At 35.3% G+C, this 126,338-nt stretch overlaps 1 protein-coding gene and 1 long non-coding RNA gene across 3 annotated transcripts; both read left to right on the plus strand.

Moving 5' to 3' along the window:
* The first annotated feature begins 2,302 nt into the window (after positions 1–2,302).
* sage (salivary gland-expressed bHLH) lies at positions 2,303–66,646 on the plus strand. Of its 2 annotated transcripts, none has more exons than XM_069826865.1 (4): positions 2,303–2,475; positions 31,130–31,508; positions 40,290–40,422; positions 64,960–66,646. In XM_069826865.1, the coding sequence occupies exons 2-4, from the start codon at positions 31,166–31,168 to the stop codon at positions 65,360–65,362; spliced, it is 879 nt and encodes a 292-aa protein (XP_069682966.1). In that variant the 5' UTR covers positions 2,303–2,475; positions 31,130–31,165; the 3' UTR covers positions 65,363–66,646. The 2 variants fall into 2 exon arrangements, with proteins under 2 accessions (XP_069682966.1, XP_069682975.1); XM_069826874.1 differs by lacking the exon at positions 2,303–2,475 and adding an exon at positions 11,830–11,978.
* Positions 66,647–72,680: 6,034 nt separating this feature from the next.
* LOC138700330 (uncharacterized) lies at positions 72,681–88,885 on the plus strand. The gene is made up of 2 exons (XR_011332329.1): positions 72,681–72,873; positions 87,136–88,885. It is a non-coding gene; the product is annotated as an uncharacterized lncRNA (long non-coding RNA).
* Positions 88,886–126,338: the final 37,453 nt, after the last annotated feature.

Genomic DNA, 126,338 nt, shown 5'->3' on the forward strand with positions numbered 1-126,338 from the left:
AGTTTGAAAGACACGTAACGGAAGAACGAGTAAAATTTCTCCGTATTCATATGCAAGATTTAATGGAGAATCGGAATATGTATGATAAATCTTAAAATAGGATGTCATTAAAAAAATAAAGCTCACTGTCACACCATGTATGTCTCAGTAACTAACATTTTTTTCGAATACTGGTAACTTATCATATTGTATGGTTTATCTCCAACAGCTTTTTTATAAAAAAAAAACTCTTTTTTTTTTGTGTAAAATTAAAATTTAAGACCTTGTGAGTAATATTCTATACTTAATTAACACTCTGTTTATATTAATTACCTTCACAATCATTCTCCTTGCTAGACTTTCCTGCCGTAAATCTTTTTATGATTTTAAACGTTCATTATAGAATCGACCATGTTAGTACGGTGCAAAATCAACGCTTGAGACAGTGTATAACCAAATACTACACTATGTACAGATAGGCTATTTGGTAGAACAAACATGTCCAATTACAATACAGTGGAGATATTTCTATTATTTTGTTTGTAACCGCACACGGATCCATTAAATTTGCTGCTATTACACATGATATGCAGAAGGATGGAGCGTGTGAAATGGACAGACAGAGTAAGAAATGAAGCTGTGTTGGAAAGAGTGGATGAAGAAACAATGATGCTGAAACTGATCAGAAAGAGCAAAAGAAATTGGCTGAGTCACTGATTGAGAAGAAACTGCCTACTGAAGGATGTACTGGAAGGAATGGTGAACGGGAGAAGAATTATTGGCAAAAGAAGATATCAGATGATAGACGACATTAAGATATATGGATCATATGCGGAGATAAAGAGGAAGGCAGAAAATAGGAAAGACTGGAGAATGCTGGGTTTGCAGTGAAAAACCTGCCCTTGGGCAGAACACTATGAATATGAATGAATTGTAACCTATTCATTCAGTTTTCTGCCCGAAGACAGGTCTTACGCTGCAAACATAGCATTCTCCAGTCACCTATGTTCTGCCTTCCTCTTAGTCTCCGCATACGTTCCATAGGCCTATATCTTAGTGTTGACTATCACCTGATATTTTCTTCTGCCCAAACATTCTCCCGTTCACTATTCCTTCCAGTGCATCTTTCATTAGAAAGTTTCTTCTTAGTCAGTGAGCCAGCCAATTTCTTTTTCTCTTCCTGATCTTGTAACAAATTCAGTATGATGATGATGATGATGATGATGATGATGATGATGATTTTATACGGTTATTTAACTATGCTATATCAATTACGAGTTACTAAGTTATTTACCTTCGATGAAATTAACGATAGCGAGAAGGTATTTGGAGAGGTGAGGCTGAGCATTCGCCATGTCATTTCATTACCTCACATCCTTCTTGCAGTTCGGGAAAACTTCGTAAAATACTCAACCAAGTAATCCAAGCGGGAACTGAACCCACGCCCGATCACAGCTCCAAACCAGTAGGCAGACGCGCCTACAGCGTAAGCTACGCTGTTGGATATGATGGTGATGATAAATGAACTAGAGTCACAAGTTAATTTCCTTCCGTTGAATCATGAGTGTTTTTTATTGTCAATAGTGTAATATTCTTCGTGCCAACACCACTCTACCGCGTCCGACCATGTGAAGGTCTACTCTAAACATCGAACAAAGAAAGATGCCTTAACGTTACGGGAAAACAGACCACGACTACTAAAAACTTGGTAACTAGATAAGTACCTACTATTAAGTAAATATAAACCGTGGCACAACAGACCATGAAGAGCCAATGCCGACCAGCTAACCTCACGTCCACATACATCAGCAGAAGTAAACAATCATCCTACCAGGACGTGTGGTCAGAACGATGACCCCAGCCGTTATAACTGGTTTTCGAAACCGGATTACTTTACCTATCGTAGCTCCTCAAATTCATCATGATCCTGGGTGAGCACCGGTCCCATACAATGGCCGAATCCCATGACGACTCGAACCAGCGCTCGTTGCGTAACGTTGAGTCAGGACTAGGTGTGATGCGTTAGATCACGACGCTACGGCGCAGGACCCTACTATTAAGTAACAATTCAATAATTACCTGACTTATTGTTTTATTTGCTGTCTTTGCTCTCTCGAGAAACAGGCCTTTGTTGTGGAATCGTGATTTTTATACTTTGAATGCTGCTCAGAAGTTTTAAATGCATGTGTATTAAAATATACTTAGTGATATTAATGTACGAGGTTATAAATACTAACGGAATCGTATGTTTGCTATGAATTCACTTTATGTATAAAAGCGACGGGTGCTGCTGAGCTACTTAGTTGAGGTGCCGTGTGTCGCTCTAATCCCCTGTCGAGGTCTGCCACACATCAGTTGCCTCCTCGTCACCATCTGATGAAGTATCGAAGCAATAATTAATAACGTCCCACGTAACACTGCGTACTTGTGAATTGAAACCTGCGTGTGTTGTTTTTGAGGGAAACTGCTGTCGCAACATAGGCCTAACAGTTACCGGTAAGTCGTAGCAGTTAAAATGTCACAAAAACAATACGCTTTTAATTTTATTGTTTCTACTTAAGTTTACGGTTTCTTCCAAGATTTAGTAAACACAAAATGGCTGCTAAAGAGAAATGTAAAGTACAAAATAGTATCATTTACAAAATTTCGTAGTTGATTAATTAATATTGTTTAATATATTTTAAATAATCGTATTAATAAGAAACAATGATTATGCAAAACAAGAATAACAGTTTTATTATTTATCGTTATCATTGTCGTTTTCTTATAGTGTAACACTGTAACAGATCGCTTCTACCGTAGGGTGCAATTTCTGAAGAACGATTAATGTATTTTCCTCCACTGCAAAAACATCCCTCCTCCTTACACACTGCTTATCCTAACCAGGGATCGTCAGTCCCCTGCCATCCCCCTGTACTTTCTTACAGACGAATTTGCTAATATACGCTTTCAGATAATTTATTATTATTGTTATTATTATTATTATTATTATTATTATTATTATTATTATTATTATTATTATTATTGAATAACATTTTTATAGGAATATAATATTTTTAAGCTTATCTTTGTTACGCGTTCGGCACTGTACGGGGATCCGTATTATAAATTCACGACGCAGTCAGTGGCGTACCCAGAATTTGTTTCTGAAAGGGGTGTTTTCAGTCAGAATTTTGTGCCTGACAATAAAATTATATATAATTCTACTTAAACTTCTCATTATGGTATTGGTTCCCTACTATGTTTCACTCTTAGTATGTTCTTCTAACAGGATTTATAAATAATAATAATAATAATAATAATAATAATAATAATAATAATAATAATAATAATAATAATAATAATAATAGTCTATTACTGGTTGAAAAACGGTAATAAACGATTAAATTAACATTCTTGTATTTAGATTTAAACGCCCATTTGTTCGAATACATTACACAAAATAACGTTAAATAATATTGAAATACGTAGGCCTAGTAAATTATTGAAACAATACTGTACTGAAATAACACAACGATATTCTCATGTAGTCTATTAAAACCATTGGCTATGACACTGATACTGTGTATGAGAATAAAATTCTTATTAATCATAAACAGGGGCGGTCGGTCCTTAGGGGCCAACCAATATTTCTTCTCCGGAAATTTCCTTTTCGCATTTAAAATGCGTAAATTTTATTCAGGACAGTGTACTGGATTCATATTGTTTCAGGAAATTTCGGAATTTGACGCGATGTGTGTCAATAAAACGTCAAAGATTGTATGACACTAAAATAATATTGTAAGCTTGGGCCACGCGTCAAAGGGCCCCACAATTTGAATCACTTTAGCGCTCAGCTGCCATGGTGCGCGGCGTGCAATGTTGCCGAGACCGTCTTCAATACTCAGACCTTAATACAGAAACAAAGATGGCCGCCGCTGCGGTCCAAACATTTCCATATAACTTATATAGACTGTTCCGCCATATCCTTACGTCAAAATAGTTACATTTTTCGTATTTATTAAGTTGAATTACTAAATTTTGTCTTAAATAAACGCCCAGCGTTAATTTATGAGTAATGTTAGGTTCAATTTCAAAGGCGAGACAACGAGATAAGTGCGGTACGAGTAGAAAAACAGAATGCAAAGATATAAAACATTTAAGTGAGCGCATCAAAAAACATGAAGAAAGTGCAAGACATTTAGAAAATGCTTGTAAGTTTAAAATATTTGGGACAGTAAATATCGCAGCACAAATTAATTCCGCGGTAAAAATTTCATTCCACAAACACAACGAACAGGTCACAAAAAAACAGGCATGTGTCGTACTTACTAGGGAGAGTAATTGTTTCTTTAGTATTTTGCGGAACTCACGAATTATCACTGAGGGGTCATAACGAAAATCAGTGATCGACAAATTGGGAAAATTTGTTAGACTTGTTAAATTTACTTGCCAGTCTTGATAATGTATTGGATGAACACTTGAACAGTACTTCTGTTTTTAAATATACTTCACACACTATACAAAATTAATGATTAGATAGTATGTATGAGGTATACATCGAAGATATGAAGCAGGACATTAATTCTACAGATTTTGTTGCTATGCAGGCTGACGAAACAACAGACATAACCTGCAAAAGCTAATTTGTTATTATTTTGATGCACATAAAGGTTTGTAAACCTGTGGAATGATTTCTTTCTTTCAAAGAGGTACAATGACACGGTTAACGGTCTGAGCGGGGTTCTAAAACAAAGTCTACAACCTTTCAATTTAGAAAATAAACTCATAGCTCAAGCGTATGATGGTGCTGCAGTAATGAGTGGAAACCAGGGTGGGGTCCAGACTTTGCTGCAGAAAACATTTCCTTATGCGAAATTTGTTCACTGCTACGCCCACCAACTTAATTTAGTTATAAAAAGTGCATGTTCAAAACGTATTAAATCAGTGAAGTTGTTTTTTTCAAATATTAATGGGTTCACAACATTCTTCTCCACTTCACCTAACTGCAGTGACCTCCTGTGATCTGTGTGCAGTACAATAAGCGCATACCAACCGTTTCAGCAACACGATGGAACTTTCAGTCCCGAGTTGTAGCCTCCGTTAAGGAAAATAAAGCGGAGCTATTGAAATGCTTGGAAAGGATTGAAGAGAGAGATGACTCAAATGAATGAGGTGATATAGCAGTGAGAGAAATTTTGGTCTGAGAAAAAGAAAGTTGTTAAATACGAGTAATAATGAATTTTCGTTTTTTTTTTTTTCTAAATTTCTTTTATGACTAATTGATTAAACAGATTGCTAGCTACATTATACAATATAATACCGATGCAAACTGCAAATAGATTGAGCATATCTACGCATTACAACATTTTGAGTCAGCTGTAATGGAAATAAGGGAGAACACTAACAGATAGGCTATGAAATAAATGTCGATGATGAAGAAGAATATTCGTTTCCTCCAAGAAAGAGGCTGAAACTTGGTAGGCAAGTAAACCTGTCGGCAGATGCCAAAGAAGTATGCGATATCATTATCAACAAATTCAATGGGCGTTTCCTGGAGTCACATATATTTGGCAACTTTAATATACTTGATCCATAGAAATTTGCTTCATACAGGGATGTTCCCCACCGACCCGGCTAATATTTTCGTAAAAAATTACAGTCCTTAAATTTCGAAAGAAAAATTGATTAATGAATTATCAGTGATCTATGGAAATTACGGTATACATTTAAAGACATTTCCTCTGTATGTGATTTACTCATTTTTGTGGATTACTCCTTCGAAGATTCATTCTCTGAATTGGGCAGGGCAAAGTCTTCGAATCGCACTAATAACACTTGTTTCAATAGCCGAGTCAGTAGGTCTAAGGAGTTTTAGCACCTTAAATAGGATAAAAACGTTTCTCAGAAACACCATGGATCAAGATGGCTGAATTCGTTGGCTTTCTGTTCTGTTCATAAGGAGCGTCTCCAAATTTCTAACTTCAAGAACAGGGTCATCGAAAAATTTGCCAGCCAGAATGACAGACGAGCACATTTTCTTTGTAAATAATTCTGCAAATTTGTGAGTTTAATGTTGAATTTTCATTATTATGTAGTTGGTAGTTTTAATTGTATTGTGCTGAACTAATTTTTAAGCAGAAACAATTAACTAAAGTGAAATAAAAATCTTGGCGCATTTTTTAACGTAGACCGTAAAATTTGTGAAATATCTGGCCCCACTAACAAAAATGATCACGAGCCAAGCAGGGGCGGTTATTCAGGTGAAGTAGGTGAAGTGCGACTTCACTTATTTACGCGTAAAACACAATTTTATCTCGTACTAATAATTAATTCTAGTTATTACCGGTATCATATTTTTAAAACAAAAAAAAAGTTTTATTTTCAGTCGTTATGGATAGTGTTTAGTTGTATAAATAGTACCTGTAACCGTCCGCTGAATAGAATAATGACAACTGTTACGAGCGCCGAGCGATGTCTATTGGAACTTACAATACTGTAAAGGTGAAATTATTTGGGCTCCCATTCTCATACAGCACTTGGTTTCCATGGTAACGTGACGTCACGCACTAAAGAAAAATTGTATCAATGAAGTGCGTTTCTGAGCCTTTCAGTTACGGAGAACTGTCAGACTTGTTGTAGGTGGAGTAACCAGTTTGCAGATCTAACTGTAGAGAAGGGTTGCAGCTGGTCTCCAAGGCCGGGGGCTATTGTTTAAGGGCTGCGAAATTTTAGAGTATGTACTACCTGACTCGAGAATACTATCCTCATTCCTTATGTCGAAGCAGGCACTCCTGCAATGGTAAATTAGCTAGCTCTATGTTATTTTATCAGAAATACACCCAACATACATTCGCAAAGCTTAAAAGTTGTTTTCCGCAGCGTATATTATTTCCTACCATGAGCTTGCCAGTTTTGTTGCAGCTCTTGTATTTGAAAGTTTAACGCGCGCGTAAATGTAAACATGTAGTTTAATACTGTGTACGTATATATTAACTTATTATTTAGTATATTTAGAGCATATTAATGATAAGTGTACATATTGTATTAATCCTACATCATAGTGCATATTATATGTTTAATCACTATAGTGCTATTATACAAATACTTAGGTACCAGTACATAGAAAATATTGATAAATGAGTGCGAAATATGTATCCCGAAAATAGCATTGTTTGTTATTTATTAGAAATGCCGTTATGTAGACTTAAATATGAGGACAAGAAAAATGTTTTAAATCCTGGACGACGTACAGTTCCATTTGTTCTTTGTTTTAACAAGTGCTAAGACAATAGAGAAGTTGTATAAAATAACTTTAAAAAAATTTTTCGATGAAAGAATATTTTCTGTTTGAAGAGATTAAAAAAATTTCACTCGGAATGCTACATCACAGGAGAGATTTTCCTCATTTCCCCCCTAGCTTTGCATAGAGGTATACTGCCCACCCTCAGTTAAATTCAGACATTTTATGAAGACATCATCGACAGGTTTGCTGCTTTAAAAGATAGGAGGATTGACTCGGTATGCAAGAAATTGGGTGAGTCCTGAAATAAATTAGTTTTTTTGTTTGCATGTGTTATAGAACTATTAAAATTGTACGTAGTTTACGAATAGTAGGCCTACTCATTGTATTGGTAAAACTGTTTATGCATTTGTGTATGTGAACAGCACTTTCCCTATTTTTTTACGGCGAGCCGCCACTGGAGCCAAGGCCATAACTGATTAATTTAAGAATATTACAAATATCACATTGAAGTAATCACATGCTTTTAAGGGCCATTCATCTGTGATGAAGATAACTGAACTTCTTTCCTTTTATTTCCGTCTCTTCTTTTCTTTTAGAATTTTGAGAAGGTGTAACCCTAAATACCCTCGTCGCATATTGAGAAATTTTCGCGATTTCCTGGCCAAAAGCCTAAAACATAATATTGTTTTGGAGGATTCTGTCTTATATCATGATAAAGAGGGAAGATGTGGGTAACTATCGTCGTTTATGTTATTCCTTTTCTTCGAAATCCTGAGTTCGGATTCGTATCTAAACCTATTGTTCTGAGCTCCGCAGTTGATCACATTGCGTGGTGGCCAGAGGAAGGTCTTCTTTGAGCCTTTATAACTCTGCTGATTAATAGTGAGGCGAATGCTTGCAGCATGGATTCAATTTTTGGAAGTATGTAGATCATTTCAGTAAATTACTTGTTTAAAATTATGGTGGATACAAATAGTCTGAAAGTAATTAATGAACTGATGTGAAGGACAGTAGAAATAATAAAAGTCGCGGATTTACACAGCAAGAAAGTTATCAGTCCAGTGGCATCCCGTCAAATTTAGGGTTATGTTTTGTAGCTGTATTTAGGCTATGTATTTTTCGAACGTGAAAAAAAATTCTGTCCCCTACTACCACCCGGTTAAGGAACACATGTTCTGTGTTGAAGAGTACAGCGCGGTTCACTCGACTTCGAATGTATCTTGCGTTATATTCTGTACAGTGTGTAATTTAGAGTCTAGCCGGTCAAAAATCATTTATCGAAAACTAATCGATCAATTTTCTTATAATTTGGTATGTAGCTTCAATTATTGACAGTGAGTAAGTTTTTAATAATGAAGCAACTAATTTTACAAAAAATAAAATTACCAATATTGTAATAAATTTTTCGATTTCAGTGAAAAAATGTTCATAATCTGAAATGATCTTTAAATAGAAAGAGTACAAAGGAATATTGCTACATATCATACTCGTTCAGAAGTCGGATGCATTCCCATCAGAATCTGTATTCTCGCTGCTAGTCTCTTCTTTGGCGAAATTTTGATTTATTATTGATAAAATTTGTGCCAGCATCCGCGGTTATACAATGGATATAAGTGAATCCTTTGGTTAAAGTAGTTAAGAGTTTTGTTAGAGGTCATTTTATTGTTTTTGGGTGAAATCTTAATATTTATTATGACTTTGCTGTATTTGAGGCTATAAAATCTTTTGTTTTAAACTCACCGAATAATGGAGGCTCGGAGAGTAACTGCACACTACTTGAAATCGACTTTGATTTTCTCTCCTTAATTTCCTTAAGCTGGTGATATAATGATCCAAAGAAATAAGTAGCCTGAGCAAAAGATCGGTATTTGTGTCTTTTATTGATGTTTTTCTTGTGAAGACGTCTCTGAAAAGTCTATTATCTTTGTTCCTCGTTTCCTGGGTTCCTCAGATAGTTTACCAGTAGGAACAATCTATTTATATGTCTATGGGTATAATAGTGTCCTATGACCTTCTGTCCATGAGCCAAGAGTTTGTGAAGGATAGGAGGCATACAACACTATTTGTACATATAGGCTATATATATATATATATATATATATATATATATATATATATATAATTTTCTTGTCTTCCTTGCATACATGCCAAATGCCCGTTTATCAATTGCAAACCCGCAAGAAAAGGTTTCTAATATTATATAGGCCTATGTAGACATCTTACACCTCGAAAACAGCTCTCCGGATTACGGAGTGCATGGTATCTGAAAATAATAGCTATTCTGTATGCGTCTGTTTGCAGAAAAAATCACCACGTTTTACTCAGAAAAGCATAATGAATGTATCTACAAAATGTTATCGGAGTGATAGAGGGCTACACCTTTTTAAATTCAACTCAAAATAATGTAATAAGCAGGCTTAGGATCCGGGATACTTTAGCAACCAATGTACCCACAACTTGACTATAGAGTTCCTTTAACATAGTAGACAGATATACTGTGAATGTAAACAACAACGTCAATGTGCTGTGTTATATTCTACTGTTAATAGCAAAATCTAGTGACGGTGAAAAATAAAGTAGGATACATAGCACATAAGTTTTCATGTCCTTTGGCGACGTTGAAGGCGTTAGAGTTACAATGAACAACCATGTATATACTTGCAACTAGTTCGAAAGAACTGTTCACTTTAAATTGAAAATGCACTGTGATGGCATGAGTTCGTTTCGTAGGGAGAGACGGAAGAGTCTGTAGGGACCTCTGATCACGAACCGGATTGTATGTACACTAACGCACAGGTAAACAAAACTCAACGCGCCACCTCACTCCATCTATACTCCGTTGCACTGTAACTTCACTTCATTCTTAAGTTGTCTCGGATCCTAAGTCTGATTATTATTATTATTATTATTATTATTATTATTATTATTATTATTATTATTATTATATGTTAAAGGAAAACGCTAACAGTTTATGTCCTTTTTTTGCTTTATTTCCATAGCGGCTAGGGTTACGGCAATTTTGAAAATTAATTTCCTGTGTTGTTTAAGTCCTAAAGTCTTGAATTAGAAGTATTTCTTTATAGAAACCTGATAATATGTTTTTCTTCTGTTCCTTAATGGCTACGGTCACGTTAATTTTGAAAAACTAATTCTAGATTTATAGATACATTTTTTTGTATTTGACAGATATTGGAGAAAAAGTGGGAATGTAGTGCGTTTGCCTGCTAATGCGAAACTGCAGTTGGAAATATAGGTTCGATTCCTGCTTGGTCTGATGATCTGGTTGGGTATTTTCCGAGATTTTCTCAACTATAAAGTGAACGTTAGGTAATCCCATGACGGATTTTCGGTCCCATCTCGCTATCATTAATTTCATCCACGCTAAATAACCTAGTAGTTGATATAGCGTCGTTAAATAACAAACTAAGTGAAATTGATAACTTTTACAAAATACGCATCACTTCTTAGCCATCGATATGAGATCGTGCATAGGTCCTAACAGAAAATATTACTAGACTATTACAGTGAATAAAACTGGGCATTCATTAAACATTTGGGCATATTTTTTTTTTCTAGATTTTAAGTTTTTTTCTTAGTTTTAGTATCAGTCTACAGGTATTTTTATTATCAATTTAGTTAAAAATTCGGACATGTTTATCACTCTTGTAGAGATTGAATCGAGTATCTCAGTATTTTCATATTCTTTGTGTTATGATCATGGATATTATTATTATTATTATTATTATTATTATTATTATTATTATTATTATTATTATTATTATTATTATTATTATTATTTATTCTTCAGATTTACTATATTTATTGACTGCCTCCGTGGTCTGTTTGTCAGCAAGCTTCCAGATCTGGAGGTCCCGGGTTCGATTCCCAGGCTCGGCTCTCGGTGAATTTTTCTTGAAGAAGAAAAAATTGGCCGGGTGTCTAGAGTCTGGAAATTTGTAATGATTGTGAGTGTACCGGGTTAATATTAATTAGCCAATTTTCAAAAATATGAAATATAATAGCCTATATCAGGACTGTTGCTGGGCAGTAACCTGAACACAAGTTTCAGCGTCACATTGCTGTCAAGTAACTCCGTCAGTTAGCACAACTTAATAGATGCTATAGAACTAATAGATGCTAGACAGAGTTAACAACAAAGAAAAAAATCTATATTTAGTCATTTCCACGCATAAATAATATGAGACTCTGATACCATTTATTAATAATAATAATAATAATAATAATTATTATTATTATTATTATTATTATTATTATTATTATTATTATTATTATTGTGTTGGCGGTGATAGTGGTGATATGATGCAATATGAAGCATACATTTATTTTTAACTTTATAGACGTCATTCTTAAATTTAATGTAAGAAACTTAGCCTAGCTGTAGAATGTGCTTTTCTCAAAAGCCAAGTTTCTGGTAAAATGACTAATGGTCGAGCGCCGTTCTGCGTTTCAGCCCGCTAGAATTCCTTAGTAACAATAACACCAGAATGCTGTTGTCTTAATATTGAAAATTCCACTTAACATTGCACAATCATTCACGTGTTGTCTGGTTGTATGGCATTGTCTTTCTTATATTGGTCGTTAGTAGACTGCAGAATTCAGTTCAATCTACGATATACATGTGTCACATTCGTATCTGATACCGGTGCGTGCAAAGTGAAGCGTCGTCTAACTTATTATTGTGCTAATATTTAAAGTGTGATTACAAATTATACCAGGAAACATAGACTATCCACGAACACTGCATCACAGAGAGGTATGATATGAATTATTTTTTCTACGTAGAGCAATATATATTTAAAATTACTGCTTAACCAAGAATTTCAAAGTAAATGTCAAATTAATTTTGTTTCATTTTTCGAATAAGTTATTCCCGTAAATTGTAGTGGATGTTCGACTGTGTCGCTTATATTATTTTACCGGTTTATTCCTTCCGTTGCTGCTATTAGGCCTACTGCTATTACCTGTACTACTAGGCCTACTACTACGACACGTAAGACAAACCGCCTATTATTCCCTTCTAAACCATGAATTAAATTCACTTGGATATTTTAGAATTGTTAAGAAAGCAAGTAATTTGGAATGTATTCAAAATTACAGATTCAGCTGAAAAACGTTAGGCCTAATTGCAAGGAATAAGTAAGTTTATTACAAAATTTTAAAACAACTTTATAAGTAGGCCTACATGTCGAAAGATATATAAATTTAGGGCTACAAATAGCTATAGCGATTGACTGAGATTGTAACAGACCACGTAGTCTACAATGTGACAGAATAATAATAATAATAATAATAATAATAATAATAATAATAATAATAATAATAATAATAGTGCGCCCAGTGTGTAGAACTGAAAGACCTGGGTTCGATCCCCGGCGCCGGAGCGAATTTTTCTCATTTAATAACAAATGGGTAAATATAGGTTGGTGTAGACTAGAGAACCGCAAAGCTACTCTCCTCGGCAGAACAGCTCGCAAACACCGATTATTCAGAAGCGCAGTGTCTGTAGTTCGATGCACCATAAACTTGTTATGTAAAATATTAATAAATAGACCTATAAGCAGTTAAAATATCATTCTTTCATCCAAATTAAGAAAGTGGATTATGAAACTCTGTCTTCTTGTTTCAAGTAGGCTATTTGTTACACCTGTTTAAGAAGTGGCTCATCACTCGCTTCAATTCCCGATGAGAAATAGAGGCGAAGTGAACAGTTTCGTGAAATAACCTGTTCCAATTGTTCCAAAGAGTGTTACACTGCTCCAGTGATCGCTTCAATTTTCCACATGGTTCCAAGAGGTAAACAGTTCAATTAATATTTTCTAAACAGTTTACCTCCTCTTTGCTATCTGCTAAGACCACGTGTAGAGCTATTATCAACCTCCAATCGAAAGTAGATATAATATAGATTTTCCACACGGCCTTCGTGCAACAGTGTGTAGGATCGTGCAATTTATATGTACGAATCAAATTTCCTAATAAATCCGATATTAATAATAATTATTAGCTGCCCATTGAAGGAGAATATGTTTATGGTGCCCTGAAATGCTGTTAATTAATATACCGCAAAAAATATTATCGGATAATGTCTTATCGTTATTAAACTCTCCTAGGGTTAAAGCCAAGCCGTCCACTGGCACCGTGAACGGCCGAATATTTGTTAGGCCGTATACGGCCGAATACCGGACGACCGGCAGAAGAGCCGATCGATCGTCCACTGGAGCCGACGCTTCTGCTGTCAATTACCAGTTGTATGTCCTCGTGCTACATGTTTATACTTATTACATACATACATACATACATACATACATACATACATACATACATACATACATACATACATACATACATACATACATACATACATAGGCTACAAATGGTTTTTAAGGAACCCGCAGGTTCATTGTCGCTATCACATAAGCCCGCCATCGGTCCCTATCGTGTGCAAGATTAATCCAGTCTCTATCATCATATCCTAATAATAATAATAATAATAATAATAATAATAATAATAATAATAATAATAATAATGATAATAATAATAATAATAATCCGTGGCGCTACAGCCCGTGAAGGACCCAGACCGACCAGTCGGCTGCTGGTCTCACGCCCACATGCCGAGGCAGAGGTGGACGATCATCCAACCAGAATGGAGGTATCGTGTGGTTAGCACGATGATTCCCCCAGCCGTTATAGCTAGCATTCGCAACCGGATTTCACTACTTATCATAGCTCCCCAAGTGCATCACGACGCTGGGTGGGCACCGGTCTCATACACTGGAAGAAATTTCATGAGAAAATTGCTTCCCCCATGAGGACTCGAACCAGCGCGTATTCCGTAACACGAGTCCTAGGTGAGATGCCTTAGACCATGACGCCATGGCGCGGGACATCATCATATACTACCTCCCTCAAACCCATTTTAATATTATTCATCCGTTTACGTCTCGGCCTCCCCAAAGGTCTTTTTCCCTCCGGCCTCCCAACTAACAATCTATATGCATTTCTGGATTCGCCCATACGTGCTGCATGGTAATAGTATTTAGTAGTAGTAGTATTTATTTATTTAACCTGGTAGAGATAAGGCGGTCAGGCCTTCTCTGCCCCTCTACATGGTCTGCCCATCTCAAATTCTGGATTTAATATTCCTAATTATGTCAGGTAAGGAATACAGCGTGCAGTTCAACGTTGTGTAACTTTCTCCATTCTCCTGTAACTTCATCCCTCTTAGCCCCAAATATTTTCCTAAGAACCTTATTCTCAAACATCCTTAACCTCTGTTCCTTTCTCAAAGTGAGAGTTCAAGTTTCACAACCATACAGAACAACTGATAATATAACTACCTTATATATTTTAAGTTTCAGATTTTTTGAGAGCAGACTGGATAACAAAAACTTTTCAACCGAATAATAACAGGCACTTCCCATATTTATTCTGCGTTTAATTACCTCCAGAGTGTCATTTATATTTGTTACTGTTGGTCGAAGATATTAGAATTTTTCCACCTCTTCGAAGAATAAATCTCCAACTTTTATATTTCCATTTCATACAAAATTCTGGACACGAAATATAGCCTATATACTTGTCTTTTCGGGATTTACTTTCAAATCTATCGCTTTACTTGCTTCAAGTAAAATTTCTGTGTTTTCCCTAATCGTTTGTGGATTTTCTCCTAACATATTCACGTCATCCGCATAGACAAGAAGCTGATGTAACCTGTTCAATTACAAACCCTCTCTGTTATCCTGAACGTTCCTAATGGCTGGCGTATACGCACTCTGCTGTAAGTTTCACTCAAACACATTTCAATTAATCGAACTAGTTTCTTGGGAATACCAAATTCAATAAGAATATTATATAAAACTTCTCTCTTAACCAAGTCATATGCCTTTTTGAAATCTATGAATAACTCTCTTATACTCCCATTTTTTCTCCAATATTTGTCGAATACAAAGAATCTGATCAATAGTCGATCTATTAGTCTAAAACCGCACTGTTGATCCCCAATAATTTCACCTACTTATGGAGTTAACTTTCTCAAAAGAATATTGGACAAAATTTTGCACCACGTTAACAAAAGTGGTATTGCTCGAAAGTTACTACAGTTAGTTTTGTCCCCTTCTGAAAAATAGGTCAAATTATGGACTCCTTCCATTCGTATGGTAAAATTTCCTTATTATTATTATTATTATTATTATTATTATTATTATTATTATTATTATTATTATTATTATTATTATGAATGTGGAGAACATGTTACTATTACTGAACAATCCCTACCTTATGAGGAGACGGTGGGCGAAACGATGAAAATATAGGGTATAGGCTATCCGATGCTTATTAGAGAAAGGTGTCGCCTGGGTAAGTTTCATCATCTATACCTACACAATAAACTTCTAGAGGATAATGCTATCTTTTTCCTATCGGATGAATGTTGATACATTTCAATATATTTTAAATGTAATTCGTCCATTAATCTCAAAATGGTCAAATTTCAGAGAAGTTTTAACACCTGAGAAACGTTTGCCAGTGATCTTCAGGTAAGTAGTGGGCCTACATGAATAATAATTTGTTAAGCCTTAAACATTTTATTTCACCTCTTTAATGAAAAAAAAATACAAGAAACTAATTAAGTTTTCGGCGTTCATGGCGAAATTTATGAAAACAGTCTCCACGTGTTACTCTGTTCGGCCGAATGAGACCAGAAAATCCCATCTGAATTGTATCGAAACGTCATTCGGCGAGTGTAATGGACACGCGCCAATGCATTCTCTTGTTGTGTGATCATCCGGCCGTGTACGATCGTAAACGGCCGAGTTGTTATTCGGCCGAATTCGGTTCCAATGGAAATGCGTTATGTTTACTAAAATCTATTCATTTTTAATTGTAGTTATTTGCTGTATTCTTTAACAGTAACCTACGAAAAATGAGTGACTTTCGTCGTCATAATACTATACTGAACAGCTGATCTAAGACGATTCAAAGGCTTTGAAACATGTTCCTGAAACAGATGAGAAGTTGCAACAGTTGGAACAGTTGGCACTGATGTTGTAAACATATTCTTATGAAACTGTTTCTTTGGAACTGTTTCGTTCATGAAACATTTACAGTCGAAACTGTTTCTTAAAAAGAACAGTTTATCCCATCTCTACCACAGAGTTATAAAGTCACAAGGGGTCAGGTCGAGCGATCGATACTGATAATTCTACTGAATTCTATCCTCGAATAGAGAAGTTCGTCCATACAGTAGTCGGTTGTAGACTATGTGTGAGAGTGACGTCTAGTGCGAAGACTGACGGCGATACCGGAGCGAGAGGAAGGAAGATAATACTAATTTATGTTTCCCTCTCCATTAAGTATTTATCACGTCGTAGCTCCTATGACAGTCAATCAATCGCGCTGTAATTTTTACGATTGATAGATCAGTGTCTAAGAAAAGCATAGAAAAAAAATTCAAAATCAAAATCTTTTTCGAAAAAAGAGAGAAAAAATAGTAACTTCTAAGTGACCTGTTCAAAATACATATTTACACTTTCAAAACTTGGTAAGCGGCAAACTTTTTATTTTTCACTTTAGATTGGAGCCAAAGCGAAAAAAAAAATGGTGAGAAAGAATGAAAATTATAAACTTTTAAAAGTTGACGCTACTCAAAATCTTTACTTATTTCCGAGTCACGGCGAGTTAAAGGGGCGTTTTCTCTTGGCGAAGGACGAAAACTCATCCTTTTGTCCGATAAAAGATAAAGAATGCTGGAATAATAACAAAAAGACTCGTATACTCTATATCAATTGTCATACGTGGCTGCATAATTTACAACCTTTCGGCTCTCTTTTATCACTACTACTTGCTTTACTCAACAACATGGTGTAACAGAAATATTCCTTCACATGAACGAGAAATGACCTGCTTCTTGTGCAACATATAGGCCTAAATACGGAGGAAGAATCGTGTGTGTCAGCTCGACCCGTGTGTGTTTTTATAACTACGTGTCTTGAGTGGTTTGATGAAGATTGTTGCATGGTAGTAGAAAGAAGGAAACAGGCAAAATTGAAATTCTTACAGGATCCAGTTGAGGAGAAGAGAGATAATTATTTCAATGAAAGACGGGAAGCAAGTCGTACACTTAGGAATAAAAAGAGAGGTTACTTGAAGGAAAAACTGAATGAGGTAGAAACAAATAGTAAGAATAAAAACATTCGAGATTTATATAAGAGTATAAAGGAATTTAAGAACGGATATCAGCCAAGGGTAAACGTGATCAAGGATGAAAATGGTGACTTGCTTGCAGACTCTCCATCAATCCTAAACAGATGGAAAAACTATTTTGCGCAACTACTAAATGTACATAGGCCAAATAGAAATGATCGGGACGAAATTGAAATACAAACTGCTGAGCCATTTATACCAGAACCCACGCTTTCAGAAGTCGAAATTGCGATAGAAAATCTGAAAAAGTACGAGTCTCCAGGTATCGGTCAAATTCCAGCAGAATTAATACAAGAGGGTGGAAGTGCATTATATAGCGAAATTTATAAACTTGTGCTTGCTATTTGGGAAAAGGAAATTGTACCAGAACAATGGAAGGAGTCCATAATTGTACCTTTTTTTTAAGAAGGGGGACAAAACCAACTATGGTAACTTTCGAGGAATATCACTTTTGTTGACGTCGTACAAAATTTTGTCCAATATTCTTTTGAGAAGATTAACTCCGTACGTAGATGAAATTATTGGGGATCATCAGTGCGGTTTTAGGCGTAATAGATCGACTATTGATCAGATTTTTTTTATTCGACAGATAATGGAGAAAAAATGGGAGTATAAGGGTACAGTACATCAGTTATTCATAGATTTCAAAAAGGCATATGACTCGGTTAAGAGGGAAGTATTATATGATATTCTTATTGAATATGGTATTCCCAAGAAACGAGTTCGATTAATTAAAATGTGTCTCAGTGAAACATACAGCAGCGTCCGTATAGGTCAGTTTCTATCTGATGCTTTTCCAATTCACTGCGGGCTAAAGCAGGGAGATGCAGTATCACCTTTACTTTTTAACTTCGCTTTAGAATATGCCATTAGGAAAGTTCAGGATAACAGGCAGGGTTTGGAATTGAACGGGTTACATCAGCTTCTTGTCTATGCAGATGACGTGAATATGTTAGGAGAAAATCCACAAACGATTAGGGAAAACACGGAAATTTTACTTGAAGCAAGTAAAGCGATCGGTTTGGAAGTAAATCCCAAAAAGACAAAGTATATGATTATGTCTCGTGTCCAAAATATTGTACGAAATGGAAATATAAAAATTGGAGATCTATCCTTCGAAGGGGTGGAAAAACTCAAATATCTTGGAGCAACAGTAACAAATATAAATGACACTCGGATAGAAATTAAACGCAGAATAAATATGGGAAATGCGTGTTATTATTCGGTTGAGAAGCTTTTATCATCTAGTCTGCTATCAAAAAATCTGAAAGTTAGAATTTATAAAACAGTTATATTACCGGTTATTCTGTATGGTTGTGAAACTTGGACTCTCACTCTGAGAGAGGAACATAGGTTAAGGGTGTTTGAGAATAAGGTGCTTAGGAAAATATTTGGGGCTAAGCAGGATGAAGTTACAGGCGAATGGAGAAAGTTACACAACGCAGAACTGCACGCATTGTATTCTTCACCTGACATAATTAGGAACATTAAATCCAGACGTTTGAGATGGGCGTGGCATGTAGCACGTATGGGCGAATTCAGAAATGCATATAGAGTGTTAGTTGGGAGACCGGAGGGAAAAATACTTTTGGCTAGGCCGAGACGTAGATGGGAGGATAATATTAAAATGGATTTGAGGGAGGTGGGATATGATGATAGAGACTGGATTAATCTTGCACAGGATAGGGACCGATGGCGGGCTTATGTAAGGGCGACAATGAACCTACGGGTCCCTTAAAAGCCATTTGTAAGTAAGTAAGTAAGTACGTGTCTTGAGTGGTGCAGGCATTCTAAACAATGAGTGAAGTTCGAACACTGCGCTATAACCTGTATCTTTATTTATTGTAGCCTACAGAGGGAATGGTTTGTCCTAAAATTACGGGTTTTTCTTTCGGGTGTACTTGGAAATGCATTCTCTTTATAACTTACCTGACAAGCTACTAAATTTCAGAATTAAATAAAATGTGCGACCGCAAAGTCCCCTTTGATAGCGATCCTACTTGACTAGGCAATGCTGCACTCGGCTGATTCGTGAGAGCCGTGAAGCCGCAGGAGATTTTCCTCGAAGAGTAATCATCATTTTATAGCAAGGTCTGTCGATAAGTCAATAATTATTCAAGTCTGCTTCACAGGAAGCTGTAGGGCCTACCTGAAAACCAGACATTTTATTTAATTCTGAAATTCAGTAGCTTGACAGGTATAAAGAGAATGCATTTTCAAGTACGCCCGTATATCGTGATGGTAGAGGGGTTGCTGGTGGATGCACGTATTGATACAGGTGAGTGATTAGATGTTGTATAGGGTGTTTTGTAAATTTAATAAGTTTTCATTAATAAGTATTTTGTCTTTATTATGTTTTGTGATCAACTGAATCAATATATATATATATATATATATATATATATATATATATATTAGTTTAATGTACCTAAGTACATATGATGTTTCCATGCAGATATTCTGCGTCATCGTACGATGTAAGAGTAGTGGAACGGAGAAAAATTCTCTCCGGCACCGGGATTTGAACCTGGGTTTTCAGCTCTACGTGCTGATGCTTTATCCACTAAGCCACACCGGATTCCCATCCTGGTGTCGGATCGAATCCTCTCAGTTTAAGTTCCCTCTGGGTTCCTCTTGGGTTCCCTCTGGTGGCCGTCCTCTGCACTACGTCATAGATGTCTATGAACGTAGGATTAATGTCCACACATGTGCGGAGATGCACTTGTTATGAGTGACTAGTTGGCCGGGATCCGACGGAATAAGCGCCATCTTAAATCACAAGTGATTTACGCATATCATATATATTATTTTAATGTACCGAAGTACATATGATGTTTCCATGCAGATATTCTGCGTGGCTTAGTGGATAAAGCATCAGCGCGTAGAGCTGAAAACCCGGGTTCAAATCCCGGTGCCGGAGAAATTTTTTCTCCGTTCCACTACTCTTTCATCGTAAATCAAAATACGCTACCCACCTTATCCAAAACGGATATGAACTTGGTTCACAGATAGATACACTAACAATTATCCAAACCTACAACGAAAATAAATATATAAATATTGCCGAAGAATTTTACATCACAAAACATTATAATAAAGAGAAAATACTTGTTAATGAAAACTTACCCAATTTACAAAACACCTGATACAACATCTAATCACTCACATGTATTGTCCACACCTGTGGAATAACGGTCAGCGCATCTGGCCGCGAAACCTGATGACCCGGGTTCGAATCCCGGTCCTGGCAAGTTACCTGGTTGAGGTTTTTTCCGGGGTTTTCCCTCAACCCAATACGAGCAAATGCTGGGTAACTGGTGCTGGACACCGGACTCATTTCCCCGTCATTATCACCTTCATTTCATTCAGACGCTAAATAACCTAGATGTTGATACAGCGTCGTAAAATAACCCAATAACTCACATGTATTACTCGACCGAGTCGACTGGAGCCGCGGGCGAATGTGAACTATCGCGATGCGGTATTACGAACCCAGGAGTAGTAGCGCCACGGCTCCGGAATGGAGGACTCCTGGTCTTGGTCGAGTAATATCAATATGCGCATCCACGAGCAACCCCTATCACGATATACAGTCGCTCTCCAGCTTTAAGTCAAGTAAGAACAGACATTTCGTAAGTATTATATAACATTAAATAGTTTCACAGATATAAATGAACATTTTTTTACGTAAAGGCATTCAATTGTCATAGATAACATTAATTTCTGCTTTTAATCCGCATACATAGACATACAATTTATGATCGTGCACATGCATATTCTTTATTTTTTACATTAATAACTGCATTCAATAAGTTAAATTTCTTAATACTAATAAAACATAGCCTATCGCTCCTTTTATTTTAAATAATACTGAATTCACTTTGCAACTTAAATTCATGATAACATCATTGTAAACCACTTAAAAACAACAACGTAAGTTTAATTTTCACGTCATTCAACACATTTCCATAACAATGTATTTATCATACTAAGCCTACAATAATTTTCATTTTAGGTAACCTTCAATGAAGTTCCACAATATACACCACTACTTCCAAGTTATTTATATACAGTAACATCATTATAAAAAAACTACTGTAGGTGAAAATAACCACTTAAGTCTAACCGCACAATTAGTCTACTTAGATATCTCTCTAACAATAAATACATATAATATCTATACAATAATTTTCTCTTTTTAGGTACGGTAATATTTCGACAATAATTCCACAATTTGCATCATCAAATTATATAAAACTAGAATACGAGAGCAACTTCATATACTGAAATGTTATCTATCAAACAAAAACTTCACATCACGTAAATACGTAAACAATACAAACGTCAATTACTGGTTACAGGTACGGCATGTATGCCTAATAGGCTATAGTTTATATAAAATGCAAATTGTTCTACATGATACAAACAAACAAAAAATTGTAAACGAGTTTTCGCTCGCATATAATCATATAACATTTATACAACATTGCACGACTTAATTATGAACATGCAACACAAAAATGTTGGTTTTATTAGTAAGTGAAGACTTGTAATGTGTCTTTTACAATGTTTTTAACTTAAATTAAGTCTTCTAGCATTCATCTTTAATATTGTGTTAACAACTCCACTCTATTATATTACGTCAAATGCCTCACAAATGAAGTTACGATATTGAAAAATACATGTAGGCTGTCTGCTGTATACAATAGTGACGAAAACGTTCACACAAATTGTAGAGTTCCACTCTATGATATTATATAAGTCAAAGACGGAAATATAGACTAACAAAACATTTATTTGATATTACTCTATTTTGTTATCAAGTTAACCTACAAAATTTTAATTTTGATTTCTTACTTATATTAAATTCTTACTAAATAGAATACTTGTCTTATTTTCATTTTAAGTTTAATATTATCTTCGTTTCTTGGTAACGAATTTTACTCATACGGGGGTTATTTTTATATTAAATAGAACATATTGTTTTTAAATGTTTTATGCGTGTGTCTAATACCTACTCATTTCACTTGCGTGATTCGGGTTCCGCATATTGCAGATAGATGGCAGGACTGTGACCCATTTTCAATTTGTACACCACTTCGGCGGGCCACGCTGTAGGGCCTACATGATGTGTATCTGTGAAGAGTTGTGTTGTGTACTAGGGTGAGTGTATGTGTAAGTGTAGTGTAGGGAATGGGTGAGGATGATGATGATGATGATGATGATGAGGAGGAGGAGGAGTAGGAGGAGGAGGAGGAAGGGAGAACGGGAAACTCGGTGCCGGCACGTAGTCTACTCCTGTCGAATAGCACCAAGGCACCAATATGCTTTCTTTTCATATGCAGTGCAGAGAGATATGGGATTTAAACCAGGCATTGGTCTATTGGTGCACTGTTTAGTGATTAGAAGTTGTGCACTTCATCTCTCCTAGTTCCGAGGTAGAAATTTTACATGAAAATTTCTGACCCCGGCGGGAATCGAATCCTGACCGGCTAGTCTGGAGGCAGACTCGCTGCCACAAAGGTAACTCGGTGGATCTAAATGTTTTATCTAAATATTGTTTCTTTTATAGTAGATAATCTAATTAGTTTCAGGTTTCAGACGTCTATTTTTATGACCTGTGTTCTATAATTACTGTGTTTACGTCGCTTCTTTTCCTTATTTTTAATTTATGTAGGCCTACATTTACAAATGGTATATGTTGTGATAGTCTAATAATTAAGTATTATTATTGATTATTATTATTATTATTATTATTATTATTATTATTATTATTATTATTATTAATTTAACTTATTATTAAGTTATTTACTTACAAATGGCGGTGAATGTTACTTATGTCCCGCCCACTATAGGAGACATAGGCCAGTTTTACACTAATCCTAAACATTTTGTATAACTTGTTGCTTGTGTAGGCTGTCTTTTACATTAGAATTGCGACAATTGGTTTATAGCGCAACATTGGCAGTGATAAAAGTGTGAAATAATCGGGTGAAACGAGCGTTAAGCGACTTCCGCCGATTTTGGAATAGACACCGACGCACTTGAACTGTCAACATAGAAAACAAAAAATCACACTCAATCGCTTTCACCTTCATCTTGACAAGGATAATAAAAGCCTAAACTAACCTAACCTAACCTAAGTGCGTCGGTGTCTATTCCTAAATCGGCGTAAGTCGCTCAATGCTCGTTTAACCAATATTCGTTCAGTGGGCGATGGATACTCTACATTGACCCAAATGGCTTTTAAGGAACCCGGAGGTTCATTGCCGCCCTCACATAAGCCCGCCATCGGTCCCTTTTCCTGTGCAAGATAAATCCAGTCTCTATCATCATATCCCACCTTCCTCAAATGCATTTTAATATTAGCCTCCCATCTACGTCTCGACCTCCCCAAAGGTCTTTTTCCCTTCGGCCTCCCAACTAACGCTCTATAAGCATTTCTGGATTCGCCCATACGTGCTATATGCCCTGCCCATCCTTTGCTGTGGTCGTGCCAGAGAATCAGTCCGATTCCGAGGCTTATTGTATGGATTCGTAACAAGCTGTTTTTTTGCTGTGATGGGTTGTTAGCCCTTCGCCCAACCTCCAAGCTGGAGAACCACCCCTTATCGGTTGTCCACGACTGCTTATTCAATAAATTCGCAGCTACCCTTCATTTCTATCCGCAACCTGAGGACGCGCTATGCCGTGGTGATAAGGACCCACAATACATGGCTTATTATTATTATTATTATTATTATTATTATTATTATTATTATTATTATTATTATTACTATCATTAAAATTTTTAAAAAGTAGGCTACCTTTGTAAATAGTATTGCCCTGTATAACTGTTTATAGGCCTATGAACAATATTAGGCTTACGTTTCTACAACCTAGAGACAATAATGCGATGTATTCCAACCAACGGTGATATTTACGTTTGTCCTTCAGGAGAACATTTAATTTTATCCTTACTTGGCCTGTATTGCTCCATCCAACTAACATGATGTGTGTATGAGGGGAAGGATTACCCTGCCAGCTGCTTCGTAAACACTGTAGTCTATTATTCTGTGTATACTTAACTTCAGAGTAAATGTGCCTCAACTTCGAACTCTAGTTATCAGTATCATTCACTTTCTGACTGCAGTGAACAGTATCTTACTTTTGAAGTCTGCAGCGAATGATACAATACATCTGTGTACGAAAATAATTTGAAAACATTTTAAATAAAGCCATTATTATTATTATTATTATTATTATTATTATTATTATTATTATTATTATTATTATTATTAACTGTATCAAAATCACTCAAACGCTAAAAAAAATGTTTGTCACTACAAGAGTATCTGCAGCCCATTCATTTTAATACTTTAATTATGTGACATAGGCTAAGTCTTGCTAAAAGTAATTCAGTTTGCTTGCGATGTTTTATGAATAAATTATGACTAATTTATATGAATCTATCTGGATGTAAAACTCCACCTAAGGCCTAGACTATTAGGTACTACTGACTGTAGTTTTAATTGAACAAAATCTTCTAGGCTGTTTAGGCCTATGCCAATTTGAAAAGTCGACAATCCATTCTATAAAAAATGAACTCTACATTCTTTTATGTTCGATAGCCCTAAGCCTTGTTGAAAAACTAAATCCAGCACATTAGCATAAATCATTTGGATATACTCCTAAGATTTCACTTGATGGCCCCTCATTACTGCGACCCCATTGTAAGGCTAATTTATTGTCCATTTTATAATATTCTTCCACAACACTTGTCATTAACTAAATAGTTCATTGGCCGACATTCGTAAACTCCACGAAAAGTTCGTAAGCAACATCTTGCTCACAGTCGGAAGTTGTGATTTGCACTTGACATCAGATGTATTATCAATCATCATAGATGCAAAACTGCCACCACCAATTTTTTTTTCGTTTTATTATTTAATCTAATTAAATAGGCTAGGCCTATCCCCTAAATTAATCTATTACGGACTTATGCCATTTTACTGAGCTGGAGGAGTAGGCCTATCTCGGAAAACTGTTAGACATTGCAATCTATCCACCAGGCAGCACACAATGGGGCCTACGAAGTCGTCAGAGAATTTGATTTTTTCTTGTCGGTTGTGGTGTCTTCTACGTGATTGAAAACAATAAATCAACATTCAACTGTTAGTAAGATCTGGATCTCTAGATCTCTTGCATTTTTTCTAGGCCTAGACTATGTAAAGCCCAATTCCACAAGTGGAAGCCGTGTGTTCCTGATAGATCGAAATGTTAGGCCTATTAACAGACGAGTGCGTGTTGAACTTGGCACTAGAAGATGAGTTATGAACAGCTTCGAGACTTCGGACCCAATAGAGCAGTTCAGTGGAAATCCGCATAACAGCGTACTGAGTATACCGGTAAAGCGTACAGTGGGTGGGGGTACTGTAGAATGAATACCAACAAATACGCAAAGGAAAACGCTCCGGATTTGAAGGTTCTGACGAATAATTTGGTTTTCATACAAACTGTGACTGAAAGTATTACACGGTTAGAAAAGTCAGAGCAAGAGATACCGGAAGCCCTCAAATTAACTTAGAAAATGATGCAGAGAATTAATGAGACATCAAGTACACCGGTTACTGAGCGTGTAAAACAGAAGTGGAAATCAATTTTATGTAAAAATAACGGATATGGAACATTGTGTATTATAAACTGCAAATTAGTGGACATAGAGTCACCCGAGAATAAAGGACTGTCTCTTAGAGACTGCAATGATGTTAGGTTTTTTCGTCTTGCTTCTATCACGTCATGGGACGTAGAGCGCAGCTTTCACAGTACAGACTTTGGCAGATAACCGAAAAAGATTTACGTTTGAGACATTGAGAATGTATCTTGCAGTAGGTACATTGCAATTCGGTACTGTAACTGCACTTCCTAAAGACGACCAATAGGATAAATGAAAAAATTAAAATTACTACATGCTCATTTCCACCATTAACACTGTGTATAATTAAACACAAATGCTTATAAAAGACAGGAGAATAAATGCTTTTCACATTCTTTTGACATTATCATTGTGTTGTGTATATTTACTTTCAAAATGTACATATGTGTTTCCCCATACTACCGTACTCTACTCTAAATAGCAACGTTGTTACCTCAACACATCTCTATCTACCTGCAGCGAGTCAACAACCTATAGTGCATGCACAGTAAACTTATTGTATCGGGTCCAAAGTCTGGTTATGAAGTACTGTATCGTTACATTTTATCAGTGGCGAAGACCTACATAGGATTTCTTAATGGGGACTAAAAGTTCAATCAAACTTTTGCGCCTAATCAAACAATTAGGGCCTATAGTATTATTTACGTATAGGCTATAGCCTATGTTCCCAATAGGCCTACACTTTAACCCCAACCAAGATTTAAACTTCTTGCTCTGGCATTTAGGTCTATCACTGGTTGAGGTTTAGGCTGATAAGTAGGCCTACAGAAGGCTTACATCTATTATCAGACAGTAGGCCTACATTTCACTTGACGATGTGTGTCAGAGGAAGAAAATTGTTTGTGTACATCTGAAGCCTGATTACTGTAGACCCTAATATGTTACTATACTGAGTTCCATAATGTCTGACAGGAAAAGTAAACACTGTCGGCAGAGGAAGAGAGAAAGATAATTGCTACTCAACCAATGGCAGAGGTCACATCTCACGCTTATTTTGAAATTGGGTGGTCTGAAGCGTTCCATTTCCCGCCCAACTTTAAGATAAGCCTGGAATGAGACCTCTGCCCTTGATTGAGTAGCAATTAGGCCTACCTTTATCCCTTCCTCTGCCGACAATGTATACATTATGGAACGCAATATAGTCAGCGATGTATGCAATGGAGGGGGAAAGAAACTGGACGCCCTACCCTACTATCTCCTGGCTTAGTTGCCTCATGAGTGGTGCCTTATTGATGTCACTTATGAGGTTCAAACCAGTCTTCGGACAATTGACTAAACAACAACTACTGTTGAAGACTCTAATCTTGGAACCTGACAGGAATGCGACTCGACCCTACAGGTCGCGATAGTGACCCTATTAGTAATGCTAGCCTGCTACCAGCTGTCTAAAAATTGTGTTACCTACCTCATAGCGGAAGCTGTTGAGCAAGTCCCACGTCAGCGTCACCTTCAGGTGCAGTGTCACTGTTCTCACTACCCCTACTGCCATCACCGTCATCAGTATTACTAATGTTATCACGACCACTGCCGTATGCCCCCTTAAATTTATAATAATTAGGTTTGTAATGTAGGGGACCGATAGGATGCATTACGGTGGTTTCAAGTTACCTATCCGTTCACCAGTCAGTACTCTAACATGCGTAAACAGTGTACCTGCTGAATAATAATGCCCAAGGTTGAAGGTTTTCAGGCGCATATATTTGCAGCGTAATTTGGTGAGTTTTTTGAAGTGAATGACGAGAATAGTATGTGTAAATTATGTAATACAAATATACGAGGTTAAACGCGATATTATATACAGAGATATTGTAGCACAAGAAAATCAAAGAGGAAACTCAAACCCACGAATAATTCTACAGTATGATAGTTCTTCTGCACATAACGAAAGCTGCGTAAAATATATCTTTGTAATGCTGTGTAGAATACATTTACTTTTAGAGTTGTCCGGATTTGTTTATATTCACCTTGTTATTTGTGTAATTGATCGCAGAACCAAGTCAAAGCCACCGGCGTGGCTCAGGCGCTTACCTGCCGGTCTGAAGTTGCGCTCGGGCGCGGGTTCGATTCCCGCTAGGGCTGATTACCTGGTTGGGTTTTTTTCCGAGGTTTTCCCCAACCGTAAGGTGAATGCCAGGTAATCTATGGCGAATCCTCAGCCTCATCTCACCAAATACCATCTCGCTATCACCAATCTCATCGAAGCTAAATAACCTCGTAGTTGATACAGCGTCGTTAAATAACCAACTAAAAATATAAAAAAAACAAGTCAATGGCCTCGTACTAGCTCACATCCCTGGCCTATGTATCATGCTGTAGTCAACTTGTTTAATCGGTCCCCAATATTACAAGCCTAATAATAATTTCACTAATCACATGTGATAAGAGTTCATCTTTTTCCCAGTATTGTTTTTATATATTTCCACTGTAGGCCTATCTATAGAATCCTTCTCAGTCTTCATTTGTCACAAGATGAAGTGCAGTTTTTGTCACTTGCATTAATTTCTGTAAATTTAAATCGCCCATGACATTATTGTCCCTGACAATAGGGCACGTTTCACTTTAGTTCAAGCCAATTCAATTGGACTCAACTCGCACATGTAAGGCGGGAATCTAAGAACTTTGTGGTTATGTTAATGTCAATTCTGTAATTTTTTTTTGCTTTGGCTTCAGAGATAGAATAAGGTTATAGCCTAGAGGTCGTTCTTTCTCATACTTTTACTTTCATCACAGTTTACTTCTTTCTTGCGAAGCCAAGAGATCATGTCTGTCTTTACTGCTGTTGTTGAGCACAATAACTAATTGAGGAGGAAGATTGGATATCAACTTTTTATTACCCATCTTTCAAAATTTTCGGCGTTCATCTGACTGCTGTAATCTCCCATTGCACTTCCGGCTTTATATGTAAGTTCTGCATTAGGAAGGAAGCTATTAATTCTTCCTACATGTACCACGATCTATCTTTGTTCAGAGTTTACATTCGTGTGGACATTTACACTCTCATTTTGCTAACATTTTCCAAATGTCATATTGCTATTCATCCAGGTCTCGTCTTTATAAAAAACTGAATGTCTCTTGCTCCGGAATTCATTTATTTGCACCAGATAGGCCTATATCAATCTCCAGTCTACGATGGGTGAAATTATTTTCAGAACGTCTTGTAATATTGAACACGTGCAATGATGGTACACAAGCCTCAGCACATTATCTGTTGTTTTTGATTCCCCGCTTAGCCCCGCTTCCTCACACCGAAAGTTCCAAGATTAGAGTCTCGCACAGTACCGGTACTCTGGTTTTGTTTTCTAAGTAAATTTAGGCCTAATTCTTATGTAATTTTATTAAAAGGGTTGATAAATAAGAAAATTAGACTGGATAGGCCTATTGATTGAAATTTAAAAACCATAATACAGTTAATATTATCTTTTCATAAATATTAGCCTATTTTAATCTAACCTATTTTTCGAACACATAGTCTACAGACTATTAAAAACTGTTTCAAATAGCTTAAGTGTAGCGTATAATTAAAGTGCATGATTGTAACAGTAACTGAATATTAGATTGAAATAATAGTTACACTGCCACCGGCATAAGCTTATTGCCCTAGACCTACTTATTAAAACCACCAGCACTGGTTATGATAGACCTATTGATATGGTATACGAGAACTATGTATTAGGCCTAATCATGTAAGGCAGAAAGAATAGGATCTACCAGAATACCAGGCTGAAGTAATCATGAGTTATTCTAAAGAATCATTTGCCTGACATGAAGATAACTTACTTTGATTTATTTTCTCTCTTTCCCTTTCTATTTTTTCTGCCTCTGAGAGCTGTATTGACCTCCTTCCCGTCGGAAGACTATGTAGGCCTATAGGCCTACAATATTTCGTACTTGTTTCTGTTAAGCCTTGGTTTTTTCTGAACCGACTCGCGAATTGCGAGGCCCACAAATCCGGACTACATGAAAGATAGTGAGTGGTTTCTATAACTGCGAGGTGCGAGGTCTGCGTATCTCGCAGCCATAGAAACCACTCACTATCTCTCGTGTAGTCCGGATTTGTGCGAGGCGGGCATCGCACCTCGCAAGTCACATGCGTCGGTTCAGAAAAGCCAAGGCTTTAGCCTAAAGACTATGTATAATTTGTTCATGCAAAAATGATCGTAATGAACAATGCATAGGCCTACATAACACTGCTTTAATACGTGAAATAGAAATTAAAACAAAACATAAAACAGGTTTTTCACTTTTATAGTCTATTTGGAACGTGCTGACAACAAGCATCAATAACACTTGTCCATTCTACTCTGACAGATTGATGCATAATAGAAGCATGCGTCACTCACATGGCCTTCAGCTAGTTATTCGACCCTGATATGCTGAAACCGTATGGTTTATATGATTCCATTTGTATCAGTCTCTCAGAGTCGAATGGCGGACTGAGAGTCGGGCAAGTGGGCTCCTATTACAGCCCTCTTGGAGTCGGGTGAGTGTTGTTGATGCTTGCTCTCAGCATATTCCAAGTAGACTAGGCCTATAGGCAAGCTACTATAACAGAAAAATGTAAGACGGTCATTAGCTAAGGCAGGCATCGTCATTTCCTCCATGCTAAGACTATACGGCTCATTCAAATTACAATGGCAGCTAGCCTCGCAGAGTAGGCCTACCTTCCGTACTTCAGTAGAATAGCTGTAGCTTTCTATATCCCAAAACGTGAAGTGGTTAGCCTCTCTGCCTTCCACTTTGGCGACCCGGATTAGATCCCTGTTTGGGTCACAAAGTAATTTGTGATGGACAAAGCGGGCGCGAGAAGTTTTTTTCGGGGTTCTCCCGTTTCCCCTCATCATTATCATTCCACCATACTCCACAATCACCCTCACTCCGCGATGTCCCAAGCCAAACATCAAAACAAATAGAAAATGGCTGAAAGTGTACGCATGTGTTTAATAAAGACTATTATAAAGCAAAAGTGGAGTTGGTGAGTTCATAGAGCCGCCATTCCGAATTGTTTGCAGGCCCGTAGAGAGAGGACTTCTGGTATCTTGCTGCAGATGGACGAGGAGCGACAGCCGGGACACTCCGGGGCCGTGACGGACGCCAGCGTCGAGTCTCCGTCGTCTGGCAGCGACGTGATCGCCGCGCGCCGTGAATCGTCTTCCCCCCTGCAATCGACGATCGATTTCTCCGCATCCTGCAGCGACGCCAGCAATGGTTACGAGTTCCAGACCTTGCAGCCAATCACAGACAACAACGACAGAGCGGAACCAATTATAGTCCCTCCAGAAGTGAGGGCGGGAATGACGGAACAAAATGCAGCGCTGGAACGCCATCTTGTCACAATACAAACTTTACCAAACACGGCATGGAGAATGGCATCCACTCAACTTGAGCGAGGTTCACATGCTTTTATTATTTTAAGACATTTCTTCGACTTACCTTCTTTCCGTAGGGTTACTTTGACTCTTTCTTGCAAGGAATCATTAAATGTACCTTACTCTGCAATCGAAAATGATTATTAAGTTTATTTATAGCATTCTATTTAGCCTGGGCTATCATATCAAATAGATGCCCTTTTCTATTAGGCCTATGCAAAGTTTTCATTGTATTCATTCTTTTATTATTAAAGTTGTTTCTTGTAGGCCTACTGCAACAAATTTGATTATCATTGTCGCGATAGAGAAAAGTATACCTAACTGTTAGTCTACGTAAACCTATAATCTACTGTCCGTATCAACTTTTAATTATAGGCCTACATTTGTTAGTCTCTTAGGCCTAATGTTGCCATGGAAAAAAAAAAATCAGTCACTCGGTTTATGCAACTCGTCGTTACCATAGGTTCTGATCTGCTTTTAGACTAGACCTAGTGTGCCTAGGCCCATTTGTGTTCATAGACCAAGTTACAGAGCGTTTGGATTAATTTTTTACGAACTCTGGGAAGAGGACCTAATTGGAGGTTTCAAAATGGAGTTTTATCGATGAACCGATACCGTAGGCTATACAGAGTGATCACGAGGATTTACCGTGACTTACGGAACTTATTTCCAAAGACATTCTGAGTAAAAAATGGCATATGAACTTGTGTCCTAATCTCAATGTTTTGAGAGTTACATTAATTTGAAATTATTTGTAAAATACCATTATTCTTTAGTTTTAAGGGTAAAAGAATATTACAGATAAAGAATTAACTATTCAGAAGTGTTGTTTCTTTAATTAGCTAGTATTCTGAAGCTAAAAATGTGTCATGAATTCCATAGTTGCTTCGTACAGATTTTTTTCTTTCGATTTTGACTACAAAATCACATTTTTCTTACGCATTTACCACAACAATTGTTACAAATCACGCCACTCTTGTAAATTCTTTGACTATACATTAGGATGCATAGGCTAATTAAATTATAAAGAATCAAGTTCCTAAAGTCGTAGGCCTAATGATTTGTAACACTCTTTGTGTTAAGTGCGTAAGAATAATGTAATTTTTAGTTAAAAATTGAAAAACAAAATCTGTACAAAGCAATTAACAACACATTTTTAGCTTCAGAACACTAGCCAAGTCCACACCTGTGGAATAACGGTCAGCGCGTCTGACCGCGAAACCAGATGGCTCGGGTTCGAATCCCGGTCGGGGAAAGTTACCTGGTTGAGGTTTTTTCCGGGGTTTTCCCTCAACCCAATACGAGCAAATGCTGGGTAACTTTCGGTGCTGGATCCCGGACTCGTTTCACCGGCATTGTCACCTTCATTTCATTCAGACGCTAAATAACCTAGATGTTGATACAGCGTCGTAAAATAACCCAATAAAATAAAAAGTAAACACTAGCCAATTAAAGAAATGACACTTCTGAATAGTTCATTCTCTATTTGTAACATTTTTTTTATCCTTAAAACTAAAGAAAATGGGTATTTTACTAACAATTTCAAATTAGTGTAACTCTGAAAATATTGAGATTAGAACAAATGTTTATATGACATTTTTTGCTCAGAATGTCTTCGGAAATAAGCTCCGTAAGTGACAGTAAATCGTTGTGAATCACCCTATATTATGTGCCAGTAGACTAGTCGTGTCTTTAAAATGTGGAATCTGGCTCAATTTTATCGAAATTGAAATGTGGATTGTCATCCACCAGACTCCCCAGATTTGTTTTTTTTTTTAATCTTAGCCGATTGTGATAACATCGAAACTAAACCAAGCATAATTGTTTATGGTGTTTACAACGAGATGAATGACCCTAAATCGTATATCCTAATTCACAGTAGGGCCTAGCTGTGTAGAAACATTGTGGGCCTAATGCACAACTGAAAAGTAAGATGTGATTCTATGTAACTTAACTCAGGTCCAAACTGGTTTGACAAGCCTACTAAGTATGCCTACATCGATTCTTCTGATATTTACACGATTTTTTTTTTTCATAAAATATTCAATATCTACGAATTATTTCAACGTGTTGTGATAAAATAACTTACGAATACCTATTAAATGAATACAGTTTTACTGAAGCAAATTAGTACGTAGGCCTACAGGTAGGATCTACTGTAGGTCCTTGTTTGAAAAGAATAACACAAAATTACTATTTATTCGAAATGGGCTCCAGACTTGTTTTTATCATTTTGATTTTATTGCATAAAGTAGGCCTAAACTGACCAATGAAATGTAGCCATAGGCCTAAGTGCAATGTCTCCAACAGTATTTGTATGAGAGATGTTTTTAAATGGTTATTTTACGACGCTTTATCAACTGTTGTGGTTATCTAGCGCCTGAATGAAATGAAGTTGATCATTCCAGGGAAATGAGCCCGAGGTCCAACGTCGAAAGTTACCCAGTATTTGCGCCTAATGAATTGAGAGAAAACCCCGGAAAAAACATCAGCCAGATAACTTGTCTCAATCAGGATTCGAACCTGGTCCCACTCGTTTCACGGTCAGGCAGGCTAACTTCTACTCTACAGTGGTGCATTCAGAGACGTTAAATTATTTAAGATAGGCCTAGGCCCTACATTAAGTCTGCAATAACAAATTTCTTCAAAAAGAAAAACAATGAAGCTTAAAATCGTCCAAGCTACTGTATAAGAATTTCTTCGTAAAATTATCGCAGTCCTAGTCGTTACGAAAATAGAGCAAGAAGATATTACTTTATTTGATGTACAGCTGTCAAAAAAAAAAAAGTGGCCGCACTCATGAACAGCGAGTATTTTCTAAGTCCTCTTCGGGTCACTGTGATGTTACACGATGCAATCCACCTGTAGAAGCAGTTTCGGAACTATGGAGTTATTCGATATAGGCTATGCGTCTCGTAGAGCAGCGGCAGAGACCTCGCTTAATGATTCGAAGTTTCTGAGTTCGAGTCTTGTTCAAGTTACCATTTTATTTTGTTATCGTTCGTCAGCGATGTAAATAATATTCAAGTTATCATTTATATTCTGTTATCGTTCTTTAGCGTTATAAATAATATTCAAATTATCATTTTATTTATATTATCGTTCATTAGCGATAAGTATAAATTAATAATATTGAATTTATCATTTGTATTCAGTTATCGTTTCTTAGTGATATGAATAATATTCAAGTTATCATTTATACTCTGTTATCGTTCTCTAGCGTTATACATAATATTCAAGTTATCATTTAGGCTTATATTCTGTTATCGTTCTCTAGCGTTATAAATAATATTCAAGTTATCATTTATACTCTGTTATCGTTCTCTAGCATTATACATAATATCCAAGTTATCATTTAGGCTTATATTCTGTTATCGTTCTCTAGCGTTATAAATAATATTCAAGTTATCATTTATACTATGTTATCGTTCTCTAGCATTATACATAATATTCAAGTTATCATTTAGGTTTATATTCTGTTATCGTTCTCTAGCGTTATAAATAATATTCAAGTTATCATTTAGGCTTATATTCTGTTATCGTTCTCTAGCGTTATGAATAATATTAAAGTTATCATTTATACTCTGTTATCGTTCTCTAGCGTTATACATAATATTCAAGTTATCATTTATAGGCCTACTCTGTTATCGTTCTCTAGCGTTATAAATAATATTCAAGTTATCATTTATACTCTGTTATCGTTCTCTAGCGTTATAAATAATATTCAATTTATCACTTATATTCTGTTATCGTTCTCTAGCGTTATAAATAATATTCAAGTTATCATTTAGCCTATAGGCCTACTCTGTTATCGTTCTCTAGCGTTATAAACAATATTCAAGTTATCATTTATACTCTGTTATCGTTCTCTAGCATTATAAATAATATTCAGTTTATCACTTATACTCTGTTACCGTTCTCTAGCGTTACAAATAATATTCAAGCTTTAATTTAAGCTTATACTCTATTATCGTTCTCTAGCGTTATAAATAATATTCAAGTTTTCATTTTTTTTCTGTTATCGTTCTTTAGTGATATAAGTAATATAAATTTAATGTTAGATTTGAAACAATAGGCCTATAGTTGCATAATACTAGTGTTAGTCTTTTCTCTTATATTATTACATTGTAATATCCTGTAACACAATAAAATGAAAAGGAGTGACGAGGTTTTGAACCTGAGATTTACATATATTCATATATGAGGTCTCGCCATCCTCATTGAATAATCAAGATTACATATATTAGTAGTCAACATATAGCCCTATATACAGTACCTATTAACTTGAGAACAATTCGTTCTGGCACCGGAAATAGAGCCCGAGACCTCTGCACGCTGAGCGCTCTTTCCAACTGAGCTATGCCGGGAAACGATCCACGGTGCCGGCCAAACTCTCCTCCTTTTGTATCATCATGACCTGCATATATTACTAAGGCCTATATGTCTAAAATGTAACATCGTCTGTCTCCGAATTGTAGCGGAATTTCCCGAAGGGAACTTCGTTTCTAAAGAACGGCCACTTTTTCTTTTGACAGCTGTACAAGCTACGTAGTCTAATATCTGCAGAATGATACCTCCAATATAAAACTTTATCACACAAAATGTTAGACTAAGGCTTAACGATATTTACACAATTAGGCCTAAATTGTAAAATTAACGTAGGCCTAACCCTAGCTGTTACGGAAATGGAGCAAGAAAATAATTATTGTTTTTTTATAAAATATTTAGGCCTAGCCTACTGTTACTTTCCAAAGACTGAAAATACACAAACTTAATTCTTCACTACAGGCCTCTCTCTATAATGAATCTCATTATAATACACTAATACCTCTTCATATTTCTGTCGGTTTGAAATAAGCTACCAATTTCAGGAAAGAGAAAATATTAACAACGAATACGTCTACATTATGGGAATAGGCAGGGGCGGCCCGTCCTTATGTGCTACAGTGCTACAGCACAATGATATTTTTTGCTCAAATAAAGTGTTTGCAATACCATAGTATTTGATCTGCCATTTGACAATTTCCCGCTGTTATGTTCATGACGCTCTTCGTTCTTTGGTGCCTCAGGGGGTTCGTTGTGCTACTCAAAACTTACATGAGAATGTAGTCAGTTAATGCGCATGTGCGAAGCTGAAATAACTGCTCTGATTGGCTATTTTTACGCGGGGAAGTGCTGTAGTCAGCTTCAGCACAACACAGCTTGGAGATTGCAAAAGTAAAGCGTAAGGAAAGAACGCTTGTTCACAGCCTACAATATACAGTCACGAAGCTTGAGTTTTGAGGGTGCTAGAAACAATAGACTGTGACGGTACTATTTTGCATTGCCTGTAATGAGGCGATATTAGCGATCCTAGTGGTGAGCAACTACCTAATGTTTGCATATTTACTACGTATTGACCTTCGCAACTGTATATACTAGACTGTGGCTTGTTTGTGGAGGAACTCGGAACTATGTACAATGTATTTGGTAATTCAAATGTTCGACTGCTGCTGCCATCTAACAGTTTTTTGAGGTACCTCCTGAATCAATCAGCAAGCGACGGAAAATTGATGCCAAGGAGGTATGTAACCGTATAATTCAGGAAACTACTCATCGTTTCCAATCTTTAAGCTACCTAGACGCAACAAAATTGTTAAACAGCGAATTTTTTGACAATTTTTTGCATAATTTTCCTGAAAGCGAACTTGAAGTTGCTGTCAACAGCTATACTGTACTGAACAAAAGAATGTTAAAGACACAACTTGGAGTTCTATACGGAAGATCCGACTTCCGAAATATAGATGGCTGTTCAATTGTTACAAAACATAGTCTCCAACAATTCACGGGATCCATTCTGTGAAGTAACGAAGTTGTTAAATATTTTGGTTACAACATCAATGACCACTGCTGAGCCAGAAAGATGTTTTTCTTGCTTGAAACGCATAAAAACGTTTTTAAGGAACACTATGTCCCAGGATCGCCTCACTGCTCTTGCAATACTGTCAATAGAAAAGAGTATAATGTCCAGGATGTAGGGGTTTAACGTTCGACACCAGGGTAATTGACAACTTCTGCAGTAGGAAGGAACTCCATATTTCGTCACTAGGCGAGTCTCAAATTAAGATAAATGCATTAAGTGTATACTGTAGGCCGATATAGAGATTGTAGCACACTCATTATTTTGACCACCAGCCGCTACTGGGAATAGGCCTAGATTAATTTGAAGCTGTGCAAAATTATTTACATGCACAATTAGCCTAAATTAAACCCTACAATTTGTAGGTTTTCAGCTGGCATATCTTATCTTTTGGCATTATAAAAAAAATAAATAGGCCTTGCCTACTGTGTGCAATGCAAAACCTAAATTTCTATCTTATTTGGATTCACAATGAATTAAGCGTAGGTTGGCGTTTGAAGTTTGAACAATACTTTACGAATTCATTCATTTTATTAATAGTTTTCTGCTCAAAGACAGGTATTTCATTGCAAACCCAGCGTTCTCCAATCTTTCCTATTTTCCGCCTTCCTCTTTGTCTCCGCATATGATCTTAATGTTGTCTATCATCTGATATCTCTTTCTTCCCCGAACTCTTCTCCCGTTCACCATTCCTTCCAGTGCATCCTTCAGTACCCAACCAATTTCTTTTTCTCTTTCTTTTCATTTTGAGCATCATTCTTTCTTCACCCACTCTTTAAACACAGCTTCGATTCTTATTCTGTCTGTCCATTTCACACGCTCCATTCTTCTCCATATCCACATTTCAAAAATGCTTCTAGTCGTTTCTCTTCATTTCGTCATAATGTCCATGTTTCTGCCTCATACAATGCCACACTCCACACAAAACACTTAATTAGTCTCTTCCTTAGTTCTTTTTCCAGAGGTCCCCACAAGATGCTTCTATTAAAACCTTCCTTTGCTGTTGCTATCCTCTTTTGACTTTCTGGCAGCAGTTCATGTTATTACTTATAGTACACCTAAAGTATTTGAATCTGTCCACTTTCTCTACTGCCTCATTTAGAATTCGCAAGTTTACCTTCTTTATTTTTCTTCCAATGATCATGATCGTCTTGTTTGCATTTATCTTCATCCCATACTGCTCACAGCTGTCATTTAGCTCCAGTAGCACATGTCTACATGTAGTATCATCTCCTCTTCTGCTAACAACGCCGTATCATCAGCAAATCTTGCGCATTTTATTCTTTTTCCTCCTAGTATCACCTCTTCCATGTCCTGAAAACAATTCTTTGCTAAATGCTCCAAGTAAATGTTGAACTGGGTAGGTGATAAAGGGCATCCTTGTTGTACGCCTACTCCTCTCCTTATTTCACTTCCTTCTGACATTTCTTCTCCTATCCTGACTTCGACTCGTTATCTCATACAAAGACTACAGAACAACTTTCTTTCATTCCAATCCACACCAGTTTTCTTGAGGATCCCCATCAGTTTATTCCAATCCAGTCTGTCAAATGCCTTTTATAGGTCTACAAATAGGCCTACTTCTTTATTCTTCTCGAGGTATCTTTTGTCGATTGTTCATAGCAGTCCAATGGCTTCTTTCGTACCTTTTTCCTTCCTAAAGCCATACTGTTCATTTTTCAACTTTCCTTCCACCTTACAGTAGATTATGAACGCCGATTCATTATTCGTAGGAGAATCTTCGCCGAGTGCGATATCAGGTTGATAGTCCTGAATTCGTTACATTTCTTGGCATTATTTTTCTTTGTAACAATACTGGAAGCAATACTTTCTCCGTAAAATCATCAGCCAATTCGCATTTTTCGCTGCATAATGGTAGAATTTCCTTCTTGTCTTCACCCGAGAATTTCACTAATTCAATGGGGATTCCATCAACTCAAACTCCAAATAGAAATACGGTACTGTAGGTAGACTGTAATTGCTTACGTGATAACGATGAGAATTTCCTTTTTGTCTTCACCCAAGCGTTTCACTAATTCAATGGGGAATCCATAAACTCAAAACTCCAAATAGGAATACCTAGGTTATAATTGCATACGTGATGATTGCGCACCATAGGCGCGCGGTCTAAAGCGTCATGCCTTGGACTAGCGATGCGGAATGTGCGCTGATTTGAGTTTTCATGGGGAAGAAATTTTCTCATGAAATTTCGGCCAATGTAAGGAACCTGTACCCACCCGTCATTGTGATGAATTTAGGAAACTACAGTTAGATTAATAGCGAAATACAGTCTCGTACGCCAGTGATAGACTGGGACCATCATCGTGCTGACCATAAGTTACCCCGTACTGGTTGGATGACCGTTCACCTCTCCTAAAACTGTGGATTGCCGCCACATATTTTTAATAATGTGATAAAAATTGAATTGTTACAAGGTGCTTGAAGTGTATAGGCCTAATGAGTTATCGTATGTCAGCTTCATGACACGGATTTGTTTGGCAAATTTTGTTTTATTTAGTATAAATATTTAGATTAAGTGGATTTTGCTCAAATATCTTTCATTAATAGCCTAATACTGTAGCTTATATTTCGCCATGTTTTTATTAGAGTTCATGATTAATTCGATGGTGATCGGATAAAGGGGATTAAAGTCATTTTTTTTTTTTTTTTTTTTTTTTTGGCAAATGGAGTTCTGTTCCCCATGTGAATAGGTTACATAAGTAAGTTAAATTCTACAAGTGGGTGTACAAGAAACAAAATAATACTAACATTTGATGTGTTTCATTTGTGTAGAAAATTATTTGCAGAAGTTTAATTTTCATTCATCTCAAAACCCATTTTATGACTTATCTCCCTTTACACAAACACCATCGAATTAGGGTCTATTGATTCTTTTGTTCACAGACTACAAGAAATCTGCTTGCGACCGTGAACGCACAAGAATGCGCGACATGAACCGAGCTTTCGATCAGCTTAGGGAGAAACTGCCTCTCTGTAAGCCGCCAGGGAAGAAGTTGTCCAAGATAGAATCTCTGAGGTACGAACACATGTAATGACATCATATACGATTTTGCTGATCCACAAGCACTCATAAGCTGCCACAATGTTAATACAGCTTGGTCCATTTGTCGTACATCAAAGGCTTTAGGGTAAAGGTTGGTAATACTGTGATACGAGTAACATTGTGATAGTTCTTCTTGAGGATTTATTACAATTTTATTCAGCGAGAGGAGGACCTGTTTTGTGCAGAAACTTGTTCACGAACATTCCCTTAATACGATGACATAAAAAAAAACTATTTTCCTTTCGCTCAGTAAAATTGTAATAAATTCTCAAAAAGAAATATCACAATATTACTCATATCACGATATTACCAATCTTTACCCTAGATAGGTTGTTCTCGTCTTATTCCTCATGGCCCGTAATCCAAAATTTGTAGAGGTAGTCTGTTTCATACCGAGCACTTTGATGTAAAGGTTGCCACATCTACCTTATATTCTGAAGATCCAGAATGCGAACCCTGTGCCGGCTATCCTGACGGGTTTTTCGTATTCCTCAAGTCTATCCAGGCGAAGTCATACTTAGTAGATGTACAAATTGCCACAAGACGCTTCCTTCCCAATCATGTAATCCTTCGTTATCACAAAATTCCGTCTTCCGCAACGAGCCAACCATAATTATCACAATTGGCTGTGTTTTCCCCTGTGTAACGGCAAAGAACATAAGCGACAACGTCTAATAAGTGGAAAAGCCCAAAAAAATCTGTTTTAATTATTTCGTAGGTCCAACCGAGTAAACATGTGCAATATTTATTAGTTGTAGCACTATTGAGAATGAATGCGATTTATAGTTTCTGCTCAAGTGCACAATATTATAGCCTAATTTATTTTGCATTCAGCTGTTCTAAGATGTTTCATCTCTGATGTTCATACCTAATATTTGTTCAAACTATTTACATTTGTTTAAACATAATTTCCCATATGTTACCTTGCATTCTAGTTTAAAATAAGAAAAAATAAATAAATACATAGTAGGCCTGTAAGTTATCTTAAAAGCTATAAGTAATTTTGCCACAGCTTTTAAGCCATAGAATAGCCTAGCCTACGTGATTTAAGAATCGCATCTGCAGGTAAAATTGCAGAACCGGGAACTTCTGTGTTGTTAATGATGATAAAATTGTCTAAATGTGTAGGATGAGTAAACTTTTTTTGCTGCCCTTGTTTATTATTTTCTCGTGAAAAATCTGTGTGGAATGATACAGATTATAGTGATTTAAATAATATTTACTCATCCAGGAAAAGACAAAAAGACTCTGCAAGTCACAATAAGTGTGGAAAAACAACTGTATTTATTTGGCAAAACCCTAAGTATTGAATTTGCTTTAAGTGATCAATATAGGCTTTCTATTGAAAAGCATGGCGGACTTGTTCGACAGAACAGAATAATTCTTGGCCATTCTATAAGGGTCTTGGAAAATTAGGTCTTGCATTAGAGGACATGACGAGAGTAAATCCTTAAAGAATGAAGGCAGTTTTATAGAACATTTGAATGAGATTGCAAGGCACGACAGTTTACTGAAAACATACTGTTTATTTCCATAAACTTAAAGATCAGCCTGAAACTTGTCACATGTATACTGCAAGTGTCACGGCGTGGATATCCAAATGATATGCTAAATCTGGCGTTGAAAATCTTTCTTTAGTATTCATAAGATTCAACGGAGCGACCTTGTGAAATATACATTTCATAATTTTTTTATGTTGAGATTGTCGGGAAGATATTGTATTCGATCACTTTTTGACTGACCATAATGGCTTTTACGTCCCTTGAATGATTTAATGTGTTTGTACACACTTTCGAAGACATCATCAGACTTTTTGTTGTGATAATTATGATGTTTGCCTCGTCGATCTTTAAGTGGCATACCTGTAGACTTGAGAGAGTTCTGTAGTACCTGAACACGCGTGTAAGAGATCCCACGCAAGGAAATGAACGCTTTCAAGCACACTTGTAATTCTTCCATGTCGCTAGAGTTTAACACTCTTACCTTATAAGAATACTTCCTATAATGCAATTTAGCTGCTGCAAAGGAATATTTCAGAAGTGTTCCTCATAAGTGAAGTAAGCCTATAATTTCAACAATCAATGAACTTTTGTTTTTATATATGAATTTATTTTTTACTAGCCGTACCCGTGCGCTCCGCTGCACCCGTTAGAAATAAATATAAAGTAATTACATAATTAAAATAGGACATTTGATCCAGGGAACATTCGTGTTTGACAGAAGGATAAATAATTTAATATGTTACTTAATTTAAATTGCATCCAAATAATTAAAATGCGATCATTTTGGTCCAGAGACACTCATTTGGTGCAATGACAATTCCTTTAACATGTTTCTTAATTTTTATTACATGCAACCATAGTTCAATGAAGATTGACATCATTTAGATTTAATGTGTATATTTTATTTTACTTGTTATAGGTTTCCATTGAATTATGGTAATAACCAGGGAACGGATTTATATGGACTAAAAATATATGAAATATGTAAATATATATGTAGTTATTTTTACCAAAATATGGAATTAAATATGGATTTTTACCAAAATATGGAATTAAATATGGACTTAAAATTATAAAAAAATGACTATGTACGTTAAATATTGGTACATTTTAATCAAACTAAACAAAAAATATAATGGACGTACCTTATCTTCCAATGTAGTTTCAACAAAACACAATTTTTATTGTCTGTTACCATAACAATAGGTTACAAACATTTCTTTCAAGTGCTGAAAAGTGAATCTTCTTCTATTGTCTCTGAGGATAGATTTATACTGACTAAAAGAGCGTTCGACGTCACAAGAAGTAACTGGTACATAATTCAATTTCACAATGTCTGCTGGGGATAAGTCCAAGTTAATCTTCACTGTTGATTCACCACTCATCACAGCAACAACCTTTTGTAGTTCTTCATATCCAGGGTTTTTTGAAAGTACAGTGTCCACCTTAGCTCTTACTGCATCTGCAACTTTACCTCTACCACGATTCAGTTGTTCCACAGTACTATTTATAATTTCAAAACTTTCAGATAGTGAAAGGTGCCTATTTTGGAGACTTTTGAGCGTTTTTATGATGCATGAAAATGTATGCTGAATGTGAGCTAAGTCATTCTTCACACTTATGTCACAGGTAACTGTTTTCGCAGTATCAATTGAGACTGCATCTTCAGAGTCCAATGCAAGGAGAACATTGTTAATAGAGTCTATATGTTCGGCATAATATTCAACTGCTTCTAGCCATGTACCCCATCTAGTTAAAATTGGCTTTGGTGGCAATGGAATTTCAGGGTACATTTCTTTCAACACGTTAACTCTACTGGGAGCTTTGAGAAATACTTTTTTCACTGATGAAATCAACAAATCTACTTTAGGGAAATTGTCTCTGACCACTTCTGCCACACGATGAAATGCATGCGCCACACAAGTAAAATGAGTCAATTTAGGATATACAACAGATAATGCTTGTCCAGCTTTGACCATATAAGGGGCAGCATCGCTAATAAAGAATAACACATTATCGTACATAATACCCTTTGGCCACAGGATACCCATAGCTTCGTTGAACAGTTTAACTATAGTTTTGTTATTGCACTTTTCTAGAACATCACAATGTAAAAGAATTCGTTCAGAATATTGTTCACTTAACAAACCGATAACTACATTACCAACAAGTCTACCTTCTTTGTCGGGAGTCTCATCAATGGAAACCCAAATTGAACTATCTTTAATTTCATCTCTTATCTTCTGTATTGTCTCATCGTAGATGGATGGAGCATACGTCTTCCTAAGTGTTGACTCATCCGGGATTGTATGTTGAGTATATTTTTCAAGGAATTCCCTGAAGACCTTATTCTTTAGTTTGTAGAGAGGAATATCAGCAGAGATGAGAGAACGGCACAGGTCGATGTTAAACTCAGATCTTACATTCGATGTTGTTGGTTGTGTTAAAAACAATTGTCTCTGCTTGGAATTTAGTTGTTTGTTGGCCTGATGTTTACTAGTTGTAATGTGTTGTTGCACCAGGAACTTTTGTGTAGATGATACTGCACACTGACACAAATTACAAAATAATATTTTATTGTCAGTTGATAAACCATCTTCTTTAAATTCTGAAATGTAACTTGTTAGTTTTGATTTTAAATTGACTGAATGACGTACTTTTGGCATATTTACCGTCTTTATAGTATGATTTACAAAACTGAACCTATGTGTACTCTGACTGGCATTTAACTGTTGAGCTGCACAACTGAAGTCTGTTAAAAATTTTAAATTAAATTAATACAGTTTTGTAACTTACTTTCCCATTGTTGATAGGACTGCTAATTTTCAAATAACTCTGATGTTAAAGGGATTACTGAACATGTGTTTAAATCTCTATTGTTGAAATGTATTTTTAAAAGTTAATGGAATTTTGTTTTGTTTTATTGTTAAACCTAATATAATATGGACTGTTTTATATGAAATATGGAAAATATATGGAAATTAACGAAAATATGTACTAAACTCTAAAATATGGAAAAATATGGAAAATAAAAGTAGGATTTTTCAACCCTACACATTGTGAAACATAAAGATAATGCAAAATATAAATTATATTAGCTTTATAAGTAAATATGTATTTACATATAAATCCTTTCCCTGGTAATAACTTAATTTTAACCCTTGTTTTCTACGTATTCAGTAAATGGCGCTTGGCCCACTATGGTTCTGAACCCTTCAAATAACTTAAATTATATTATACAGGGACATCATTTTATTTTTACTTCAATTTTTATTGTATCTGAGTTTTGGAATGTACTTCACTCCCACCCCTTCTACTAGTAAACTTCCAACCGTTCACGACACAGAGCCGAGGGCGCGTAAGCAGTACTGAGTTAGTGAGTATAGTACGTTCCAGAAATATGTTCGCGTTTTCCAGTGACGAAAGAGCTTTCAATATTGAATCATATTTTCGTACAGGTACTGTCATCCGTTTGCCTACGTCGCATCCCGATTTCCCCCACCTGCTTCTGTTCGCCCCTCTGTTAAGGTCTAGTAGCTGGGTTATCTTAGCTGTTTTCTGAAAACATTAATTTCAGTTATTATACAAGTGTTTAAAATAACTTAAATAAAAGGGCCTAGTTAAGTAATTAACTGTCACGTGATCCCCCCAACTTTCTACGACCCTGCGACAAAATCACTTGAACGGACAGTAGATAGCATTTCTGAGTAATTTTATCTTTTCGGATCGAGCAGAAGTGAAGATTGAATTTACAGTACATAAGGTACTGTTTTATAGAGTAAGGTAAAGGTATCCCCGTAACATGCCATGAAGGCACTTGGGGGGCATGGAGGTAGAGCCCCATGCTTTCCATGACCTCAGCACCAGAATGAGGTGGTGTGGTCGGCACCACGCTGCTCTGATCGCCTTTTACTCAATTTTATAGGAGGCCGTTCTGAAAGTTTGGCAACGAGAAAAAATCCTGTCACCACCTGGGATCGAACCCCGGACCTTCCAATCCGTAGCCAGCTGCTCTACCAACTGAGCTACCCGGCCGCCCTTTTATAGAGTAGGTACAGAATTATTTCAACATGAGTTACTCGTACGAAGGACGAAACTGGTAATTGGAATTAGTACAATAGGCTGTAGTGCGATAATATGCACAAAAGAACTGAAGCCTATATCGAAATGAACGGCCACCATTTTCAAAAATGTGTTTAAATATCCATATTATGATTATTTTTCAATTTAACTTCATTCTCTATATTGTACGCTAATGTGCTGTAACAGTACAATATACACTGCTTAATTAATACGTCCGAATGGATAGCTCAATTCGTGTGTAAAAACACTAAGTGTTAATACAGTACTGTATTTTGATTAAACAAAAACCTAATGAAAATTATCAAACTCAAAATTGCGAAATTTCCTAGTTTACATAAATGGATGAACTACTTTTCTTCCCTCCTATACCTAGTAAAGTGATTTGTATTTTACGCCAGTATCATCGAATTCCAGACGTGGAAGGGGTAGCAAACGGTGTTTCCTGTTTCAATCGTTAATAGAAAGGTATAGCCAGGTTAATATTAAAAATGTTAGTAAAAATAAAATGATGTCCCTGTATAATATTATATTATATTATATTATATTATATTATATTATATTATATTATATTATATTATATTATATTATATTATATTATATTATATTATATTATATTATATCAGAAGTTACGTAATAACATTATAGCATTATGTCCATCTAGAGAAACTACACTTTCCAATGGTGAAATAATTAATTATACAAATCGGTTAATTTAGCTTCCGATATTACTTCATACAAACACAGAAACATTCTCTGTAGGCTATCTTTCATAGCTTTCGATTGTTGCTGTCCAAGGCCCCTTATAGACGAAGTCATTTGTTTTTTAATTCATTACACGGCCTTAGATGGCAGTTATTTTAATTTTAAAACTCATTTATCTCATTAAATATCAGTCCTATCAAAGTTTTTCAAGGAATAAAACTTATCGAAAATTATTTTAAAGAAACTTTTGTTATGTAACATTTTTCACAAAAATCAATAATAAGCGAGATATTTCGATTTATTTAATTCAGGTTCCCTTATAACCCCCCTTTTAAATAATGTATTTTGAATGCCATATAGCCTAAAATCTAAGTTACAACGAACTTAATTTATATTCCAATTTTCATCGAAATCCGTTCAGCCATTAACGCGTGAAAAGGTAACAAACATACAGACAGACAGACAGACAGACAGACAGACATACATACAAACAAAAATTTCAAAAAAGCGATTTTCGGTTTGAGAGTGGTTAATTATAAATGTTAGGACCAATTATTTTTGGAAAATCGAAAATTACCAGAAAAATTTCGGCTACAGATTTATTATTAGTATAGATGACTGTACCTAATGCCTCTTTATTACATTATGCATTAATTGTATCAAAGCACTTGAGCATATTAATATTTTTCCTTAAGAATTTATGCTCATTAAAGGCTTGATTTAAATAGCTATTAGGCTACATTCTAACAATTTATTTGGTTTTCTTCTTTAACTCGATCATTCATCTCTTCTCTTATAGGCTATACAGAGACATCATTTTATTTTTACTTCAATTTTTATTGTACCAGAGTTTTTGAATGTACTTCACTCCCACCCCTTCTACTAAGGAAGTTCCAACTCCACACAGAACCAAGATCGCAGATAATAAGCAGTACTGAGTTACTGAGTATAGTACGTTCCAGAAATATGTTCGCGTTTTCCAGTGACGAAAGAGCTTTCAATATTGAATCATATTTTCGCACAGGTACTGTCCGTTTGCCTACGTCGCATCCCGATTTCCCCCACCTGCTTCTGCTCGCCCCTCTGTAATAGCTGGGCTGTCTTAGCTCTTTTCTGAAAACATTAATTTCTCTTAGGAATTGAAAGTTTACGTAATATTATGCAGCTGTTTAATTTAACTTAAATAAAAGGGCCTCGTTAAGTAATTAACTGTCACGTGATTTCCTCCCTTTCTACAATCCTGCGGCATAACCAGTTGGACGGACAGTAGATAGCATGTCTGAGTAATTTTATATTTTCGGGTCGGGCAGAAGTGAAGATTGAATTTACAGTATGTACAGAATTATTTCAACATGAGTTACTAGTACGAAGGACGAAACTGGCAATTGGAATTAGATGCAATAGTCTGTAGTGCGATAATATGCACAAAAGAACTGAAGCCTGTATCGAAATGAACGGCCACCATTTTCAAAATTGTGTTTAAATATTCATATTATGATTATTTTTCAATTTAACTTCTTTCTCTATATTGTACGCTAATGTGCTGTAGACAGTATAATATACACTGCATAATGAATACGTTCGCATGGATAACTCACTTCGTGAGTAAAAACACTTATTCTTAATACAGTACTGTACTTTGATTAAAGAAAAACCTAATGAAAATTATCAAACTCAAAATCGCGATATTTCCTAGTTTACGTAAATGGATGAACTATTTTTCTTCCTTCGTATATCTAGTAGAGTGATTTGTGTTTTACGCCAGTATCATCGAACTTGGAGGGGGGAGCAAGCGGTGTTTCCGGTTCTCTAAAGGTATAGACAGGTTAATATTAAAAATGTTAGTAAAAATAAAATGATGTCCCTGTATTATATTACTCTAATAGTTATTACGTTTAATTAATAGCCTATCGTAAATTGTATGCATTAAATAACATAGACCCTATGATTATATCATAACAAGGTACTAATGCATTGCAAACTCTTTTGCTCTTTGCTGCGAGTTACTACAGGAATAGCAGGGTAGTAAAGTAGGGAACAACTCCTTGGTTGCCGCTCCTTCCTCCGCGCAAGAAAAGCACAAGGAACATCATGCGCTCGAACGCTTGTTCTTCCTTCTTGCAGTGTAGTCATATGGCTATACCTTTGGATTAACGGATGAGAACTGGAAACACCGTTTACTACCCCCTTCCACGACTGGAGTTCGATGATACTGCGTAAAATACAAACAAATCACTTTACTAGGTATAGGAGGGAACAAAAGTAGTTCATCCATTTACGTAAACTAGGAAATATCGCGATTTTGAGTTTGATAATTTTCATTAGGTTTTTGTTCAATCAAAATACAGTACTGTATTAATAATAAGTGTTTTTACTCACGAACTGAGCTATCCATTCGAACGTATTCATTATGCAGTGTATATTATACTGTCTACAGCACATTAGAGTACAATATAGAGAATGAAGTTAAATTTAAAAATAATCATAATATACATATTTAAACACTTTTTTAAAAATGGTGGCCGTTCATTTCGATACAGGCTTCAGTTCTTTTGTACATATTGTCGCACTATAGACTATTGTACCTAATTCCAATTGAAGCGGTGAGATCAATAACCATTCAAGTACATTTACACAAGTTTCGAGAAAAATGCAAAAAACTTTTTTTTCTTACCTAATTACTATTTTTTGCACGTAATATTTCTGGTTGTTTTAGAGATCAAGACAAAGTAGTATACCAACTTTTGAAGCCGTAACACTTGTAGAAATATCCAAAATTTAATTTCAAATTTTCAGAACATGAATGGCCAAAAGTGGACTTGAATGGTTTTTGATCTCACCGCTTCAATTACCAGTTCCGTCCTTCGTACTAGTAACTCATGTTGAAATAATTCTGTACCTACTCTATAAAAGAGTATCTTACGTACTGTAAATTCAATCTTCACTTCTGCTCGATCGGAAAAGATAAAATTACTCAGAGATGCTATCTACTGTCCGTCCAAGTGATTTTGTCACAGAGTCGTAGAAAGAGGGGAAATCACGTGACAGCTAATTACTTAACGAGGCCCTTTTATTTAAGTTATTTTAAACAGTTGTATAATATTACGTAGACGTCCAACACCTAACAGAAATTAATGTTTTCAGAAAAGAAGTAAGACAGCCCACAGAGGGGCGAGCAGGAGCGGGTGGGGGAAACCGGGATGCGACGTAGGCAGACGGACGAAAGTATCTATGCAAAAATATGATTCAATATTGAGAGGTCTTTCATCACTGAAAAACGCGAACGTATTTCAGGAACGTACTATACTAACTCAGTACTGTTTTCATTGACTGCATACGCGGCCTTGGTTCTGTGTGGAAGACGGTTGGAAGTGAGGGAAGGAGTGAAGTACATTCAAAAACTCAGGTACAATAAAATTTGATTCAAAATGAAATGATGTCCCTGTATATTACGCAATAGTATTAATTTCTTCTGCCTCTTTGTGAAACATTGTGTTTGAATGTTCAAATTTTTTTCCTTCAACTACTTTGCTGTGCTTGTTTACTGTTTTCATGACATGACAGCTGTCTTCACAATCAATCCATTCTTTCGCTAATTTAATGCCTCTACCCAGACTGGTCTATGCCTTGTTTACTAGTAGGCTATCTAAGCAAGTTGAGCATTCAAGTTTTCCTTTGTTTAAAACAAGTCAATTGTTTCCTTTCTTGAAGTATTCGCATTGGAATGTTGAGCAACATTCTGGATAATCATGAAAGCCACTTAAGTTACTTGAATATTCGAGGATGAAACTAATAAGGGAGTTTCAAAATTTTCATCAGATTGTACACATAGGCCTATGGTGCTGTCCTCAAACCTAGGCAGTTTAGAAGACTCTTGCTGACCCTCACTGATTTCACAATTTTCAACATTGTCCGGAAGTTTTCTCTTTATCACAAGCCACTTAGGCAAACTCATAATAAAATTACGGTAGCGAATAATGTACACAACACCACTGAATCATAACCGCAAAGGAAATATCTGCTATCCTTACCTACTATTTCCGGCTTTTCACTCAGCTGTTCAGTGGTGTCAAAGAAATTAATCTGTTTGTAAGCACGCCCTTCAAAATGGAATATAACAGAAAGAATGTGATTTAAGAGCGTCATAACAATGGCTAAAGCACGCGTAAGCGTAATCAATAGCAAATTAAATAATTAAGAATTATCGCTATTGTTGAATTATTGTTTAAAAAACAATACAATTAATATAAATTGTCAAGACAAGAATACAAGATTGTGATGCTCCTAATAGTTCAAGTTAAACTTATTGCCAAAATATAGCTATTTCGAAAACACTTTCGAGACTATTGGGTCTGAGCCTTCGTGAATTTATGCCGATACTCTCGAGACTAGACTTTAATTATGCCGAACTGTAAGTGGAACCATAGTAGGTCTGTATCTTAAAATTCGTAAGATGGGGTGTGCATAAAAGTAAATTGAGTTATGAGAGACTTATCGTAGTATAGCTTATCCCTAATATGCTGATCATGTTCTTAAAAAAAAAAAAAAAAAACATTAAATCCAAAATCAGTCGTTCCAGGACTTAACACAGTAAACCTTCAGATAGATCTCACCCTAAGGAATTCAGTAGTGATATAATCTGAAAATTAACGAATTTGGACTAATCATACATTACCTTTGAGGTAAAGAAATATTATTTTCTGTTAAGCCAAAAGGATTATTTTTTACTTTTGGGAAGACATTTTCACGTATTGTTTATAGGTTAGGTATATTTTATATGGGCCTACCGGTAAGCCTACATAGGTTTGCGTAAATATACTTAATCGACGTACAGTGCATATAAATTAACTTTGTATTATGTTGTAGGTACGTCTTATACCTATAAGTTCTTTCAGCATTAGCATCTTACATTCCATTCGAGACCTATTTCGTTCATGTGAGCATTACATAGGCCTACATAAAGTGCGTACCTGGGCAATAGTGATCATCATCTCACTTCTCTTATAATTTGTATTGTATGTGATAGGCTAGGTTTAATTTATTTTACGTAGAACTACGTATTTTCTCCCTATGTGTTTGACGGGATGAGTAAGTTATAGACTTTTCCGATGTCCCAAAAAGTTCAAAATTTGAAACGTTTACTGCACGGAAACTGTAAGATCTACGTTAATGATTCTTTCGCAGTTGGATAGAGGACAGATGTCGCTTCTTGACAATATGTAGAGTGGACCAGATGCGTGAGAAACGACTTTATCGACCTCGGCGCAGCGCCGCGGTATGAGTCATGGCAGATTGCGCCAGTGTGACTTGAGATATGGAAGCGAGCAGTATCTTGTTCTGTAGCCTAAAGACAACACTCTCAGCAGATAAAAATACCATTTATCTAAGAGTTAAATTATGAGAGTTAGGAGACCCAGTTTGTAAGAGTAGGCCTATTAGTGAACATTTCAAACATCCCCATAAAATTCGGCGCAAAATAGACTATCATCGCGACAGGCGAAATGCACTTAGAGGGGTGGCCGAGCGTAAAAGGATTCAGAAAAGATCACATAGGCCTATGTCGAAAGCCGAACGGAAAGGAGAATACAGAACCTGGTCGAAACGCCGCGCCGCGCACAAGAATGTAAGTTCGCTTCAGTGTGTAGTGGAAACAGAGTTACTGTAAATTGTCTATGGGTGGCTTTGGTGTGAAGTGATATGCAAATGTTTATGTGATTCATATTTTATAATTTTATTATAGTTCTGTTTTTATTGTAACAGAGAAATTAAATGTAAAACACAATCTATTTCAATGATTTTAGTAGCATAGGCCTATAGTACCTTTTCTAGGCCTATAGCTTAAAGACAACACCACAGTCTAGTAGCCTATATACAGTCGCGAAGCTCAATACGTAGTAAATATGCAAACATTAGATAGTTGCTCACCACTAGGATCGCTATTATCGCCTCATTACAAGCAATGCAAAATAGTACCGTCACAGTCTATTGTTTCTAGCATCCTCAAAACTCAAGCTTCGTGACTGTATATAGTAGACTGTGACAACACTATCAGTGAATAATATAATAGTAGCTATATTTTTATCTGCGAGTTAAATTGCAAGAGTTACGAGACTCAGTTTATAGCAGTAGCAATGAGAACTCTTAGTTCCTAAACTTCATGACTTGGGTATCATCCAAAGAACTAATCACTCTCGGCGGATCCTATAAGATATATATTTTATTATCGTTGAGAGACATTTAAGAACTCACATGCACTCGCCACATCTCTTACTTCTCATATCAACGCCCATTATACTCGCGATCCAAAAATTCATTCCTTCTTTAAATGTAGAAACTGCAACTAAAAATAAGGAAACAAAATAAATGTAGCTTAAAATCTACAATACTCATTGCTATCATTTACTGTGCAGCCCCAGACGTAGTACTATGTTTAAAAGCTTCCAGCATTGCACAGCTACAGTGAGGGTCACATAAGAACAGTTCCTAAACAGCAAATATTGCCGTCATGTCAGTGTTGCAAACTGTTAACAGATATCACACGATCCTACGTACTAAATGAGTTATTTACTTACCGTACTTTATGTTGGAAGGTTATTCTAAATAATTCAATAATTTGTAACATATTTCCATAGGCAAACTATACGATAAAGGGATCAACATGTCAAGTATTTTGTCTGGCAATACGAAATTCATTGGTTTGACTAAACAACTGACTCACGAGACCTAACCTAAAAATATATTTTGTTTGACCACATGAAATTATTAGTACCGGTACATACGCCGAAAACTTACCTGACTATAGTCTTGAATTATAACCACAACGCAACACATAAACTAATTGTTATTTATTAATATTAATACTGATATTAATTAATTATTAGTATGTTCAAATACCATTAGCTTCCAGTAACCGGCTCAGAAATCTAATACAATTTTAATTTCATGGAACTCCAGTACCGACAAAATTTGTCGACATTTGTCTCAGCTGCCATCATACCAGTTACAAAATCACTACCATACCATACTGTACTGTCCTATACTGTAGGCTCCGGATGTTTATTTTTGTGTTTTTGAATGAGTGTTAGAAATTTTAATGTCCCAAGAATTGAAAACGATTAGGCCTATTACTCATCTGGCTATAATTTATGTACTTAAATCCCTTAATGAGTTTTAGTTCGAACAGTCACAGAGAAATCGTACAGCTGTCAAATCCAATGCAATTGCGTAAGTATACATTACATCGGGTGACTGGAGGTAGTTGTGTGTATTGCCATTGTGTCATTGAAAATGTACGAGGTTATCATAAGTGAACATCGTAGCCAAGGCCATATTTTACATTCATGTACAACGTGATCAACATCAGCGTCACAGTATAGCCTAGGCTACATACATATTGAATGCGGCAAGACTTGCTCTTCTCTGTAGCCTACTCTTGAAAGTCATCTAATTAGAGTAAACTATCCCCGCACGAACTCAAATCGGGCAGTAGGAATTCTTTTTTTTTTTTTTTTTTTTTTTTACAGTGGGTGCGTTTGTTGTTTCCCCCCCCCCCCAAATGTCTATCGAAAAATGTTAGTTCAAATTCTTATGAAATGCTCTGTGTGATTTATACATTCAGTGGTAATAGTTGTGTCACTGAATTAGGAATAGCTATTAGTAAAATTATTAGTGTTTTGAGCCTAAAACTAGACATAACCACAAGTTTTAAACAAAAATATGACGTATGTCACTGATAATTACACTTTCTTCCCTTCCAAAATGAAGTTCTTGAAATTCAATCAGCCTATAAGTTAAGTAGGCTTATGCAATAAACTGATTGTTTTTGTTGTTTATTCAACTGTCCGAAGTCAGGTTTGAACCTCATGAGTGACACCAATAAGGCATCATTCATGACGAAACTAAGCCGGAGACGGCTAAGGTGGCCAGTTCCCCTTCATTGTATATATCGCTAATTAGTAACATATTATATAAACTAATTAATTTTATAAATATTATAACCATAGTATTTATCAATTCCAAAGCAAAAGGACATCCGCCCGGCAGTCCAGGTGACTATGAAGATCCAGAACATAACATAAATATATTAACAATGTATATAAAATAAAAGCGAAAAGCTATTATCTACATGTGAACACAGAAATTTATATCCATACAATGCAAATTGAATGTCATTAAACAGAAATTATAGAAACAGTATCACATAATTTAAGAGAAGTTATTATGTGAATGATTATGAAGAATTATTAGTGAATCTTCCAATACAAATATTTTGAACTAGCCATATCCGTGTGCTTCGCTGCACTTGTTAGAAATAAATATAAAGTAATTACATACTTAAAATAAGACATTTGGTCCAGGAAACACCCGTGTTTGATAGAAGGATAAATCGTTTAATAAGTTACTTAATTGAAATTATATTTAAATAATTAAAATAAGATCATTTTGGTCCAGTGAGCACTCATTTGGTGCAAGGATAATTCCTTTAACATGTTTCTTATTCTTCTTCATCATCATCATCATTATTATTATTATTATTATTATTATTATTATTATTATTATTATTATTATTATTATTATTATATGCAAATAATTAAAATAGGATTATTTGGTTAAGGAAACGTCTGTGTTTGGTGCAAGGATAATTCGTTTAACATTTCTCTACATTAGTGTTGAATGCATCCTTTAATAAATTACTCCAAATTAATTTCAATATAGAGTGGATTATGTACGAAGATAATTTTTATGTTGGTCTCACTGTGTATCTCTTTTTTCCTTTGCTAAGTTTATTTAGGCTGTACACTCTTCAACATCTGTGGTTATGTCGCGTGTTGAGAATGTATGGGTATACCAGTAGGCCGTTTTTACTCTTGTTGAGTTCCTGTTTCTATTGTGTGTTGTAGATGGCTTGTGTTCATGTAACTGATTATAGATTGTGATTAATGTTTATCGTATTGGTAATTGAGGCAGTGATGAATCATGGCATGTAAATTTCCAATCTGGCATTTGTCTTTATGACTAAGGGAAACCATGAGAAACCCCAGTCAGATTGGTTGGTCACAGAGTTTGAACCAGTGACCTCCCGAATGCGAGTCTCAAACGCTACCGTCTGAACCAACTCGCTCGGTTGTGCATCATTGTTTATGTAAATAAAAAATGAAAATTAATGTGGTATGTAAATATTATTTTAAGAAACACAAGAAACTAATATGGGTAGGCTTAAATTATGAACACAGGAACGCTTTGTAAAATAACTCAGTTCCAGTGACGGTAAAATACCCATTTTTACTCCATATGTGCTATATTTTTGATCCAGTAAAAATTCACATCTTTACGACAAAACTCTTAAAAATACTGTTATGTTCTATAGACAAAAAGAAACTGAACTGTATAAAAGTAGAATATTTTATATGGACCAAATAAAGTTTAAATAATGTCAGTAAAAAGGTTTTATTTATAATTCCACAATTTCCATTGCTAGGCTTACATTTTAAGCCAACAGGGAGAATTTGATCCACTTCTTTTTTATATTTAACTACAGCATTCGAAATTGCCGCTATGATTATGATCAAACTAATTTTCAACAATATTGGCTGATTGACAACATAATAAAAACGATATATATATCGATAATTTAATTGATCAAAACGCTAATTCCGTTCACCCTTTTTTTTTTTTTTTTTTGCGGCTTTGCATAATTTTATATTTATGCATCTGCTCCTGATAAACATTTATACATTTATATATTCACACCATAGAATTCAATTATATCGTATAAAATTAGTCTTAAATTAATAATATTCTCAGTTTGTTGTGTGCAAGGCCGCCTTAAATAGACGGAGTCATTTGTTTTCATTTCATTATAGCTTAGTCTGAGTCTGCTCTGATAAAACGTATTCTTATTTTAAAACTCGTGTACCTCGTTAAATATCAGTCCTATTAAAATTTTGCATAGAATAGGGCCTAAAACTTATCGGAAACTGTTTTCGAAGAAGTTTTCCTTTTGTAACATCTTTCATAAAAATCAATAACAAGCGAGATATTTCGATTTATTTAATTCAGGCCCCCTTATAACCCCCTTTTAAATAAAGTATTTTGAATATTATATAGCCTAAAATCTCAGTTAGAACGAACTTAATTTATATTCCAATTTTCATAGAAGTCGGTTCAGCCATTATTGTGTGAAAAGGTAAAGGTAATATCCAGACTTACTTATTTACTTACTTATGTTCAGGAACCCGGAGGTTCATTGCCGCCCTCACGTAAGCCCGCCATTGATCCCTATCCTCTGCAAGATTAATCCAGTCTCTATCATCATATCCCACCTCACTCAGATCCATTTTAATATTATCCTCCCACCTAAGTCTCGGTCTCCACAAAAGTTTTTTTTCATCCGGCCTTCCAACTGACCCTCTATATGCATTTTTGGATTCGCCCTTACGTGCTACATGCTCTGCCCATCTCAAACGTCTGGATTTAATGTTCATAATTATGTCAGGTGAAGAATACAATGCGTGCAGTTCTGCGTTATGTAACATTCTCCATTCTCCTGTAACTTCATATCTCTTAGCCCCAAATATTTTCCTAAGAACCTTATTCTCAAACATCCTTAATCTCTGTTCCTTTCTCACAGTGAGAGTCCAAGTTTCACAACCATACAGAACAACCGGTAATATAACTGTTTTATAAATTCTAACTGAGATTTTTTGACAGCAGACGAGATGACAAAAGCTTCACAACCGAATAATAATAACAGGCATTTCCCATATTTATTCTGCGTTTAATTTCTTCCCGAGACAGACAGGCATACAAACAAAAATAAAAAAGCTATTTTTGGTATCAGGATGGTTAGGCTAATTATACATGTTAACACCAATTATTTTTAGAAAAGCGAAAATTACCAGAAAAATTTTGGTTACAGATTTATTATGAGTATAGATGATCTAACTTCATATACTAATGATTTTGGGAATGTGTTAGTAAATTTATGTGAGGTACCCCGAGCCCCGAAAAGAAGACCTTTCACCTGCCACGCATTAATAGGCAAGTTAATAACTAGGGCAAGGAAAATTATGTAATAACTAGGCTTGTAATGTTGGAGACCGATTACAAAATATGTTGACTGCAGCATGGTGCATAGGCCGGGGACGTGAGCTAGTACGAGGACATTGTTCTGCTATCGATTACGGGAATAACAAGGTGAATATAAACAAATCTTGACGGCTCTAAAAATAAATATAAGCTACATAGCATTACAAAGGTATATTTTTACGTACCTTTCGTTATCATAGAGTTATTCGTGGGTTTGAGTTTCCTTCTTCCCTTCAGGATTCGTACAATTACAATGCACAACAACATACATCTTGAGTGTCTCAAAGGTGAATCTTCTTCAAATATCACGAAAACAATGTCTCTATATCGCTTGTCACCTCGTATGTTTGTATTACATAATTTACATACAATGTTCCCGTCATTCACTTCAAAACAGTCACAAAATTTCGCTGCAAAAATATGAGTCTTCGACATTATTAAAAATACCTTCGGCATTATTATTCAGCAAATACACTGTTTACGCATGCTACAGTAGTGACTGGCGAACGGTGTATTTAGCAGATATACAGTTTACACATGCTTGAGTACTGACTGGTGAACGGATAGTAAACTTGAAACCACCACCGTAACGCACATTATCGGTCCCCAACATTACAAGCCTATTAATAACTTTTTTTCTATTATATTAAAATATGCATATAAGTTATGCACTAAACAATGTTTCCCCAGTTAGAAAATGTAATTTTTATAGTGCATATTTTTACATAGGCCTAAGTTAAGGTATTGTTGTTTAAGTTGTTGTTTAGTCAACTGTCCTAAGACAGGTGTGAACCTCACAAGTGATACCAACAGAACCGATTGGTGGCATCGTGCCGCCGCGTCAGATGTTACAGGCGTACTGGATTATATTGGTTGGCGCAGTGTAACAATGACACTCATAATTGCAGTGGAAGCGATTAAATAATAAATACCAATTTTTGTAACAAGAACAATGTAATTCACTGAATGGTGAATAACAAAACAATACACAAATGAATTGATGCATGATAACAATATAGCGATGATACAAAAATACTAAAGTATAATAACAAGGATTCAATTTGCATACTGGTCTACTACCAACTTTGTTCCTGTAATGTGCTTCTATCTTCAATATTCTCTAACTATATAATTATTAGATTCACAAAGAACTACTCTGCAAACTAACTCAAATCTAATACATACATTCAATATTATAAATAATTTAGTACAATATCATGAGACAATATTTTCTTAGGGTGCTATTCATAGACATTTCGCAGCACGCGCCACTAGCGTACTAAGCTAGCCCCGGCTATCCACTGGTTACTAGTACAGAATTCAAATCATATCATATCGCTAACAATGGATTATGAATACGAAAAACGCTGATCATCCACCGGAAGCCCGCGCTAAAAATATCTATGAATACGGCCCCTAGAGACCAACTCTAATCCAGAGAACAATATATAAAGTTGATTACTATCACAAGATAGAATTACACTTGGTCTATTGAAACTATGTCTTCAAATAATACGCACACATCTGCACAATATTTCATAAAATCAATACCTGATGCATAGAGAGGAGAGGAATAAATAGCACACTTATGCTCTAACCAAAGTACCCAATCCAACCTCTGGAAACTAGGCGTACTTTCTTAACGATAATCCAAATCTCATGCTCATTAGCAATGTTCTCGAATGTTATCACAAAATCCCAATACGACGTAAACCTTCTCTAATGAATTCGTGTAACCTATAGAAGCGACGCAATATACAATCATCAGCGAATCCACTTCGCATAATCTCACTAAATAACTATGGCGACCTATAATTCGCCCCAGTATAACCTTCCAGACGATTCCATGAGTTACAACAGTAACGTTACTAATTCTCATTAATATCTCTGGAAGCTAAATATAATCCTAACACAGATTTAATACGTCGTATAACAACACAATTCCCAGTAGGTTATACATTAATAATCCTATCGTAAACGAAATTCAGTTACGAAATCCACACAAAGTATGATGCCAAAGTTAAGTATGCCTCCAACAGAAATGTAAAGAAACGATCTTGCCTCTACCGTCCTGGTTTCCTGAGTGATTTCTAGATAAAAATCTCCTATACCTCGCGAGTTCCCTGAGTATATTTCTTGCAGTTGACGTTATCTCTACCGTGAGAGTTTCTCAGTGTCTTCTTTCTGCCGGTAGTTCCAAGGAAACCTCCGTTCTCCTTCTCCGCGTTACATCGTATATATGCTAGCCAATAGAAAGGACAATATGAATTATGCATTCAAAAAGATGGCACTATGATGCAATATGGCGAAACGCGAAGAATCACGATGCTATGGTGGGTTGTAGCATCAACTGAGCCGTCGTACACGGCTCACAAGGTACCACTTATGAGGCAACTAGGCCAGGAGATAATATTATGGGATTTTTTTCATAATTGCATAATATTTAGAGGATATCGTTACAACAAGGGCCTATATATATTTTACAACTTTCATAGAAACATGTTTTTAAAGATCTAGCTACTTTATTAAATTATTAGTTTATCACTAGTAATAATGTTCTTTTTTTATTAATAACAGAACATAATTTTAGTACCATGTTGAAATAAGAGGTAGCCTACGGTATAATTATGTTTGAAGCAACAATGGAAACATTTGTTGTGTTAAGTTTCAAACTGTGTCGTCCTGCTAATCCTCCAGGTTTAAGTTTTCCAATCCAACCAGCTTGATACCATGGAAACCAAAGGATGAAGCTGAAACATATTTTGGAGTGCACTTAGATCGCTGTCTATCATGGAAACATCATATCAACAACAAACTTAAATTGGCCTGTTCAAAACTCACTAAATTGTATTCTCTTCTCAACAAGAAATCATCTCTAACTCTACAAAATTGCCTGCAACTTTAAACATCTCTATTACGACCTCTACTGCTTTACACCTGTCCTGTCTGGGGCAGATACTCGTTTTCAAGTCATGCGACATTTGAAAACAGCAAAACACGTAAAATTTTTCACCAAAAATGCTAAACAGTCTAACTTATGCTAAAAGTAAATACCCGAAACAAAGCAAGTTGTTCATTGTATTGTTTATCTAACATAATTAGAAACATTAAATCCAGACGTTTGAGATGGGCAAGGCATGTAGCACGTATGGGCGAATTCAGAGATGTATATAGACTGTTAGGTGGAAGGCATGAGGGATAAAGAACTTTGAGGAAGCTGAGACGTAGATGGGATGGTAATATTAAAATGGATTTGAGGGAGGTGGGATATGATGGTAGATATTGGATTAATCTTGCTACGCCACCTCATTTGAGTGTCGAGGTCACCGAAGCATGAGGCTTTACCTCCATGTCCTCCATGCGCCTTCATGGTGCGTAAAGACGATTCCTGTAAACATAGTAAAGAAAATGATAAAACATAGGTAACAATATAGCCTACATATGTAAATGTCAGCATAACATGCAAATTGCTCCTGCGGTACATCAACTCTTCATTAATTTCGAGAATCGGCTTTCTCCGTATCTTTCAAAACGATTTTGTGATTATTTAGTGCCATAAATATTAAACAGTGAATGAGATAACTCCTATGACTTATGCACTAATATAGAAATACCAAGAGTTGAAGTAGGCAATTCTTTTCAGCTTAACATAGCATAGCTGTGTGTTGTCACCTTTATAGAAACAAGTAGGCAACTTCATTTTGGATATCATTTGAAATTCAATAGGACGGCAAATATGACAAGAAATGAGGAAGTTCGGTTAAAAACAGACATAGGCCTATTATATTGTATTTATTTACATTCTATGGAATTCATACATCGCTTCACAGCTAAAATATGAAATATGAAACATGTCAAAAAAATTAATAGTACTACAAAGTCTTAATTATAGTCACAGTCAAGCCACCAGCGTGGCTCAGTTGGTTAAGGCGCTTACCTGCCGGTCTGAAGTTGTGCTCAGGCGCGGGTTCGATCCCCGCTTGCGCTGATTACCTGGTTGGGGTTTTTCCGAGGTTTTCCCCAATCATAAGGTGAATGCCAGGTAATTAATGGCGAATCCTCGGCCTCATCTCGCCAAATACCATCTCGCTATCACCAATCTCGTCGACGCTAAATAACCTAGCAGTTGATACAGCGTCGTTAAATAACCAACTAAAAACTAGTCACAGTCTAGTTGAAATATATATGCAGAAGAGTTTTACAATATTCTAGTACAACACAAGAGGTTATTGTGAAGAGGGTACATAATACAAGACAGAAACATTCATTCATCGTTATTGAATGTCATGAATTCACCTACAGAATGGAAGGCGTGAAAAATTAGGTAACTTACGTTTTTAATTTGGGGTAAATAATCTTGTTTTGAGTTTGATTTTATGTCTATAGGGAGACTATTAAATATGTTTACTGCCGTATAAAGCACTCCTTTTTTATAGAACAATAGGCTAGATTTTCCTATGGAGTATGAAAGTAATTTTTGACAAATAGGCCTATTTATGCTATGAACTGTTGAATTAGTTACAAAGTTTTCACGATTACTTACAAGGAAGTTTATTAATGAAAACATACAGGCTACTGACAAGCCATGGACATTATTTATAGTTTTTTTTTTAATGATCCTACACGATTCCCTAGATTTGGCACCTACAATAAAATTATTCTAATTACTCCTTTTTTAGTAGGACTATACTGTTATTCTCTGTTGAAGAATTTCCCCGGAATATTATTCCAAAACTCATTATCGAGTGAAAATATGTAAAATATATTGTTTTTAAGGTATTGATATTTACTACCTCTTGCATGGATTAAACATGCTGAATTTATATATTATTATTACGATGTACCGAAGTACATATGATATTTTCATGCAGAAATTCTGTGTCATCATATGATGAAAGATGAGTGGACGGAGAAAAATTCTCTCCGGCACCGGGATTTGAACCTGGGTTCTCAGCTCTTCGTGCTGACGCTTTATCCACTAAGCCACATCGGATTCCCATCCCGATGTCGGATTTAATCGTCTCAGTTTAAGTTCCACCTCTTGGGTTCCACCCAGTGGCCTATCCTCTCAGTTCCATTCATCTCTCCATCATATGATGACGCAGAATTTCTGCACGGAAATATCATATGTACTTCGGTACATCGTAATAATCAGGCTTCGAGACTTCGGACCCAATAGAGCAGTTCAGTGGGAAACCCGCATAACGGCGTACTGAGTATAGTGGTAAAGCGTACAGTGGGTGGGGGTATTGTAGAATGAATGCCAACAAATACGCAAAGGAAAACGCTCTGGTTTTGAAGGTTCTGACGAATAAATTGGTTTTCATACAAATCTATTTTCAAACTGTGTCTGAAACTATTACACGGTTAGAAAAGTCAGAGCAAGAGATGCCGGAAGCCCTCAAATTAATTTAGAAAATGATGCAGAGAATTAATTACACATCAAGTACACCGGTTACTGAACATGTAAAACAGAAGTGGCAATCAATTTTATGTAAAAATAACTGATATGGAATGTTGTGTAACATAAACAGCAAATTAGTGGACATAGAGTCACCCGAGAATAAAGGACTGTCTCTTAGAGACTGCAATGATGTTAGGTTTTTTTTTTTTTTCGTTTTGCCCCTATCACGTCGTGTGACGTAGAGCGCAGCTTTCTACAGTACAAACTTTGGCAGATAACCGAAAAAGATTTACGTTTGAGACACTGAGAATGTATTTTGTAGTAGGTACATTGCAATTAGGTACTGTAACTGCACTTCCTAAAGACGACCAATAGGATAAATGAAAAAATTAAAATTGCTACATGCTTATTTCCACCATTAACACTGTGTATAATTAAACACATATGCTTATAAAAGACAGGAGAATAAATGCTTTTCACATTCTTTTCACATTATCATTGTGTAATGTATATTTACTTTCAGAATATACATATGTGTGTTTCCCCATACTACCGCACTCTACTCTAAATAGCAACGTTGTTACCTCAACACATCTCTATCTACCTGCAGCGAGTCAACAACCTATAGTGCATGCACAGTAAACTTATTGTATCGGGTCCAAAGTCTCGAAGCCTGGTAATAATATATGATATGCGAAAAATAATCACTCAGTGATTTAAGACGGCGTTTATTCCGTCGGATCCCGGCCCCTTAGTCACTCATAACGACTGCACCTCTGCACATGTGTAGACATTGTGCCACTGTCATACATCTATGACGCAGTGCATGAGGGTAGGCCACTTAGAGTGCACCCAAGAGGTGGAACTTAAACTGAGAGGATTCAATCCCATCGGGATGGGAATCCGGTGTGGCTTAGTGGATAAAGCGTCAGCACGTAGAGCTGAAAACCCGGGTTGAAATCCCGGTGCCGAAGAGAATTTTTCTCCGTTCCACTCATCTTTCATCATATGCTAAATTTAGTTTGAGAGTAATTTCTTTAATATGATTTTTCCAATTTAACATTCTATCGATTTGTAAGAAAAAAGAAATTTGGTTGTTGTTCTTTCTATTAGGGACCTGTTGTTAATTATTGCGCTTGAAATTTGCGAGGTTGAATTTGGGCATGATTTAAATTGGATTATGCTAGTTTTCTTACAATTTAATATTAATTTATTGGCTGAGAACCAATCACATATTATGAGGAAAAGACTGGACTGTGTTGGAGTTATTGGCTGTAATTACTAAGTCTATTCTTGTGCCATCTGCAAATAATAAAGGATGACGTACATCTTTTGTTAGAGAGGAAGATGTACGCTAAGCAAAAATCTCGAAGCAACTTTCCAATATTCAAGCTGAGAAATTTAAAACTGAAGTCAAAGAGAGAATATATTAAAAGAGCCATGAAAAATCACTATGAAAATTCATATCGTTATTGTTTGGAAAACTCAAATTACTTAAACCTATTAATAATTAGGCCTACTAGTATATTCAAGTCATTGTGATTGTTTCGAAAACTGAAATCAATTAAACTTAATAATCAGTGATTGTTTCGAACTCTGAAAGAATTTTAAACATTTCCAAAACACTAGATCAATCAATCGTACTCTGACGCCCTACCATCGTGTAATCCGTAATAACCAGGATTAGATAACCCGTGACAAATATAATTTGTCTGTTGTATTTTTCTGCAGGCTGGCCATCCGGTACATCCGTCACCTGCAGGCCCTGCTGGAAATAGGGCCTGACCTTTCAGTAGAGTCTTGCAGCAGTTCCCGATTCCCTGGTCAGCAGCACAGCGTGATCGCGTGGCCCGATATGGGCAGGGACTCGTACTACTATCCTCACATCGAGGCCCTGCCATCGGCATATCAAATGCCAAGCTCTGTTGCGTACCCGGGATCCAGCGAATACAACATCATGCCCATGACTTCCCCTCATCCACAGTTTGGTTTGACGGCAGTGGACTGCACTCAGAATGAGTTAGCAGCTTCGGCGTTCAAGGAAGAGCCACCACCAATGTATTGGCAGCATGCAGACTCCTCAGAGACTGTCTATTCTCCTTGCATGACACCTGAGTATCAGCTGCAGTACTAAAAATACATAGTATCAGGAATTTTCTTTCCATAAATAAAACATGAATTGTTTTCCTTTCATTTATTCCAATTTTATTTCAAGGGAAGGAAATGTAATTTGTGAACTCTTTCTTCATTGTAGGAAGAATGTGTCAGCCTTCATAAAAATAAATGTCTGAAATTGATGTACCCTTGAAACTAGTCGTGAAACTGATAAGGTCCAGCGCACACCACATCATTAAAGGGCAGCAGGAATGTTATCTTGAAAGCGATGTTGCTTTCTTTCAAATTGCCACGTAAGTGTGTAAAAGTTTTCTGCTTAAGGGCGTATGTGTCTTACTTTCTCGCTCCTCTGCTCTCTTCAACAGTTCTATTTTTTTCTCAGCATTACCATTATAACATGAATAGAGTTCGTAGGTCTATAGCCTACGTAACGATTTAAATATTTTCTACATTATTTATTAAAATTAGTATCGTGCCTTGCAAATAGCTACTTTTATTCAATACCTTTAATGCTGAATCATCATTACCATTATATATGATCATTTTACAAGAGTTCTTATTCGTTCATGTTGCAATAATGAATGACGAAATTAGAAGTGAAAAGTGGATTTCAGTTTATAATTGTGATTATTGTTTAGATACCTAAAACATTGATTTAAAAACAAAATATTAGGCCTACTCTACATTTTACTTTTTTTTTTTTAATTCCTTGTAAAATACTTGAAAGAAAAGGGAAATAATTCAAGTTTTAATCAGTGGAACTGAAATAGGCCTAGTGGAAATGCATTTCGAATTGTATTAACAGTCTAAAAGAGTGATTGAACTTAAAGGATTTGTAAGCGAACAAGAATGTCGTCTACGAGTAGGCCTATTCTTAACTCAGATCTGTAGCCTACCTGCATGTTGTCAAAATATAGTAGACTTAGGTCTACAAAATACGAAATGAAATTCTCCAATATTCCCAGACTACTCCAGAATGTAGAATTGTAGATTTCTTGATGATTGATAATTCATTATGTTTTATGATATCTGATTAATTATTTTCACATTCTTCCACTCAGTTACCATGAAAATCAATAATACTAAGAGGAAATTTGTTCTCACACTTACGGGTCCAAAATACTGTTCACATAGAGACAGGCTAAACATGTAAACTTAGTCGTATCTACAATGAGAGATTAAGTACAATAATTCTATAGCTGTGTAGCATTTGAGAAAATTGTTAAATATTGTATGAAGAACTGTATTGAATACCTCGAAGAGATATTGTAATTTGCTTTAATAAAATATTCTTATTGTTGAAGAGAGACAACTTATTAATGTTTTTTATGATCGACATACACTAAAAGCAAAATCTTTGTTTCAACATCATTAGGCTATATTCTCAACCACCTAAACTAATGAAATAGGTATGCAGAGTGGATAGGCTCTATCCACGCTTCCTGTAATAGGGGAAGGTTGCCTAAATTGGATCACTTTTCATATTTTATTTTTTTATTCACTAGGATATTGTTGTAAAGTTTACATTACTGCCTGCGTGTTCCTTCAGAAGACGAGAGCTGCTGCTGTTCTCCCCTCGTATTAAGAGCCAGATGCCCACCCACACCCCTGCTCCCAGTAACTAGCTCACGGCGCCGAAAGGTCTCCTGACCACGTGGCCAAGCCAGGATAGAGATGGACTCGCTAGAAAACACATTCCTTCAGAATACGAGACTTGTTTTTTTCCCCTCGTATCAGAACCCAGATGCCTACCCACACCCCTGCCCGTAGCAACTTGCTCACGGCGCTGAGGGGTCTCCTGACCACGTGACCAAGCCAAGAGAGAGAGAGAGGGTCCCGCTAGAAGACACAATGTTGTGGCGGGAATTTGTGACGTCAATGGCGTCATAACGCTCCAAGCCATGCCAAGGAGGGGAGAAATGGCGCGCATCCCGAGTGTGTATATAAGACGAGGCCAAAGCGCCGTAGAGTTATTTATTCGTCGGTCGGAGAACTGTTACCACGCTTTCTCGGCCACGAACATTTTCTCTGCCTGAGAGTGTGACTATTCCATCGGACGTAGTTTTTACAGCTGATATTCCCTCACGGAACAGAAACGCACCTCCGGTTCTGTCTCCGCTTCCCCGTCATAGTCACAACCTCTCTCACCTCTCTAGCTTCTTACTGCTCATCCCAGCTATCATAGTTTTCCACAGTCATCTTGCCATTTTCTTCGCTTTGCTCGACACCCTCCCCAGGAAAACGGTCGTTTTCTGTCCAGGGTCTCCAATAATCCTACCCCCCCCCCTGCAGTGGTCGGAGCCACGGGCCAGTTAGCGAGCTCGATAACTGCCTCTCTTCATCGGTCGGAGTCGCGGGCCATGTTTGCAAGCTCGATAGGTGAAAGTCCCTAGTTCGAAACTCCCTCTTACACGCCCTAGTCGCCCCTTTTTTCGAGCAAGTTTTGTTTCACCTCTCTCCAGGCACTTCCGTTTCCCCTCTCTTTTCTTCTCTTTCGTTAAACTCGTCTAGCCCCTTCTTTTTTTCTTTCCCCACACTCACTTCTGCAATCGTCTCGTTTCTCCCCAAGCCCTCCCGTCTCATCCCCCCCTCAACAATCGGAGCCATTGTAAAACGGAACAATAAACAGTTAAATCACTCCTCACTTTTTATAATCGTCTTTCGTCCTAGCTTCGTCACATCTTCAAATAGTCTCAATCAGAGTCAAAGGAACAAATATTTCAATATTCGAGATATTCTCAAACGACACTCCCGTTTCCCCTACTCACGACCCAGGGGAGGAATTAATTATTGAAATAAATATCTGTATCTGTAACCAGAGTTTTTCCTTTCAACATCGCAACATCTCCCCAACAAACACTTCGGCCCATCTTGTCCCGTCACTCCCGTTTCCCCTCTACATTTATGACCACAGCAAGCAGGGGACGTCAACGGAGACCGCGCACGGCAATTGCTTAGTATCGTTCCTTCAACAACCCCCCCCCCCACAACCTTGGGTCCACCTTGTCCCGTCACCCCCGTTTCCCCTCTCTACACCTGGAACTACAGTAAGAAGAGGGACGTCAACGGAGACCGGCGCACGACAATATGTAATAAATTAAATTTGTAATGATGTAATCTTATTCATTAACGTGTTTGCATTATAAAGAAATTTTAAAACTTTATTTATTTAGAAATACAAATGTTACCGTTTGACTTTTGTCCAACTCTGCAAACGGAACAAATAAGGAAACTATAGTCCCGTCGCTCTAATTTCCGGCAGCCAATCGCGTTGCAGTTCGGCTACATTTAAACGTGTGCGTCTTGTGATTCGCTGATTCATTTCTTAAGGCTCGATAAATACTTAATATAATCGCCCGCCATTTTAGCTCTTTCGTTGGCGTTCGCAGAAAGCACACGAAGACGTTATTTGCCGCTCAATTATTTGCTGAATTACATTGCGTTTGATTTATTATCATAGGAGCTACGACATAATAATGTTTAACGGTGTGGCAAATAGATTCCTCGTATGGTAGCTCAGCAACGTAAGAACGAAAATGGCGAACGATACTACCTACCTAGACTTTATAGAGCCTTCACTTTCTAATACGTAAGCAAAGAGGCGGAGTCACGTCGCAAATAACAGCGTCGGGACTATAGTTTCTCAATTTGGACTGGTAGGTTCCTAATTTGTACCGCAATCATAAATCATTTTTTCTTCACGGGAAACACGGAATTTGGTACTCTGGGGTCACTTATCACTGAGTAGGAACATGTTTAACATAATTACAAACTAAACTGGATTTATTTACAGGCGTCAGAAATGTTTTTTCACCCACTTTTCTACTCTTGTTTCCAGTTCCGTGTTTTTCCTTCAGATAGCGTTCCCTCTAATTCGTTTCAATTGCTGAAAGTGAACTACCGGTGACTTCCACTTTAGGATATTATTATTATTATTATTATTATTATTATTATTATTATTATTATTATTATTATTATTATTATTATTATTATTATTTAAAAACAATATCTTATCACAAAAATATTTTCATAAGAAACACGACATGAGTATGATTTCTTCTGTTTAGGTACAATGACTGCGTCCATAGCTGTGGAGTAACGGTTAGCTGGTCTGACCATAAAACCCGAGCCCGGGTTCGAATTCCGATCGAGACAAGTTACCTGTTGAGGTTTTTCTGGGATTTTTTTCTGCAACTCAATATGAGAAAATGCTGAGTAATTATCGGTGCTGGACTCCGGTCTTCTTTCATCGACATTATCAACTTCATTTCATTTAGGTGCTAAATAATTTAATATGTTGATACAGCGTCGTAAAATAACCCACTAAAAATGGCTGCATACAAGTCTGGTAATGGAGGAGAATCGTCTCGTGAGTTTCAGGGCTGTTCATCCCTCCTGTACGAGGATGAAAACAATTTCGCATAGCCTACAGAATGATACATATTTTCCATAACTTATTCTACATGTAGGCCTATATAAAATTCTCTAGTTTCTAAAACTGTATAGCACAGTCTAATAGATACAGTCACGCAACTCATACGTATAAAATATGCCAACATTTGACAGCTGGCGCGACAGTAGCCCTCTAGCGGCAGGCAAGTTAAAAGTGTGCACACGACATATGATAACACATCAGAAAACGGGTTTTGCGTAATTTATTTTATATTTTTATGCTATACAATAAGTGTATATGGTTCTAATTAATTCTACTTTAGAATCCTGGAAGAATTTCACACGCGGTTAATCTAAAAGTTTCAGAAGCTGGGAATAAACGTAACTCTTTCTGCTCCTTACAACTGAATCATGGCCCTGATCACGTATCATGGTTTGAAATAATATAATTGTTTGTACGTGGACGGTTAATTCAATTCATTCCTAAATATATTTATGAATCATTGGAACTTTGTATTTCCTGTGAGAAGAGTCAAAATTGTAGGGCATATCTCGTAGGGTACATTGCGTGGTGAACTCCTCTCCCTATTTCCTGAGAAATTAACTACTTTCCATACCGCAAATTGGGGTAAACTCGGCCGCTGAGGTAAACTTAAAAATAAAAAAAGGGGAAGATTTAAACCTTAATTTGACAGACATTGATTTATGAAGTTCATTATTTTTCAATTTTTTTATTATTATTTTGAGTCGCTAATAGTGCTAATATTATGGTTTAAATTTTTATGGAAAGTTTACCGCATTTTACATTACATTTCCAGTTTTCACACATAAGCTTAATTTTAACTTACCCTGCCTATATAATATGTAATTTACATGTATTTACTGTTATTATTAAGTAGGTGAGAAATAAATGAACACACAATTTTGTTGAAAAAATTGTAACTTCAATTAACTCAGAAAATGTAGGCCTAATTTTATTTTCAGAGCAGAAGTGGTGTAAGTCAAAAATGGGTAATGAGTAGTTAAAGTAAACATTCTGTAAAATACACCGCAAAGTGGCAGTTAATATTGAATGTATTTAAACTACTGAGTCAGTGAATAGCACGAAGGATATATTAATTGCTACTTTGCACTGCATTTCACAGAATTTTTACTTTAAACCTCATTACCGGTACCTGATTTTGACTTACACCACTTCTGCACTGAACGGCTCAAATAATCACTGGGAATGTAAAATCAACACCAATAACAGTCATGCAAATTATTATAGAAAAGATTGCTTTTTATATTAAATTTAAAAAGACTTTTATTTCTTGAGAACTTAATACATCTGCCACATGAATCTACACCAACACATCAGAAATTTATCGACACAGTCTGGATTTATTCAAGAAGTGAATATTTTGCAAAAGGATTACTATACTCCATGAATTCTTGCAAAATTAACACCATGATATCTACTTGAATGCTATATAACATTCAACTTTTGAAAAATATAAAGAAAAAAACACGAATACAAAAATTATGGAATTACTTGCGTTAAAAACTGTAGATACATTATCCAAAATCGGAATGGTTACACATTTACACATATGATCTCTGCAAAAAAAAAAAAAAAAATAATAATAATATACTGTAACAGGTATTTACTTTGTTTTTATTTAAACTGTCCTTCCTGACATACAAATAGGTAACTGATAAGTAATAAATGTTTCATAGAACACAATACGTAGGCTACCTACAACGTGGATTATTGGTTATGACTGAGTTATGATTTTCTCTTGGTCTTTAGGGAATCTGAAGAACGACAAATTCGGAGATTTAAACTTGTTGTTACTGCAATTTTCGTCATTGCACACATTGCATGATTAAAACGTTATTATGACATCTCGCATACCTTTAAAGCACGTGCTGGCTGTATCAACCCTATGACCAGTGCCTTGCCTGCCGCTTGATCGCTAGTGTCGTGAATGTTGGCAAAAAAAGTGTTGAAGTTGCGCGACTGTATATATTAGACTGTGCTGTATAGTTTGTATTTCAAATTTGGAAGTGATATGTTAAGAAAAATCTGGAGTTATTTAACTACAGTTTAGCGGTTTTTTTTAAGATAGATAGATAGATAGATAGATAGATAGATAGATAGATAGATAGATAGATAGATAGATAGATAGATAGATAGATAGATAGATAGATAGATAGATAGATAGATAGATAGATAGATAGATAGATAGATAGATAGATAGATAGATAGATAGATAGATAGATAGATAGATTTATTCGTTCCACAATATCCTTACATTTGCTTTATAGCATAGAATAAAGAACATATCCAATTCTTACGTTTAACAATAAAATGCAAATATGAAATATGTACAGAATTAATACCTTAATAACAATAATATTTTATACAATGTAATATGTTTACCATTTAATAGTATTATAATATTTACATAGTACTGTGAAATGTCAAGAATTCATCTACAGAATAGAAAGTGTGAGATATTAAGTAATTTTTTAGTTTTGCCTTAAATAATGCAGGGTTTTGGCTATGATTCTTAATGTCTTCAGGAAGACTATTGAACATTTTTATCGCCATGTGACGTACTCCCCTTTGAAAGCATGATAAATTTGATGATGGCGTATGAAAATCATTCCTTCTGCGGGTATTTATACTATGTATGGCTGAGTTAGTTGGAAAATTTTCTTTATTACATAAGAGGAAATTTATTGTAGAGTATATGTATTGATTTGTTAAGGTTAGAATCTCTAATTTGTGCAGCGATAAATGAATTCTGAGTTGGCAACAGTTTGTATTTCAAATTTGGAAGTGATATGTTAAGAAAAATCTGGAGTTATTTAACTACAGTTTAGCGGTTTTTTTAAGCTTGTGCAGCGGTAAATGAAATTCTGAGTTGGCAACACTGGCGACCACAGCGCATAGTTAAGGTGGTCAATTACGGCGTGAAACTGTGAGTGTACAGTGGAAGTTGTCGTAAAAATTGAAATTTTATATCTGCTGAAAAGTTGGTGACAGCAAGATGTTGGACAAACTAATGAAAATATTGTCGTATTGGTATCTACAGTACGAACTGGTAACTTGTTTATATGTCTTCGAACCTTGGGAAAAGAAGTTACTGAGTATCCTTTTGTATGAACAGCAGTGATAATAGCACGTACATGGATGCCCCACGTACATTGTTTCTTTTTAGTCGTAATTAGTGAAATAAATACAGAACTTGCTCTGTGTTTGAAAGTATTAGTATTATACTGTAAAATAATGCATTCACATTTTGCATGGTATACATACTGAAGCTTCCCCCCTCCCCTCCCCCAAGAATTGATTTTAACACTGTAAAATGTATTTGTATATAAAAAAGAGTGTGTTTACATAATCCGTAAAGGTTAACGGCCAGAATGCTACATTAAAGTGGCACCTCTGTAAAACCCGTGTGAAGGTTGGTGGAAAGTACAGGTTTGATTGTTCGCATTATTGTACGTGCTTGTAACAAAAAGTAATAATGATAAATACAATAAAAAGTGGAGAATAGGCCTCGTGCATATGTTCCGCCAAATCGTGAAACTCCAATTTCATATGAATTATTGTGCAAATTTTAGGTCATTTCCGTGAACTGGTCTCTCCAATTGTTCATTTCATGAGCTGGATAAAAGTTGTAGGAAATCTTGCTCATTTCATGAATTGGACACACAATAAATTACAGTAATATTATCTGCCAGATTAATTGTATATGTCAGTTTCTGCCATAACATCACAGATACATATAATTATGTGTATGTTTATGGTAATAACTTATGTCTACAATAACTTAAATAAATTGTGTAGCTAGCATATATTTATCTTACCTCCTATATGTTTTAAATTCCATATTATGGATAACGCTGATTAAGCTGAGGTTTTAGATAACCTAATCAATGCAATCGTAGTACTGAAGTATGTGGCACATTCTTTTGTCCACCTAGGTCTTCGTATACACTCTTGGTCATATTCCTCTTCGCTATCATTTTCTCTTTCATTAATTAAATATTCCTGTCACCTACATGCCATATTTTTATTCTGATTATCTTGTTTTTTTTTTTTTTTTTTTTTTTTTTTTTTTTTTTTTTTTTTTTTTTTAATCAGTCTTTCTCCGTTAAAGTTTTAAATCGAAATAATTTTGTTTGTGAATACAAATGTGGGCCTAACTGTTATTTAAGTTTTTTTAGTTAAAAACAAGGATAAAAAATTTACCGACATTAGTGAATAGGCTATATGACCCTTAGTCTCATACCATTAAAGCCGTTGTATTAATTACTAGTAAATATGACCCTTAGTCTTATACCATTAAAGCCATTGTATTAATTACTAACCATTAACTTAATGTATTTTTGTTATTATAATTTAGAAGACACATTAATGATACCTGGAATTCCGATTGGGAAGATATAATTGAAGGTTTGTGAAAATACAAATATTAAATAAATAATGTTCAATTTTTCTGAATGCAACAAGTTCTCTGTGTTTCATACATGTGAAAAACACTCGTTTTGATTTGAAACATTTTTCACGTCTTCACACATACGAAACACAATCCATCCAACAATAATAGCATATTATGTACCAGTAATCATGCACAGCTATTGCTTGGGAATAAAATTGAATCATCTAATATGGAAACGCCCCAAGTTGAATTTTTTTTCTTTTCTTTTTGCTTCATGTTGCTAGACACCTAATGAAAAATGCCACAAATCCACATATTTTCGATTTTTGTTATTTTGAATATTATAATTTATGATGCGAGACATCTATTCCTAATTGAAGAAGCCCCAACTCTACCTGAAACAAATTTTCCTGTCTCAAAATAACCCAACTCCACACGCGAAATTTGTGATTATAGGTTATAGCCTACTAATAATATTTTGCACTCGGAGATAAGGTAGGCACTCACTTACCAGAAAAAATTCGTTCTTTGCATTGGGATTTTTATTATAGTATCGCTCACTTGTCCGCATTTCCGAATAAATCATCAAATAGTGTTGTAATTTATTGCTAGAGCGCATTATTTCATTGTAGTGTGCTGAACTGAACCTAGAAATAAAATGAATAGCTTTGTAACTTAAACTATGAAGGACATAGATACCTGGTTAATTTAGTATTTTCCCAATCTCATCCCATATGTTCTTTCTCCATGTTACATTGCTATAATTCTAATTTCATAAATTATAAGGCTCTTCGTACTGTTGGATGTAATAAAATAAGCTTCGCGTCATCTATTTCATTATACCTTCAATATTATCGCGATTGGAGGCCTTGCAATTGATATATATTTGCCATGACATTTCCTATTTCGATCTTGGACCATACAGAAATCCGTTTAGAATTCTCTGGCAAGAATTCTGATCAAAATCTAGTCATAAGGACAGAGGCGATAAAGCCAAGTGGACAATACTCCATTTAAAATAATCCAAATAATAAAAATCCGAATGTGCCATACGGAACTGTTCCGGTAAGTGGGCGCCTAACCTTTAGCATCACAGATTTCTTAATTCTCTTTCCATATTGGATAATTCAAAATACTTTTAACTGAAACAGGAACAGGTAGAAGTTTAAGACTGTTTATCATAATTTTACAACGTGATATCCGTACAAACAGGGAAAGCAATAAAAGAGATATAAATAAACCATTGGTCATAGATATAAATAAACCGTTGGTCATCTATGACATGTCCTTAAGTACGATTTCGTATGGAACAAGTTTTTCAGGCCTCAAATTTGAGACATCCCTTACAATACAGGACATCTGGCAACCCTAGCTTGCATTCAGTAAACAATTATTATTGAATAATAATTTTCATTTTTCAGGAAACGAAAGATGTAAACAGTGAAATTTTTATAAATGTTAAATCATTGAGCAGTGATTATAGATGGAGTTCACTTTTGTCACTAAGACCCATATTCACCAATGTCTGTAAAAATTTTATCCTGGTTTTTAGCTAAGAAAAACTTAGATAATAGCTACATATTCACTAACAAAATTATGTTGGTTAATTGGGATTAACTCGGTTAAAAATTTTACTGGAAATAAGTTAACCTATAAAATAGGAAAAACTGAGATAATCACAATAACAAGATGGCGTGTAGGCAACTGGAATATTTAATTGATGAAAGAGAGTACAAAAAAGACGTCTTAGATGATAAAAGTATGCTCTGCATACTTTCAGGACCATGAATGACACTGATTTTGTAATACATTTTAGTTATCTAAAACTTCAGCTTTGTCAGTCTTAACCATGATGGAACATAATCTAAAATTTACAACAGATAAGTGAGATGAATACTCTACAATATCTACTGTTTATAGTTACCCTATTTATTGTGTATACCTGTATAAGTTAGCGCTATAAACACACACACACACACACACACACACACACATGCGAGCATGTACTCGTATGTACATGCATACTGATGACAGTATTGACAGGCATCATGGTTGACCATGTATCTTTCAATTTTTTTTCCTAAATTTAAGAAAATTAAAATTTATGCGGAATTGTGTTATTTCCCCTTTAGGGGAGGACTCAGCCTGGGACTGTCCTCACATGCAGGCTGCTTGGGTGGACTTATTGTACTACCTGGGATGGAATGGTGTACATGATCTGAGACTCTCCACATGTAGATCACGCAATGCTTTGCCTCCGAATTTCCCTACAGCCTACATGATCTCTTTACCATTCTGCGTGGACCTCACTGCGGTTCTACAAGTTACCATAAGCACTGTGGAGAGTCCACGGTGCATAGCGCTAACACCAACAATAATGACCACATATCCATGGGATCAAAGTCCTGCGGCAGTCTGCAGTCGACTCTACATTGGAGCAAGATGAAAGAGGGAAGTGGAATTATGATAGCAAAATGAGTCCGAGACACAATGCCGAAAGTTATCTGGCAATTCTGCTTCAATTGGTTAAGGGAAAACCTCGGGAAGAACCTCAAGATTTGAACCTGGACCTGCTCGTTTCACAGTCAGATATGCAAACCATTACTCCACAGCAGTGGACTATATACAGAATTACATTTTCCCCATTTTAAGAATTAGCTGTATCCATAGGCGGAGGAGAGAACAGTTTCCTTGGGGGGGGGGGGGGCAAAGCAGAACCATAGAATCCTGATATAACAAGTTATGAGGGACATTATTTACCTTCTCCCCCCGTTATAGCTTGACCGTGCTACAGTATATTGGAATATGATAATTTAATAGAGGTATTTTCAGGGGGCATATTTCTTACAGTGTTACATTCATATCCGTGATGTTTCGGACCGAGTTGTATAGGGCTTGAACTGTAGGTCTACTGCAAATTATAATAGGGCATAACTTAAAACAATCTCCCTATTTTTCTCTCTCATACACAAATATAGATTGACAAATCGAACTGAAACCCTGACCGAGTTACTACTTGAGCGCTGGCTGTCTTGGGGAGGAGCAAGTGAGAAAGCACGGGGGGGGGGGGAAGGGAGAGAGCACTATGCACTATGTACTTGCAGGTCCACTCACAGTTTGTCAAACCTGCTAACAAAAGCATTAAAAGGTTGACTAGTTGCCTGTAATGCTAGCATAATGGAACCTTCCTAGCCGACAGTCGAGGCAAAAATGAAGAATCCGTTATTTTGGTAATACTGGAGAGTGGTTCTTCTATTGGTTGTGATGCCCACACACACACATACACACCCTCTCAGATATTTACATGGTGATTGGTGACTGAATGACGAGGAGCGAGGGAGAGAGAAAAAGAAAGAGAGAGATTCCAGAAGTTGGCGTGCTTTATGGGGTTTCACTTGAAGTTGTCAAACTATACAATATGTATACATCAATAACACTACGTAACAGTGCTAACAGAAACATTTTTTATCTGAAGTTTACCTTCCTGAAGATATCATATGAAATGTAAATTCTAATTATTTTACTTAATCTCTCGTTATTAAGTTTACACATTATACTGGGATCACTTCTTTTTTCTGCATTGTTCTGCAGTATGTTATTCGTATTTCTCCAAGTGGCGGCCTGAACACCTATAGACTTCTAACACATGAGTATAAGCTGTTACAAGAGTAACATTTCAGTGCTTCCATTCCTCAATGAGATATAGAAATTCTTATACATTCAGAAATGTAAAATAAATATTACAGTCCAAACACATGATCTGAAGTCATTAATTCGTAAATTTAAGCACAGAAACTTAATCAGAAACAAAAACAAGAAATATCTTTTGAATTCAATATTTTATAACGTTAATGGAAAGAAAAAGAGTTCAGACAAGTTTGGGGGGCAGTACCCCCCACATGCCCCTCCATAACTCCGCCATAAATCAACTGCTACTCGGACTAAGATTTTATGCTATTGGTGGTGACCAGCTCAGCTTGGCAGATTATGCTGGTGTAAGTCAGTCTACAGCTTCCCGAATTGTGCATCAAGTCAGCAGTGTAATGACCACATTACGGTATATTAATCTTCTGCAAACACCTCAGTGTGTACTCCAAACACAGATGAGTTTTTACAACATCATCAGATTTCCAAAGGTAACAGGGGCAATAGACTGTACTCATATTAGGATACTAATAGGAGGTAATAATGTGGAGCTCCTCCAAAACAGGAAGACATATTTTTCGCTAAATGTACAAGTAATATGTAATGCTAATATGGTATTTAATGACATAGTGGCTATATATACCTCTGATTGAGGTTCTGGCTGGTATGTATAGGCTCTATCTATTATCAAGCAGTACATCTCACTTGACGATATGTTAGAGGAAGAACAATTCTTTGTATGCATCTGAAGTCTGATTAGTGGAATGTGTAGCTAATCGGCAATGTATGCATTGGAGAAGGAAAGAAACTGGCCACCCTACTCCATTATCTCCTGGTCTAGTTGCCTCATGAGTGATGTCTTATCGGTGTTACTTATGAGGTTCAAACCTGTCTTCAGACAGTTGACAAAACAACAACTGTGGTTAAATGGCCACGCAGTAGTCATGATAGTATCATTGTCAATAATTATGTACAATGAGCAGGTTCGAACTGGGAATTTATAGGGATTCAGTATTACTAGTAGTTGCTGGCTACCCCTGTATATCTTATCTAAGCCTTTTCTGGATATGGTTCATACACTGGCAGAGAATCTTTGTAATGAATCACAAATCAGATCAAGAAATGTGATAGAGTAAGCGTTTGGCTTGTGGAAGCAAAGATTTCCGTGTCTTGCTTTGGGATGACTGTGACATTAGATCATATGTTTGCTGTGATAACTGCTACAGCGGTACTGCATAATACTCTTCATCAGGCTGGAGAAGAATTACCTCAGGACAATCCACATCTACAGTTACCTGCACCATGGGCTGAACTCTTAGGAGAAGGACAGATTGATGGATGACTGGATCAACAGAATATATCTCGCCGTGACAGTCTAGTGAGACAAACAATAGTTCATATCTCCTTTAGAAGTTTCCTACCACAGTAGCAGCACAGCATTTTGCATGAATAAAGGATCTTACATAATGTTGTTTGTTTATTTTTGCTTACACATTTAAGTTGTTATATTATAAAACAGAGGAAATAATCTACTTTTTTATGTTTCTATAAACAAATGTACTGCTTACATATTACTTATTAATATTTTTAAAATGTACCAACATGGCTAAATTATTTTTATATATCCTGAAAGCATTAAAATTAAATTAATAATAATTATCAGCACAATGCATTATAACAATTTTAATTGCTGCTCAATAATATTTCAGTTTTTATTTTTCGTGTTTGAGTACATTTTCTCTTTCAAGTTTTACTCTTTCAATTTCCGGTTTTAATTTTTCCTTCTGCAGTTGAAGAGAGTGAAGTGTTCTTGTTTTTCTATTTCATTTCATTTATTGTATTCAATAGATCTTAACATTAGCATTGAAGCTTTAAGATATGAAACAAGTCAAAATTTTACAACATTACAATTTTTTGGTGAGAGATAGTGAGATGAGATGAGGCCGAGGATTTGCCACAGATTAGTTGGCATTTGCCTTATGGTTGGGGAAAACCTCGGCAAAAACCTAACCAGGTAATCGGAGCAAACGTGGATAAAGTGAGGCAAGGACGAGGACCCGGCATCAAACCCCATGACTGGGAAGAAACCAACCAATCAGACCAAACGAGGGATCCACATCTGCTATTGCTTATTCAGCTCTTTATAATTACCTCAGCCTTCAATATATGGATTTTTGCTAAGGGCTCTTCTGATTTGCTAAGCCTTGGTCTTCTGCGTATAGTCCACCTTGTAATGAAATTTTTTTTGTCAAAGTTGGAACTGTAATACTGATGTTGGCCGAGTTGTCACAAGCAACTTCACTTGTAGCTTCAGTGAAGCTGTTATCTGCGACTTGAACATTAGCCTGCCAGTGGCACTACTGCAGCACAGTCTAGTATATGTATACAGTCACGAAGCTCAATACGTAGTAAATATGCATCCATAGACAGTTGCTAACCACTAGGATCGCTAATATCGCCTCATTACAGACAATGTGGAAAAGTACCGGCACAGTCAATTGTTCCTAGCACCCTCAAACTCAAGCTTCGTGACTGTATATACTAGACTGTGACTGCAGCTTGGAGTCGCAGTCGGTTGTAGTGATGGATGCTTGGGACTCTTAAGCATATTTGGTGTGTATTGACGCCAATTGAAATGCCTTGAATGAATCTTGAAATTACTACTTATGTTCCCGGATTCTTCTTCTGCCAGCACATTTGCATCAGCAGAAATCAAGATGAAAGTATTGAAAACAGATGGAGGCACAAGTAAGATTATTACAAATGACTCCGTCCTTGAAAGGGTAATAGAACTTATTTGGCCTTCAGTTGGACTGAAAAACCCATACAATGGTGACAGTGAACCATTATATATTATAGTTGTTAATAATGGTGATGCATCATCTCCATTTCATTCATAGGTTTCAGACTTGCTCCGATGCAGAATCAGCTGCAGGCTGCCATCGATTGAATCCCGTGGATATGTGATCATCGTTGGTGGTGGTAGCATTATGCACCATGGGCACTCCACCGGGCTCATGGTAACTCGTGGGACCAGGGTTGAGGGACTGCGATGAGGCCTACGCTGAATTATAAAGGGATGATGTAAACTGTAGAAGAGTTCGGAAGTGACACACAGCGTGATCTGCACGTGGGGGGTCTTAGGGCATTCACATCATTTCATTCCAGATAGTACAATGGGCCCATCCAAGTGGCCTGCGTGCGAGGACAGTCTCAATCTGTGCCCTCCCCTAAAGGGGGAATAATAGATAGAATTCCGTATATAATTTTAATTTTCTTAAATTTAGGAACAAATTGGAAGATACATAGCCAACCATGATGTGTATCAATACTGTCGTTAGTATGCATATGCTTGCATGTGTGTGTTTATAGTGCTAACTTATACATATATACAATAAATAAATAAATTGTGTAACTATAAACAACAGGTATTGTAGAGCATTCATCTTACCTTTCTGTTGTAAATTCCAGATTATGTTCTATCATGGATAAGACTGACAAAACTGAAGTTTTAGGTAACCTAAAATGTGTTCAAAATCAGTGTCATTGTAGTCCTGAAAGTATGTAGCACGTTCTTTTATCCACCTAGGACATCTTCTTTTGTGGTCTCTTTCATCAATTAAATATTCCAGTTGCCTACACGCCATCTTGTTATTCTGAATATCTCAGTTTTTCCTGACTGATATATCCAATATGCTTGTATTGTGTAAAATAGTAAGTTATATGTTGTGTAGTAAATGTGTAAAATTATTGAACTTTATTTCAAATTTTAAAAAAAGTTGTGCTGTTAATATGTAGTAATTAAAATATATGCATGATGATAAATTTAAATGATAGGTGACAGAAAGGTGATACATACTTTTATCATTCTACATTTTACGCATTTTGCAGCAGTTCAATTTTATAGCCTGCTATATATTCCTGTCTATAATTTATTTTCTTGAAGCATCAAAAGATATACATGAATGCAATAATTTTCTATTCACTCAAAATAAGGAAAACTTTAATTTTATGGATTGGTCATAAAAGGCATTTCTTTTATAATCTCAGAAAATACAATGTCTGAATTCAAGATTCTATAGTGAGGATCATGTAAGAGCAGTTCCTAAAAGGCTAAATTGGCTGTTTCTTTAGTGTTGCCAACTAATATCAGATATCACCAAAGAGGGTAAAATCACAATGACATGTACAATAATAATAATAATAATAATAATAATAATACGATACTATTAACAGTAACTATGTCCTGCTTATTTACTACATCTTATCTTTATGTTGGGAGGTGTTTTCTAAATGGTTCAATAATTTGTTAAAGAGTAGGCCTAGGTCTACATTTTCCACCTGGACCTCTTGCACATTATGTTGGAAATTAGTAGATTGATATGATCTAATATTAAAATGTACTTTGTCTGACAACATGAAATTTATTGCTTTGACTAAACAGTTTATGATTCACAAGACGTAACCTAAAAATGTATTTTGTTTCATCACGTGAAATGATTAGTACAAACTCCGAAAACCGAATGCCACTTTGAAATGTATGCTTAAGAATACGTACTTACTCCTAATAATTTTGCTATTCTAGTTATAATTGCTGTCTTTGTGCGCATTTTCTGTCGATCACCCAAGTGCATGTATCACACTATATGTTATATTTACTTACACTTATCTGACTATAATCTTGAATTGTAACCACAATGCAACACATAAAATAACTATTATATATAATATTGATATTAATTAATTACTAAATACGTTCGAATTTCAATAGCTGCCAGTAATCAGCTCAGAAATCTAGAATAATTTGAATTTTCACAATTTGCATTACAACAGCTGTTTCTGCTGCCAACATAACAGTTAGAAAATCACTACCAGTTGTAGTATTTCTCAGTATCAAAATTCGAAACGAAGTTAGCAAAAGAAAATTCAACCTTCAAACTAGAATATCACCATAATTCACTAGCCCCTTCATGATCCACATTTACATCATATACGGAATCTTGAAGAGAAAAATGCGGCCCTTGGAAAACTTAATTTTACTAAATCGTCTCTTCCTCCAAAAGCCAGTGGGAGGAAACTTAGAGAAATTCTAAGAACGAGATCTTTCCAAGCTTGGTGTCAACTGCCACATAAAGGGAAAGGAGTGATTATGTATGCTGAGTTCCCTAAAGCTAATTCATGGATGTCCAGCAAAAAACCTCTTTCAACATCTGAATACGTCAATGCGGTGAAGCTTTCTTGCAATATTATTCCTGTAATATCCGTTCCTGGCAGACCCTTTAATACAACCCATCGTAGGCATACTGACTGCTGCGAGACAGAAACTATTGGTCACGTGTTGGGATTCTGCAGGAAAAGTGAGCTGCTACGGAATAACAGACATCATAGAGTGAGGACAAGGATTATAGAAATCCTAAGACACCTTGGTTGGGAGGTTCATGAAGAGGTTCACTGCATTTTGGCCTCAGATTCCAACAGGCGCGCTGACATCATAGCCATCGACAGGGTTAAGGATAATGCCGTGGTATTAGATCCAACCATCCACTTTGAGAGAAACCTCTCACAAGCGGACGAGGTCAACAAAGAAAAACAAGAAATATATGAACCATGCCTACCTTTCCTCTCTTCTAAATATAATATACCTGTTAATCAGTGGGTCATCAAAGGTATGTTATTTGGAGCAAGTTGTTCCCTTCCACAGTCTACCTACCAACTATTAGTGAAATTAAAATTCCAAGTCTTTCAAATACAAAACATCTTATTACAAATTCTTAGGGAATCTTTACACATAGTCGACCTGGTTGGCGAGTTGATATAGCGCTGGCCTTCTATGCCCAAGGTTGCGGGTTCGATCCCGGGCCAGGTCGATGGCATTTAAGTGTGCTTAAATGCGACAGGCTCATGTCAGTAGATTTACTGGCATGTAAAAGAACTCCTGCGGGACACAATTCCGGCACATCCAGCGACGCTGATATAACCTCTGCAGTTGCGAGCATCGTTAAATAAAACATAACATAACATTTTTTTTTCTTTACACATCATTCAATATCATCTTTATTTTCAAGAAAGGTAATTTTATCAATATGACATTTTGGCATCGAGTGCATCCCAAATCCAAAATTTAGTATTTTTTTAATTAATCGACTTAAAAAACATAACTGTTCTGTATTCTGGATCCTTGTGGTCACCCTCACTAGAGGGCTGATGATTTAATGAAATCCTTCTCTCTCTGGGGGGAAAATGGTTAGATTTCATCCTTGGGTTATTAAGTAAGCTGATTCGGACAGTCAGTTCCCTATAATTCGCGTTAATTAATGCACGAACTTATGTAAAATATTGAAAATCGCGAATTATTCGCAAAATATTTTAGTACTATTTCAAGTTCAGTAAAAGTTGCTCTGACAGATTTAATTACTAAAATCACTTCAAAATCAAGTGCATATGTCAAAAGTGCAAAACATTTTGAAACAATATTATATAGTACTCTGCAGTGGGATAGAATCGTAAAACAAGAAGCATAAGTTTTACAAAATATCATAAGACACTTTAGTTTAAGAAAAATAGTGCCATCGCTTTTTGTTTCTTTGAGGATTGTTCATTTTTTTTTTTTTTTCTGATTTTAGATCGTAGATTTCTTAAAGGCCCTGTCAACTTAAAAATAAAGTGGTACCGGTAGTCAAAATAAAGGTTTTGATTAGAGATAACAGTGAAAACCGCAAGTTTCTACGATGCTCCATTCTCTCAAAACTGCGTGTATAATGATACACCAGCTAGTCGTGATGTCACAACTCCAGGTAGTTCACTGCGATTCTTCCATAGAGCTTTACTCAGTAGCATTTCATATGGTGAAGCAACTAGTGTCTTATTATCTTGTATATAAGTTTGTGTGCTATTCTATCAAAAGTGCCTCATTGTGATTTTGGGTGTTCAAATACTACAAACACAGATATTCATGTATTTCTTAATCACCAAAGATCACCGATTACATTCAAAGCGTGGGTGAATCGAATAAATCGGCGTAATTTCGAACCCACCTGGAATTCCGCCATTTGTTCTGAATACTTCACTCCAGACGATTTTGAAATTACGTCCCGGCTTAGAAATGAATTTCTGCATATCAAAACAAGTAGACTGGTTTAAAAAAAAGTGCAATCCCTTTTTTAGAAATTGAAACTGGATGAAATTAATGGACGTCATTAAAGTCGGAGAAAAACTGGTGCATATATAAGGAAGAAGATTATAAAACAAGCAATAGACTAGTAATTTACAAGTTCATGCAGTGAACTTTGTGAGACAGTGAACGAAGAAGCACGGACCAGTGATATCCAAGAACAAACAAGTGATGATGCCAGTTTAAACACCCATACAAATTGTATTCATGTGTTTCTTAATTGCCAAAGATCACCAATTACATTCAAAGTGTGGGTGAATCGAATAAATCGGCGTAATTTCGAACCCACCCGGATTTCAGCCGTTTGTTCTGAATATTTCACTCCAGACGATTTTGTGTGCAGTGTGGGCTGGGGAGTGAAATTTTCAGGGGTATTTCGAACTGTGAAAATGAGGAAGTAAATGATATGGATGTGTCCTTTTGTGAAACAACTAGTAGCAGTAGTGACGAGTGCACTGACTCCGTAGGAGAAGCGGTTTTACCAAAATATAACAATTTAAAAATAGACAAGTGTACTATATTTTTTATTGTGTGGGAATATTTACTCTCTCTGACTGCCTTTTATCCAATAAAAATTTCGATGTGTATATTGATACAAATTTATCAGCTATAGCTTTGAATTTATTTAAAAAAAATGCAGTTTGTAATAGATTTTTGAAATTGATTACTTTTTTCTGGTCGAGTTATCACTAACATTGAAACAAATATAAATGACCAAGAATATGTTTATTGGAGGTAAAATTATTAAAACTTTATAAAAGGAACAATTGGTAAAAAAAAAAAAAATGTAAAAATTAATATAATTTTTTTAATGTTCTGAGTTTTGGTTGCAAAATATAATAAATTGTGGTGAATTTTTTTTCTTTAATTAAAAACAGTTTGTAACTAAACTCAACCAGGTAACTTGCCCCAGCCGGGAATCGAACCTGGGCCACTTGGTTTTGCGGCCAGACGCGCTAACCATTACTCCACAGGTGTGGACTCCAAAAATTAATCCAGTAAACAAACTGTAAGTTACATAGCATATGTTCCTGTTATTTACCTCCTGTAACTCTTCTCTTTCAAAATTAGACTCCGTCCACACCATCATAACATGCCTACCTAGCAATATTCAACATGTCTCTGTTTAGTACAACAGCGTGAAATGCATTATGAATTGTGTTCATAATACACTCAGCACTTTCCTTTACATATCTTATCATTGCACTTTCTCAGCAACAGAAACACTCTTGATGAATTGCTGAAGAAACACATTCACCACAGAAACACCAATCTGTGGTTCCTAGTTGGTTTGTATTCTCACTGGTTTCTTCCCTTATGTTTACAATTTCACCTTTCCTGGGCTCAAATTGATACGGCCTGATTTCAGCCACGATTCGTGGAAATAACTATTTCATATAAGACACGACACCAGAAACCTACACTAATAATAGGAAGATACTGATGCAGGAAGAAGCTTACATTTACCGTGTAAAGCCCAGTTGCTGCTACTCACAGCTGGAATACTCGCCAAGTGGAGTTGTGACGTCACTTCTATAACTCCGTGAATTTTTAACTGTGGATTGTCGCCGTTGTATTAATCTTACGACGCTCTGGTTTTCACAGAAACTAATCTCTACACCTACTCTGTCACGATCATTTTCTACCTAAAAGTGTATTTTTTAAGTTGACAGGGCCTTTAAGTGGCAGGAAGAGAATGTAAATCAAGTAAAAAAACGGATATGACAATGTTGCTAATCTTCCCTCCCCCTCCCAGAAAATAAGAAGAATCGCAAATTATCGGAAGTCAACTATATTAATTTCTTGTCATATAAACAATAGTACTGTGAAATCGAACTGTTGAAGGGGAACTGATTTTGTTATGTATGCTAAAAATGAGGAGACAGGCTGGCCGAATATGAGATAGGTCGTCTGGTGAATATAGCGTCAATTGTCCAGTCCAGCCTAAACTTTTTGTTCTGATTGTGATGGTGATAATGACATTACTCTTCGTGAATATGCCATTTTTAATGCAATTGAATTTCGCACTAAACATATCTGTTTATAGCATGCTGATGAATTGGAAGAAAGAATAAGGTACTAATATATCTTATACATATTATTATATGCTTTATTATGAAATTAGTATTTTCCTTAACTCCAAAACAGATAGCATCATTGTGTTGATCATTGCCCTGGTTGCTTACTCATCATACGTCTACCTCCCTCACTACACCATGTCACTTTTGACGCATATGAACATTCTAGATTCAGAGAACTTGGTTGTTGATTATCATTACGCAGACAGCAGGATCTGAATCCACAAAGAAGTCCAAAATATTACATACTTTATAGTTACGACTGATTTCTTACTCCTGTTTTTTTATCCTTTCTATATTTTGTCACATAGTGACGGAAAGGATTCTGATGTGTTATCTTATTTCATCTATTTTTTTTTTTTCATAATGTAAATAGTATGTACTTTTTTTACTCCTTTTAGCTTATTCAAAGTCATAATACAGTTTTCTTAGATAAATTGGGTGAGAAAAACAGTGTAACAAATAAACTGACTGGGAATTACAATGTACTTTCGTCTGTAATGTTAGTTTGGAATTTAAGTCCTGTATTAACTACATAACTCTGTCGATGGGTTTTATGTTATCGTAGAGCATTGGAAAATGTTTGAGTGTTTGTTATATACTTTACCTTACTTTGCCCTGTGATGTGTTTCTTTAGTATACAATATATTCAGTATGACTGTGGTAACTTAACAGACTGTCAAACTACACAATTTGTGTGGCTCATTAGTGTATTTATGTGTATATATTAAGGTCTGTTACAATATAATATATTTTTGTAGGTCTTTAAATAAAACAGGATGAGGTTCGTCAAACAATTTAGCAGTCATTCCAATTGTTTACAGCCTATGCCAGTGACTTGTGACAGTTTTCGACTTCTCTTTCTAACAACATAGTCCTATTGCCTCATCTCACATAATCTATATAATTAATAGTTTCGTGCAGCATAACAGCATGAAATAAAATTAAAAGTGTGGAATATGTATATCTAATATTTCAATTAGAAAGCAGTTAAGTATAAGTGCATCTTCTTTCTAGAATTTTGATGTAATTAATATAATGTTCAACCTATAAGTTAAACTAAACTAACTTACAGTGCAACTGTAAATATTTTAAATATGAGTAAAGCTTTTATAATCAGCTCTGCTGATTTCTGTTACAGAAACATGCTTGTGAGGAAGAGTTGACTTCAGTTATTATTGAGAAGACCATTGTTAGAATGAGACAGTGCTTTTACGTAAATTGTCACTTGCAGGGACTGTAATATAATAAAAAGAAGTATGTATCTAAATGTATGAAAGTGTGTATATATGTGTCTGATGTTACGTGCTTTAAATCTTCTCATAGCAGAATATAAGGAAAGTTGTACAATTACATCCCAAGAAATATATTAGTTCACGTAGGCCTACCCTTTGCATTCAAAGAAAAGTAAACTGATATATAATTTGAGATCTTGGAATTGAAGTGGACCAAATCCATGTTCGCTACATTTTTAAAATAAACATTTTCAAACTATATCTATGGCACCATAGTCTTCATTGCAAAAAAACAACCGAGTTAATAGTATTCTTCGTCAGACTAAAGCAATCCTGAAGAGTACTGAAGGACTGCAGTAGAGTTCATCAACCTTCAAAATACCTTTTCTCATAACGAGACCTCATGGATTTGATTCACTTTAACTGATCTGTCATAATGGTTTTAGACCTAATGGCATTTTGAAAAAGGACATCTAAAGGAAAAATAAAAAAATAGTTATATTGCAGGAAAATATTTCTTTTGTTTCCAGTTCTGTACCTCAAATGTAATAGATTGTGTGACATAAAATAATTATTACAGTCATAGTTGATTGTCTACTAATATTTTTTTCTTTTAATTCAAATGACTGTCTCTATCTCATGATTTATTAATATATCACATTAGACTTTGTAAGTGATTTGGCCATAATGTATTGAACAAATTAGCATCACGTTCACTTTATTATTAGATTTTTATATAATTATTGGGCTCTTTATAATAATTTGAAAATATAAATTACAGTATAGAAGAAGTAATCAGCATTGAAATTTGGGAGTTAAAGGAATTACGTTGACTGCAGAAATGTGTTAATACCTCCATATAAAGATCAAACAGATGATTCTCTTTCTTTGAGATTCAATTTTTTTACTCCTGACGTGTTCATTATGTTACAGTTGTGACATATGTGTTAATTTTTTTTTTAACTGACATGGGTAATTGAAGTTTGAATATTTTAAACTAGCAGGCACTTGAAGAAGATAAAACTGAGCTTAGTTCAACCTCACATTCTAGAAATGATTCTTCAGACAAGCAATGACTGAAACATGAAGTAGTTCTATCACAATATTTATCTCATGTAAAACTACTGCAGTCATGCATTATGATCACCAGAGCTTCAGGATGTGGGGAGGCCACACTAAGATCTGTGTGGTCAAGACCAGTCTGTTATGGTATTAAATTGAACTTTGTTTCTGAAATGTTGCTAGCAAGAAATTAACAAATTTTCTTATGCTTCTTTTGGATCTTGCATCATACAAGCAGCATCTATTTCATTACATAATGACCAGAAAGTGATTGAGGACTGTTCTGTTGCTTGGTCGGAAATCGTATAAATACTTTGTTTTTGTTATGTTTCTGAACTTTTGTTATTTGATCAACATTTAGAATTAAGAACTTACTTTCATATTGAAGTCGTCATACCTTTGTAATGTCATAGGTACAAATTGTCCCGTGCTGTAGTTTTGTGGTCCAAGGCAGCTTACCTAGGACTCTCATTACAGACTGCATGCTGGTTCGAGTTATCATGGGGAAGGAATTTTCTCATGAAATTTCGGCCAGTGTATGAGACTGGTGTCCACCCAGCATCGTGATGAATTTGGGGAGCTATGATAGGTATGAATTCCGGTTCCACGAGTCAATTATAATGGGTGAGGGGGATCATCATGCAAACTACACAATACATCCGTCATAGTTGGATTATCGTTCACCTCTGCTGATGCATGTGGATGTGAGGCCAGCAGCCAGCTTGTTGACCAGAGCCCTTCGTGGGCTGTCATGCCTCGAATTTATTTTATTTTATTTTATACAGACGTGGACAAATTATTAGCAAACCTGACGATTTTTATGGTATAATTTTACAAAATTTGACTTTTCAATTTAGACTGCAGGTGACATTTTTTACATACTTGTGAGTACTATGATCATAAAAATGTCAACAGGAGTGTAAATTGAGAAGTCACATTTTGTAAAAATATGTCACAAAAATCGTACATTTTGCTAATAATTTGTCCATGTCTGTAGGTTACATTCTCAATGTAAGAGTTTTATTGATTATTGAGGGTATGAAAATATAGTCGGGAACATGTCTTCACATCCCACCTCATTTCTCCCCATGCCTTTCCTAGAAACCCAACTGGGTGGAACTGTATATTCAAAGTCAGAATGATCCGAGGATTGAAAGTTTACAGGTTTGATGCATCTTTTCCTGGACACTATGTATGTAACAATCTTAAATTAATTGAAAGTGGCTGTAGTTACGGCAAATAGACCTACCTTAGGATTCGTCTCCAAAAATGACTCAACAGTGCTTAAAATATCGAAACTACACAAGTTCAAATAACAATTGTACATTTATTTTACATTTAAAAGGTGAAAACCAAAGTTAAATAGGTAAGCTAATAATACAATAGCGCATTTTCCTACCTTTTAGAATTCACACATTAATTTAAACATACACTGGGAACTACTTTATTGATATTATTGAAATGTTTTATGTAGTGACAGAATTTCATGCAGGCTTCAGTTGCAGGGTAGTTTCAATATTTTAATTTTATCTCTTAATCTAAACGTTTTCATTAGGCCTATAGAGTTACTCACCTCTTCATTTGGAATTCAATGAAAAAGATTTGCTTACTTTCGATGGGACAGAACTTTGAAGTCAGAAAGAAATTAAAGGAAATCTCAGATCACTTTCGGCACAGGATCTATTTCTGGATTTATTTTTTAGATAGGCATATGAAGAAAAAGACCTCTCGCACTAATATGTAGTTGAGAACGGTAATAAGGTTACTATGTCTTTATTTGCTAACACTGAGAATTCTTTAAAATTAATGACAAAGATTTATAACTTTTCTGTAATTAAAAATCAGTGGACATGGTGTTTAAATAGAGAAGGTTTCAGACTACTGTTAGCAAGAATGTCACCATAAATAACACACTGCGGTCTTGAATAGTCATTGTCAATATATAGGAAAATCTAAAACTCATTGTACTTTCTTCTCTTTACATAAAGTTGACTTTTGTCAGATTGACACACATCACTAGAAGTTGAATCATTCAATGAGCTTGATACAAAACTCACTTCCAATTTCTGTTCCCATTTCAAATTTCCACTTTTCAACCACTTATCCATTTTAGATGTGAACTGAAACATTCTGATACTGATATGCAACTGCATTTGCCAGCCAGACTAAGTAGAGATAGCCTATTGTTGAAACTACAATATTCTACAGTTGTGATTGATTGTTGCATTTAAGGTTATTACATTTACAATTTTGCGATTTGATTGGGTGTTCATTTTCTGAGGTGAAGCTTAACCATTCCCAAGAGAAAGTTTGGATTTTAGAAATTTATGTAGAAACATATCCTTTAAAAACAATCTTGAAGTGCACTTCAGCACATTTTATGACTGGTCTAAATGCTATCAAAAGGCAACAGAAGTTAAGACATGTCTGCAAACCTTTAAACAGGATGGAAAGACATCAAAAGAATTAACAAATGGCACATAATTGAACATGTAAGTGTACAAAGATCGTTCAGAAATGCACATACTCTACAAAGAATACCTCCTGAACCGTCTCTTAGCTCAGATCATAAATAAGTCTGCTCTTTATGACTGCGTATTTTACCCCTGTCAATATTCAGTTGCATAAACCCATAGCATAGCAGTGCATGTCTTAGCACCCGTCCATCTGTTCCTCTCTTCCGTCGCCTGGCACGCATCTCCGTGTCTACAATCAGAGTCTTCTCTTTATAACAGACATAGGAAGCTACTCCCTGTCACTATCAGTGACAGCTTGTGAGTTATTAATTTGGGGGTTCACAATGAATAATACAAAAAGACTACTGTTTAAATGTTGTCCTTTCTTTACATATCTTTCATTTCTAATAATTTAAAGACAAATATTTTCAAAATACTTGAAATGAAACTCATTTTGAAAAGGTCTGACACTAAATTTAAATACCGGTAATAAATATGAAGACTACTACAGGGGAAAATCAAATTATTGTAGTAACAATAAGCAGAAGCTTGTAAGTCTCTGAAAATGTATTTTGTAAGTTGTTTCCTATGAGTAACTGCAAAAGACTGATTGCGCCACTCATATTCCTATAATCAGGGGATTATTCCTGTGTTCGTCCATGGTCTGGAATTTAGGTTAAGTTTAGATTTAAGACCTCTCCTGGCACCACATTATCATAATCATCCTATCACATCATCGGGGTAATGTAACTCTGCCTTCCAGGCGCCCCAACCTCAGAAGTGGGTTACAATTAAGCCACAGCCAGGAGAGAAGACCAGAAATGTCGAAAAGACAACCTGGTGGCATTAGATTAAAAAAAAAAAAAAAAAATTCCTATAATCTGACAGTAGCATTGGTAAGGTGATCTCCAGCCACCAGCATAGGTCAGTTGGCAAAGGTACCTGGTTCCTGATCCAGAGCTGCACTTGGGCATGGGTTCAATCCCCAATTAGGCTAATTAACACATCGGGATTTTTTTCCAAGGTTTTCCCTAAATGTAAGGTGAATGTCAGGTAATCTATAATGAATCCTCGACCTAATCTCGTCAAATACCATCTCTCTATCACCAATTCCAGCGACACTAAATAACCCAGTAATTGATACAGCATCGTTCAATAACCAACAAAAAAATATGGTCCCTTAAAGAAGTATCTAACTCTGCCAAGAAGTTGAGGAGGACTTTAGAAACACCCAGATTGCTTGTATCTGCACTTTCATTGTGGCCCCAAAGTGCTAGATTGAATGCACCGCAGAATTTAATGCAGTCGACAATAATTTTAGAAAGCACATAACGATTTTCCGAGATTTGTTAATTATGTATCTTTATGTTCAGTCCATAAGCACTATTAAATTGTTGGTGAATGTCCACTTTCCCTAAAATATTGACTCTTGGAGAGAATAAATGTGTGACTGTGCACTTTCATATTTATTTATTTTATGACTTAAGTGCGCCAAATCACTGACACCAAGCTTACCCAATTAGGTTTGCCACCTTCTTTCTCAAATAACAAGCATGGAAAACGGTACAAACGATTGGTCGCCTCACAGCCACAAATTCATGCATTTCTTTCATGAACATGACACTCAAATTCTGTTTTAAAATCTCTGTTGTTTTTTTTTTTTAACCTGCACAGTATTGAGCTGAGATATTTGTCTACTGTGTTGTTTTAATTCTAACTTCTTATCTCCAATATAAGTTAGAAAACAGCAGTTTTTCAGCTTGCTAACTTTACTAGCCATTCTTGCAGGATGCCTGGGTATGAATGGCATGTGCTCACATGGTAGCTTATGGGGAAGGTACCCCTACCATCTTGCTTTTAAGAGTCAGCCAGTCTTTCTCCCACTGATAGCACGTGCTCCTAAGGAGATAACAAATGCAATCTTTCTGTCACAGTGCAAGAATGTTTATCTTTTCTCTTAGAGCGCTCGGAAGCAAATAATTCTACGAAATTCTTTTTCTATTGTTGTAATATATATAATTATTTATTTATTGAATATTATTCTACTAAATTTTTACTGGGAATTCACGTGCTCAAGTGCTCTAATAGAATAACCGCCAATAATAATAATATGACAAAAAAAAAAAGAATAGTAACCTCAAAATTCATTAGGGAAAAATTTTGGCAAACCACTGTTTGGGAAACAGTGTCTGACACTAATAAAATTTTAATAATAACTACATTATGATATTTGCTGTTTTATAGATGTTATGATAACTCTCTCGGTAAATTGGTCTATACAGCTTGCTTCATATGGGTGAATGACACATAGTCAAATACCCGCCATTAGTAAAAAAAATATGTTTATGACACAAATGAATAAAATAATACAGATAATATACATAGAAAACACAATTAAAATCTAAATAACTCAACATATACTATTGTATGACAGTATTCAACATACAGGAAACACCTAATCTTCATCTTCATATGATGAATGTTATAGTTGGCGCCAGGAATTTCAGCAGATGGATTTTGTTAATGTGAACTCGAGAGCGAGTTACTCACCACTGCAAGATCGGTTGTTATATCTGTCGCAGCTGGAATGGTTAGGACAGAAGAGTAAACATGCATGCCCGAGTATTCTATTGGACTCTGGACAATCACCTCCAAAAACTAAAGAAATATTACAGCAGTCTATATGTGTCTTTGGTATTCCAAGAAACTAGTTCGATTAATTAAAATGTGTCTCAGCGAAACTTACAGCAGATTCCGTATAGGCCAGTTTCTGTCTGATGCTTTTCCAATTCACTGTGGGCTGAAGCAAGGAGATGCACTATTACCTTTACTTTTTAACTTCGCTCTAGAATATGCCATTAGAAAAGTCCAGGATAACAGAGAGGGTTTGGAATTGAACGGGTTACATCAGCTTCTTGTCTATGCGGATGACGTGAATATGTTAGGAGAAAATCCACAAACGATTAGGGAAAACATGGAAATTTTACTTGAAGGTTTGGAAGTAAATCCCAAAAAGACAAAGTATGATTATGTTTCGTGACCAGAATATTGTACGAAATGGAAATATAATCTGTTATGTTATGTATATGGAAATATGTTAATCCTTAGTCAATAGATAAGACTGAGTTTTACGAAATACAAACATTAATAAGAGATGGACAATGGGAGGCAATAATGATCAAAATAATTATACCGATTTATTTTTTAACCAGCAGACATGCAGCCTTTAAATTTAAAACAAAGATTCACTCATAAAATTGGGTTAGACTATTCATCTCATCTCTCAGAATTATTTCTAAAATGTGTAAGGAAAGTAAAAAAAAAAAAATGCAATTTCATGTAGGCTACTCCCTTCAAATAACTTCAGGGTTTTTTTTTTTTTTACTAGCAGAGAGGAGAGAGAAAGGAGTTGACGATTTTAAAAATTCGCTAAAGTATATTTAACTAGAGACGTAAAATTTAAAATGAAGGTTACTCTCTACAATGTTGGTTAAACATTCTTAGATTTTTTAAATATCATATCCTAAGGTACTGATGAAAAGGCAGAAGGGAGTGAGAAATCTCATGTCATCCGATCTCGATGAAAGTCGATATCTGGGAATCTTTGCGATTACAGAATATGAATAAGGTATTATTTTGTCCGACAAAAATGGATGAAAAATTAAATAAAATATCGAGTTTTCGAGACGAAAATTACGAATAATACAATTTTAGTGAATTCAATATGGCAGTTTCAGTACTATGAATTATATTTAAAAAAATGAAACATAGGATACCGCAAATATACATAAACACAGGTAACACATATACAGTATTTAACGGGGTATGTAACACCTTTTGATAGTAAGCTATACATTTAGTAAAATCCAAAGTGTAATTTCTACATATTCTGAATGAATTTAGTGCTAGAATTTAGTATAGTCATCAGCCAATACCTCTAGATTAATAAATAACTTTTTAGAATCCATAAAATACAGTATTTATTGTGAATGGTAATTATATTTTTCAATTGGTGCAATTTGTGCAGGGAAAATTGAATCTGTGAGTGGAAAAAGGGAATAACTACTTTGAACCCAACTTTTCAGGAAACAAAAAAAACTTTCTACAGCTTTTTTGTTAAGTTTGATTTAAATGTTGTCAACAGTAAAAATGTTCACTATTGTTTGTAGTATATATATATATATATATATATATTATTACCAAACTTTGTTCTATGTCTTGTTAATATTTGTGTACAATGTTTTTAAATTTTAAAACTTATTTCCTTTTTCCACTCAATAATCATACATTTACTTTATTAGCTTCCTAACCTCTCCTCCAGTTTTTTTCTTCTTTAACCTTTAACTGGTGAGGTGATATTTTTGTGACGTATCTGGTGAGGTGGGGTTTGGTACACCACAATGGAAATTGGCCTTAATATGAAAACTGACAGTAATAAAAATTTACAAACTGGCATTTATAGTTAATGTATTATTTAATGCTCATATCTATCACAAAAACAATTACAAAATTAATCTCAATAATCATAAAAGATAATGTTACATATCTATTTACAAAATTGTCAGAAAAATGACTTTCTGTCTATAAATATAACACTTTTTCAAATTATTATAATACATTCTAATATTCTGTCTGTTTTTGAACAGTAACGAACATCTGTGTAGTATCTTAGTGAGAGAGAAGCGCCAGTGTTTTATATGAAGGCAAATTTACAGAGCGCAATCAGTACAATATTTCACTGTACATTTACCACAGATTGGTGTTTTACAGTAAGAGCGCTTGAACCTTGTTTTCCTGTCACTTGTCCTGGGACATTTGCCACATCTCACCTGCCAGTCAAGTTGTAGAAGACTGTCTGGAGAAGAGGGATCTGTTTTCTTTCTTTCTTCCCTATCACAAGCAATGTCAAATCGGAGGAACAATAAAATAATGTAGACACGTTTCAAAGACATGTGCAACGAAAAATGTCCCTTCCTGTACCGTCTGCGGCAAACAATGCTTCAAGGTCCTCATTGTTAGATATGAAGATTGATGTAAACATCAATATTCCTAGGAAAGCTTTGAGTTCAATAATATAAATATCTCTGTAATCATATCGATTTTGATCAGATAATTTCTGTCTGACTTGTGCTAGCTTTTCATTTGTCCGTACAATCACTTCTTCAAATAATTCTTCATTGAACAAGAGCCCCAAGATGAACGATGACTGCAGTATGTTCCAAGCTGCTTAGCAGGTCCAATTATGCCGGGGAGATGTGTAATTATGTTGTGTTTTCTTGTGCGTACATTTTCCTTAGGCGATTCCGCTCACCATTTGAATTTGTTTTTCCTCTGGTAGAATTTCAGATCCTTTTTAGTCCTTTTCAGCTGAGGTGATCTACTTTCGGCAACTGATGATTTCTACCCTGATTCATTCTCTGTATCAGAGATTTCTTGTTCTGTCTCACTGTCATGATCACTTTGAAAATCTGGAGCAACTTTATCACCTTCATCACCGCTATGATCACTCTCGTCATTATGAACAATATGATTTTCCCAGTCCTCGAACCCAGGATCATTCACATTCACAGTTGCTTTTGAGGACGTCATTACTGAAACACGAAGAAACGTCGGCGCTAATTACATTTGCAAACTGAAGTACCATTCCCGTATAATAAGCAAAAATGCATCTAAATGCTGAGACCTAGAATAGTTACGTACCTGGTGAGATGGGGTTTGGTAAACCCCTGATGCACAACAATGACGAAAATTCTTACACCAGCTGCAGTATAAGACGTCCACTCTTTTCGCAGACTGCCAACAGACCGACTGAAAGCTACCTAGGCTGTCATAGCCCTCACCTCAATATTTAAGAAGCAGTGGCGGTTTGTAATTTCTTTGGGGTTCCACAAACCCCACCTCACCAGCTAAGGGTTAAAAATGTATATAAATGATTAAATAGGTTAATAACGACTTCCACATTACAATTTTATGGAAAAAAATATACAGGGTGAATCAAAAGTTTAGAACGATATAAATATCTTCCATATGCTTGATTTTCTATGTCTATAGGTGTTACCAGTATTTGTAAGACCAAATGCTCTACCAGTGACACATTCGATTCTAGCTCTCAGCTATCTCAAAAGCCGCCATTTTGAATGCAAGTTTGAAATTTTAAATGGAAAGGGGATCATGTACGTACTTAAAATCATGTGAAATTATCTGAGAAAAACAATGGTGCAATCCGTTTTGAGATATCTCTGATCATTTTCAAGTTATTTAAAAATAACTGTCATAATGACACAAACATTAGTTGCATCTACAGATATTTTTTAACATGGTACGGTACTAAGGAGGCTTTGGAAAAGGTATTTTTATGCGATTCTGGTAATTAACTTTTCCTGCTTTACTGTTTGGTTAATCTGTGACAGTTTCAATGCATTGTTGTGATTATTTGAAGTTTTCCTGTAACAACTTTCTTTTATGGCATTATCGAAAGAGGAAAGAATTGATATCATTCTTCATTCTGGTAGGTTAAACCACAGAAATGTTGCAGCAGACTGAACGAACAGTTGCACAACTTGCACACTGCAGCTTGGAACTCGGGGATTCACCATCCATGCACATGACATCATTGCGATAATCGATTGACTGCCTAGTCACAGAAGCTTGGCGGGGAATCCCAAGATTCTCTCCTACTTAGAACTACGCAGTATTATTTCACAACATCCTGGGTCATACCCTAGCATTGATTTCTTATGCATTCGACTGAAGTTAATTTTTTATTAGCCAATAAAAAAAAGGGAATCAGTGATAAATGATGGCTAGGAGTGAAATATGCACTTTTAAAATTACAGTTTTGGGTAAAATATGCTGTTTTAATTAAAAAATTGTAAAATGAGTAAGCAAAAACGTTTTCCTGCGAAATAAGCATTTATAAGCACTAACAACATAGTTAAAACTGCTTTTCTAGGTGTTTCTTACGAAGTATAACCTTTCTGCTTACCTTTAAAAGTATGGAAAAGAATATGCAGTTTGCTTAGAGAAATCCTGGCATTAGTAATTACATATTTTTTCCTAGTATGTATCTGCCTGAAAACTCAAAATGTTGGCGAATTAGGCTACTAAGACCATTATATTTAATTTTAATACTTGATATTTTTTTACATATTTCGCACAATAACACATATTTTTACATAAAATTAACATCCGTACCAAATGTTTCATTAATTGCCTTGTAAAAATTATCAATATTTTAGCATACACTAGAATGAAATTTTAAAAAATATTTATACAATTCTAAGCTCAAAGTTGTCAGTACATAATTGGATATGTATTTCAGCATTCAGGACAAGACAACCACTCAGGTACAACATGGTATTTCCCTGCTAATCCTGTTGTCTTGCATTTTGTTCTTAAAAACAAATAAAATAACACTAGTGATTGACAGGCCTCGCTACAACAATCTTACGTCACTCCACCTGAGCCAGATCCTCAGTGGAGAAATGTAGAACTCTCCAGAAGATATTGCTGTCAGGCACATCCGTTGTTTAAATATGCACCAATAACCTCATGCAATGTCGAGAAATTGTTTTCCGTATATAAGAACATACTGTCCGATTGTCAACGTAACTTAACTCCTGAAAATATGAAGAAATGCCTTGTGCCATATTGTGCTTCATGCTGTGATTAACTTTAGAATCAAACCAAGAACTATATCATGACAGTTTAAATGTGTAATTTGTTTGAAATTATTATTTACATTTACTTAAAATTCATTTTTTTTTATCAATTTTAACTCCCTGTACAGTTTTGATATCACACATTTACTATATATTTTGAGGTTTTTAATTACATATTTATGTAGGCCTATATATTTTTAGGATAAATGTTATATAAAAATTCGGACTCAGGTGATAAGCATGCTGTCATTGCACCTGTCAGCTTGCCAGCAACAAATCCTGTACTTGAAGAGGAATCTGCTGATGCACGATTCTTGTGGTATCATTCACTAACCAAAATTCGGCTACGATGTCATCAGCACATGCTAAAAGAGTTACTCTGCCAAGGAATCCATCCGCATTTTCCAAGAGGCGATTCTTGCGGTGCTGATCAGTGAGTGCATGTCAATTTGAAATAATGCAAAGAATATGAAAATGCTATTCGTGCAGCTCTTGCGGCACGTGCAGTGCGGATCACTTACATGTATATTTTATAACTACTTGAGTATTTTTTCTTTATCCAATAAAGTTCGTCTAAGAAATGCCCTATAGGGATTTTCCCGTAATGTCTTCTTTTAAGTCTGTCTTTGGTTTATTATTTATAAACTTTATCTTTTAAATTGTTTCACATAGAACATTACATAGTGAATATTATCTCAGAGAGCATGCTGTGAATGTTTTATATTAATTAAAGTCCGATGTGCTTTGTGTTTAAAGGTAAGAATTTGAAGGCCAAATAATATTTCAGGGTTTAAAAAATTATATTTACAGTACTTTTGATACGATTTGGTAATGAGGAGAAGGGTTATTGAAACTGAATTTGATGTTGAAAAGAATGATCCAGAATAGATAATTGAAAAATGAATTATCTCACACATTTTTTTAATGAAGAGACATAAAGACAATAGGGAAAAGCATTGGGGAGTTTGGTAGAAATCTGATAAAGTATAGCAGGCATTTCTGTTAATGAGTAGGTTTAAAAAATTATTTGCTTAAAGACTCAGACAGTTTACTTGCTTTCTTCGATCTGTGGTGGTGTTATCAGTACACTAGTCCAGAATGCCTGGAACAATTTATTAATATTCTATGGAGGTTTCAAAAAATCTGAATGGACTATATATAAAAAAGGAAACTAAATTCATCTCAGAGTATGACATGAATATTAATCAAATATCAGAATGTGTTTATAAATAAAAATAGCTTTTGAAGTGGAAGGAATGTGGTAGAATTGTAAAGAACATCATGGATGTATTGGACTTAATAACATTAAGATATCTGATTTTTTTATTACTAATGGAAGATACATGACTATTTGGCATTCACCGATATGAAACCAGTTGTGTAGACAATTTACCGACAGAGCCAGGACATATGAAATAAAATTGGCATGAAATAATTTGGCATCTTGTCCAATAAAGTCAGAAAGCACAGTTCGTATTTGGAAGCATGGAAAATAACTGATATTATAAGACTTCACCTTGTGTAGTGGCCAAGATACAAACCTCTCACCTACTCGCATCTTGTATGTCGTGATGATAGAAAGGTATGTGTGATCTTGAAATATCTCATCTATACCATGGAGTGTTTTATAACAGAACTTTTATGAATATGTCCATAAATTCTGTCGGAACTCTGCTCCCTGCCTCCTCTCCAGAATCACTTTCAGCGTGCGTGCATGTGTGTGTTTTTGATTGCTTTTTCAACTGCTATAACGTCTGAATGAGATGGTGATAATGCTGATAATGCCAGCGAAATGAGTACAGGGTCCAGCACCGAAAGTTACCCAGCATTTGCTCTTAATGGGTTGAAGGAAAACCCTGGAAAAAAAGCTCAACCAGGATTTTAACCTGGGCCTGCTCGTTTCACAGTCAGGCATGCTAACCGTTACTCCACAGTGGTGGTCATATGTATTTTATATTGAGATCAGAGTTCGAACTTGGTTATTTCATTTACTTGCCTTAGTATTGATATAATCATTGACATGCCCATTGTGTTAGTGTTGTAAGTTATAACAAACGAGGATAGTCATCTTTTTCCTGGAAGTCTTTGCATAATAATTATGATCTTAGTAAGATTGCCATACTTTTATTTTACATTTTATAAAATATCATTTGTGATGTTGAAATTACATTCCAAATTGTCATTTATTCAACAGCATTGATATTCGTTTCTGTCTGCACATTGAAAATCGAGATCTGTGCACACACTGTCACGTGTGTATAAAAGTCATTTGCAAATTTATATAATTATTCTTGAGCCATGTGTTCTATTGCATGAAACATCATGATGGATTTCTCGTCTTTTGTATGAATTTCATTATTTGTTTATTAGAGGCATACTTTTATTGCCAAGGTGTAAAGCACAGATATTGGAAACATCTGACCAGGCATATTTTAACTACACTTACATGTTCAAAAAATTATTACAACTTTAGCAAGTATTTTAGGCTCCTAAAAAGGCACTAAAAATAAAAATTTAGGGAAAATTAACCACTGAAAATTTATTCCACACACACAGTAATTAATTTGGGCTATTTCCTTACACGATGTTTTAATTAAATGCCAGTATTTGCTTTTTGTTCATTATGTATACACAGTAAATTAACATAACACTGCATGACCACTTAAAAAAATTAGATAAGTGGTATTTGTCCTACAGAATGTTTAATTTAGTGTGCACTTATTCGTCTCCATGTTCATAATTTGAATGATAGTACACAACAAGCAACTTTTCAAGATTAACACACTTGCTCTTGTGATGTCTATTGGACGGTGCACTTATTCATCTCCATGTTCATAATTTGAATGATAGTACACAACAAGCAACTTTCCAAGATTAACACACTTGCTCTTGTGATGTCTATTGGACAAAATCTGTTATAAACCGAAAAGGATCTCTCAACATGCACTGAAGTGATTGGAACGTGCTTATACAGTTCCAGCCTGGCTACATTAAACACCTTAGGAAGATCACCACAGAATTTTATACACAGAATTAATGGTTTCATATCCAGGATTTCTTGAAATAACACTTTTTAGCTTCTCATATATTTGAGCAGCATACTTGCCAGGAGCTACACATAATCTGTTCTTTTCATTCAAAAACAGGGACATGGATTCACAAAATGACAGACTGCTGGATTCCAGTTGTTGAATGGTATCTGCTACAAAAGTGAAATGCACATTGATATATGCTAAGTCTTTAAGTCCTTTTTCTTGAAACACACATTCAGCTTCTTTAATTGACAGAGAATTATTCTCTGAAAATTCCTTAACAATTAGTGCTATTTGTTCAGAGTTATTCACAAAGAATTTTACTGCTCTCAACCATGTCCCCCACCTCGTAATAATAGGCTCAGGGGGTAGGGAAGTGTCAGGTTACTTCTCTCTAAATATAAAGATAATCCTAGACTATGCGCTTCAAGCACATACGTCGTCTATGTTATGCAGGAAAAGTGTAGATAATAAAGTAAACTGTTATCTGAACTCAAGACGTTGACTTGTCGGTATGAATGATGGGATTAGTTATGTAGAGAATCTTAAGAATTCCATCACAATAGGGTGTCCGAAATCTTTGTATACTATAAGAACTACTAGTTTTTTCTTTTTTTCTTTTTTTTTTTTTTCCAAGCAAAAAAATTAATAATGAGTGCTGTTAACTATATATGCCTATACAGAAAAGGGAAAAAAGAATGAATAAAAACAAAAAAAAAGGCAAATATAGGCAATATAAAACTTCACCACAACATTTGATTTTTCGTGATTCGTATCCATAAATTAACAGCTTAAAATACATACATTCAAACAAAATAGGCATTTTCCTAAACTTCCGATCCCTAGTAATTATACACTCAAAGTAACATAAGAAGGTCAATTTGATAATTGCATATCTGTTAACAAAAGAGTTTGTCACTTTTATGACTTCATATTAGATTTTGGTTAAAATTAGTTATATATGCCCGCACACGTACTGTTTCAGGAATTTATGAAAAGTGAGAAATTTCAACCATTAACAGCTATCTCTTGCTTGTATTCTTGCATTAACATGTCTTGTTTCTGTATATTATGTAGATGATGCAGTAGACTTGCTTTCAGACATAATGTTGTTCATTATTCAAATGTTTAAACTGCACATCAAAGAAAAACAATTTCATACATATAGGCTAATTTAATTATAGTACCTTACTACAGTACTACATCCAAAACAGTGTCCCAATAATTCAAATAAGTACACTTGTCAATGTTTCTAATACCTATTATCATAAAATAGCCTAATGTCCTTTGAGAAATGTCTAGAATCATCGCTCTGTTTCAAAAATAATTTCATTGTGTTTGTGTGTGTGCGTGCATGTGTGTGTGAATTGTGTAGAAATTCCCGTAGATATACTATGAGAAGACATGAAAATTTCGCTAATGTTGTGCCTTCATGGAGTTCATATTATTGTTACCTGTCACTACTTAGACTATGTAGTATAATTCCAATATAAAACCTAAGTGTCTTTATTTTCATTGTATGTATTAAGATATAGATATAAATTGGTAAAGATGGATGTGAATACTTTTAATTAATACCATAGTACTTAATTCATAGATTAACTTTGTGTACACATATTGTAAAATTGATTAAAGAATAAAAATTGTCTACTAGTATTATTTAAGCCAACTTTGTATTTTTAAGTTCTGACAAAACCACAAATTGAAAAATACAATTAAATTTTCATATAAAATAGAGGCAAAAGTTTTACCAGCAGAAAATGAACATAAAGATTTAGGTATATTATTTAGGAGTAATTTTATATTTCATATTCATATTAATAATAATATAAATTTGTCCTATAAAAGTTTATGTTTTGTTATGAGAAATTCTTGTAAATTTAAAGTCAAAACTATAATAATTTTGTATAATTCCATTGTTCGATCTAAATTAAAGTATGCTGCTGTTATCTGGAATCCAGTTACTAACAAATATATTCTGTTACTAGAAAAAATTCAAAATAAATTTCTAAAATGGTTATATTACAGACTTTATAATGATTATCCTACCTATGAGAGTTATGCTACATTGCTTCAACATTTCCATTTTACTAGTTTGCAAATTAAACGGAATTGTCAATCTTTAAACTTTCTTTATAAAATTATTAATAAGTTGGACTGTGTTGGTTTATTTTATTATATAACATTTTATGCACCTAAGCTTAAAACGAAATTTATTTTACATACCAAGGACAAATACTGAATTCCACAAAAATTCCCCAGTTTTCCAAATGTTACAGTTATACAATAAATTACATCCTCATCCAAATGTTGATATTTTCAATATGAATTTCTTTAGATACAGAATTATTTGTTATCGTATTTTACATAATATTGTTGTTAGTTAATTTGAAGCTACTTTCACACCTTATTTCAATTTCTCTTTTTTTCTTGTTAGTCGTGAACATTGTAATTGGGCTTTGCCTGTTATGTTCAACAACAAATGAATTACCACTTCTGTATGCTCATAGAATAGGTTATTCATTTATGAATTCTACAACCGAGTAATATAGTAGTTGAATTATGTATTTTCTTACATACCCAAGGTCATTTGTTTTTACATCATCCTTTCTATGCTTAGGCTGTACTCATTCACTTTAGAAAAACAGTGATTTGTAAAAGCAGACCAATGTCATATCTCTCTTCTGATTTGTCTTTACTACAGCTTCTCATTTAAGGACATAATATTAATTGAGAGAATTGAGAGGCTCTGTAGGTACAATCAAGGAGGTACAATTTACTCAATAGTCAAAATGTATACATCATATAACTGAAGTGTATCTAAGATTGGTTATAAGTTAGCGGCCTCATACTTTTCAGCACATAATATAAATATCTGATCTTACTCATGATTAAATATAAGACTAAAACATAACATTTTCTAAGAATGTGATAAGTAATAGATATTGACTTGCTTAATGTATGATACAGATATCAACTGCCAATGCAGATGTCTTCGTTTAGAAAAATATACTTATGTTCCAATTCGGTAGTTTGTGCCTTAATATCTGATTTGTAGATCTGTCTGTTAGGGGTATAGTGTATTGTCATATTCGACCTATTAGTTGGGTGTATTCTGTTATTAAAATTTCCCTTATTAATTCTGATTTTAGTTGCAGGTGATCAGTTTTCTATGGAATTTAAATTAGGATTACTTTCTGGCCATCTAAGTGTAAAAGTACGAGTAATTTTTCTGAAAATATTACCTTACTTAATCAATATATACAAAATGAATAACATTAACTAGCATATTTAACCTTTATACTATACTTGCTACAAAATGAATCTCAGGGTCGAATTCATAGTCGTCACTTATTTTGCTACATATGGAGAAATCAAGCTTTTCATTGACGTCATTTTGGATGTGACACTGTTGGCTGTGTCAAATTTAAGCACAATATTACAAAAGGAGACTAATATTATCAACGCTTCCTACTTTGATATCGGTAACTTACAGTCATCTGAAATGTATTGCTTCACGATGTGTTGTTCCAAATCCGGACAGTGAAATTCTCTTAACTTTTGAGGACATGAAAAAGCCTTCCACATCCCAACGTATTGTTCTTAATGAATCAATTGACGACACTTTGAAATTTGACAATAAATTTGTACATACAATGATGGACCAAATGAAGGCTAGGTTTAATGATAAAGCAGTTTCCCTTATAAGTCTAAGTGCCAAATTTCACTCAATAAAAGTGTTTAACACACCAACTCATTATGATGTCATCACCTTGACTAATCTAAATATCAGTAATAAAAAACAGTGTGGGCTCATATTTGTTCTTTTGAATAGGTATTGGATATAGAAAATCCTTAAATCCTTGTATCTTATGTTCTTCAGAATAACGTTGGCTACGAACATCTAAAAGAACTTTGCATTTCTTTGCGATGCTTGCCAGTTTCTATAGCGACAGCAGAACATCTTTCAGCACAATGGATCGCATTTGCACAAGACTCCGCAAACGAATGAGATAAGAGGCATTTAATACATGCATTAAAATTTCTATTGAAGGATCAGAAGAATTACCTACAAATTTCATCGAGGAAGTGATGAACTTGTGTGCGAGGCAAAAATTGTGGCAAATAAGAATATTGTAAAATTAAAGTACAGCATATGCTTTAAATTCATTATTATTTGCATGAATATTTGTGTACTCATTGGAACTTTGAAAGAGTCCTAAAATACTGCTTAAGGGGTTAGGTACAGCTTACAGCAGTAAAATTTTTTTAAATATTCAACATTTTTTCCTCCATTACTGTTTCTTGTACAATAATGAAAATTGGTGTGTGTAAAACACTGTCCTTCTGCTATATTGAAAAAAATATTTTTACGATTTAAAAAAATTATTTATATTTTTTTTACAAATTAAAAAAGGTGGCAGTTCACTGTGCAGTGATGAAGCGTTCCCCTCATAATTCATAAACTTGTTACCTTTTTCATGTTCTCTCTCCCTTTTGTTTTATTACTGAAACTCATGTTTACAATATCATGCTATTTCAACTACATTCCTTAATAAATAATATTTTTTATTTTGTGTTAGAAGAAAGTACTGATACTTGACCATTTTTTAAATGAATTTATTTTTTACGTGACAATCTATGAAAGTTAGAGAAGTGATCTTGCACAATATTGTAGATATAATATGCATAAATTCACACAAAAAAATTTCATCACAGAATGTTGGATAGTTTTTGAGTTATGTGGGAAATGCTTCATTGCTGCACAGTAAAATTAATTGTGGAAAAAAAGAAATGTAAATATTTTTTTTTAATCGTAAAAATATTTTTTCATATAGCAGAAGGACAGTGTTTTACACATTCCAATTTTCATTATTGTACAAGTTACAGTAATGGAGAAAAAAAAAAGTTGAATCTTATCAAAATTTTACTGCTGTAAGCTGTACCTAACCCCTTAAACACTTTTTATAGTGAACAAAAGAACTTCAACACAAAAATACTGTAAATAGTAACTTATAATACAAAATTTTAAAGCAATATAAAATAACCCTGGAATAAATAGTCCCTGCAATAAATGTTTGATCTGTGGTGTTTGATCAAAACAGAACTCCAAAAAACCAGTTTTGACATACAAGCATTTTTATTTTCACTTTTTCTATACACATCATAGTTCTGTTTTACATAAAATGTGAATGAAAATAACATAAGATTAGATGGAGATATCACGGCTATACCAAACGAAACAGAACTGTTTTTATATAGCTTTCAGCTTTAAAAAAAAAAAAAAAAAAAAGGTAATTTTTGGAGTTACCATGTTCTGACCAAACACCACAGAATTGGTCTTCAAAATTTTCAACCCTTCTTGGAGAATCGATTTCTCCCCCTCCACCTGCCCCCGAAGCAAAGTGGCTGGATTCAACGCTGCATTAATCGATAATTTTATTGTATGAAAATTGTATTACGCAGTTGTCTTAATGCTTCTGTCTGTGCAGTCCACCACAGCACAGATTCCGGTCTCTACAATGGCAAGAGTTTCTGTTCATTGTTTATGGTCAGTATAATAATAATAATAATAATAATAATAATAACAATGGGGAAAATTTCAGTTTACTGTTACCTCGCTGCCAACAATTATCTTAAGGAAAAAAAGGAGATTTGTCTGTGTTTGTCGAATGCGCAACATTATGCTTACGAAAAGGAATTTTTTAGTGCCAATAATTTATTTTGAATGCACATGGTTGGAATTTTGGAGGAAGAGACAAAGGAAGGGAATCGTCTTCTGGATTTTATCCTAATAATGTTTATATGCTTAGGTATGTACAACAAGAGATAATTTTGTAGGGTTACGAAAGAGTGAGGGAAGTCTCAGCATTACATGGAAAATGGTATAGGTTACGATAAATTGTGATGCAGCTGCTAATGCAATTTTCAAGACATGTGCAGTACGGGAACAACGTTTCTGTGGAGGGGTAGGAGTAGAAGGGAAGGTCGGGCGTGTATCTACCGAGAGCAGTACAGTCATAGTCAAATATAATGCCTTCTTACCTTTTCTGTGATTCACGTGTAGGTGAGCCTTATATTCATTGATTACATCAGGGGCTCCACACCAAGAATATTGCTGAATGTTTCAGTCCTTTCTCCGACAGCTTCGTCTTCATCTGATGATTCCAGGTTTTTGTCACTTTCATCTTCAAGATCAGTGAATAACGATTTCTTGTCCCTAATCCAGGAGTCCTTGTATTGTTTCTCCACATCCCTCACATGCCTGCAACGTTCCTGCCATTCCTCTGGAGTGATAGAATCGAACTTTTCACTTGCCAGATTCATGACAGCATCCATTTTGAATGTGACATTCTTATCTGCTACCCAATTTTTTACTGTATCTCAGATAAGTTCAATAGCATTGAGTTCTGGGTGGTATGGGGGAAGTCGCAACAATGTATGTTCTTTAAGCAGGCTGTCAGTTTTATAGATCTGATGTGTAGATTTCAGAGATTTTATTATTTCGTAGATCTGAGGATTATGGAGGGATGGGACGCTTAGGTTATTGAAATTTTATTCTTATACATGCGATTGGAACCAGGAAATCATGGTGTCTCTTTTAGAATTGGATGTAGGGGCTCGGTCAAGTTGGACATTATGGTATGGTGCATTATCGATCACCAGTACTGAATTATCAGGGAGATTAAGTATCAACCTCTCAGTTAACCATTTTTCATAATTTCTGTACATGTCACTATGATAGTCTTCAGCTTTCTGGTGCAACTTGAAACTAATGTAAGGATTGGGAATGAAGCCTTGTTCTCCACCAGCATGAATTATGATGAGTCTCAGTCCTTTTGAAACTGGGGAAAGTAGTCCTTGTAATGAGTCATCATTCCAAGAAAATGGTATGGTATGTGTGGAATGGATGTAAGTTTCGTCCTTGTAAATGATTGGATGCCCTTTGCTTCTGAATTTAGAAATTTGTCTCAGATAAGCAGTACGTTGGTCCTTAATGTCTTGTTTTTCCATCAGGCTCTTACGATTATTTTTTGTTTTTCTCCAGCGGAAGTGTATAAGAATTTTACGCAATGTGTTTATACAACCATCAAAATTTATGGCAATTTGCAATTGTGATAAATTTTTTTTAGTGTGGGTCTTTCTTTTGTAATACATAGAAATTATTTACTGTTCAACGTACTACGCATTCATTAAAATTGTTCAAAGTTGACTTTGTTGATTTTTGTTTACGTTCTTTATGGGGAATGGAAAACGACGTGCAAGCACCAGAATCAATATCTTTTTTCTCCCATACTATTCTTCATACACTCCGGTCGCTTGAGCTACTAATTTGACTATATTTTTTCCAGGCAATAGGTTCACATTCGAGGTTCACATTTAATTTAAAAAACATGTACACATTACTAACCACTTCTCTAGTCTGAGAATGAAGTGCACTTTACCACTTAATGTAATTTGTATATGAGGCACGTTTTCTGTACAGTGTGTATTACAATGATAGAGCGACTGTACTCGAGGAGATCACTGTTCACTCACCAAGTTCAAGGCAAAGACTAGCCCATTTCCCTGTAATTCATAAGTAGACTCATCTGATCTAGTGCACAGCTCTGTAGGAAGAGTGGGGGAGTGTCTGGACATAATGCATATGCTAGCTTAACACTAGAATGTTGGACTACCAGTACATGCAAATTGAGTGAATTTTTGCCCAGTGCATTCCGGCTCTAAGAGTTTCATTACTTAGAGACATCTTCCACCTATATAAATTTGAGCATTCTGCCTTAAGTAATTGGGGCATTAAATGTTCATCATTACTATAGAATGACGGATGGGACAAATCTGTCCCATTCTTGTATTTCGTCGGTCTGGTTGGCGCAGTTGGTAAAGTGCTGGCCTTCTATGCCCGAGGTTATGGGTTCGATCCCAGGCCAGGTTGATGGCATTTAAGTGTGCTTAAATGCTACAGGCCCATGTCAGTAGATTTACTGGCATGTAAAAGAACTTCTGCAGGACAAAATTCCGTCATACTGGCGACGCTGATATAACCTTGGCAGTTGCGAGCATTGTTAAATAAAACATAACATTTTTTTCTTGTATTTCATTAAGAACTTTTTGCGTACATGCTGTTTGAGTTTAAATTTACTTGTGAACTATTGATGTGTACTTAGGGTTGCCAACCCTTCCTATTTCCCAGGACCTCCCATATTTGCCCCTAATTTTAACAGTCTCCCAGCTCCTGTATTATTCTTCTCTTTGAGCATTTTTCTCCCTTAGTTTTGCATAATGTAAAGATGTTTATTAACATTTAATTTTGCCGTGAATGACGATTGATTATATGATGAATTTTGTTGTTCAAGACAGACATTAAAATATGCAGTCTTTTTTAGGAAGTAATGCTTGCCAGAAATGGGTTTTAATGCTCACCCGTTTAAAATCAAACCATGTTAATGATATAAATTTGAAAAAAAAAAAAAAAAGAAACAAATAAAAAAAACTGGCTAGTTTTGTTCTAAACATACCAACTAGTAATGCTCATAAAAAGAGGATATTTCATCTCGTGAACAAATTGGACAGATGTTTGAAACATGAGCACGACACATTTAATGAAATCAGAGCTGAAAACTGCAGTCAACTGCAACTATTATGCGAGACGAAATCTGTCTCAAAATACTCTTATTTTAAACCTAGCTGCCGAAGTGTTCAATAAAGTTGTTTTTCAGTAACTAATACAAATAGTTTATCTATTTTATGTGTGAAATTTTGTCGATTCTTTAGTCTCCCTTATTTTCTTCAAAAGAAGTTGGTAACCCCATGTGTACTGCAAAGAGTATCTCTTTGTTTTTACGATTTATTTTGTAAATGTTTCATTTAACTACACTTATTGAGACTATTTGAGGAAGGTGGAATATGATTGTAGGGACTGGATTAATCTTGCTCAGGATAGGGACCATTGGCGGGCTTATGTGAGGGCAGCAATGAACCTCCATGTTCCTTAAAAGCCATAAGTAAGTAAGTATTGTTGAGTAAAACAATCCATCTCTCACTTTGGTTAGAGGAGCTCTTTCTGTGTGTGGCTGTAAAGAATGTCACATATAAATACATTTTTTGCTGTTCTGAACACTACAACTATAATTTGAATGTATTGTTCACTGGATTATATTTGCATAACATATTATGAATGGCTCGTTGGCAAGGTACACGAAAGGCAATAGTAACTACTACCCAGGAAACCTCCGAAAATGAATTCGAGGATAAGAATGACAATGAATCGGAAGATTTAGTTTATTATCCAAGCCACAACACTGTTAGTTCATCATGTGACAATAAAAATGATGTCTCACCAATAAACACTGGCAAGTAACAATATTTTGTTAACCTGTCTCTTGTATACAAATTTACACCTTTACACATTATTCACGCATTGATAATATAGTGATCTAATTTTGTAATTTTTTGTTTCATATAAGGACAGGGGTGCTCAGGACTGCACATAAATGCGGGACGCCATGAATGAGCAAGATACCACTGATAAGCAAGACACCAAACTTGTATACCCCAATGACCGTCCACATTTCATAATATATCTGCTGCAGTTTGTGATGGTTTTAGCAGTAATTATGCAAATAATTCAAGAATTCCAATTATTATTTCATCTTCAGCACGTGGAGGCAGACATACTCGGTCTTTGGTTCTAAGTCGGTAATCATAGTTCCAGGTGAATGGAAAGTTGTGAATATTGGCAATACAAACTCTGGAAACATGCCTCCTAAAATATTCTGAGAAAAGAACTGGACCAACATTCCATGCCAAGAATCATATAACTGATGATAGAATTGTGAATACATGGAAACTGATAATAAATTGTCAAATTCTAAAATATATCAAGAAATGTACTGAAACCAAAGTTCGTGAACAGATGAAGGATGACCGTTGGTTCATGACTGTGGAGAAGTTTGAGGCTTTTATCGGAATTTAGTATATGCGGGGAGCATCTGAAGCTGAATTCCTCATGGTCCGAAAAATGGGGGTTGCCATTATGTATGAAAGCTATGTCGCGAGATTGAGTCAAAAAAATTTTAAAGTCAACGAGATCAGAGAGGCTGAAAAAAAGACAAGTTACAAGGTGTGTTCTTGAAGTAAGTTCCAAAAGGGTGTAGTAAGTAAACAGGAAGATATTTACAAACCATTTTTGTTGCATTGTATTCCCAACACTTCAGTTACTTCTCAACATAATCTCCATCATTATTGAGGCATTTATCGAGTCGTGGCACAAGTCTTTCTATCCCCTCGTTGTAGAATTTGCCCGCCTGCGATGCAAACCACTCCTGCACTGCTGTTTTCACTTCATCATCGCCATCAAAACGTTGATCACCGAGGAACTTCTTGAGGTGCAGGAAGAGATGAAAGTCACTCGGAGAAAATCCAGGCTATAGGGGGGATGGTCAATTTGTTCCCAGCCAAATTTCGAGATGAAATTTTGGGTGTCATGAGCTGTGTGTGGCCGAGCGTTGTCATGAAGCAACACAACTCCGTCGTTCAGCATCCCACATCTCTTGTTCTGAATTGCGCGACGGAGCTTCTTCAAGGTCTGACAATAGGTTTCTCTATTAATGGTTTCACCCCGAGGCAAGAATTCGATGAGTAGGACTCCTTTTCTGTCCCAAAAAATAGTGCACATGATCTTGCTTGTTGACATGGTTTGTGTGAATTTCTTTTTCCTTGGCAATGCAGTGTGCCTACATTCCATGGACTGCTGCTTTGATTCAGGTGTCATGTGAGACACCCAAGTCTCGTCACCTGTCACGATATGGTCAAGAAACTCATCGCCTTGCTCACTGTAACGTGTAAGAAAGCTCACTGCACTGGAAGCTTGTTTGGTTTTGTGTGCCTTGGGTGAGCATCTTGGGTACCCATCGTGAGCACAATTTTTTATATTGTAATCGATCTGTCACAATTTTGTAGAGAACACCCCGCGACATTTGTGGAAAATTCAAGGAAAGCGAAGAAATTGTGAACCTCCTGTCCACATGAATTTTTTCATCGACAGCATGCACCAAATCGTCATTGATCAAAGATGGCCGACCGGTACACTGCTCATCATGCATAGAGATGCGGCCCTTGTTGAACATCCTAACCAATCTCCTGACCATTCCATCACTAATGGCATCATCATCATACACCTCACAAATTTGACGAATGTCAGCTGGTTTGATGTTTCTCGCATTCAAGAAACGGATAATAGACCGCATCTTACAGTCGGCAGGGTGCTCGATCACTTTAAACATTTCAACTGATCACAACTAACCACACATACGGATTGAAACTGCATGCACAGCTTGCCTGAGGACTGAAGAAGAAAACGTGCATGCGCAAAAATAACGATTTCAGCGATGCGATGGCTATAATTGAAAACGGAACTTACTTTAAGAACACGCCTCGTAGCTTTGATGATATCTGACGTATGGAACAGTTTCATTCAGAATTCTCAAACTTGATTCATTCATTCATTTATTTATTTTATTCCATAGATCTTACATGAGCAATGACACTTTAAGATGTGGAACAAGTCAAAATTTTACAATATTACAATTACAATTTTTACAAATTTTTATAGTTTTACAATTTAGTAATTTTCACAATTTTGTGCAATTTTTTACAATATTTTGGCGAGATGTAGTGAGATGAGGTGAGGTCCGAGGATTCGCCAAAATATTACCCGGCATTTGCCTTTTGGTTTGGGGAAAACCTCGGAAAAACCCAACCAGGTAATCAAGTCAAAGGGGGGTAATCTAATCAAAGGAGTTGATGCCAAGGACTCGCCATAGACCATCCGGCTTCAGTCCCACGGCTGTGGAAAACCTCGGAAGAAACCAAAGACCAAAGGGGGATCCAACCCAAGCCCGAACGCAGCTCCGGATCAGCAGCCCAGCGAGTCTGCCGACTGAGCTACATCGATGGTTCTACTAAAAATATACAATACATACCCAATCAGATTATTAAATTTACAAACGCAAACGATCATTTATCAGTTGAGCTATATGTATAATACAAAACAAGTAAGTTAATTAAGTTTAAGGCATAAACAATTATTCAATCAGTTGTGATATACAGAAATTGATAATACATATCATGTAAACTACTTCAAATTACAAACACAAACAATTTATCAATAGAGCTATATAGATTACTATTAAATTTAAAGCATATACAATTCATCGGCCAAAACTATACAAATATATACAATACAAAGTAGCATACTTTCATTAAGCTATACAAATTTGTGCAATTAATATCAAGTAGATTAATTCAATTTATAATCATAAACAATTCATCAGTTGAGCTATACAGACTACTATACAATTTACAGCATCTACAATTCATCAATTGAGCTATACAGACTACCATTCAATTTACAGTAGGCCTATATATAATTCATCAGTAGAGCTACACAGACTAGTAATCATATTAAAAGCATATACAATTCATCAGCCAAACTATACAAACATATACAATCAAATTAGTTCAATTTACAAACTTATTTTCGTTAAGCTATACAAAATTGTACAATTCATATGAAGTAGATTCCATTTATAAGCTTAAACAATTCATCAGTTGACCTATACAGTATACTATTCAATTTACAGCTCATACAATTCATCAGTTATGCTAAACAAAAATATACAATGCATAGTAAACAGATTAAGTCAATATAAAAACATATTTTAGTTGAGCTATATAAAATTGTACATATCATTTAAGTAGAATAATTCAATTCACAAGCATAAACAATTCATCAGTTGTGTAGAAGGTATGAGTATGTAGAAATTTGGTTTATTCTTTTCTGAACCTTTTCTCGTGGTTCTTCAAATCTTTAAGATAATTAGGCAGTGCATTGAAGAATAGCGAACTTCTTTTTTAAAACAGCTTAGGCTAACAGAGGGTAGATGAAGATCTGATTTATGTCTTGTATTAAAATGATGAATGTCTTGATTAGTACTGAATTTATCTTGGTTCTTAATATACAGCATCATTAGGGAAAGAATGAATTCACAAGGTAAAGTCAAGATTTCTAAGTTTCAGAAAATATTTTTACATGATGTCCTTTTATGCACACCGGCCATTATTCTTATAGCTTTCTTTTGTAAAACAAAAACGTGTTTAGCTTCAGACGAGTTATCCCAGAATATTAATCCATATTTCATTACAGAGTGAAAATATGCAAAGTATGACATTTTAAGTAAGTTTATATCACCAATATTAGATAAGGATCTTAATGCATAACAGGCAGAGCTCAATTTACGAGTAATACATTCTATATGCGTTTTCCAGTTCAAGTGATTATCCAATTCTAAACCAAGAAACTTTGTGCTTATAGATTCTTTGAGATGAGTTCCATTTAATCGAATACTGTAGGAAACCTGAGCACTATTGTGTGTACTAAATTTGACGGCACTGGTTTTATCAACATTAAGTGCTAGTTTATTTGCATGGAACCATTCATTCATTAGATTCAGCACTGTATTAGAAGTGTTAATAAATGATCATATTGTTTGCTTGAAATAATTACATTTGTATCATCTGCAAATAAAATTACATGAGATAAATTGTTTATGGTCAAGGCTAAATCATTAATATAAACTAGAAACAACAATGGACCTAAAATTGACCCCTGCGGAACACCATGTTTAATATTTCTAAATTCTGAATAAGTAACTTTATGACTATTTGGTACATTTATTTCTACTTTTTGTTTTCTATTTGATAAGTACGATGTAAACCAACCCAACGTCTCATCTTTTATACCATAAAACTTCAATTTTTTTACTAATATACTATGGTCTACACAATCAAATGCTTTAGCCAAGTCACAAAAAATCCCACCTACATGTAGTTTCGAATTTAATGAATTTAGTATTTCATCCACCAAACTAAATGCAGCATTCTCTGTCGATTTTTATTTTCTAAATCCAAACTGTTCTAAAACTAATATATTGTTGGACTCCAGATAATGATATAATCTATTATACATAACTTTCTCAAACACTTTTGAGAATGTTGTTAATAATGATATGGGTCTATAATTAGCAATGGTACATTTATCTCCCTTTTTGTATATTGAATATTTGTCTTTCTGGAAAAATACCACATTACATTGATAAATTGCATAGATAGATTAACGGAGGGGATATTATTTCAGAACAAGCTTTCAGATCTTTACTTGGAATTTCATCATATCCAGAGGAATATTTTGTTTTTAGTTGTTTTATCACATGCATGATTTCTGCTGCAGTAGTGGGAATAAATTTGAGACCTTAAAAACTCAGTGTTAAATGCATCACTTAGGTAACCAAGTGCAGCATTTTCTGCACAATCTTGAATGTTTAAGTTCTGAATAATATTTATATAGAAGTCGTCAAAATGATTTGCAATTGATTTTGGGTTATCTATTTTACTATCATTGATTTTAATACAAGTAATATTTTCATTCTTTGAATATCGATTAGTTTCATTTTTAATAATATCCCAAATAGTTTTAATCTTATTATCTGAATTTTGTATTTTTTCATTCAGATACATTTTCTTTGCATCTTTTATAACTTTTGTCAAAGTTTTACAGTAATTCTTGTAGTAATTAAGAACATGAGGATCATCACTATTCCTACTCATTAAATATAGATTCCTTTTTGTAACACATGATATTTTAATTCCCTGAGTTATCCACATGTTTTTATTTTTATATTTTTTCACCACCTTGACTGGAAAACATTCACTGAAATAATTCGTAAATGTAGTGAAAAATGTATTAAATTTAGTATTAATATCAATGGTATCGGTACTATATACATTTTCCCAAGATTCATTTTGTAGACATGTATTTAAATGATGAAGAGACTCAGCATTTATAATCCTTTTTTTGATTTTTAAATTAACACTTTGGAATTTTTCACTCATATTGAAAACACTTAGAATTTGTGCATCGTGATCAGACAGGCCATTGACTAATGGTACTGTTGAATAGGAATTCAATCTACTTTTATCTATAAATATATTATCAATGGCTGTACTACTTCCAGCTTGTATTCTGGTTGGAAAACTTACTGTGTGACTAAGATTATAAGTTTCAAGAAGTGAGTTTAATTTTCTTTTACGTGAGCTTTCTGATAGATAATCTATGTTTATGTCACCACAGATTACAAATTCGGTATGTGGTTTATAAAGTCTTTTCAATAATGAATCTAAGTTAGTTGTAAATTTCTTATAATATCCCATTGGCGCCCTATAAACACATAAGATAATTAAATTTGATATCTCATAACCAATTTGTATTCCACAGATTTCAATATCTTGTTCAAGACAAAAATCAGATATATCAATTTTACTAAATAATAGATCCTCTCTGATAAAAATACAGGCACCCCCTTTTTGGAAGACATGTCTACAGAAATGAGAACCTAATACATATCCATGTAAAGACAGTTGTAATATTTCCTGTTGCTTCATATGATGTTCAGTTATACATAATATCTGAGGTTTATGATTTTGAGTTGCTAAAGAAGTGATCAATTCATCAGTTTTTTGTTTTAATCCCCTAATATTTTGATGAAAAATAGTGAAGTTACTGTGTTCATTACTAGAAACATCAGAGCATTTGCAATTTAGCTGAACTTGTTTCAAACACCCCGAAGCCAATACAACGATAGAGGAGCAACTTTTCCCCAGTAAAACTCTCTGTGACTTTCTTGAATTTATAGCGACAAAACCTGATAAATATGAGCAGAAGTTTTGGGTTGCAAAATATTTAGTAAATGCATTCCCCTACTTGAACAAGAATAATATGAAGCCAGATAACAATCAGCAACTTTCAGAGTATGTTGTCGAAAAGTTGATGAGCCCTTTTCTAAAAAAAAAGGGGGGGGGGTCAAAATTTCGCATGTGATAATTTCTTTGTCTCCTTGAAACTAGCTGAGGAGAGTCTGAAGTCAAACAAAACAAGTCTGGATGGCACTATAATCTGCGTAAGGAGAGAAATACCCATTGACATAAAGAATTTCTGCGTCTCTTTGTATGATATCTAAGTTCAATTCAATTTATTAAGCCATTAAACATACAGTGATAGGCTTCGTCACAATACAGAAGGGAGGAAAAATAAACATGCATTTGAAAATACACATATAACTGAAAACCGTAAAGTTTAATTAGAATGAAAACACAAAACATTTGGAAACTCTAAAATTAATGAAAACATTTCACTCTTAACGTAATAATTGTAACTAAATGTAAATAACTTTATTTATTAAAAAACAATTTCGTATAAATTTATGTTAACAAACTCATCTACAGAGTAGAAAGGATTAATTAAAAGCCAATTATAAAATCTAGCTTTGAAACTAAGTCTTGAAAAGGGATGGCATTACTATGACGAATTTAAAAAAGAAGCCCAACAGAGTAACATTCTTCCGTGATTCAAATTATGGAGTTGATATGGATAAAATTGGTCGTAAGTATTCAGTAAAGCCAGCAGCACATAGGTGGCCCAGGCACACATTCAGTAACATTGTTGATATAGCTGTAATCAATGCTTGAATTCTATGAAATAGCTTACTAGTACAATAGTGGAAAGTAAGTCATTTGGTTTTATACAAAGAGGTAAGCAATCATTGATTTCACTATGTAACTTCTTACTGAAGCCGTCTGAGGAACATACTGAGGCAAACGTTTTGAAAGGGAATGAACAGAATCATGGGCGCATAACGACAATGAACTGTGCTTCCTAAAGACAATAAAAAAAATGCTGCGAAATAAGGGAAAACAGTAAAGAAGAAAAAAGTAAAATAATATAACACATCTTCAAAAAAGGATGTATGCAATAAATTCATTGGAAAAGAGTAAAAAGATAGTCACTGTGTCAGCTGTAATAAATAATCATATTGTAACTCGTCCTCCTTGCACATTAAAAAAAATATATTTGCCAATAAAATCTGTTAAATTTATATAGGCCTAATGCTGTATGTTAACAATATAAAATATAATTTATAATCAATTATTATTTGTCTAATATACCAGGTCATCCTATCCCATTATGTCCTGGCCTAGTTGCCTCACAAGTGGTGCCTTCTTGGTATCACTTGTGAGGTTCAGACCTGTTTTCGGACAGTTGACTGAACAACAATCCCTACTATACCTGTTTTTTTTTTCTAAGATGGAACATGACAGTTAAGCCAGTGTTGCCAACACATACATTGTATTTATTTTAGTATGTCATTTTACGACGCTTTATCAACAGCTTAGGTTATTTAGCGTCTGAATGAGATGAAGGTGATAATGCCAGTGAAATGAGTCCGGAGTCCAGCACCGAAAGTTAGCCAGTATTTGCTCATATTGGGTTGAGGGAAAACCCCGGAAAAAAAACCTCAACCAAGGACAGGGAATCGAACCCCGGCCACCTGGTTTCGCGACCAGACGGGCCTACCGCAACTCCACAGGTGTGGACTATCATAAATTGCATCCCCGTCAAACACCTGGAAATCCGTCAAACTTAAATAATAATAATAAGACCCACTTAATATACCTATATACAAATAAAAAAGCAAATTTTAACACAACTTACCAATTTTGATTAAAATAATAATTCATCCACATCATCTGTCTCTAGTTCTGCAGTTTATGTGGTGGGTTGGTCTGTGCAAACAATTAAAAATGACAGCAGCGAAAAAAAAAAAAGTAAAAAAAAAATATATTTAAATCGTAATTTCCGCCAGAAAATCCGTCACCAGTCAAAAGTCATTCTTCTTTCGTCCGCTACATGAATTTCCATCCAGTTGGCAACACTGAGTTATGCGGTCGAGCTTGGAACTACAGTGCTATGTTGCCAATATGGACTACCACGCTGCCATCTGATGGAAGCTAGCAATTGACGTTAAGATGGCTGACGTTAAAACATTCATTGACAATTGATGCGAAGGTAAGAAAACAATACAAAAATCGACAGAGAATCAAAGACGAAACGTACCAATGCTAACATTGTGTGCACAATAAATGTTGCCAAGAGAGCTATTAAGCACTCACCACGTGGGAACGGTAAGTTTGGCAACTCACCGTTATTACCATAGCAACAGGCCTACCAAGCTATGTGACAATCAGTTATTTTTCCGATCGTAACTCTCCTGTCATGTCCCATCTTAAAAAAAAACAGTATACTTGCAATAATATATAATTTCGTGTATCGGTATAATATTTTTCGTATTGGCATGGGACATTTTTGTCCCGTTCGTCGTTCTAGTCGCCCTTGGTAGCGTACTTGATATAGCGCTGGCCTTCTATGCTCGAGGTTGCGGATTCGATCCCGGCTGAGGTCGCTGGCATTTAAGTGTGTTTAAATGCGATAGGCTCATGTCAGTAGATTTACTGGCATATGAAAGAACTCTTTCAGAACGAAATTCCAGCACACCGGCAAGCAGATATAACCTCTGCAGTTGCGAGCGTCGTTAAATAAACCATAATTTTTTTTCGTCGTTGTAGGGTGTAGGCGAGGTCCAGTCTTTCTAGTGTTAAAGGAAGACCGCCTAATTTAGACCGTTAATATTGATTTTGTGAAAATGGATTTGTAATAACTCATATCTGCATTCTAAACGTAACACGAATCTCGGCTCATGATTTTATCATATTTCACCTCTCTCTTAATTATCATAAACGATCAACATCTCCTTAAGGAATTGCGAACTAACTTCTAGCCCGTATGTAAATACTAGCCAATTGGAGAACAGAATTTATACTTACACACTTACACCACAGTATACTATATACAGTCACGAAGCTTGAGTTTTGAGGGTGCTAGAAACAATAGACTGTGACGGTACTATTTTGCATTGCCTGTAATAAGGCGATATTAGCGGTCCTAGTGGTGAGCAACTACCTAATGTTTGCATATTTACCACGTATTGAGCTTCGCGACTGTATATACTAGACTGTGCTTACATCAACAAATTATCAATCACTATCGATTTGTAGGATCAGATATCTTTGAATGTAGTGTACATAGCGACGTTTTGAAATATTGCCGAGAGTCATACACTCCAGAGCGAAATATAGCGCACGCAGCTGTGTAGCCACTGGCCAGTTCAACTGTGAATAAAGAGAGCAATGTTTTCAAATGTAGCGAACATCGCGCTTTGTGTGACCTCGGTATTATACTGTGGATAGAAAGTTTACACGATCACAAAATTGGTGGTCAAATATCTTTGACGCCAGTGTGCGATTCAGATCGTACGGTTCATAACACTGAGCCGAGAAGAGAAAATATTAGAGCAACGCGACGTGACGCGACGCGTAAGTGTGAACGAGTCATTTACCAGATTCACACGGGGATAGTTTACAGGAGTCAAGTGCTTGAAGTCTCTAAACTTGACACCATATTTGTGATCACATGGATACACTAAACTTGAAACGATGTTCCACACCTTCTTCACATAAATATCCATGAACAATTTAACTTATAATTTATTATTGATAATGATTCGCATGAGCAGCAATTATAAAATAGGTACCTATATGCAACTCATTAGCAATAGAAATAAAAGAAATGAAAACATGAAAGAGATGTAGCTTATAATTATTTATTGACAAAAAAAAAGGAGAAATTTTATAAATTGATAATAAATTGTAGGGCCAAAACAAGAGAAAAGTTGTGATATATTTTTTTTCGATCTAGTGTTAAATACTATTTTGGGCAACTACTAAATATACATAGGCCAAGTCTCCAGGTATCGATCAAATTCCAGCAGAATTAATACAAGAGGGTGGAAGGGCATTATCTAACGAAATTTATAAGCTTGTGCTTGCTATTTGGGAAAAGGAAATTGTACCAGAACAATGGAAGGAATCCATAATCGTACCTATCTTTAAGAAGGGGGACAAGACTAACTGTAGTAACTTTCGAGGAATAGCACTTTTGTTGACGTCCTACAAAATTTTGTCCAATATTCTTTTGAGAAGATTAACTCCATATGTAGATGAAATTATTAGGGATCATCAGTGTGGTTTTAGGCGTAATAGATCAACTATTGATCAGATATTTTGTATTCGACAGATAATGGAGAAAAAATGGTAGTATAAGGGTACAGTGCATCAGTTATTCATAGATTTCAAAAAGGCATATGACTCGGTTAAGAGAGAAGTTTTATATGATATTCTTATTGAATTTGGTATTCCCAAGAAACTAATTAGATTAATTAAAATGTGTCTCAGTGAAACGTACAGCAGAGTACGTATAGGTCAATTCTTGTCAGATGCGTTTCCAATTCACTGTGGGCTAAAGCAAGGAGATGCACTATCACCTTTACTTTTTAACTTTGCTCTAGAATATGCCATTAGGAAAGTTCAGGATAACAGAGAGGGTTTGGAATTGAACGGGTTACATCAGTTGTTTGTCTATGCGGATGACGTGAATATATTAGGAGGAAATCCACAAACGGTTAGGGAAAACAAGGGAATTTTACTTGAAGCAAGTAAAGAGATAGGTTTGGAAGTAAATCCCGAAAAGACAAAGAGTATGATTATGTCTCGTGACGAGAATATTGTACGAAATGGAAATATAAAAATTGGAAATTTATCTTTTGAAGGGGTGGAAAAATTCAAATATCTTGGAGCAACAGTAACAAATATAAATGATACTCGGGGGGAAATTAAACACAGAATAAATATGGGAAATGGCTGTTATTATTCGGTCGAGAAGCTTTTATTATCCAGTCTGCTATCAAAAAATCTGAAAGTTAGATTTATAAAACAGTTATATTACCGGTTGTTCTTTATGGTTGTGAAACTTGGACTGTCACGTTGAGAGAGGAACATAGGTTAAGGGTGTTTGAAAATAAGGTGCTTAGGAAAATATTTGGGGCTAAGAGGGATGAAGTTACAGGGGACTGGAGAAAGTTACACAACACATAACTGCACACATTGTACGGTATTCTTCACCTGACATAATTAGGAACATTAAATCCAGACGTTTGAGATGGGCAGAGCATGTAGCACGTATGGGCGAATCCAGAAATGCATATAGAGTGTTAGTTGGGAGACCGGAGAGAAAAAGACCTTTGAAAAGGCCGAGACGTAGATGGGAAGATAATATTAAAATTGATTTGAGGGAGGTGGGATATGATGATAGAGACTGGATTAATCTTGCTCAGGATAGGGACCAATGGCGGGCTTATGTGAGGGCGGCAATGAACCTCCGGGTTCCTTAAAAGCCAGTAAGTGATATTAAATACCAGGTGTGGCCCGTGATTCAGAAAACAAGTGAAGTGCTGACAACTGTATGTGACAAGGAAAAAGAGTAATTAGAATAATAGTAGGTGCCAAATCTAGGGAATCGTGTAGGACTATTTAAAAAAAACTACAAATAATGCCCATGGCTTGTCAGTATATCTTTTCATTAATAATCTTCCTCTATGTATAATCGTGAAAACTTTGTAACTAATTCACCAGTTCATAGCATAAATACATGTCAAAAAAATGACTCATACTCCATCGGCAAGTCTATCGTGCTATCAAAAAGGAGTGCGTTATATGGCAGTAAAAATTTTTAACAGCCTCCCTATCGATATAAAAAATAAAACTCAAAACATAAAATTATTTCGAGCCAAATTGAAGAAGTACCTAATTTCTCACGCCTTCTATTCTGTAGGTGAATTCATGACATTCAATAACACTTCATGAAAATGATACTAAAACTTTGTGTTGTGCTAATAGACTATATTGTAAATCTCATCTGTATATATTTCATCTAGACTGTGACTATGAATTAAGATTTTATAATAGTATTAAGTTTTTTTACTTCTTCCATATTCTAGCTGTAAGCAATGTATGAATACATGGAATGTTAATAAATACAATACAATACAAGGAACAATATTTTTCTATCTTACCTTATCTCTTGTAGAGCAGGCCTATCTCCTGTTCTTCAGGGCCACGAATTTGTTAATGATGTTATCTAAAAAGCTGGGTTGTCCTTCAAGTTCCGAAAGAAGTTCTCTATGAATAAAAATGTTGGGCAAGGAGGACAAACGCTATTGGGAAATTGTATTGCGCAAGTAAGTTTTTATTCTCTTTAGACACGAAAAACTTCTTTCTACGGACACACTGGTGGATGGCAAAGACACTACAAGTGAAAACAATTTATACACTTCCTGGAATACGGTACGTCTTGATGAACATCACTCTGACGTAACATTTCCAATGCTTTGAAAGCGTTAAAGCTACTGTAATTGCTATCACCATAAAGAAGTTCAAGTTCATTTTGTAAACGTTGATTTTTTAAAATATGGATGGGTATCACTCAATCAAGTTCTGCAAAGCACCTGATGGAAATTCTTTAGAATAGTCTTTAAATTTTGTTGTATCTACCAAACTTAGAAATGATACGTTGTTCAAGCTATGAAACCTAGTATTAATTTGTGACAGAATATTGTCTACTATCTCGTAAAACAATGACTTGTATTTGAAGAAAATGTCTTCATCGGATAATTGGGCATGCTGTCTTTTATGGTTGCAGTTACTTCTCACTTTTGCATTATGAAATATTTTGTTGCAGTATTCTTCATTTCTTTTACTATTAATCAAATCGTAAGTGCTACGAATTTTAGCTGCACAGTAACATATCTAATCATTTCTTTTGCAGAACATCATACAAAACATCAGTTGTGGCGTAGCATGAAATTTTGAGCAGGGGAAGCTAACTCAAGTTGTCTTTCATGCAATATGAGAAAATGTATTACAAAAATACAGTCTTAAAATAAATAGTAGTCAATTTCAAGTCAGCAGTCGAAGATTGGTTGGAACATCGTAAGTAACACCAATAAGGCATGACCTCAAATGAGATTTCACGGTTTACACATATCTCTAACAAATAGACACGTATACGTATAACATTAGCTCACTCCCTGTCATACTTAGAGAAATCACAATATTAGTATCATTACGTAAGTATGCGTCTGTCTTTTGGTTGTGTCCTTCATTGACAGCAAGGGAGTCGGTCATTTGTTTTTTAAATCACACTTTTGTTCGTAAGTCAGTCTTGATAATACAATTGTCCTAAAAATTCAAGTAAATTAGTGTCAGGAACTGTTATTTCCCTCATTATTTATTATATCAGCCACAATGCACACTAACACTTCAACTGAACACAACTGACGAATAGGGATAACTCGGAAACTACTTATTTTAAATGTTAAAGCTAGCTTCTTTTCGAGCCTTGCGACTAGGGTAGTTTAAAAGGGATGGAAAATCTGCGAGGTGAATTACACAGAAGAAACCAGTCTGCTTGGAAGCTGGTGTGTGCAGGCTTCTTGTTTGCTGCTGCATCACAAATAATCCTGAGCTGCCGCATCACAATATTTAACGCGTAAATATAAATTCTATTAAAATTAATAAATAATTTTCTCCATAAACTGCAGGTTTATTATGAAATTATTATTAACTGGGGAAGCTAAGCTTTTTAGCTTACATTGACGCTACGCCACTGTCAGTTAGACTAAATATGTCATAAAAAGCGAGAGCCAGAAAACTGAATACAAAGTCATTCATGTCATTCAAGAACTCTCCGCATTGACGGATGGAAATACTGTCAGTTCCAGGATTTATTTTTATTTCTTCAAAAACCTCTTTTAAACAGTCCCAATTTTCTACTACTGTTTTGAGTATTTTGGAGTTCGATCTCCACCTCGTTTCCATAGCTGTTGGAATTCGCCTTCCAACTATCGAATTTAGAATGTGGTTACGTTTACCTAATGATGAAAAAAAGTGGGGAATTCCGCTTAGGTTTGCAAAGAAAATT

This window comes from Periplaneta americana, chromosome 1 (genome assembly GCF_040183065.1).
Source record: "Periplaneta americana isolate PAMFEO1 chromosome 1, P.americana_PAMFEO1_priV1, whole genome shotgun sequence".
Lineage (NCBI taxonomy): Eukaryota > Metazoa > Arthropoda > Insecta > Blattodea > Blattidae > Periplaneta > Periplaneta americana.

What these genes read in the sequence shown, in the direction of transcription:
- sage (XM_069826865.1), top strand. Translation starts at nt 31,166, where the DNA reads ATGGACGAGGAGCGACAGCCGGGACACTCCGGGGCCGTGACGGACGCC. An exon ending in ATCCACTCAACTTGAGCGAG is followed by an intron (nt 31,509 to 40,289) that starts GTTCACATGCTT and finishes TTTTGTTCACAG; the next exon opens with ACTACAAGAAATCTGCTTGC. An exon ending in TCCAAGATAGAATCTCTGAG is followed by an intron (nt 40,423 to 64,959) that starts GTACGAACACAT and finishes ATTTTTCTGCAG; the next exon opens with GCTGGCCATCCGGTACATCC.